Genomic DNA, 144,179 nt, shown 5'->3' on the forward strand with positions numbered 1-144,179 from the left:
TGTGTGTGCGTGTTGATCTGAGACTCTGCCATGTGACCATGTGATCCTTAACAGTGGAGCAAATGTGCAGCAGCAGTGTGTACAAAAAAAACACACTGCTGCTGCTTTGACTGTTTGTGTGTGTGTGTGTTCAATCTGGCCCTGCAGCAGATATTCTGGTCCCATCTGTGAACCCGGCCTCCTCACAGCTTGAACCCAGCACCGGCTTCATTGTCTCACTAATCCAGCACTATTAACATTGCAGCACCACAACGGGCGCTTACTGGAGGCCCGGATGGCTCCCAAAACTCTCTCCTCTGAACAGACGGCAATCTAATTAACGCGGAGGGACAGAGAGGGGGTTTGTGTTTGTGTGTGTGGTTAACAGGATCCAGTGGATTAGCACTTGGTGATAATGGGTTAAGGCTAGGCTGCTACAGATGCCAAAACAAAGATGGCCGCAGACAGGATCACCACATCACCGGGTGGTTGCAAGGGTTTGTGGGAACAAGCTGAGGAACTTCTTTGTTTGTCGTGATGTGTGCCGTGTGGAGACAGATGTGTCCAGGACAACAGGAAAGAGTTTGAAATTCCACCACTGCCCACTTTTTCATGTTTTAGCACACTGTTAACCAGTCAAATGACTTGATCGGGGAATGAAAAAACATGATTTGGCATAGAATCATTATAATATAACATAATGTGGCGGATCGATGACTCCTCAGCTGAAGTTAGTCAACCTTTGGTTTCACACGAGACACAAACCCTAAAAATCCTGTTTTATTTATCTTAAAGCATACCATTGTAAACCATCTCGACTTTGACTATAACAACATTCAGACATTGAGGCAGCCGTGGAGTAATATGTGGAAGAGGACATTCGGCCGAGCAAGTAAATGAAGCGTTTTACTGCCGCGGGGTCTGACGGGTCGGCCCAGCTCGGTCCTGGTTCGGACCCTTCAGTGCTTCTCTTCCATATACAACAGCAAACCGTGTGACTCCTTTCAACCTGGGGAAACTCAGCGCAGACCAGATGCACTCTTTTTACCTTTAGCAATAAAAGCTCTCGACATAAACAATTCACAGTAGAGTGTTTTTGGCCTTTTAGTGTAGAGGCCTTTACAATCCCCACCCCGCAGTGCAGCTGTCTGGAGACATAAAAAGAGATACTGTTACAGTGTTACCCCTTTAATTTGTCAAAGTGGGATCTGTTCATGGCTGGTGCGGACAGAAGGAATTATCACAGTGACCGAAAACTGCTTCAACGTACATACGATCATGTGAGGGTTGCATTGAGATGAACTTGGAAAAGAAGGTGGCTCCACCCTTTAAAAACATTGCTGTACCACTGTTTTCTCACGGTTAAAAAAAGCATGAGGCGTCGGTTTATGGGTTAGTTTATGCTGCAGCAGCGGTGCTATATCTAAATGTGTGTTGTGTGATACTGCTTCTCTCATAAACTTTCATTTTGGACTCCATAGAACTTTACTTAGGGTTAAAATGATCGCCCCCTCAAGCGAGCCACTTCCTAAATAAACTTCCTCCACATTTGCTTTTACGAAACGCCGGCAGGGCCCATCCCTTACACTGCACTCACGAAACGCTCTTAAGCAACGCAGTGAGTTTATCTTAGTGTTGATAGGGGCAGCTTTTTCTATAGTGCTGACACAAACGGCCCATGAGGATAAAAATCGTAACACACTGTACAAGAGAATCTAGAGGTTCTTCCCGAACACTTTTAGCTCAGCTCCTCGAGGAAAAAAAAGAAGAAGAAAAGCGATCTGTTCTCGGGTTTGTGGTTGAGCCGAGGAGCTTACTTGCTTACTGGAAGTCAGAGCAGCTGAGTGTGCATAGCCTCCGCCTCAGAAGCCCGGGAACCGTTGATTCTTCAATATTTCGCCGCAAGTGAGCACATGTGCAGCGTCCGCGTCCGCGAGCTCACAGCCGCGCACGTGTGCAGTAAACGTGCACCGCTGGAGATGTGCCTCACGCCAGCCCTGCGCCTCATATTTGACATTCTTCGGCCTTGTATGGCAGTGGTGGCACGGCAGTGGTGGCTAGCACTCACAGCAAGAAGGGCCGGGGTTTGATTCGGCCCGGCGGCCTTTCTGCGTGTGCTGAGCCCACGTGGGGCCTCTCTGGGATGAGGGGAATTGGTCACTCGAAGATCCACCGTAGGTGCGTGCACGTGAGTGTGAAGGTTTGTTTGTATCTGCGCTGGACTGCCGACCAACGCAGGGTCGTACCCCGTCTCACTGACCTCCGCACCGGTGACCACGTTAGGGAGAACGCTCTGATTAACATCGGAGACGCGATGAATGTGCACAGCACATTACAAGTCTTCTCCTCGCAGCTACTTTCCCTTTCCTCTGCTCTCTCTCTCTCTCTCGCCCTACGATGGCGTCCCGGTCGATGACTCTGTGTTTTTCTGCCCCGTGATGGAGCGCCGTGCTTCCCGTGAGAGGAAATGCCGACGTGCGCGGCCACGGGACGCGCACGTCGTCATTATCTCTGTCTCTCCATGCGAAGCGCTCAGGCATTATAAAGAGGTTTAAGTGTCACTGCCACGTCTGGGAACCTCTCACTTGTGTGAAACATCCACACAGAGCCAGGCAATGGAAAGGCAAAGGGATCTGTAGGGATGACAGGCGCAGCTTCTTCACTGTAATTGCTGCTCTGTGCCTCGGGGCATCAGATCAAGTTCTTTTGGGGGGTTTCAGTTCCCTCCAGTGCATTCAAGGAATGTTATCAGTCACTCTGGTTGAAGGTCAGATGATGATGTTACAGCACTGAAAAAGAAATAAATACACTTGAGCATTAAATCCCGTTTACAGTTTATGGGTCTTTGCTTTTTAGGTATTTGGGCCTTCAAGCACACAGGAAAGCTAAATAGGGTTCAAAGGCTGGTGGTGATTTTCAATAAGCAGCTAAAACGTGTACAGGTTCAAACCGGGATGCTTGAATTTGTCTTTGCAATTTCGACATCGGCCCTTACTGACTGTCAAAGTCTCGCCAGTTAAGATGTTTTCTCTGATTGTAAATGAAGTTTGGATCCTTGCGGCCTACTGGCATTACCTTTGGCACACCACTCCCCAAATGTTTACCAACTATGGTTCAAACTACTACTTTTTGTGACCACTACAGTTCATGTTGTCTGTTATGTTCTTCCCAAACAAAGCACTTGAAATCTTCCACTTTGGAGACATCACTTCACTGACTTTAATCCCTGCAATAGATTCTGCCCTAACTGGTAGCTGGAAGTTGTATATTATCTATTGAATATATCCAGTCATACTATCTACAGAACCTGTTTGCATAGACCAGCAGAATGCCATCAATATTAATACAATATCATACAAGACAGTATGATATAATCTTTTGCAGTGTCAATATAATTAGCGCACAATCGTTCCTCTCGACACAGAATCTTGTGGGTCACAGAACTTTGAGCTGCCTACAGGGAGCCGACCCACTTTCTGAGCTACTCTGCTCCTCCAGCTAGCTTTGGCTAGCAATGTTTTCCTCATGCAGGGTTACTTTCATGAATGAGTAACGTGAGGTACCGGTCCCAAACGTGACCTATGATAATGCTGGCCAAATTGTAGTTTAGTTTGTTTGGCTGAAAACCTTCATAGACATACCTTTAACTTGGAATATGGACAGAAATAAAAACACGCTGTGATGTCTGGTATTTTTTTTATTTATGTTATCTATTTTCTAGCATGGGAGGATAAGAACAGGTCCTTTTCCAGCGTTTCTTTTCGCATAGGATTGGAGGAGGTCGGTGACAGCCAGCAGAGAATCGACATATTTGTCACCCACAATCCCCCGGGGCCATGGCGGTATCTCACTGCCACCAAGCTCTCTGACAGGTTTTTCCACTCACCTCATCGACAGCTCCCAGCTCAGAGAGGAAGGACACACACACACACACACACACACACACACACGTAAAAAGGTTCCCAGCGGGAAATAAATCAATGGCTCGCTGAGAGGAACAAATAGTGCCCTGAATCTCTGCTAACGCCATTCGGTAAGACTGTTACACATCATGCTTCACCACCTGAATGACTGCAGCTGTGATTCACCCAATCTGTGTTTACTTTGATATCAAATGGGAAATAATTGTCGTCCACGAGGGGGAACGAGAGCGTCTTAACGCGATGCGTCTCGGCGCTGCTCTCACACAGAAAATGTTAAGTGAGATCGCACACCAACACAAACCCATCCCAATCCATCAGAGACTGCAAGCTTGATCCAGGGTCTGAATCACAATGGTTTAACCTTTTGGACAAAATGAGTGGCGGACTGTCTTGGTGCCAGCTCAGTGAGTCACGCAGAGGGCATCTGTGCTGCTGCTGTTTTCACTTCAGTGAATTTAGTTTCAAACGAATGCACAAAAAAAGCACTTCATCTAAATGTGTCTTTGTACATGTGTTGTTCTTTTTAGTTTAGTCTTAAAATTAGATTTTTTCACAAGACTGATAAGCCAACATTACGCTTATTAGCCAGGGATTTAGACAAACAAATATTACCCATTTTTAATTTTTTACGGAAATATACTGACACTGTAAAGTTCTCTTAGGTAATATTAGCCGAAGCTGAATTAACGTGATAACGTTTGTTTAATTCACTTTTTTTCCAGGTAAAAAAACTAGCTTCTACCATCGCATGCTGTTTATTGAGCTTGATGAAAGTTTTTTGCGTGACTATTAACTGAAGCTGTTTAGTCTATGACATTTTTCCAGAGGCTCCTGACATGGTGGTTTGCAGTGCGGCTTCACAGCAAGGGGCAACCTGGGTTCAATTCCCTTTCTATGTGCGGTTTACGCATTCTCCCTTTCCCTTCCTCTTATTTGTTTCGGTTTGGCCGTCCTCCACCTCTTTATCTTTGGATGTATTTTACGCGACAGCACATTTTTGGTGACATGCTGATGTGTATTTGCGAATGTTTGACGCCTCTAGCACAGTCTTATGTGTGTGTGGTAAAAGGTGACAGAGCCGTGAGTCAGCAGGACGGCGGTGGCAACAGGAAGGACTGTGTCATTCCCATCATTGGATTAACTTCCCCCCCCAGATTAGCAGCTCAACCTGTGACTCATCCGACAGATGAGGCTCAGATGTTTTGTGCATTGTCCAGGATAGTGTGTGACTTTTAAAATATTTAACCTATCCATCTCTTTATACCCCTTAATACAGGGGTATAAAATGTTCTCTTGGCGTATAGCAGACATGAGTTTGGTTATTGAGCTTAAACGCTGTGCTGAGTCAGAAACACAGGCTGCAATTCACCGTTTATACCATACTATATTCGTTTTTTCTGCACATCACAGTGCAATAGAGCAAGCAGTGAAGCACAGTAATGTCTTGTGATTGGGTCATTTTCTAAAGTCCGTGTGCAGAGAATCCCACACAGCCAGGGGTGGAGACGTTTATTCTCAAATAAAAAAAGGATCAATGCCGACAGTCGTTAAATTTAGAGATTACGCCTTTTCACAAGAGAAATGTGAATTATTGAAAGCCAATCGCAATACTTTGAGAGTGAGGCAACTTCTCCATCCCATTCAGTGTGTTTTTGCAGTCTGAACTTGTTCCAGTGTGACAAAATCCTGCAGTCTTTGTCACACTGCTGACGTTCGACCATAAAAAGGAACGCGTTCAGTTTGGGATTGAAGCCAATGCCCAACCCTGAATATCTATGACATACTGTAGATGAATGCAGGAGTACTGACGTGTCTATGGGCTTGTTTATGACTCATCCTTTAATAAAAATGCACCACTTTCTTTGAGATTGCAAGGTCAAACTCTTCTGCAATACCTCCACAGTGATCTTCTCTTCAAATATCTTTATTTCATATCACTGCACAGGGATTTTGTTTGATACGTTTACAACCCTAAGATAACAATGGGCCTCCTCGTAGCTTCAGTATTTAGCCGCACAACTGTATGAGTTGGACATGACAAATAAATCCTACTGCATTGGCTTTTAGTGGTTAAGGCTTTTATCCTTTGTTTCACGAGCAAAACAGGAAATAAATTACACCAAGTTTTAGACAAACAGGTTTTGTTTTTCTACTTTTTGAATTAGCCACGCTAGCTTCCCTCAGGCTGTTCTCAAACAGTGTTGGTAGCGATCTACAAATAAGACATTTATAATCAATCTGTACAAAGTAAAAACTACACAGCACCCTTGGGAGAGAGGAAGCGGATGGGTGAAACCACAACCCGCCTCAGGGAGCCTGTGTTTGTGCCCCACAGTAAAAGGAGAAGGATTTTTCCAGAGTAACCTGTGGTTCGGGTTACTCTGGTAAAATAAAGTAGTTCTGTTGCCTAAACATGATAACAGAAGTTTTTGAAAACATTGTACTCGTGTGGCGAGCAGGAAATGACCCTCATTCTTGGTTGATACAAACCGTATGAGATACGTTCCACTACAGGCCGTTGGTCGGCTGGTTATCCTTCCACCACTTTTATCCAGGTTTAAATAGTGCCAGAAACTGTCCAATGGATTCCCATGAAACGTAGTAAGAGATTAATCATGGTGCACAGAGGATGAATCATTTGACTTTCCATGCTGGCGTCGCCATCACACTACTCATACATATGTTCACGTTGGCATTGTTAGCTAAAGTTAGCATCAAGCTTGAGGCACAGTCACACACAATTGCTAGCATTGCTGATGCTATGAGATGCTTTTATCATGAACTCTTTTGTCTTGCTGCACACCTCCATGTGTGCGTCACATGTTTTTTTCCACTCCTGTGTCCAAATGTCACCTGCCAGTCAAATTTAAGTGGGTGCAGTGTGACATCTTGTTTCCTGGAATTTGGGATAAAAAGGTTTGAACATCAGCCGGATTCTTAGCCGGGTTCAACGCCCCCCAAAAACCAGTTTTATACAAATGTATAAATGGCCGCCCCGGATTCCTCGCTAACACACTTCTCTTTCCTCTGGCACGATGGAATGGACAGCAGGTTATGCTGAGAGGTAATGATGCGAAAAGCAGTGTTGGGAGGAAGGGGTGAGGGCGAGAAGAAGGGTAGCGGGTGGTGGGGGGGGGGGAAGGGGGGCCAGTGACAGCTGTCACACTGAAACAAACGCCTCCCTCTGTGAACGGGCACTCGGGGGTGAGGGCTGGGGGTGGCGGCCCTCCCTCAACACACAGCTGCCACAGACCTGTCACTCAGGACGTTATCGTGCCCCCCTCATCTGGACTGGATAATAGGACTGCTGGTCAGTGTGGGCATTAGCCATATTTCTGAAGGGGTGGCCGATCAGAAGCTGGTGAAGTGAGACTGATTCCAATTCACTAAGGTCTGGGAGTTATTTGGGCTAACACAGAATGACTTCCAATACTCGGTCCCTCGATGCGTCTTGTCTTGACCGTAGGAACACCATGTCATACAATCCCAGACTGGGTAAAGTGGCCAAACTATGCAAACTGGCACTGTAGCATTGTATTTAATGGGTGTCTTCAACGGTCCTTGAACAACAAAGAAGAAGACCAACACTGCCACCAAGTGGTGTCCCACGGGTAACTCTTTGTCTGCTTTACAAGTTTTTTCATTAAAAATAAAAGCCTGCACGTGTTGTTAACAGAACACTGATAGGCGCACATGGCTATCAATCACAACAAAGGAGCTCTAAGTTCCAAGAGAAAGTTAGAGAAAGTGGTTGTGTCTGATACTGGTAAGAGTATTATTAAGAGTACAGCATTTATGTCCATCTTTATTTAAGGCATATTAGAAATGAAATGGCTTTTTTTTTTTGCTCAGCAGCACATCAGTGTGCAGTTGGCTTGTGGGAAGAGCCAAATGTCTGTTTGGCTGTTTTAGAGATGTAATATACACTGGACAGTTTATTAGGTTACACCTTGCCAGTAAAAGTTTGGACCCCCTTTTGCCTTCAGAAACGCATTAATTCTTCGTGGCATACTTTCAACGAGGTGTTGGAGACATTGCTCAGAGATTTTGGTCATTATTTACATGATAGCATCACGCAGTTGCTGCAGATTTCTTGGCTGCAGATCTATAATGTGAATCTCCTGTTCAACCACGTCCCAAAGGTGCTGTATTGGATTGAGATGTGGGGACTGTGGAGGTCACTGTCATGTTCAAGAAAGCAGTTCGATGATGTGAGCTGTGTGACATGGTGCGTTATCCTGCAGGATGTATCCATCAGAATATGGTACACTGTGGTCATAGAGGGATGGATATGGTCAGTGATGGCAGGACCAATCCGACCACCTTTTTCAGTAACGAGTAATCTAACGCGTTAGTGTGTCCAAACCAGTAATCCGATTAAAGTTTAATTAAATGTAAAATATATATTGGATTTCTTGCGTCTCTGGGAGTGAAGCATGTAGATGCGACAATTAAGTCACGTTGTCGGCAGCTGCTGAATGTAACTAATAAAGTAACTTGCAATTTAACTTAGTTACTTTTAAAATCAAGTAATCTGTACAATAACTAAGTTACTTTTTAAAGGAGTAATCAGTAGTCAGTAATCCGATTACTTTTTCAAAGTAACTGGCAACACTGGACATCAACAATACTCAGGTGGGCTGCGACATTTAACAAGGTCTGTCCATCAGATGAACTTAAACCAGGATTATTAGCATAATAGGCACAGAGATTGTTTGCCCCATTAGTCAGACAAAAGCCTAAATTTACATGTTTCCAGGGACATTGCCTCTTTTCAGTTTAAAAAAAAATCTCTGATCTCTCTTATCTATAATATACTGAACAAATGTGTGGTTTTGGACTATGAGCTTATTGTAAAGGCCTGGATTTGTTTGGTGCTCTTCAAGGATTTACTGGAACATATAATACAGTGTTGTGGGTCTTTGTTTCCCAAAAATCCAACCTGAAACTAGAATATATCAAAATTGACATTTTATAGTGACATCTTGTCTCATCAAGACAAAAACAGAATTTCCATGAGAACATAGAGATGGAAAAAAAACAAGCACAACTTGCATCGGACTGTCACACAAACGCCCCGCTGTACCTAATCACTCTTACAGGTAACACCAAGGCCGACCCGGATGTCCTCCCACATCCTCTTTAGCTGTGCACATTTCTGGAGGTAGATCAACGGTATGTTCTGACAGCAGTGATCTCTACTGCCGCCCTCTCCTGGAAGAAAGCAAGAACGCAAGTGTAAAATACAGTATATACACCGTATATATGTGAGTGTGTCAGTCCTCCGTTTGTGTCACATCCCCCTTGAAACAGGATTTAATCACGTCAGATCCCTCTTTGGACATGTGTCCGACAAAGGAGATGCAGTCAAGGTTATTTTGGTTTCACCACTCTGTTGCAAAAAATGTAAATTTCCAGTAAATAGTGACTTGACTGCTAGATCCTGTGTCAACAGATGAGACAAGGCAGCTCAGTTATGATCCTGAAAGCGAACATCTGTTGGTCACAAGATGGAACAATTTCATCATTTTCAGTCTGGCCGTGGCCATCAGTGGATGTCAATTAAGCCCCTCTCTGCCGGGACTTTTACATAAGGCTCTGAGAGCAGCACAGAGCGCGGTCTGTTTCCCATTTTGGCAGCGGCCGTTTCCTAGATACACACAGGCCTGTTTTCAGCACCTTCAGGAGCTTTGTGTTTGACAAGCAGCACAAGGGGAGGGAAAAGGGCCCTGATCCCCCTCCGTTTATATTTAGTGCAGTGAGTCTGAATCTTGGGGTCGTTGGCTTGACATGTGGACAGTTATGGTTTGAATGAGTGGAGTTCTGAGTGGGAGCACTGATGTCGGCCTGAGAGGGGGGGTGGTGGGACTCCTCTGTGTTTTGGACGGGCCGCTGTTGCTGTCTGTTTGTTTTTGGTTTGGTGAATGATTTCGGGGGGCTGTGACGCACGGCTATTTCTGAATAGAGCCTTAATTTACTGAAACGACAACAAAAGCCCATTCCAGCCTTCCATACAAAGCTGTCTTGTCATTGAAGATATTTTTACCAATCAGTAAAGAACAGTCTCATTGATGAGACTTTGTAACTCACCTCTAGATGGCAGTAAGGCAGACACTATCAACCTGTAAAGGCAGATGATGGTTCCAGGACTGACAGAATTGGGTCTAACGACTATTAAACTTATCATGTGGTTCAGCAATTACAGGAATATTTTTCTGCACAAGCTGTAAACACTTTTAATGTCATTCTCCCACAAAATTGTAACGCCCGATGAGTGGCAAACAATTGACTATTTACACGTTCATCAACACGGAGTATCGTCTGTGATCATTGGCCCTGTGTGCTTGTGTCTGTGAGTGAGTAGTGAGTATTCAGTGAGTATTTTGGGTGGCCAGTTATGTCTGCAGGTTCAAGGACCTCTCGTGTTTGCGAGAAAGGTCCAATGCAACAACTTCAAGCTGAAGGTCCGCAAGTCTTCATTACTACTTTTCTTTTTTATTTAGATGAAGTGTTTTAGAGAACCGTACAACCCAGTAGTGGCGCGACAGGGGGTTAGCCATGGATGGATCATGGATGGATTCATTCAATCCCACAATACAGCATTGATTGTTGCAGGCGCACCTGATGACAATCTGCACAGTACTCAGTGCTCCTTTCTAGTTGTTTTTGGTCTTTGCCAAAACATGAAGGAAATAGTTGCTTGTTCACCAGCTAGTCGCTAACATTGTTCCTAACATTGACACAGTCAGTTTATCTAAATTTCTTCCCCTGAAAACAGTTCCTTAATGCAACAGGCTAGATGGCGACTTCAATGTTCTAGGTTGTAAAAGCAAAACAATACAAAAACAATATTTAGCTGCTGAAACATCAGTCATCAAGGAGCTAAAAATCCTTTTAGGCATGTTCAACTTTTCAAGTCTTCTCTATTTTTTCTTTTAGTTCCAGGTATCAAGTTAGATAATCCACAAAAAATGTTCTGAAAATGAGCAATGAGTTGAAGCAGGGACTGTCCTAGCAGACAGCCCCCCCTTGAACTGAAATGATTTAGGCCATCAGCAGCCTCCTTCAGAAAATAACTGACCTTTGTCCCAGTACAATAACGTGCTCCAAATTAATTGGTAAGGGAAGATAAATTGGTATGGGACGATATTATGCAGCACCCAGTGGGAGCTCCAAAATAGGCTTCCTCACAGTGGGATCCACTCTGGCCACCAGAGAGAAGTGTATAAATATGCCAGGGATTTAAGGCCCAGGCAGAACAGGCTTTGTGAAGTGACCCAACTGAACTAGTGTGACAGGGATAAATTAAGCCCTAACCTGAACACGACCCTGCATGCTCACTTCTTTGTGCATTGATTTTTAACGAACGAAAACAATATATTTTTTCCATTCAATTGCAGGGTATTTATCATTACGTATCTTTATTTTGACCAAATATACCACATCCAGAACTAATACAAAGTGTAGAAAATTCCATTGGATGGACGTTTTTGATGGATTATTTCACTCTGTGTAAAAGCGAGATTCATACTTAAATCACACGAACTAGCCGTCTCCATTAACCTTCCCTGGGACAGGACAAATAAGTCTATCATCAGGATTCTATCATCAAAATGATAAAGTGACAATGTGAAAGAGTTCCTATTAATGAACCTAATTATCGCCTGGAGCCCCGTTGGGCTTTTCCAAACTTTAAATAGTTCTGAAAAAATTTGCCGCACTAATTACCTGCTCAGCAGTTAGCAACTCGCCTGTGAACACTGGGGAGCATTTAGGAGCTGAGAAGACATATATTTCCGTGAGGAGATGGTAGAGACCCAAAATAGAGCGAAAAGAAAGTGCCAGAAACACAACTCCAAGTGAATGATAGGGTTGCGGAACTACTGGCTGGGTAAATAGCTAAAATATCATCATCTTATATGTCAATGTTGTGTTAGGAGCTTGTTTGAGCTTTTTAGATGTGACCACAATATCCGCTTTTGCTGGTTTGAAGCTAAATGGCTGCATGATAAGGTGCATTAAAACCGTGTTAAGAAACTTTTAATTGAAAACCCCCATTGGATATCATTTAAGACAAATAAAAAAACACTCTGCTTGGAATCATGATGTGTCTCAGATGTGTTCTTCAAACGAAAAAGTTTGATTACCTAGTTCTAACTCGAAAGACAACCACCTCACTACAGGTGCCCGTAGTAAGAATCAAGAACTAAATCTGCACTTAAGAGTTTGGTTTCAAACAATCGGTAAGTGTGCTGCGCAAACATTTTATCCAAATGACATGTGAATATGTCAGTGAAACATGAATCGTCCCAGGAAGAACTCAGCGATGAAACTTCATCTAGACACACAGACCTCCCTTCCACTAATGCAGGCAGATTCTTGTGCTATATTCCCGTGCTGCCAGAGCTGGCCCTCTTGGGATACACATCGAGTCAAGATGACTGATGCCTGAGTGCGGCTGGAGATAAAACCTCATGTCGAGCGAGTCTTAATGCATCATTACAGGGCTGGATCCCTGCTTCTTTGGAGACATGAGAAAGCCTGATCATTTCCAGGTTTGCCTATTTTTAGATACTAAGCAGTTAGAGCGATGGGGGTCAAAGTGCACATACTTGCTGGCGGTCTGGAATTCCAACATCATTTTTTTCCATTACCCATAGTGCAAAGGGAGGAGCTTCTACCCTGTGTGTAGAACTTTTTTTATCACACACAGACACACACACACATATTTCATTACCCCCCCCCCTCCTTAAGCCCCCCTTGTGGGATACCCTGCCTAGAGTTTACAGTGTAGTATTTACTGACCCTTATGAAACACATTACCTGAGTTGTTATCTGTAAACACACAGGACTCCACACATATTTGTCCTGTTGTTTTTAAGTGGCATTTACACTTGCTTTCCCTTAAAGCTGTTGGAAAAAGGGGCCAGCATGCAAGTCCGGTCCGAGAGGACATCGGGGATACGTTAACGTTTCAGGGAAATATGCTTATTTGCTTTCCTGCCGAAGGTTCGAGGAGGAGATCGTTGGGCTTTTACTTCTCATAAAGCTCCAGCCAGGAGACGGTTAGCTTAGCATAGCGTTATGCCTGGAGGCCCATTAAGAGTCACCACAAACTCACCAGCACAAACGGAGCTGGATAATAAACCGCTCTCAACTTGTTAGTTTGAGGCATTAATAAATGAGCTTCTTGTAAAGGCCTGGATTTGTTTGGTGCTCTTCAAGGTTTTACTGGAACATATAATTCAGTGTTGTGGGTCTTTGTTTCCCAAAAATCCAACCTGAAACTAGAATATATCAAAATTGACATTTTATAGTGACATCTTGTCTCATCAAGACAAAAACAGATTAATAAAAGTGGGGACAACTAACTGCCGTTTGTACCTTTGTGTTTGAATGGTCAACTCAGCTGAAGCTTTCTACTCAATATGTCAACAATTAAGCTTCTGGAACATGTGGATCAATTTCAATCCCCCACTCTGGTTGCCTACTTCCTAAAATGTACTAAACACTAAGCTCATGGCTGCTGGGAATCTTCCTGTCATCGCTCCTCGTTCCTTCTTTTCCTCGCCTTCCGCCGTCTTCTGCCTATCAGGGACGTCGCTAATGTTTTTAGCTCCGTCTGCTTTCGTCCTCCTCTTTGGCAAAAAGCGATTAACTTCCAGTCCTCAGTCACCCAGCGCAACTTGATGTAAACATATCAGATGACAAAATGTTAACTTCATGATAAACACAAGTCAGTCAGGACTAAGAATTGTTCCAGTCCAGTCCACATGGTTTACATAGCTCTAATGGTTTACTCTTATAGTGATGAGTATGACATTCTGCTGAGGAGATATCATCTAGTTTGGATTGTTTTCAAGGGCCGTCTGATCCATTATTGAAATAAAACTCTGTACACGTACACACACGTACGCACTCACGCACACACAGACACACACAGAATTGCGCAGGCAGGAATTTATTCCCTTCGATTGCTATCATTATCCTCCTCATCTGTCTGAATGACTAATTACAGATATACTGCAGCAAGTCATGTTCCACACATACAGAACATGGCAAAAACAGCATGTAAATAAACATGCACTCAGGCAAACACAATCACAACATGGGAGTCATGAAGCCACACACACACACACACACACACACACACACACACTCTCCCCTTGCCAGACACAGCTGTGAGTGAGCACTCGCTTTTTGGTGCTAATCTCTCAGCTCTGTTCAAATCAGATCTTAGCCAGCCGTGACTGGGTTACCCCCCGCCCCCCCCCTGCCAAAACACACGCTCAAAGCCACACATCCCAGCGTGATGCTGTTAACATGATAGCTACATGGGCCGTCCTTAAGTCCTCAGAGGATTGCCGCCGTTCCCTTCCGCCACAGCAGGATGGTCACTGAATGTGGTGACATACAACTGACACAACATAGAATAGAGCAACACGATGAAATGTTAAACTTTCTCAACAATCGAAGGAAACACAAGGATTTTTTTAACCCTTCTGTCCACTTAACAGGAGCTCCATGGAACAAATATTGAGTGTTCTACGCTGCTGCCCTCAAATAACCTCTTCGGCAGTGATGGGTTATTGAGAGACCCTGACTCCTTCAGGACCCTCGGAAGAGATCACGCCGCGTGAAAAGCATGTCTATACTTGAAGCGTGGCGGTCTGTGAATGATGCACAAGAGTCTCGCTGTGCCAGATGTTGGGCGCCAGAAGCCAAGGGCTGACAGGATGCAACATCAGGGATCATTTTGCTTCCCACACTTCCATCACAAGCTTCACAGAAACACAGATCTTCGGTTCCCTTGTTTATTTTTTCAGAGTGGGGGAGGATTTTGTCAGATTTAATGTGGATGGTTAAAGCAAGCAGGTTCTATTCCGCTGTTACACCGTTGAGAGTTTGAGGCTCTGGCAGACATTTCGAGCCATTTATGAACCTTTTCCGTAAGTTAGCATTGAAAGCTGACTTTTTCCAAGGGAATTACCCACAAGTCATTGCAATGTGATGTTAAAAACAAGACGTAAAAAGTTAGACAAAGAGGATGTCACACGTGTGTTCGGACTTTCATATTACACCTTACAAATGCATTAAATTTAAAACATTAAGAATATAAGAAAAAAAACCCCACAAGAAATAACTTAATATTTACCAGGACGTCAGTAAAGTCCCTGAGGGTTCAGGGTTTAGTGGGGAGATTGAGATCGGTCCATAGAATAGGTCAGTTAAAATGAAAACTTGTAGCCTTCACTAAAAATACGGTTTCTAATAATCTTTTTACTTCTAGGTTAGGGTTAGGGATGTAATGCAATGATGGCTGCCAGGTTTGCCTTTCAAATAAACACTCGACATGTTGTGCACTTTTTGTGCACAACATGTCGAGTGCAAAAGAAACAGGATCTCTGCTCACTGTAAGCAGCAACTTATTAAACTTCATTTATTTCCCAGCTCAGTTCTGAATCTTGTGCCAGTAAGGAGGTGAGCTAATGCTGTGTGTCAACAAACAGGGTTTGTGAAGCCAGGGAAAAGGCAAACTATTCCCATTCGTGACAATCCATTACTCACAGGCTTGGCAGAATCCAGTCATGCACACAGATTTAGTTTCTTTGTCTTTTAATGTGATATTTTCCCGCCCAAACCCAAACGGGAAACTTTCCCATTGCGAAGTGTGTGTTCACATTGGGAAAAGGGTGTCTAGGTGTATTTAAAGATCATGCATGTTGTTGCAAAGAGCAATTACAGTCTGAAGCACAATACATTACGATGTGTATTGTGCTTCAGGCTGTGCCATTCCCAGTGAAATGCTGCGAATTGACTCCATTTACAAAGATTATTGTTAGGCTTCCACTGTTATGCAGAGGTCCTTATCAAGAAAAACCTGAATCAGTTGTATACCCTCCCCATTGAACTATTGGCAAAGAAGAGAAAACTCAAACAGAAACAAGAAAAACACTTAAACCTCAGTTTCGCCTGGTCCATGGGTTGTCAACACATTTACATGCCTGATCTCCCTTAGGTAAGAAAACTACTGCCTTCCTTAAATATAAAAAAGAAATCCACAAGTGGTACCTTCAGGTGGCCAGTAAAATAACGGGCCACGTGTTCTGCTAAGTTATGTGAACCAAGCCATCGTCAAAGACATGTGGCATCAGTAGCACTGTATATTTCAGCTGACAAGGACCTTGAAGCTGTTTGTCAAAGCTAAAAAAGAAATTAACAGTAAGATATTTTCACGCAGAGCAAACTGACAATTCATGCTGCGAACGCCTCGTTTTCTCTACAATAAATACAATAGCATGAAACAAATAGCGTACATAAAGAAGGTCAGATCCTTGGTGGACGTACCGAAACGCGGCTCCGTCCGATAATGGAAGTCGTGACGTCGGGGACGGCGCTGGCCCTTTAAGACGGCCCCGTGTTTCCATTGGCACGGTGACGTCAGAGCAGCGAAGGACTCCAGCCTATCCTTTCTGAACGGAGAAGGCAATGCTCCTGGACGAGAGCGCTGCCTTTGGAGGGAGACTTCTAACACCTTCACGCACGCCAGGGGAGAGACTGGTCGCTGAAATGAACCAGGGCGCCGGGTCACACACCGTGGATTAAAAAAAAAAACGGGAACTTTTTTTTCCCCCCACTATGGCCCTGAACGCTAAAAAGTAGCACGCGACGCCCGCAGCACCGCCGCCAACGGACCGTCTCGTGCGGAGCAGCTCCCCGCCGACTGACGCACGGCCGCTGCTGAAGAACATGCTCCCGCCGAGCCGCCCCGAACCCACACCGCTGTAACCGCCTTCGCGAGACGTTCTCCGGCTGCAGTTTTTTTGTTGTTGTTGTCCCCCCTCCTCCTCCTCCTCCTCCGCCCCCCTGCTCTCTACCCGTAAAGTCCGCCGCACCGAGTCCCCGAACCCACCCGCCGCGAGGCAGGACCATGGCAGACAAGCTGACAGGCGCGCAGGGCACCGGAGTGCTGCTGGTGACGGCCAACGTAGGATCTCTATTCGAGGATGTGAGTGTCTCCGCCGATCAACGTGTCCGTCACTTTACGCCAGTGTTGTGTTTCTCCTTATTTATTTATATTTATTCACCGCCAACTACGTCTTCGCGTTGCGGTAAACAACGTGTCAGCTGGTCACGACTCGGCAGCCCGGGACACCTTCCACTTTACGCGTGCACACACGGGCCTCACGGTACCGATAACGACACCGGCCGGCCGCGCGTGCCACGGTGGATGTGCTCTGCGCGCACAGTGACTTGTTTCTCCCCCATGTGTGAAAGGCGATGTAAAGAAGCGTGTAGCCATTTACAGCTGCGGGGTGGCCACCATGGGGTTTGTCTATGAGCATGTCAGTCAACCCGCACGCACGCGAGTTTGCACGCGAGTTGGCACGCGCTTTCTCATTAATTCACAAAGGGTGGCCAAACGTTTCCCTGGAACTGTAAGTCACAGCAGACGTTATTAGGCAAGCCCCATTCCACTTGGCAATAGAAGTTTGTTGATATTTGTGGTTTGTGTGTAACTCATTGATTGCAACACTGGATGATCTGTGCGTTTTGTACTGCACACAGCTAATGTTTCAAAACATTAGCTTTCGCCTTCCATTCATGTCAGAGCTGCGGTATCCATCTGATACCCGGCACTGATAACAATCGAGGCGGTAAACTCACCAACAAACCCATTTGCATCATCATGAGGACAAACGGCATTCAAATGTTCGCCCTTAGATAAGCCCACTTGGCCGTGTGCGGGTAGGTGTGTCCGGCCTCCTCAGTGCCCGGCAATGATTTGTGTTGGTTCCTACGTGGAGACTTTTTTCCCGGTGACAGTCAGACGCCAATTACACGCGGGAAGGTCAAGCACTTGGGCCACTTTCAGTAGTCACCCACACCAAACTGCCCCCCCCCCCCTCCCCCTCTAACCCTTGTGAGGGCCTGATCCTCACTGGAGCGAGTCTATTAATAGCCCGGGTCTCACACACAAGCAGCACGCTTTTGGTGTCCTGTGACTTTTTTGTCTCTGCCAGACTTCGAACAGACAGATGCCAAATGCCCATTGGATCATGTTTCCTTCTGTGCTGTCGGTCTGCAGCACGTTCCCCCCCCCCCCCCCCCCCCCCCTCCTCTCTCTGAGCCCCAACGATGCAGCCAGTGAAGTCTGGGATGGCCTTTATCTGCCCCATTCCTGAAGCACACCGTACCAAAAGCATCGGGCCCCTTTAGAGTTGTATTACCCGGGGTTGTTGTCATGCGCTCCGGTGTTTACAGCCTGGACACGCGTTTGACGCTGCACGTGCTTCAGCAAGAGGGCGCCACTGCGAGTATTGATTAGAAGATTAGAAGATGTGCAATGTGCACAGATTTGAACAAATGTCCAAGGGTCGACCATTGCGTCAATAAGCATATAGATTGATCCAGCATTGGCTGATGCCCGCCATGTTACCGCCGCGTGCTGCTATGGCCTCTGGGAGTTTGGACCCTTCGGGTTTCAGTGAGAACGACGAAGATAGTTGGAGTGCCTTGAACTGGTTGCGTGCAAAGAGTCTGTTTAATTCTTTTGTGAAACTGGAAAGGGGCAGATGTAGTCTTCTTTTGGTGTTTAGGTCTAAAGACACTGTCGATTTTGAAAGCAGTAACAGCATCCAAAAAAAGCTTTTTCGGTGTATTTTAAAAACAATCATAAATAAACACCTAGAATCTTTTTTTATTTGTATTGTAAAAGTCTGGTGCTGTTGATTGTTTGGCCACCTCCCAAGCTTACAGCAGATAAAACTTATTTGATTACAATAACCTCCGACTGAATGTAGCGCTCGGTACCTATAGGCACCACAGCTGAGTTTAAGCATCAAACACACATTCTGAACGACACATAAATACATGTAGACAACCACAAGGGAACCTGACAGCTCTTTAATGATGGCTAACGACCATTGCAAGGAAATGGGCTTAAAGTGTGAGTGAATGCACAAATGAGTGATTTGTGCGAACCGGACCTAAACACACCGGACAGAAAAATAACAAAGGTGAGCTCTTTTCCAACCTCGGATCAAACCCACTCTAGGTGTAATGCGAGTGTCCTCGTCCCGCCGCCGGGTCACTGTGGACAGCCCGCTCTTCAAACCTGCTTTTCCCATCACGAGTCTCCCGTCTGACCCCAGACCCCCCCACTGAGCCGCAGCGTTTCCACGGAAAACCCCAACGGCCCGAGAGCAGGGAAAGTGTCGTCCTCGGACCCCGAAGACGTTTGGTTCAAAGTGTTCTTTCTTGGTAAACAGAGATGTTACTGCGGCCGCCGGCATACCAACCATATTTAGCCTCTCAGTCACATGGCTGGTGTCAGTGTCGTCCCAAACTGAATAGTGTGTGTGTTTATGGCAGTGGAAATATGTGATGCCATACGCGTTGCTGTGTTTGGATGAAATGCAACATGAAGAATCCAGTCTTTGCTCTTCATCTCCAGTCTTCACTTGGCTCTCAGGGTTTCCTTAAGGGTCTTTTTCTTCTTTAGTTCTCTTGAGGAGGACTTTGAGACTGTGACCAAATACTTCATCTGACAGAGGGATTTTTTTTGTTTTTTTTGTGAGTGTTTCTTCTGCCAAAATCTGCTCCAGTCCTTTGCTGCAGGAGTGGAAAGGTTTATGAAAGAAAGATCAGATGATTCTATTTTGGTCCCCCACCCTCCTCCTGTCATAACACAGAATTATGCTGCAAAAGAGCTGAGTTGCCACCAGCAGGGAAGGAAAAGTAGACCGTAGCTTGAGGACCTTTACTGTTTGCTCAATATACAATTTGGCGTGGGGCCCCTGACGATCTAGGCGGGATTATCACCTGGTCGCTGTGAAACGGTGAGAAACTGCCACGGCGCCACCGTCAATGCAGCGCTGAGGAATCCATTGTCAAGTTAGTCACTGCGTCACTTGTTGCAAAACTCTGTACATTAGGGCGGGGAGGGGTGGGGGGTCTGCGCCGGATGCAATCATTTTGATAGCGGTGCTGCTATCTGTTGATACGCAACCTTGGACGCACATTTAAAGTTCAACGTGAGGTGACTGGCCAATGGTCCCCCTCAGAGAAAACTCTACTTTTCTTTTTGTGCCAGGGATTGTCGAGCGTGTAGATCGATGGATCGATTATTTCATTGGACACTCTGTTGGGCGAAGTGCCTCCAGACTCCCCTCAGACGAACCAGAGGTCTGACATTTTGCTTTTTCAGTTCTGACATTTCCAAAATGGGACAAAAGAGGTCACCCTGTGACTCATCCCTCATTTCTTGCTCCGTGTTAGGTAGCCGCAGAGTGACCCTCGGTCAGAACGGAGTATCTCCCAGGTACCCCCCCCCCCCGCCCCCCCACCTCCTGCACTCCACCCAACACTTCCCGGCCGGCTTGAGCTGTTGATCTTACCAGAATAAATAAGCAGTAACTCGCTGAGTTAATAGTTGGGGAGGTGTCTCAGATTATACCCTCACAGGCATGAATGTGAATCAGGGACTCTGCAACGCATGATACAGGACATGGACTTTACACTTTTGTCATGGACTTTTGACCTGGACAACCTTTCCCAGAGTTTGTTGACTGTGCGCGTGTGTGTGTGTGTGTGTGTGTGTGTGTGTGTGTGTGTGAGTGAGAAAGTAGAGTGGGACAATGAGTTGTAAGGGGCCCAGATAAGGAACTTTGGTAAGAGTTGGAGTGTTTTGACGTGGAGCGGGCCAACCCTGACTTCACTCCAAGAAAGCTATAATTACCCAGGATGGGAAAATCCAGAGGGGGGTGGGGGGGGACACCCAAGACATTTTTGTGTGTGTGTGTGTGTGTGTGTGTGTGTGTCAGTCAGTCCCCATGAGCATCGACATACAGTAACACAATGGAAGTAAAGTGACGGAGGCATCGAGTCATTATGTCTGCTTCCGGGAGGATGGGGGGGGGGCGCGGACAGTCAGACACCAAAATTTTCCGAAATGTGTCCACTGTGGGGTGTGTGTGTGTTTGGCTCCCTTTCATCCCGTAAACCCAAAGTGTGTGTGTGTGTGTGTGTATAAAGCGTCCGCTTAGCAACAGCAGGCCTCCCGTCCACTTATGTTTCTATGTGTTCGCCACAGTCCCTTCCGCCTGAGCTGTCGGGACGATGCCAGTTTTACACCTCTCGCTGGGTTTGTGGTTTTCCTCTCCATCCCGCTGTGTTTTTCGTTTCCCTCGCAGTCAGACACGCAGAAGTGATCTTCGAAGCCAATCCGGTTGAGTTGAAAGCCGTTCTGACGCAGGAGCAGGACCTTGAGATTTGTGTCCACTTGTCTCTGCGCCTTCTCGGCCTCTCCTTCTTCTCTTTGCATCTTGTTTATTAATCGGACTCCCTCTGTCTCCTCGCTCCCTTTATCCATCGCAGAGACCCCGACACTCCATCAGCTCCTTTAAAAAAAATGTTTTTCCCATGTGCACTCGGCTACACATTCCCCTGCTGGGCTGCTGTTTATTTAAGCCTTTGATTGAGAGTGCTTATTGTGTCTCTGCTGCGACGTACAGTCAGTGGGTGAATATTTCCCAGTTAAGGCCTTTGCTTTTCTTTCCACCCCCCTCCCCGAAAAAGTACTTGCCAGTTTTGGCCATGTCATCGAGCTGAGCCTGATACTAAACCCCCCCCCCCCCGGTTAACTGTACGCATCTATTCAAATATCCAGTGATGTTTCTCTCATAAATACACATTTCTGGTGAATTTACCAGGACTCTGTCTGGTTTCTCTCCACAATGATCATCAGCATCTGACTGACCTTCTGGTTCCCATTTAAGGCGTAAACTAAGATGTACGCGGATCGAAAAGTACATAATATATACACACACACACGGCCCCCCGTCACCACTGAAATAGCTTGATAGCTGTGTTGTATGTCACATGACCCTCCTAAAGGGGTTTTCACTGGTTTTATTCTACTTGACGATGCATAGTGTGTAACAGTGGCTAGATATACATAGTACAGTACGTGGGGTGATTATGCGCTGCATCCAAAATGCGCGCGCTGTTTTCTTCCCTCAGGAGCTACCAGCGGGCCAGCTGCACAGTGCTGAGGTTTACTCAACGCGCTGCGGTGGCGTTGGGGGTTGGCGCCCCCTTTAATTACCGCATCATTAGTCCTCCCACTCTCAGCCTCACTTCCGGAGAAAACAAAAGGACCAGAAACATGTTACTATAGGTAACACGATTTAGTAGTGTGTTCTGAAAGTGTAAAATGTTCCTTTCAGTCAAGAGCTGACCCAACAAAGAGAGAGATTCTCTTCCAATTACATACGCTTGTCCCTCTTTACATTACATGTCATTTAGCTGACGCTTTTATCCAAAGCAACTTACAATAAGTGCATTTCCACATAGAGATACAAACTCAGAAGAACAAGTAACAAGAAAATACAATTTTCATCAAATAAGCAGTTTCAAAACATGTTATAGAAAAGTGCCATTATAAGTACAATTTAAGTGCTATGATTTGTTAGTGCTACGGTTTGTTAGTGTTTTAGTCAAGGTAGAGTCTAAAGAGGTGTGTCTTGAGTTTTCGGCCATCGCCATGACTTGGTTGATTTGAAAGGTAGCTTACGAGCCGAAAAATCTCTGGTTAGGGTTTTCTTCAGTTGAAGATAGCATACTTTCTATATGAATACATCTATAGAGTAACCTAATAATCATTTACTGCGGTACACAGAAGTTTGGGGTTCAGTGCCAATCGCCTCAGCATCAAAACCAAGCCTTTGCACAAGGAAATGTGTCTTTTACTTTATCGGTGAAAGCCATGCGACTGGTCAGTCTGATGTGCCAGACAGCGGGGTGGGAGAGAAGCCACTCCCCACTGAGCCCCCCTTTTGTTTCTGTAGTTGTCACCGGGGCTTTGCCAGTTTTCCAGCTCATGTGTACTTTTGTGCGTCCGTGTGGTCCCGCTTGCTGCCTTATCACCCCTGGCCTCTGCCGGTGGGTTATCTCTCAGTCTTTCTCTAACGACCGTAAAGTTTCCACTTTGGACAGCTGGAACAATGCGGACCCTTCCTCTCCCCACCACTCCCCCCGGCCCCTCTCCTCCAGCGGCTATATATAAACCTCGTCCACAAGTGTATCTTTGTCCAGCACATCCTATTATTTCTTCATGCGTAAGGGCTCCCGTGTTCCCGCAGCCTGAGAAGCTGTGTGACAGTGAGGTTCTTAGCCCCACCCAAGTTTCCTCTTCAGAGACAAAAGCATTGTCTGAACTTGGCCCATGTGTGTATATACATACGCTCACTAGCAACGCTTAATCAACACATCGCACCTGGAAACCTGGGCTAAACCATGTTTTTGGGGTATTTTAAGCATTTATAGGCGATATTTCGGAGGACCACCGGTCAGCCCCTTGGAGCCCGGCGCCTGACCCTGACAGGCCCGTCGGCACACCAGCTGAACAGATGGCACCGTCTCCACCTTGCCCGCCTCACAGGGTTTTATTACCCAATTTGGCCAGCAAGAGGCTAGTTAGGAAGGAAAAAAATGAGTCCATTTATCCACCTGCTGATACTCATCATTTAGCCTTTTTACAGGTATTTGCTTTGTGTCGGTGACAGATGGAAACCTTGTTAAATTTTGCCAGTGAAACTTTTAAATGTGTGTTAATGCTTACTGTGTCGTTCGGGTCAAACACTCTTTACTGCACGAGCACGAGGGTTTACGAGGTTTGGCATGTGGTTTCTGCTTGTGTCATGTAAAATGAGTTAAATACCATCGGCTGGCTACGTCATCTTCACTATCTTTATATGTGGGGATAAAGAGATGCATTCATCCATTTTACAGCCAATGTGCTGTTGACCCCTCACACCTCTGGCCTAGTTATGTCTCCTTTGGTTTCATCTTGTATATCTACCTGTACTAATCAGTAGACTGTAACCAGATTGCGTCTTTGAACTTGCACACAGATACTAACCAGTATCTGCTGGTGGCCCTGTTCGCTCCCATGCATTAGTGGAGCTGCTCAGGGATACAAAATTCACTCGATTTGCTTTTTGTAATCACCCATTAAAAAAAAAAAATCTACTTTTAAGTTTGCCTTGGGCCAAATGCAGAGTACTTGTGTGCTCTGGTTATTTTTAGTTCAGATGCACGTCTGCAGATGCAGTGACGGACTGGAGACAGAGCTACCGTATGTTTGCATTCTCTCTCTCTCTGGGCGTTGTTCTTTTCTCACTGTTTGCATCCTTGGGAACACGGCGACGGGGGGAGGCGTCTCTTCTGATTAGCTGCAAGGATTCCATTGTCACGGGCGCGATGAAAATTTCTATAATAATTTCTAGGTATATTTGGTGCTTAATTATAAACATGGGGAGGTGGAGTGCAATGACCCCTATATCCACACACAAAGGATTCCCTGTAGAACCTCTCCCAGCCGTACATGAAGTGGAATCTTTCATCTTCCAGCAGAAATCCAACAAGGGTTTTCAGATGAGAAACTCTAGTGAGCACCTTTCCTCTCCAGCAGTGGCTTGGTTGTGTGAGATGAGTCGGTGTGAAACAACCTAAAAGCTAAAAATGTTGACCTCCAAATCAGAAGTAATATAGGTCGGCCCAGTGTGTGGTTGCGTGCGCAGTGAGATGTGGCGGGGACACAATATTTTTCATTGGAGTGTTTAGTTTATGTCAGACGGCGTGTGTGTGTGTGTGTGTGTGTGTGTGCGTGTGTTTTGTGAACTGAATGCATTCTGCATCTGGAACAGGGAGATTACATAGAAGCTTGGTCTCTCAATTCCTGTTTGCGCTTCTCTCACGATGACCAGTTTACCCTCCTTATCCTGTGCACCCGCGTGTTTGTGAGTCCGCCCGCCCTCCCCCACTCGGTCCTGTCTGCCTATGCCTTTCATTTGGCTGGAAGGACACCCCAGGTTGACAGGACGGCTCGGGTGGCGTGATTGGACGCATCAGAGGAACAAACTGGGACCGACTGAAGCAAATGGGAACGGATGAAGTGATGCGTGAGGCCTGCTGTGCTCTAAAGGGAGACGTAGCTCAACACACACGGGACGCCATCTCCAGAGAATCAACGGCTGACAGTAGGGAATCATTTTCAGGACGGGAATAAATCTCTACTTTGCCCAAAATGGTTTGCCTTTTATTGAGCTGATCCGGGTTGTGCCCGAATAGCAGCTCCCACTCATGCATGTGCGTGAGGATCCTCTCGACATGGTTCAGACCAGAGTGTTGTACCCATCCTTAATTATTTAAATGTCTCAATATTTATAATCGCATTCCCTGGAAAATGAATGGGAAGACACGTGTTAAGTCAATATGTGTTGTCCCAGTAGCCCATGTGCTGAAAATCCAACAATATTGGTGCATTTGTGACCTTCCCCTTCTCCCGTCTCTTTCCCTGTCCTCCTGTCCTTCATTTGACCCTCAACCCGGTGGGCTGGTCTTCTAGCGCTATTATGAATCCAATGAGACACTGGCGCCTCATCACTTGCCCAACTGTGGCGGCAAACTGGATTGTGAAACTCTCCACATTAGCGTCACGATGATTGAGAATTTTATTTTCAGAAATGGGACTTGAACTTGAAATGTTTGTCTGCCTTTGCATGGAGAGGCAGCACCAGGGCTGGAACCAGAGAATGGAAAGGTCATGGGAAAAATACAGTTGTTCTTATTATCGCACAGTGTTCCCCTACTGCTGAACCAAGGGGACGCCCCGACCCCCAAGAAAGTCCGGAATTTATTCTTCTGTCCACTCCTCGCCTGTGCGCGCTCGCACCGGCGGACAGAGAGAGAGCGCGTCCGCAACAACTACAACCCCTGTCCCTCGAGAGGACACAGTCTTATTTTGGACAGGAAGAGTTTGTCCCAGTTTTGGTTTGATTCGCTGGGATGGATTCAAACTATTTCTGTGTGACACGGACCAACGAAGACACGAGGACAGAAAAAGAATAGTCGAGGGGCTCCTCAGAGATGTTTTGAATGGGGTCCGGTTGGAAATTAAAACATGACCCCACCCCCCCCCCCCCGTGTATCAGGCACTCCCACAGCCGGAAGAACCCAATTACAGCCTCATCGAGCTCCTGCTGAAAACGTGACAGCCTGTGAAATGTCTACGGCGTCACACAGAGACCACGCTCCGTCCCGTCCCGCCCCCAGTGCAAACAGGATGGAGTGTGCGGGAGAGCAGCGCGAGATAAGGACAGGCAACCCCCGCTCCATCCTGAAAAAACAACCATGAGTAGAAGAGTAAAGAAACCAAAGAAGTAGTCAAACATTTTGCCGTTTGCTTTTACAAGATCCGGTGAAAGATGTGGGATTCTGAGATGCCACGATTGGCTTCTTTGGGACCAATAGATTTCATTGTTTATCTAGTTTAAAAAACAAACAAAACAAAACTTAATCACAGAAATTCAACTTGTGCATTATAACTGTCTTATGCTGCACAAGAGGCATTTGACTTCTCCCCAAATCTAATGACAATTGTTGAAGGGCAGGGCTTGAATTGCTGTGATGAAAAGGCAAGTCTACCAATAGTTGTGTTTCAGAAGACAGTACGTATCACACACCTTGTGTGCCGACTCCAAAGACGCGCTACACAAATAACCTTTTTGTTATCTTGTTTGATTTAGATCGTAATCGCAGGAGGCTGTTGGAACGCGTCCACGCTGAATAACCACACTTCAGGGTTAACACTGAATTATGGATGCCAGGGTGGTGGTGGTGGTGGTGGTGGTGTTGTTGTTGTTTTAAAAGCACCCAGGCTCGGCTCGGACAGGAGTAAAGAGCGAGGCAGATCCAGTTTGATCTTGTCCCACGCGATGGCCCTCAGGCACTGTTGGAGTTTTGGTTGACATAAGGATTACAGCAACTGTAATGTTTACCTTTACTGGGGTGTCCTGTGACGTCTTCTCCCTGCCTCAGGAGAGAGAAATTCAATTCAACACCACGGCAATTATCATTTTCTTTAGGGGTGAATTTTAAACTTTAAACCCTCAAACATTATTGTATGATTGACATGTATAGCCATTAGCAAAGGTTCTAGCATTAACATTGGGTAAATTATTGATTCACAGCTAAGGCATTTCTGCACATTATATTCTTTTTTTAAAGAGATTTACAACTTTAAATGGAAAGCTAAAACTGCCCTAAAGTTCCTAATAATTGTAATAAATGAAGGAGGAGACATTTCTCTTAATTTGGCCCCTCCCCTTTGTCCCAGGTTCCTTTTTTTTATGGCAAAAAATAAGTAACTACAACTAAAAAGGAAAACACTTAAGTTATCATTGAGAGCACAAAGCTGTGTGCTGCCACCTGATGAAGGAAGTTGTGAACGGAGCCAATACATATTTCTCACATATCCGGTTTAGGGACTTGCATTGCAGCTGATGGCTGCAATGTTTATTGTGCGGATAGGCTTGTTGTCGTCTTCCCTGACTTAGTGACATATGCTCCCGTGTGTGTTGAATGACCCCAGGAGGAGCAAAGGAGACGTGGGGATCAACCCTCAGCGCCACCTCCACTGCTTTCAAAGATGGAATGTCCCCTCAGCTCGCAGCAGAAAGGGACGCTGTCTCAGTGACACTCGCCCAAAACGCTTCCCTCCTTAAAGTGACATCGAGCAGGCCCGTTTTATTGCATCTTTCAATCAGCCATGCCATGTGGAGCGACGCTCGACTCCGCTGGGAAGCGTCAGGCCCTCGTAAAAAGCGTTTTTCATTTTCCTGCTGGAGTTGTTGCTTCTGCTCCTGCACTTTGTCTTTTTAAGGAGGGGTGAGGGGGGGCTTTTAAGTGGCCCAGATGCGTCTTATTTAACTGCAGCTATTTGATTTTTCCTAAAAGGAAATAAATGTGCTTTTTTTTATTGACAATATATTTGTTGGAGATTAAACAACTCATTTGGTCTGGGCTGTTTTATCATGGAAAGGATTAATGTAAGTTCAACATCACCCTTTTATCTTTTGTAAATGTCAATCATATACACATTGGTTAGTGTATTTTTTAGGCCAACCAGGAAGATGGTGTCAAACCGGTTCCCTAAACAAAAAAAGCCAATGCAATCTTTCCCATTTGTATTTTGGATTATTGCAGAAATAAGATCAGCGTTGAGCAAACATTTCTAAAAGAATGGCGCATCTTGTTCAGCAAGACCAAGAAACGCCCCCTTTAGGATTTTTTGAGGCGTGAATGCAATCCTCAAACGTAAGAAGCTAAAGACACACCAGCATTATTTTAATGACCTGTCCTAGTCTCTCTTAGGAGGTATGTATATTATATATTTAGTGTAGAAAAGAAATCACTTTATATCAGAAATTAAACCATTCCAAGATAAGGGAACTGGAAGTGCGAATATGCCGATTTTTATGCAATTTATTTCAGTAGGTAAGGTTGCTTTACTATTCCTCACAGACGGGGTGAAGATATCCGTTTCCAGCTGTAACACACTGGGCCTCGTGGAGGCTGTCGAGCGATAATGATGCAGGATCCCAGTAGACTCTTTTCAACCAGAGGGATTCTAAAAATCTTTACTTTGACCAATGCTATACAATGTGGACACAGATTTGCATGCACTTTATTGCAGTTTTATCTTACTTGTCTTTGTAGCTGTGCAACAAAGTTAATGGTTCATGACCTTCTGATTGTGCCTTGTCCTGTTTAGAGGCAACCTAAGACACTCATTCTCTGCTACATAAAGTATATGGCTTATCTAGCGTCAGTAATGAAACCCAACACAGAATCCAAGCCCAGTTAGAATCGGTGAACACTTCATGTTCAGAGATCCTGTCCATGACTCGTCTGGAGGGAGCTGTTGAGGCGCAGTGCGGTAGCTCTGTGCAGCCCTGCGTCGTTGCAGGGAGGTCCGTGAGTAACACACAGCAGAGGTGTGAGTGGGAGAGCTCGCGCTGCTCACGTAGTTAAAAACTGGTCCTTCGGTTGCTGCGCTGCCTTTTGGACTCTCAAGGCAGAAAGTCATTTCCAAGATCACTACAAATGTCCTTGCCTTTGTCCTTAGACTGCAAACGTGTGTGTGTGTGTGTGTGTGTGTGTGTGTGTGTGTGTGTGTGTGTGTGTGTGTGTGTGTGTGTGTGTGTGTGTGTGTGTGTGTGTGTGTGTGTGTGTGTGTGTGTGTGTGTGTGTGTGTGTGTGTGTGTGTGTGTGTGTGTGTGTGAGATACACACGCGCAGCAAGGAGAAGGCTGCGGTCACTCGTGGGTGCTGTCATTTCCTGCTTTGCGAGGACATTCGATCTAGACAAATCACAGCTGACTGCAGTGTTGATTCACACTAAAAACAGGGCGTATTGTGTGAATACTATTTGTCTGTTTGCCACTATTATTATTCCACTTCATCCTGCAGCTACCGCTCTGTTCCTGCTGAGTGTCTATTTCTGTCTGCATGTGAAGCCCTCTGAGCCACATTGTTAATGTGACGTTATTGATACAATACAATGCATCTCTTTTTTACAGAACAGTCTGGCATATTTCCAGTATTTTAAACATTGTAAAATCAGAAAAAAATGGTTAAGTTTGTTTCTTTTAAAGTAAGTGTGTTTTCATGCAGTCAGCGAGTTAAGATGTTGAGCATTGTGATCGTGAAAAACTGTCCAAATCTGGCCTTTGGTAAGTGTTGAGTTTTCTTCTCTTGTTGTCTGGACTCAAAAGAGCTGCAGAAAAAAGTTCAACTTAAAAAAAAAACTTAAATGGTCTTTTCTACAGTTGTAGTTTCTTTATAAAGATACAAATGATTGTGATGAAGCAACGCTCAGGTGCTGCAAAATGCTAAAATGCAGCTTTACGACGTGAAGTCTTAAATCCACATGCCTCTGTTTGATCTCCGTAAGTAAGCAAGACCATCACAGAGAACACAGTCTATTTCTATAAGCTCAGGGAAATAGATCCAGGTCAGATTTCCTCCTCCCAAAAATGGCTAAATAATGCAGACTCTGGGAGGCTCAGGAACACGTCCACCAAATTATACAAAACATCCATTCTACTGCCAGTTTCACCAGAGGAACACCTCAGGTCTGTGCGTGGATACGCATTGGACATTGTGGTCTTCCCACATGTTCATGCCGTGTAATGTTCTCCCCCCCACATCCTTCCTTCCTGTCTTCCTTTCAATGTTGGACTGGCAGTCGTTGGAGGCTCTGAGCGATTCGGTTGAAGCCTCCACACCTCACAGCCCCCACCTCTTCGGCTCGTGGCGATCCATCCTAACAACAACAACACCGCGGGCGCCAAACGAATCCATGTAAAAAAAACAATAACCAGCCTCTCGTCTGTCAGAAGCAAAGGAGCCGTCACAACCATTCCATACCGTCTCTTGGTTGTTTCCTTACTCAAATGACTTGCACTGATTAGAGTCAGCCCGGGTTGCTTTTGAATGAATTGTGTTTGTTGTTAGTTTGAATAAGCATCCTTACTTCCTAGGTTTTCCATCAGCTCCTGTGCATGCATGGTGACCAGAGGTATATGTATTCCTGATGGCAGGTAATCTACCAGCTTGCGATCAAACGATTGGGCGCCCCTGTTCCAGAGGGATGGAGATGTGTCCCTGGTGCCGGCCTAGTTTCTAATTCAGTGTTTTCCCCCTAAGCGGCTCTGCTCTGATTAATAATAATGAGCCTCTTTGATGTGGAGTTACATAAAACACTGAGGGGACGCGCCTCCGCCGAGCGACCGTGCAGGGGGGGTCGGGGCGACCTGTTGAAGGACTCGCCTGAGTGGGCGGCCAAATCAAGCGATCCCTCCTGCTGTTTCTCCAGATGTTCTCTTTCCTCAGATCCCCCCCCCTCCTTGAGTCAATGGCTTCCGTCGAGGCAGGGTATTTTTAGTCCGCTCTCCTGGGCCAATAACCTCCTTTCTAGCAGTCCGTCAAGACACACACACACACACACACACACTATCCGTGCCAAGAGGGTTGGAACAAGGCCCCGCTGTCGTCCTTAACATCTATTATCTAGATTTTGTCTTCTTGCCGATACTTGATGTTGTTGCTAAGCTTGTTTGCGTTGGATACGAGCGAAAAAACGAAATCCCACTTCTGAAGTGATCAAAGCAGCAAAGGGGATTGTCCTAGAAAATATAATTATTTAAATTGTGAGCTGCACCTTGCTGGTAGCAGGATTTCAACCCTTCCTGCTACCAGAAGCCATAACGGATTCATTCTCTCTGGATCGGCGAGTGAGGTGGACATCAGGGTGAGAAATAAAAGGATCCATTTCTTCTCGGCACGCCTGGCCTGAGCTTGCTTTCTCAAATTGGACGGCACTTGTTGATTTGCCTGGTGGAAATGGTGATTGGGTCCTCTGAATGTCACAAGGCGTTCTGGATGATCGAATGAGATGGGACGCAGCTCTTCAGAGCGCCGTGCTAATGTGTGTTTGGCCATGAATCCCACACGCACCAAAAGCTTAAAGCTGATACAATTTCTTTTCTTTTTTAAACTGCTCATGATTTCCTCTTTATTTAATTTAATTTTATGATCAGGACCACTTGTCCTCTGAATAGAGCTTCTTCACATCCACACCCAACTTGATGCAGCCTCCGTCACCCTCAGCTGTTAGCATTTACGTAGGCTCACAATCTGCCCATTTTCTTCCGTAGGTGTTTTTCTGTCATTTGCCCTTGATGGAGGTCAGTGATGGAAAGAGACAACCACGTCAAAGCCGTGCTCCACCTGCATTTTATATGTTGCACCTGGGGTTGCAAAATTCCGGGGATACTCAAAGTTGGAAACTCTCTGTGGGAATATATACGGAAATAAAAAGGAGAATTACCATGTCAAATATCAAATATTTCAAATTATTTTTAGTAGAACTTTATTTTATTCAATGTTCATTTATTTTGTTGTTCAATGGAAACAAGAGTATTGCCTATGATCAACCCCCCTCTCCCTAAAAAAGCCCACTTCTAAATGTCAAACAAATGAAGCTCAAATCTCTGGTTTTAGTTTTTCCCCTTGGGTTGAGAGAAAAAAAAATGTTTACCACAGCTAGCTACATCCTTTTCAAAGAAACGCTGCATGTGCTGCATTGCAAATTAGCCTGGTATTAAAATGAACCGTTTGCTAAGTAATAAATATGTTCGGTAATGACAGACGTTCAAAAACAACAGCGTTTTTAGCAGACAATGTTCCCAACTAGCAGCATCCGGGCTCCAGCCGAGCTGGGCTTGCATAGTCGTGTCCTCAACAATTAAGTTCCGTTATACAAATTCCCAAAGCCGCGTGTGTCTGCTGTGTGAAAGCAAGCAACCAGGGTTTCCTCCACTGTTCTTCCTCTTGGTTTCTCCCCCCCCATGCCGGCCTGCTCCCTCGGAGCGAGAGCCTGCTGAGTGGAATAAATACAAATCAAAACTCTGTCCAATCCAGACATCGTCTGCACGCACCTAATGCAAATATTGTTGTTCATATTTCGAGTCGGTTTTATACCAAAGGAAGCCGCTGATGGGGGAAGGAACAGTGCGTGCACTTCAGGTCGCGACCCCTAATGCTGCGTTCCCAGCAAAAGGCGGAGCATCTCAAACGCTGATTGGCTTTTATGTTGATTTATTCCCTGCTCTCCTGTCGCTTTTTCACGTCTTTCGCGTCGCCTGTTTTAAAATTTGCCTCATTTGCGACCAGGTGCGTCTGTGCATTGTCTTTTCATGGAATTTACTCGCGCGAATAATTGGCCTCGCGTCGTGGTGTGAAACGCAGCATAAGGCTCCGCGGCAGCCTGGAGATCAAAAGCTCGGCTGAACTCTTGGCCCGTCACGTCACTGTTTGAGTCCAGCAGAGCCACGCGCACGGCAGCGCTCACAGCTGTTCACTTTGAGTTCACACTACTCTAGCTCTTCACTTCCTGCCGACACGGAGGCACTTTGCGGTTTCGGGGTTAGCTTGTCATTCAAATAATATGAAAAAAAACAACAACAAAAAAGATTCTCACGTTTTTCCACTGTCACACAGATGCGTTCAAGGTTAGGAGACACAACGTACCTTTTGGAGGACTACTTGAGAACATGTATTGTTTCTCCTTCCACCTCGCCGACAGTGCTTTGCATTGCGTTTGTTGGATTCAAATACGGGGCATTTGCAACCGTCATCTCGTCATACCCAGAGACTAAGGCAAAAAGCAGATTGGAATGTTGCTTTTTCACAGGGAACATACTGAGGGTCACTGTCCGACGCGTGCCACGGAAAAGAGTTTGAGCTCAAACACGGCATCAGACCTTGACCCAATTCGTCCGCGGAGCGAAAAGAACCCGAACGGATTCATCCTCTCGCCGCCGCTCTACTTCTATTTTGGAAGGGCTGGCATTTGAAATAGAAAAATAAATTAAAAAAAGTTTCTGGATTCCCCACGCTGTTTCAAAAGTAGGCCACGGAAGCGATGGAAACAGAACATGGGTAAAGAAGAGGGTGGAGGTGGAACTGAACCGAGCCAGTGGAACATCCAGAGGAGAGAGAAGAGGCGGAGGAGAAGCTGGGGAGGGCTTCGGGTTTATTTTCGCTTTTCTAATTAAACTCTAAATTATATATATTATCCCCGAGACTAGAGAATCCAAAGACTTGTCTGTAAAAAAATAAACGCTGTCAACGCTGGCGTCATTTCCACGGTCAGCCCGTCCGTCAAGTCAGTTCCCGCCTCAAGGGTCCACGTTGGTTATTTTAAGAGATTCAATTCATTGGGCCTCGCACCCTGTGACTGTCTCGTGTGTGATGCACATGAAGCTATTTGAAAAGCTTCAGCGCAGCTAACCGCGTTCCTGGGAGAAACGACCAAGGGGGGGGGGGGGGGGGGGGAAACAAAAGATATCATCTGTATTTGTGTGCACCATTGGCGCCATCAGCGTGGGTGAGACCCGGTCCGTTTGGGCTTGTGACTGCGCGTGTGACCCTCTAGGGTAGTACCATGAGCTTTGGTGGCAACTCCCCAATCTGAACCCTTCTGCTCCTCTGTGTGCCGGTCTCCGGCTCGCTCTCATGTTCCCTTCATCCATGTGACTGATGACACGGCCCAGTGCTCATGTCCTTATATAGACCTGTGCTCTGGCTGATGTGGCTGAGGCTGGGAACACACACACACACACACACACGGTAAATCTTGAGACATTTAGGTGCCCCTCCAAATGACAATTTATATTCTGTATCTTTATCATTTACTTCACACAAAATATGCACTTTTTTATTTTTTTTAAACACATGAATTCCTTACAAGGTGATAAAGGAATTTATCACCTTTCGGGGGAAACTCCCTATTCAGCCCATTCTGAACATGCCTTTGACGTGACTATGGGAGTTGCATCTAGTCTCTTGCATTCTGGGCCGAATGGCATTGACAGGCTGCATTTACATTGTGTGAGAGAATTCTGATCGCATGCACGGCCGATGACATCAATCGGGCAAAGGGTGATTTCGGCTATAACTCCATGATGCTGTTTTTTAGGACAGGCATTAAAAGTTGGTCCGTTGTTTGTTGTGCAATAGTTGTGGTTCTTGCTGGATTTGCCACCAGCACGCCAGTGGTTACCGTGTAGTAGTCTGCTGTTTTTCTAGTGACGAGGTTCCCAAAATGTTCAACTGCTGACTTTTTTAAATTGAAATGACTTATTAATCATTATGAAGGGTCGCTGTTATTATCCCCCCATAACCGTAAATGAGTAAAACCATCTAATTTGGTGGGAAGAGATTCTGTTGAAACTTTGGGTCGGCGGTGACTTGGAGATATCCACCATTTTCAGGTCGATGTCTTGAAATAGTTATTGAAACCACAGTGAGACACAAGAGGCCACCTCGGTGGATGTATTCGCCGATGTGCTTCAGATCCTTTTTATTTGGAAAGAGCCGATTTTGGTCCTTGAAAAAAGAAAAAAAAACTTTGTTCAGGTTCAAAGACAAATATTGTGTTATTTGAATGGAAAACTGTTCATCTTCAACATGCTGGTACAATGTTTAAATACTGCTTCATCATACAATTTTAGATACGGTTGTCATGGCGATGAAGTTGCTATTTAGGGATACAGCACCTACTTCGGTATTGGGGCTTTATTCCAGATACCCACAGGACCTGCACACCCTTTGAATGTTCTAATTATGGACTAGTTTTGTTAGGACAAACTTTCCAACACACACAGACACACACACACACACACACAGAGAGAGCAGTTCAGCAGACCTAGATATCGACATAGGAAGATCTCTCCTTAAATGGTAGACTGCCCAGGGCCTTGTCTTCGTTTCCACTTCACAAATTAAATAGAGTTTCAAGGTCTAGGGGAGAGCCTTTTAAAGTGAGGAGAGATAGAGGGCGAGCAAATGATGGACACAGGCAGAGCAAAACAAGGCGAGAGACTCGGCGATGCCCTGCAGAGCGGGAATCGTGACCCCAAGGGAAAGATGCTGTAATTAGAGGAAGGCCACATCCTGTCAGTAGGTAGCATGGAGAGCAACACGAGGCTGTACATAATAGATGTGTATGCTTGTGTGAATCTGTGAGTATATGTATGTCAGTGCTTAACAGAATCACAGTTAACCATTTTTTTTTTTTTTTTTTTTACAAAAACACACAAACCTACATATCTTTCCCATTAGCTCATTTTCTCATTGCACAGCTCTGGTCTTCCTCTGTTGCTCTGCTTCCAGCCTTTAGTGGTCCGCTAGCTAGACTCTTCTTTCAACATCAACGTGCGCTGTGATTGGTCAGCGTGACTTTAAAACAGGAAGCTAGCCAGCCGACCTTAGTATTTAGTAAGAGTTTTAGTACCCATTTGGTCTGTAAATAGTGAACAGCATTTGGTATGTGAACTGCAGTGTTGATTTTTCCCGTTATAGCTTATGTTTTTATTATATTGCTAATATCGTTCCCTTTGGACCCATTTAAATATTATTTAAATTGTAGTGGATGTTTTAGTGCCGCAGTTTTAATGGATTATTTTGTCATGCTTTGTTGTAAAAACATGAGTGGTTGCTCTTGTCATTGAGTTAATTACATTAATTTGACTCTATGCATTGTCTGTTAACTATGTCATAATGTATCTTTACAGTATTTCCCCATTCTTTACAACCTCGCGTGTGTCCCTGTAGGTGAACACGCTTCTATATGTGCGACGTATTGGGGCGGAACGGTAGAACTGTCCAAAAAATGAAAGGAGGGGCGCGTCGACTCCCTTGTTCAATGTTAGGTCAATGCTGCAGTTACTTTATTTCTAGTTGTGTTGAGCTTCATAATATTACAGTGTTATGTGAATATGAGGAGTTTACACAAAACGTATAATCACCTACAATAACAGTGGCGTCATAATGAGGTTATAAGGTTATTTGACTGGAGTAAAACAGTACAGAAGGCTTTTAGAGATCCCTGCTCATGTTGTGATTGATGCCGCTGATACGATTTGCAGGTCATTGTTGATCCACACTGGCGGATAAAAATCTCTTAAGTCCGGTCCGCGAAATATTGTTAAACATCAGAGCAGTCTGTGAGGCCTTCGTGTTGTTGTGAAAAGTCTCCAAACAACACAATCGGTTTCTCCTCTTGTTTATCTAACTGCAACTCTGGAGATAAATGGTTTATGCTTTGTCTGAGTTTAGGTGTCAACAATGCTAGCAAAGGGCTGATAACAAGATCACTAACACCCCCCCCCCCCTTTCTTCTCTTTCCAGCCTGAAAACCTACAGAAGACATGGCTGAGGGAGTTTTATCAGGTAAGTGGCGCAGCCCCCAGTCCGAAATATTTAATGTCAGTGCAACTCGTTATACTCTCATGGCCAGTCCACAGCTGCAGAAATGGGAAACTACCACTCGAAGTAGTGTGTATTTCATCATAATTCTATTTAAATTGGGCCTTTTGGTAATACACACCAATTGAGAATATACTGAAGGTTCAATGTGGACCCAGAGGTGTGATGAGTGTAATGCCTCGGTCACAGTCGCTCCGAACAAATACATTTTCACCTCCGAACCCATCGACTCCTTTTCAGTCAGTCTCGTGCTGGGTGGCTGCGATCACATTTTACTGTAATTCTCACTTATCAAACTAAAAATACAGTGTTTCCAAGTTTCATAAGGTGTCCGACTTCATGTAGGGTCATTGTAGGGTAATAGATTTAATTAAACTAAACAGATGGAATTCGTTTTTTGCAAAAGCTCAACAGGGAACTTGAATATAGTTGAGAACACAGATGCTGCTAGTTGGAAACATTGTCTGCCGGAAACGTAAAAGAAAAAAATTCAGTTGTTGGTGAACATCTTTGTCATTACCGAGCATATTGATTACTTGGTAAAATGAAGCCATGTTCATTTTAGTGTATTCGTATACAGTAGGCCAACTTTATGCAGCAGTCTGCCGTGCTGTGCATTACGTTATTGCTCTGCACTGATATGGTCGTAGACCTTGGGTACACAAGCCTGTCAAAAATGGGGGGGGGTTACTGTGATTGTAGCTGCCGCTATCAGAGCCGCCGCATTCAGCGTCTCTTTGTCAGTCCTTTGCATTTTAATTGAGGTAATTTGGGTCCACTGCGTGCAAAACAACCACGAAGAGGGCTGCAATCCAAAGATGGCAGCTGCAACCAAGCTGAACTTGAGGCTTCATAACAGAAGATATCTCTGCATCACTGTCACATTTGGGTGATAATGTTCACTTTCGAAATCTTCTAAATTAAATGATTAGCCTGATCTGATTCTTAAAGCTTACTTCTTACTTCTCATATATTTTACACTACACTTTTTACTACTGCTGTATATGTTGTCAGAAATGTGTCCCAATGATTTTCATGTCATCCTTTGCTAATTTGCTAATTCAGTAGCACAGTGGGTGTCTTATTGGTGCAGGCCTGGCATGCGTTTCTATAGCTTCAAGTGCTGTTACGGGTCCTTGGAAACAAACCTTGAGGCCAGTGCATATCATTTTTTTCATCAGTTAACGCTCTGCAGATTATTTTTTTTTTTTTCCTTTTGCAAAGCGAAAACCAGTCCAGTTGTTAACTGATGCACTTAATATTTTTTCATATGTTGAATCCAATTGAGAATGATAAAAAAAATAAATCTATCGGACAAACATGCACTCAACCGTACTTTCACCCTTCTGAATGCACTTTTTTTTCTGCGAGTTCAAGCTTAGTCATGTCTCAAATCTTACCTTTTCATCTGCATAGGAACCCCTGACTAACCACAACTATTTCCACTGGGTAGAGGAAGTGAGGAAGTTAGAGTTCACAACGGCTGCCTTAAAGTGACAGAGAGAGAGAACAGAGACACACGCACTGTTCTGCCATAATGACCAAAACCTCTCTGCACAACTCCAGTATGGTTGTGTGTGCGATGAAGGTAAATTCATTTTGCAAATACATTCTGCAGGGTGTTTTCTCTCAAGTGTTCCTTCCGGTGCGCGTATATTGGAGCAGATAACAAAATTAGAAGAAGATAACAAAAAGTAATTCATAGATTTTCGCAAAAAAATCAGTTTTCGTTTGTTCTGTTAAAGTATTCTACAACAAGGAGGAACTTGTATCCATTTTTTGCTTGTTAACAATCTACGTGGGGTGAAAACACAGAGTGAGGGGGAGTTGCCGACACCTGTTGAATTAACGTTATTAAGAACCAAAAGTATCATCCGGTGGGAATCAGTGCTAACGTTAGCGGGCTAAGCTATATCCCTGGGACTTCCTGTGTGGAAACTGGGTAGTTGGCCTAACTTGGCTTGCTAGCTTCCAAAGTTATTGTATTCATTTCCTTACAAGGAAAGTGAGGATAATTCAAATGCCGGGCCACCTTTCAAAGTCAAACGTCGCAACACCGGGGAATGAAACAAAAAAGAAGGAAATTAGAGGTCTAACGACCGGGGGAAGTAGAGGGAAATGAGCCGTATCCTGGAATTCATCAGTGTGAACGAGCAATTGTAAGGGCGTTACTCAGCGCTGCTGTCACGCTAAATAGCCCTCGTATTGATTCATGCGGCGTGCCAACCCAAAGAGCATTAAAACAATTCATTTATGTAGCCTGATGATGTAGCGCCCATCTCCGGCAGGCCAAACCCGAGGAAGATCCCACTTGGGATTCACATGCAGTCAAGTTTTTTTTCTCTTCCAGAAGGGAGCATAAATCTATATCGGCGTGGGTTAAAGGAGACACTTTCTCACCCTAATAAAGAAGAACTACTTCCTGAAACTACTTCCTCATCAGGAAGAAGTTTGACTTACTGGAGTTTTTCTAGTGAAGAGCTCAACGTGAACAAGTATCCTGGAGTAACTGCATGTGACCCAGACATTCATTTCCCAGTGAAACCACACTCACCTGAGATGTGAGCTTATTAGTCAATTTTATATATTTATATTACCGTTCAAAAGTTTGAGGTCACTTTGAAAAAAAAGAACTGTTATTTCAATGCAGATAACATTAAATGAATCAGAAACATACTCTAAACATTGTTAATGTGGAAATGTCTTTAATGAAATATCTACATGGGTGTATTGAGGCCCATTTCCAGCAATCACTCCAGTGTTCTAATGGTACATTGTGTTAGCTAATCGCCTTAGAAGACTAATGGATGATTAGAAAACCCTTGTGGAAAAAGGTTATGCTGCTGAAAGAAGCTATAAAACTGGCCTTTCTTTGAGCGAGTTGAGTATCTGGAGCATCACATTTGTAGCTTCAATTAGACTCTCAAAATAGCCAGAAAAAAAACTTTCATGAGAAACTCGCCAGTCTATTCTGGTTCTTAGAAATGACGGCTATTCAATGCGAGAAGATGGGAAGAAACTGAAGATCAACAACGGTGTGAACTACTCCCTTCAGAGAACAGCCCAAACAGGCTAGAGTCTCTAGTTTGAGAAATAGATGTGTCACAGGTCCTCAACTGGCAGCTTCTCTAAATGCTACCCGCAAAACGCCACTGTCAACGCCTACAGTGAAGAGACGGCTCCGGGATGCTGGCCTTCTAGGCAGAGGGGCAAAGAAAACCCCATATCTGAGACTGGCCCATAAAAAGAAAAGCTTGATATGGACAAAAGAACACAGACATTGAACTGTGGAAGATTAGAAAAAGTGTTATAGACAGACAAATCAAAGTTGGAGGTGCACACTGAAGAACATTTGCTGCAGGAGTGCCTGACGCCATCTGTCAAGCATGGTTTAGGGAAGAAGCAGCCCGCTGGCATGCTGTCTGTAATGGAGAGGCCCCAAAGCCACACAGTCACCAGATCTCAACCCCATTGAGCTGTTGTGGGAGCAGCTTGACCGTATGTTACGCAAGAGGTGCCCACCAAGCCAATCCAACTTGTGGGAGGGTGGGTGACATTTCTACTGATTACCTCAACAAATTAACAGCTAGAATTCCAAAGGTCTGCCATGCTGTAATTGCTGCAAATGGAGCATTTTTTTTAACTAAATATTATTTCTAACCATATATTTTCACGGGGAGGTTTGGTCTCCAGGGTTGTGCGTCATGATCTTTACTATTCATTTATAATTTATTTAGCTTTTTTTGTGGAGGTTAATGAGTTAATGTATGCCAACGACACACAGAAGCTTTTCCTTTTTCTGTAACTGCTGCAGTTGTTCAATGCAGAAAAGTGAGTGCAAAATGTGTATAACTGATTTGGCGCCTCTGCATGCTTTTTTTAGTAAATAAAACAACACCTCGAACGCTGTTGAAGCACACATTCTTATTTACTGTTACCAGAATGCACCGGTCCATTGGCTGTGACAGAGAATATTTCAGACTAACCCTAAGCACACACACACACACACACACACACACACACACACACACACAGAGCCAGACTATCGTCATTCTGTTCAGCCTCAAGCGTATGCTAGAAAAGTCAAATATTATCTTACGAACATAAAATACTTCTAGGCTGAGGGATGGTATTCCAAATATGTGAAGGATCTCAGGAGAACTCTTTGGACACAAGATGTTTGACGTCTGTGTTTTACTAATAACTTAAGAAGCCAATAGGTGATTCCTGATTGGTCGACCAACACATCTCATTTAGTGTCTTAATGATTACTCTAATCAACAGCAGTGATGTCACCAAGAGCTGAAACGAAGGGGATTTACAAGAGCGACCAAATCCAGCATTAGGAGACCCACATGACCCAGCTTATCCAGTCGTTCTCCCCTGCCTAGCCCCCTGGCTTCTTCTGATGCAATATTTAGATGTCGACAACCAGTACAGCTACACATTATGCCTCCATTAGGCCCGCTCTAAGGTTTAAATGTGAATTCTTCTCACCTGTTTTGTAATATTATAGCCATTGTGCTTGAGGGTATAACATGCCTGTTGGACATATTTAGTCTATAGTCTAATATAGTCTCTACCTTGAGTCTCTTAAAGGGTTGTGGTGTCCATCTCTTGACCGCTGTAGCTGGAGACAGATCTGTTGCCTGCTGATTTCGTAAATTCCTCCAAATCTAAGTTGCTTTTGTAATTTCTCCCTCAGTTGGCTTTGATGATCCCTCAAACTGGCTTGAGAAATTTTTTTTTACCCCACTCCAGCAGCTGATAAAAATCACAATTGGGCCTGATTACGCTGATATCAAGATCTTTTCACTCATTTGAGAGCGTGCGGCGAACAACGGAAGTCCACAAACACAGCAGCTTTAGCCGTCTGTCCGCTCCGCTTCACTCTTCTCCGTAATCACCACCGTCAGCGGCGAGCCCAAACACGCCGTCTACTGCCAGCTCGTTTTTGTTACAAGCATAGAGGATATTGGATAGCAAAGTGTGTGTGTGTGTGTGTCCTGGTTGTGGCTGTTGAGGAATTCTATTTGCATTCTGCATCAGACTTCCAGGCCTCAGAGGGGCGTAACGTATCTGCTTCTGTGTGTGTAGTGAGGTAGATGGTAAAGAAAAGCATGCAGAGAGAGAGAGAGAGAGAAAGGGCGAGGGGCCTGCAGCCTGATGCCAACTGCGCTGCCTTCTGACGTCACGGAAACGAGCATCAGACTGTGGCGGCGAGCAATCGGCCCGCCGGGCAGTGCGCTCGCTGTGGCCCCATCTAGTCGTGAACTTTTAAAAAAAGGCACAAGTATGGTTTCACGGCTTCTGCTTTTGAGTTGACCTGGCGACAGTCCAAAGGGCGCTTCACCCGGTGACTCGGATCAGCACTTATCTAATCACATCGCTTCACAAGGGACTTGGAATACGTCTTGCCGGTTGCATGGCAACTGCCCCCATTCAAACGCACAACTCTTTCCCAACTTAACTGACTTTTGAGCCATCTCCTTTAATATAAATATCAAAACAAATCTTTGAGGTGTCCCTGCAACACCTCCATGAACAATAAAAGCTGTTGACCTGGCTCCCCACTGAGGTGTGCGTGTGTGTGTGTGTGTGTGTGTGTGTGTGTGTGTGTGTGTGTGTGTGTGTGTGTGTCCACTCAGTCTGCGGCTTCAGGGAATCCCTCAAGGAAATAAAGATTCCTTACATGACGACGGACCACAGTCCATTCACTACTGTAAAACCCTGCTAACAGGTAGGCGACTCGCTCACACCAGGCGCGTCAGGTGGGCGGTTCAGACGAGCTCCTTGGCGTCGACCTGTGTGCTTCTGCCCCACGTTGTGTGTAGACGGAGATCTGGTTTTTCGGACGTCACGTTCCCAGTTTACGCGGATCTACCTGTCATCGGCAGCTTTTCTGGGCGTGGAGGAGCACACGTCGCCATCTGGCAGTCAGCGCTTACACAAACATGTAAAACAAAGTTTGTGCGGTTACTCGTCTCCGCTTCGCCGAGCGCAGAGACATCCGCCGCGCGTAGTTACAGGTAAAAGAAGTGGCACTTAATTAAGAGTGAAAGCAGCAACCATTAAAGGACAAAAACCACTAGCCGATCGGTCCAACTGATTATTGACATTAGAAAGTAGACTGACATCTCGATCGACCACAGCTTAACAACTAACAAATAATAAATGGCACTGAAGGTAAGGGGAGTGTGCTCTTGATTTTTGAGGTAAAGTGTCCCTTTGCGGTGGCCAAGCCTTTTGCTTCTCATTTGCCTACCTCTCCTGTCCAATCAAATTCTCCGGTCTCAGGATCCCCCGTCATTTCCTCATAAGCAAAGAAGGTGCCATTGGTCTGCTCCACATGTGTGCAGGACACTGGGTTCAATGAGAATCTGGCCTTGCTGCTGCAGTACAGACAACCCCTTGCATCGGCGTTTAATGGAATCACGCAGCTCCCAATTTGCATTGGAGGCTTCTGAGGACCCGTCACAGGCCAGAGATGGTGTCTGCTCCCCAGATCCAGATTTGATGGTCATCAGATGGTTCATTGATTGTGTTCTGAAGTGATATTATTGCTCCAGCCCCTCTGCTGTATTGGAACTTAACCACGATTTGATCTCCTAATCTAATCTGAATACCACTAGAAGTTCCCTCCCCCCACATTTCCCATGTTACCAGAAGACTTTGAGTCTACAGTTTGTTAGTAAGGAAACCAATGTTGTACGTCAGCTCACAACCCCCTCCACCTCCAAATAGGAAACATGAAATAGGGCTTAGGATTAGTCCTCCTTGCACGTACGCTGCTTTTGATTGGTTTAAGATGAAACGGATTGGAAAAACACATTCTATTCTGGGCCATTAGTACAAATTGTTAGTTCTCACGACTTGAAATGTGAATTATAAAAGTAAAACCTTGTTAACAATCATTCTTTTTGCAGTGATTGGTTACTAATGGTGCGTTTCCACCGAGCGGTACGGTACGGGTCGGTACCCTTTTATTTGTGTCTCCACTGAGAAAAGTACCAAAAATCCGAGCCGTACCGTACCACTTTTTGAGTACCCTTCCGTTGGGGTACCTGGCACAGTTGTTTGGTACTAAAGGGTGGAGCTAGACTCACTGCAGAACGTTGATTGGTTAAAAGAGTGTCGTCATTTGCGCGTGCCGCAAGGGGAAAGACAACACACGAGGCGCTATTTTTAAACTACAACACCGGCGCAACAATGTAGCCGCGCAGCATTTACTTTAACAGCCACATATCGAGAAGCAAGAACCAGAGGTGGGAACAAGTCACTGTTAGGCAAGTCACAAGCAAGTCTCAAGTCATTGCCCTCGAGTCCCGAGTCAAGTCGAGTCAAAGACGAAGCAAGTCCCAAGTCGAGTCACAAGTCAAAGCCAACAAGTCTCAAGTCGAGTCACAAGTCTTACCATTTTAGTTTCGAGTCATTTCGAGTCCTTTTATTATAGTGGGGACGGGGCAGAGGTGTGGACTCGAGTCATGTGACTTGGACTCGAGTCAGACTCGAGTCATGAATTTGATGACTTGAGACTCGACTCGACAAAACGTACAAAGACTTGCAACTCGACTTGGACTTGAACACCGATGACTCGTGACTTGACTTGGACTCGAGCCTTTTGACTCGAGAAGACTTGCTACTTCCCATGAAAACTAGGGGAAAACATTTTCACACCACCGCGCCGCTCTGTTTATCTGCATCTGTCAAAAAAATGTGCGCCACCTGTATGCAGAGAGCGCGCGCTGCCCTGCACGACATCCAATCACTGCAGTCCATTTGACCGTATCAACGAGACAGCTCGTTCATGGTTACAAAAATGAACCCGGATTCAGACTCCGATGGAAATCCTCGCCAACATTATGTCAACGTCCGTTTTAAAGTAGTGTAATGAGCTGAGTTAAAGTTATTAGTTAATCAGTTATGCAGATGTTGCATGTGTTCACGTTATGCTCCGTTACCAGCTGTAGTTACGCGAGACAACCCGAGTTTTGGGGGGCCGTGTATGCGGAAGTGTTCGTTCGGCGTGGTGACGGCCAACAGTGACCGAAGTTGCAAGCCAGTCATCGCCTCCTTATTTACGCTGCAGCATTGGGGTGAGCGTTACAGTACTATAACACAGTCACAGTCGATCCACCATTACCCTTCCCTTCGTAGTCTAGGTCTGTGAGGCAGCGCACCATCAAGAACAGGATCGGCTGCATGTCTCCATTGTTGTTTCAGTTGTCGCGCGATCGAATGACGTCAATCTACTTTGCGTCCAATACCACGCCTATCAAGTGACGTTACCACTACTTTCTGGAATACAACACGCCTATCAAGTAAGGGTACTGTTGGCGGTGGAAACGCTCGCCAAATCATGGTTAACAGACCCGACCCGTACCAACCCGACCCGCACCGTACCGTACAGCTCGGTGGAAACGTGCCATAAATGTCCAATAGATCATTCATTCAGCTCATTAAATACACCTCTTTGGAAACATTGTTACCAGAACACCAGACTAGAATCCTAGCATGCTTTATTCCTTAGAGACCCTTATTTTCACAAATTACTACTTTTACTTATAAATGAACATCAACTTCAACTGTATTCATCAGCTTTTCAATTAATTGTTCAACTGATTTTACCACGTACACATTTGACCTTTCACTTCAACTGCTTTCATCACAGTCTCTTCAATAAGTTTCAGTGGTGTTGAATCTTTAGACGGTACCATATTTGCTCTTATCACAATATGATTTTGATTAGATCCAATTCATGTGACCTGTTCAGTGCCTCACATGAGACGATACCTACTGTTCATTTAAAACAAATGAGTTTCACTTATGTATTAACTCACATAAAACAACTAAAATATGATTCACACTTGTATTGCTTCACTTTTCCGTTCTCAGGATCTGTTCTCTTTGACAAACTTGTATTTAGTTTAGTTTTTGTCACTAATTTCTTCCAGGAATTCCCTTTTACTGCAACGTCTTGTTTCATTTATCACTTACGCTCAGACTGACACTTCAACTCCTTTCGGTACTTCAACTGATGCTGCACTCTGCTTCCACTTGAGTTGGCACTTCAACTTAGCTCTGCGCTTACACCTCTACACTTCTAAAACTTCTTCTCCTTTCAGCTGTTCCATTTTAGATTACTAATTCAACTCCATATGGGGGTTTATGATTCAACACGTCACAAGCAGCACACTTTTGCTTTCTTCAGACGTGTGCCTTTTCTAGCTTTGGGTTTCCTTGTCACACACACCATGAGCAGGAGGGAGGGAGGGAGGGAGGGAGAGCACGTGGCACCACTCGCTCTGTTAGTGAGCACGGCAACCGTCCCTGTCAGAGGGGCCGTTTAGAGAGGCCACCGCAGGCGGCCATTGTAAAAATCCTGCTTTATAGATGCAATATTTGGCGTGTCAATATTTCCGTCCCCTCCCGACTGAAAAGTCAACAGAACCTCTCGGTAACAGCGATTCCTGCATTTAATTGGACAACCGGTCCCGGGGCGGAGTAAGGTCACCTGGCCGATGCTGTTTGGATTTGGGCTGATAGGGCCGGCCATTCTTCTAATGAAATTACCACCTGGATGCTGTCTGTTTGCCAGCTTTGCCCTGAATTTACAGCCTGGAAAGATAAATAGAATGCAGTCGATTAACTCAAGCACGCGCAGGCTCACACACACACACACGTGCGCGTCCCGCTTAGTTGCAGGCTCCTTGAGAATGTGACCTTTTCCACTGAGTTGATAGGTCCACTAATCTCTCCCAAGTTTGAGCTGCTGCAGGTCTGCGCTCTTTGGGTCTCTGGGCTAAGTGGCAAGCCAAAGGTTGATGGAAAATCCATGCTGTTATTGCCATACATTACTTTTTATTTGATTGGGCCTCGCAGTGACCGAGGAGGTGGAGGCGCTGCACTCGGGCCGATGGGGGTTGGGGGCCGTTGGTCGATTCCTCTCCCCCAGTGACATTGACGCATGCGTCTCCCTCAGCCTGCCGGCCCCCCGTTTGAGTGCTACAGTGAGTGCTGTAAATCACTCCGCCATTGATTTTTCCATTAGAGGTCAGCCGCCCTGAACACCTCTGACAGGGCGCTCGCAGGCGGCGCGCGCGGCAGGTCACTGCTGTCGCGAGGTCACATGACACCATGCCTCGTGCATGCATCCGCTTCTGCTGTACAGCAGCCTGTGTTTCCTCCCCATTCTGGTCCCCTCGTCCTGACGTTTTCCTGCGGGGGTGACAGAAGGAGGGGGGGGGGGGACTTGTGGAGCGAAAGTGCCTCGCTAAGTGCCTCGCGCCTACATTAGCGAGGAACTTTGTCTCGTGTAAATACGGAGTCGTCGAGGCCGCACTCATTGGGTTTTTTCCCCCCCCTGGGTCTGACGTGCTCTGTAGCGTCGGCCCCGGCTGCTCCGGGTGTCCTCGGCCTCGGAAACTAAAAGTACAGCCACACTGAGTGCTGTCGTTGCCCTCCTTTTTCACCTGTTTGTTTTTCCCCTCTCCACCCCCCCCCCCCCCCCCCCCCCCTTTTCCTTACAGACCGTACAGTCGCACAAGCCGCACTTCCTGGCGATGCACTGTCAGGAGGTTGGCGGGAAGAACTACGAGGCGTCCATGTCACACGTGGACAGTTTTGTCAAGTAAGTGTTGTGCGTGTGTGATTGTGTCGTGAGGAGATGGCAACACGCCCGCTGGGAGAGTCTAAAATCCGGCGGACTGCTCCCCCCTCTGGTCTCATCCCAGCTGTACGTCAGCAGAGCAGTTTTTAGTGGTGCGGTAAACCTTGGGTGGATTTCTCTTGTATACCATACCAGACTGGTGGGGAAAAAAACGTGCACAATTAACATTTAGGAGATTTGTGTTGGAATGTCAGTCATCTTCTAGGCTGCTTATCCCAGAAGGGAGGGGGAGGGCTGCAGTCAATCCCAGGTACACCCTGCACTGGTCACCAGTCAACCACAGGGCTGACGTAGTCACAAAGAACCATTTGATCACCTCCACCCATTTATTTATTTATTTTCAATTTAAGACTGCGGATTTCACCAAAGATGAACATTTGATCATTTGATAATAAATTGCATAATGATAACCTTTCAGAAAGCTTGTGATGCACAAAAAGAATTGCCTTAGTGTGAGGTTTCACAGGGATATCTAGTATTTAATACATTGAACCGTATTCATCTGTAGTGTCTGAAAACATACATCACGTAACAATCTTTCAAGGACTTTTCTCTACTTAATTTCCTTTCTCACTATATTCCAAAGGTTATGTCCGAGGGGTGTGTTCAAAGAGCAAAGATAGCCTTAATATATAGAAAACTTTATTCCCTAAATTATGAGGATTCATATTTTTAGGGCCATCTGTGAAGACCTTTGAATATGTCAACAACATGAAGAAAGAATATTGAACTTGGTTCATCCAATGTTTACAATTGTATACAATCATATTTTTCATATTTTTGATGAATTTAATGCATCATTTGCATCAAATTATCAAATCATCCTTTATCAAAATGGCGCTTACATTTATTTTTTCTTAATTTCTGCAATAAACAGGAAGTTCAATTGATTTTTTTAACCTGTGGTAAATATATATTGCACTCATTATTCCATGATCTTTTGAACCACATCTTTAAAATGTGGTTCAACTTGAAGGTACTTTTCTGATGTGATGATGTGTGTGTCTGTTTGCTTGCCCTGTCTATCAGAGAGGTGCTGTCCAGTGACGTCATGAGGGAGTACAGCAGAGCCCGCGTCTACCTTGATGAGAACTACTTATCCCAGGAGCACTTCACGGTGAGTGCTGTCTGATTCCTTCACTTTGGAGGGGAGAGAGTGCACAAGAAGTGGCTCGATACAAATCCAATTTTTCACGTTTCCCATAATGTGTAGTGATGGCAGATGGCCACGAGGTGGCAGCAGAGCACCGGGGATCAGACTGCAAACTTGTTGAATGTTATGGGACTGCTTTACTTATTGATTCATCATCGGTTCCCTTAGCATTAGCTTTAGTTTGAATGCAGTGCAGATAATCATCAAAGGAGCCTAGAAACGTCCAGGGCCGAACTGCCTCAGTCGCTTTTGCTCTCAGTCGATTACTCTGTTTATTTAATGCTATTTTCACGCAGTATAACTTTCATCCAAAACTGAACACATCACAGCTTTTGAAGTGGTGCTATTGAGTTTCTCTTTCTGGGGGAAAACTGTCTACTAAATGAACAACATGGGTAAAAGTAGAGTTTGTTGATTCATGATTTTATGGTTTGGTTGAGCAGATGTTTGAATTTGTCCTCTTTTTAAAAAAGTGGGATAAAGTGATGGATCTCTCCTCATTACCGGACCTCACATCAGGGTGACAGACCCTTGTCCTTGCCTCCTTGGGTCCACATCTGGATGCAGATTTAGCATTTGACCTCTTGGTGGAGCCAGACACTCGGGCACTTCATCTCAGTCTTCTTTATCCAGCCACAAGTTAGATGTGACGACAGGTTTATCATACCATCATGTCTGCTTTCCCAGGAGATTGTCTGGTTAAAAGAAAACATAAAAAAAGGCGTAATAACACACAGGGAAAATGAGTGTGCTCTCCTCCGGCTCGCCACGGCACACTGCGCCTCCACCAAGCGCTCATAAATCACAGCGACCGCCGAGTCGCACTTGCTCTTTTCAAAAGAATATTACAAACACTGGCCTTTGGGGGAAATATAATAATCTGCCGCTCCACATAAGTGCCGCTAATATCCGCCTCTGCAAGCTATTTATTCAATGGTGTTTGTCTACAGATTAACCTTTTGTGTGTGTGTGTGTGTGTGTGTGTGTGTGTGTGTGTGTGTGTGCGTCGGGGATGGACACGGCGGCAGGAAACGTGACTTTGATGATGCTGGAATGGCTGGCAACAGTAAACACGAATAGACTCTCACACAGGGCTCGCCATTTAGCTTTGGTGACATTACCCCTGTTAGTTTTTCCTCCATCTTCGATTTCTCCCTCTCCCCCCAGATAATTGTTTGTTGTCCTCCCCGCCTGTCAATTTTCAGATAATGTAAGTGGGAAGACTTTCTTGTGGTTTCTTTTCTTTTGGTGAGTCAGGCCGCTGTTTATTTAATTTTTTTCCGTAGGATGGCGAGAGTCGTGTTTGAACACGTCTGTCAGAGGAAGAGAGCAATGCTGAATGAATGTGTGGCATTCTGCTACGAGAGACCACCCGCTCGCCCATTTGTTTGGGGGTTTGGGTATTTTTTTTGCGACTGTGATTGAGCGGCAACTTTTTAGGCGAAACGCGCTGAAAGAGTTCTCTGGTTCAGGCCAGGTGTGACCTCTGTGACCTCTGTGATTTCTCTGAGGATTCCCTTCATCGCTATGAAAGGTTGTTCAGACAAAACGTTTAATCTGTTATTTTTACCTCAATTTTGTAAATTGTGACTGCAGTTATTCTACTATGTAATGTCATTTTATTAGCCAAAAAATATATATATTTTTTTGATTTTCAGCAAATTATCAGCAAAAATAATATGAAGCATATGACACTACAAACAAATCAGCTAACAAAGAAGATTCTTTAAAGCGTGTGTGTGTGTGTGTGTGTGTGTGTGTGTGTGTGTTGATGAATTGGTTTTCGGTATGAAAGCTATAGAAGGGAGAGGTGGAGAAAAAAGGACAGTATTGAGTGAAAGAAGATAGAAAGACAAATATGGAAAAAAGAAATACGATAGTAAACAAATCAATAATAGATAAATCAATAACATAGCTGTCACAGGGGGGAACTGTGCTTAAATATGGAGAAATGTTGTAAACCAAAAGATTTATTTAACAACTGTCGTGTCAATCCCCCCTCAGAGCTTGACTGACACGTGGCCCCTGCGGCTGAAACCCTGGGTCCCGCTAAGGTATACAGCAGGTAAAATGTCAATTAGGAAGGCCGGCCCTCAAAGCCCAACTCCCAATCCACAGGTTCTTGCCCATTAATATTCATTGCGGGGGGGTGGAGGGGCGCGCTGCAGGAACATTGAGCGCTGTGACGCTTCCTGGGTTAAAGCGGACGCCCCGCGAACACACACACACACACACACACACACACACCTCATCCATGTTTTTATGATGAAACCAGGTTGCATGTGAGGATTATATACTTAGCAGAGAAAGTGGGGTCATAGAGGAGGGGTCTCTGTGTACAGCGTGTTGGTTTTACACACAGAGGTTAACTAGCAGCAGCGGCCGTCTTCCTCCTCCTCCTCCTCTTCCTCCTCTCTGCTCCATCTTTAAAGAGGGAAACAGCAGCAGCCACATAAGCAGGTTGAAATATTGAGAACTAAATCCAAGAGAGCTCTTATTTCAATATGGCGAGAAGTACGGCACCGACCGAGGCCACTTGAACGGAGTAGATGTCAGCGCGGTAATACGGCCGGGCCATAACTCTACGTGGCCATCACTCACACTCTGAGGCAGACGTAAGTGCACACACACACACATATATATATATGTAGTGACAAAGATGAATATAACACTGACGCTCAGAGTGCACGTTGGATCACACACACACACACACACACACAGGACACGGGGGGGGGGGGGGGGGTCGAGCAACAATCAATGAATCTGCCATCAGGCGTGAGTTATGAGAGGGGGAGAGAACTCCCCGTGTGAAAATAGTTTGGACTGGAAATGAAGATATAATTAATAGATTGTGGAAGGAATTGACGCATTTATTGCAGGGCCGCAAAGTGTGTCGGGGGGGGCGAGTCTCAGTGAGCACAGTGAACGCACACTCGTAAAGGGTGCTCTGATAAAGTGTTTACCAACACATGTGTGTGTGTGCGTCTTGGAATTGAGGATGGGGGGATGGGGGGGGGGGGGGGGGGGCAGCAAACGGTTGAGGTGGAGGTGTTGTCTTGTGTGTGGTCTCCAACCACAGATGATGATGTGATTTCTGCACAAGGCGGGCCGGGTGTTCCTAGCCACCGTCCATTATGATGTGACCCCCCCCCCCCCCCCTCCTCCCCCTCCCCAGCAGCAGCCGCTGTGGGGGCAGAGTGAAGGTGAAACTGTCATATCGATCTTTTTAGCGCTAAAATATGAGCCACTTTACTCTGCTCCCCAGCGCAGTGATGTGAAAAATAATAACTCGGACCCAAATTAAAAATATTGATCGCCGAGGTGGTGTTGAGAGCAAATAAACACCCTCTGAAAGATTTTCTTCCTCCTCCCCTCTTGACCCCCCCCCCCCCCCTTCGTCTTCCTCCCCGCCCGAGGAGAAAGGGGGCCGGGTCAAGGACGGCGGGCCAGCCGAAACTATAAAAACCTCCCATTGCTCGGTGGACTTGCATAACGACCCCCTACCAAACTTGTCCACGCTCTTTATTGTCCCCAGAGGCACATCAAACATCGACGTCTCCTCTTTTACTTCTCTTCTACTCTCTAATGATCCATGAGGTTTAGACTCCATGATCTGCTATTAGCTCGGGCTCCGTTCACTGTACCCCCCCCCCCCCCCCCCCAACCTGGGTCATAATTATCAGTTTTTTTAAATTATTTTTTACACAGCCTAGCTTAACTTTCTTTCTTTATTGCTCACCCGCTGTAGCGGATGAGCTGATACGGGGGCCATCAAGCGGGTGGGAAAACAATTGCCACAAGGTTAATTTTATTGCGTGCTCCATGCATTTGTGAGCAGGCGGGAGGTGTCCTATGCCCGGGGTCTTGATGAATGGCCAGGGCGGGCGGGGAATGGAAATGACCAAGAGGGGGGGGGGGGGAGAAAGAGTCCCACCTGAAATTGAAATTTCATCTGACCTGCTCAAAATTGATATTCTGATATATAAAAAGAGGGGCGGCGATCCATTTAGTTTGATGATGCCGGCCGCCGTGTGTCCCAGTCCATTGGCCTCTTTTTCTTCTCTTCTCAACGACACACACTCCGAGGAGGGTTCATATCCGCACATCCTGAACGGGGGGATGTCACATCCTCCTCGAGAATGTACCACTATAAACTGCTTCAGTGTATCCCAATGCGGTCGTGATGCTTGGCCGTCCCGGGAGCGCCACTATTGATTGTCCACAAGGACGTCTCGCTCTGTTTTTGGGGGCAGAGACGGGATGAATAGATATTTAATGTGTGTGTGGTGGGGGGGGGGGGGGGAGTGTCGGGGAAGATCACATCCTGCCTGTTGACATCAGTGAGAGAGGGAGCTGCCGATGTCTCCGGTTTTCCCGCTTGAGCTGGACGCGGCCCCCCCCCCATGCTGAAAGCTCCCCCCTGTGCTTTACTCTCCTCCATGTGTGCACGTGCGCACGTAGTATAACCGGGTGGCATCGCCAGTTCTATTTCCGTAAAGCACTTACCCCGGGACATATCGATCCCCCCCCCCACCCCCTCTTCCTCTGCTGGGTGCTGCGGCTTCATTTGCATGGCCCAGCTGAAACCAGGCAGTCAGTGGCCATTATATTCCCATTAGCTAATCTCTCATCTTTGATTTCCATAATCCTCTTGTCTATTGAGAGCCCTCACGGCTCCCACACTCCCAAAGACCCCCAACCACCCGGAAACCCCAGTCACTTTACCCTCCAAAAACTACACACACACACACACAAGCCAGCATTATGGGGAATTAAACTCTGCATTATTGGCTGTTATTATTCCGTCGTGCATTATTTTTGCCAGTGGGGTTTTCATATCTTAAACTTAAGTATAATTAAAATGATCACCGAGACGGAATCTAATTGAAGTATTATATTTGGTATCAAAAGAGAAAGTTCTCATTATACAGAATAATGTGTCTTAGGTTAATGCTGAAATAAAAAACAATTTTCTGTCATTTTAGATAAAATACCCAGGCATTGTCGTTGTTTTCTCAACAAACAAATGTGACTAAAACTATCAGACATATTCAGACTCAAAAAATTACTTGAATTGGCAAAACCTTTAGTTAGTGCTGGAGACACTTGTTAAAGGACACCATGTTAATGGGATTAATTTAGACTTAAAGCATTGTATGTGCATCACTTATATGCCATGAAATCATATTTTTGCATCCAGCATGGATTACAGCCAATAACTCTCAATAGATATGCATAGGCAAGTGAGCATTACATTAAGATAGGATGTCATTTCAAAAGTACCCCAAAACATCCAAATGTAGGTCGAGGAACAACCAAATTGATTCCCATAAAACTGACCGCCGCATAGTGATCATGAGCAAGCTCTTTCTCTGAGATTCCCTTGATTCATGCTAGATTTATAGACTCCTTGATTATTAGCAGTTTAAAAGCCAGCAAGCATGGAAATATCTAAACAGCAGAAGTGTCTATTACGCCTTTGTTCTGATAAGTGTGTTTAACCCTCTGGGCCAAAAACTAATTGCTTATGCTATCACTAACGCATGCCAATAGGACACCGCGATTGCTCCTCCCCCCGATCCCATGGGCGCCCACTCCTCCCCTCCTCGCAGAGCCCTGCCGGGCCAAACGCCCCTCAATCACACTAGTGGTAGAGTTCCTCTCGGAGCAATCGCTTCCATTGATCAAAGCGGGGCCGACCTCCTACCGCCCACTCTCCAGCCGTGACACCCCCTCGTCTCCAAACGAGCTGATAATTAATAAGGGCTGGCTGTGCAAAACACCAGTCAATGGGCGGCGTGATGGATCGGACCGCTTGGACGGAAACCGATGCGGTGGCGAGCCTTTCCCTGGGCTCCTTTCCCCCCCCCCCCTGCGTGATCACGCATGCACAGGAGCACCCGCCTCGCTAATTAAACACCCACAGGTGCCCCCGTGTTTCAGCTGGGACCCTCTTTATCTCTTCACTATTGGCATGTATTTAATAATTCATGCCGCTGCGTCCTTCCGGGACGTTGCTCGGGGTTTGTTGCAGACTTTGTAGGAAAGTGGAGCGGCTCACAGCATCGGGCCTTAATGGGAAACGATCTTGAAATGTTCACTATTTGTGATCATTGTTTGCATTGACGGGCTTGTGCTCCACCACATCAACTCCGGCCCTACCGGGTCTCAGATGAACATTTAGTGTATGTTTGTGTGTAAGTTTGTGTGTATGTATATTTATATACAAACGGAACAACAGCGCTGCACAACGTGAGCGACAAACAAATTGATATTTAAAAAAACAACCATCCTTTCATCTGTCAGAAGCGAGGAAGTGGTCAGAACCATGCCATACATTCTTGGTCATTACTTTCCTCGGATGACTTGCACTGATTGGAGTCAGCCTGGGTTGCTTTTGAATGAAATTGAATGTGTCCGTTAGTAATTAAGGATCGCTAATTAGAACCACCAAGTTTTCCGTTAGCTCCCGCGGTCCACCACGCATTTTCCAATGGCAGGCGATCTGCTGCTGTGGCGATCTATTGGTCAATCTGTTGGGCACTCCCTGTCTAAGAGGGTTCTGCCTGGGACCGTTGGACCATAGAAAGGTAGAACGTAGAACTTCTCATATGGAGTTCCGTATGACAGATTCTACAAAGAACCCTTCCTGGCTCCTGTTAGGACCTTTCCTTATGTGGGATGAACATGCTGCTGATCAGCAGTGATCAGCACTGAGCCGGTCGTTATTGTTCCTCTCAACAGCCAATCACACCTCCGTGGGACATTCGCTGCACAGCTGCCACATAACTACACCTTCAGGCCATTTCCCCTGAACTGTCACTGAGGCCGTTCCACATCGGTGACGACGAGAGATGGGTGAGCGCTGACGGGACACATCCAGGCGCGATCCATCCCGCTGTGCTCATCACTGCCTTTTAATCACTGCTCTTTTGTCACCGAGTGACTTGTTAGCAGCTAATTGTTAGATCACAGGCATATTCCCCAAAGAGGAAAGTCCCGTTAGCTGCTTGATTGGTCGGGCTTCCTGAAACACGCTGCTCGGCGCCGGCGGGCCCGGTCATGTGGAATTGGTGTGTACCTGGGAGAGCATTGGGACAAGTGTAAGAACAGAAGGCGGGAAGCGGACGCTTAGTCCCGCCTCTGGAGCAGGAAGTGTGGCTGCGTGGCCCCGCTGGCCCTGGACCGCTGTGATTGGGTGTAATCGGTGGATCTGGACTAAGAGGAGCGCAGGGTCGTCGGCTGTGGCTTGTGAGCCTGTCATAATAACAACCAACAATGTGATCATTTCATCTTGCTTTCACTTACACTTCACCTCGCTTCACATGAGCCACGACACACACACACACACATGGACAGACACACACAAGGTTAACGTTAGGGCCCCATTTATTTCATTCTAACAATACCTCTAAATAGCCTTTCAAAAGCGGAGTGAGGAGGGAGACAAAAATAATCGAATCACGCAATTACTGCTCTGCTTCATTCTATAGTTAAGTGCGTTTTTATTGTGTAACGTTTCCCCCCCCTCTCTCCTGCACCAAATCCCACCCCCCTGTTTTTTTTCCGCCTCCCTCTGCAAGCGTTCTCTCCCTGCCACTTCTCATCTAATATGGCCATAATTGGGTTAGGTTGTACAAATCAGATTTCAGCAATTGGGTTATCCTCCTCTGAAATTGGAGAGGTCTCTGCGCTGGCATGGGTGGAGAGTTAATCTGCTTTTGTTAAGCCCTCCTTTTGGTTGCCGCGGCGGCAACAACATCGGACTGTGCCAGTTAAAGCGCTTTACCTGTCACTGTGGACACGGCTCGTAATTTAGCCCCCTCTTCAAAAGAAATAAATAAAATAACCGCCCATCCCACTTGCCCCCCACCCCACACACACACACACACACACACACACATTATACCCATCCAGCCACCATCTGCTTCTCCTTGTGCAAATAATGACATTTGAATCGAGCATTAACAGGCTTAATTACTTTAAAATTGTCATTTTAATTTACACTGATATAGTATTGATCACACAAGCAGAGATTAAGGCCCTCAGTGGAGCGGTTGATGTGGAATTAAACAGGGCCGGGTCCTCCTGGGGCTCGCCTGGCCTGTCCTGCCGCAGCAGGAAGAGGAATGACATCCTCCCCCTAATGAACTGGCAGCATGCGCAGACATGAATTTCAGGCCCCGGCGGAGAAGGAGGGAAATAATGGGGTTTGGGGAGCCATGGCGGGTTATTCATTCACTGCCATGCACCAATTCTCCTGTGATTCATCCCTGGGCCCCCAGACCCCCACCGCCTGTTTGCCTGGCACATCCAGCCCGCCTGACCTTTCCTCTGCCGGTGTGCAAGGGTGTGTGCGTGTGTGTAAATATATATATATATATATATATATATATATATATATATATATATCAATCATCATACCAGGTATCATGTACAGAAGGATTGAGTGGCATGGGGGGGAGACGCCAGGAGCGATCCACTAATCCAAACATGCCCCTCCTTCCTCCCAGCGGTGGAAATGGCAGTCCGTGATTCTCCCTCTCATCCTGGCTCACCAGCCTGTCTGAAGACGAGGACGACACTTTCCCGGGGAATTGATCTCCTCGCTCGAGCCCGGTGTCACGCACGGCTGGTTAACATCGAGGGCGGGAGGGGGGTGGGAGGGTCGTTATCTAAAGTCCAAGCAATTTCCCCCCTCTGCTTTAGAGAAAGCCCGTGGCTCGTGTGTTGTGGAGTGATTGCAGCAGCAGAAACAACCTCTTGACACCTGTATCCGATGACCACGTTCAAACAATCACACTAGACACGAGTGCCTTTAATGAACGGCTCTCAGAGTGAGAGGCCACGATGACAATTAAGCCCACAGGGAGGAAGATTATTCAAATAATAACCATCCAAAGAGACAAGTTCATCCATTACAGTGGTGGAAATTACTTGCAGGGCATTACTTATTTATTCTAAACCAAAATGGAATTTTTAAAATGTATTCTCAAAGCGCTTGTAGTTCTTACCTACAGTAAAATACTATACATTAATTCTGCAAACATGCACCCGCCTTTCCATGGATACAATTTTCAGACTATTAATGCATACAGATATTTTAGAAAAGTCCCAGCAGTCAATGCGGTGTCTCCATCAGCCTCCATGCACTCTAATATCTTGTCATTAGCACTCAAAGCAAGTTGTAAACTACTGCTATTGGCTTCACAGAAGGGCTGTAGACCTGCTTTCTCTCTAATGTCCATCAGGGGGCGACTGCTCTGCTGTAAACTCCAGTCAGATTGTATGAAAGTCTATGTGAAAATGACTGCTTCTCACTTGATTTATTACCTCAGTCAATTTGAGTTTATCTTCTCAATCGCTAGTTTAAGGTCTTAGTTTAAGGTTCAATTCAAGGCAATCGTTTAGTAAATTAAGGTATATTTAAGCCATATGACTCAGCACTCAGCAGGCGGTTGTGCTCCACTCTGTTATGTCACTGGTTGCCAAAAAAACACATAGCTGACGTTCAAAAACCAAGATGGCAAATGCCAAAGGGACAAACTTTACCCTTTTCTTTTCCACATACCCAATATGTGACATGAGTGACCACGCCCACTTCTTACACACAGTCTTTGTCCCTCTTCATCTCCTCCTGTCTATGTGAGAGGGGGGGGGGTGTTTGTGAGGTCCTCATTTGATTGCATTACCTACACCTGTATGCGGCGGGTTGAAGCCATCTTGACAATGAAGGCGAAGCAAAACAACAACCCTCTCCTCTCGGGTGGCAACTCCACATGACTGATATCGGGATGTCCTCCAATACGAGTAATGGACTTGGCAAGGCCCGAGGTGGCCGGGCTCGGGCCTTCTACTCCACTTTGTCATCCAATCACCTTATTCTAATGCTATTGCATTGTTTAGTCAACCAGCCGTCCATTTACATCAGCCCACAGCCGCACGGCCACACCACAAGAGGCACTTAATAGAATTAGCAGGTATTGTGCAGCACATTTTAAACACATGGGCCCGTTTTGAGAAACCCACACACGCTGCCCCCCCCCCCCTGATGAGGCCTCGCTCGCTGTCTTGAGTAATGGCACCGCAGGCTCCCCGCCGCTGGCGCTCCTCTTTAGCCGTCATAACTCTGGGCTCGGGCGCACCGCGGACAGTTAATACGGATCTTTAAATGCGCAGTCAGTATTGTTGTCATGTTTATGTTATGTACCACATATTAATAGCTCATAAAGCCCATTTGTTGCGTTATTAGATCATTCTTCACTCGCTCCTCATTAGAAGATAGGAAGCTGGAGCTCCCTCGGCCGAGACAGCCGGTTGGTTGTAGGGCTCATAGTTTCCTAATCCGATTTTGGGGAATGTTTGCGAGTCTCTTCAGCCGGCCGGGACATAAATAGACGGGCAAAAAATGAAACGACCACATGGCTCTGAATTTGCACTCATATGCCCTCCCGCCCTTGACTGAATGCTTTGTTTTCCTTCTCAAACTTTTGGCACTCCCAATGTCGTGGAAAAATGTCACATGCAACAACCCCAAAATTGTCTCAAGGCCTCATTTTCTAATGAAGTTAAATCTGAGTTTATTTGGATATAACTTTTGTCCCTTCGTCCCCTAACTGGCCACCAACCCCCCGCCACCCCGCCAAACTATTACCTATAAAAACACCCCCACGCTCCCAGCGAGAGGGGTGTGTCCCGCCCGGCTTAATAACGGGGGCCTTCCTCCTCTTCCCGGTCCCCGGCCGATTGATTTTCACCGGGTAAATGAAAGCAGTCGCTGTGGGGTTCTGGAGGTCAGAGGTTGACGGAGCCCTGCAGATGAGGGGCGGGGCTCGCCATATGGAAAGGCTGTGCGCCGATGCGGGACCTCCAAATCTGCCTGATGAAACTTACCAGGGGGTTTGTTTGAGGGCGGAGCGCGCAATACAGCAATATAGCTTATGATGTATTGTGTCAGTGTTGTTCAATGCACACGCCGAAATGCACAACCCCCTGTGATTGACCAGGCAAATATATAGGCCCGTTTATTGACTACTCTCACTCTCCCACAATGTTGGTTTGTTGCCCTTGCCTCATGCTGTATATCCTTCCGTGGGCTGTCTTGATGGCAAAGCGTAATCAGTGAGTAATGCTTCCCAAGTGGGAACCAATCTAACACAAAGGGTGACCCAGTCAGCAGGGTCCCTGCACAAGTTCACGCCACAATGGCGCCCTGTGTGCGCCAGGCTGTGGCTAATTCACAATTCATTAAAGAGCCCTCTAATTAGATTGGATGTTATGCTCTTTCAGTTAAATTCAAGCTCTTAATTTTAACTGCCTAATTACATTTTTGAATGAATGAAAAAAAAAAACACATTTCAAAGCTCTTGCTCTTTGGCCAACTGGAAATGAAGCGTTTGAATCTATGCTGGTCTGCAGAGAAAAGTCTTTTTCTTCATGTTAACTGGCCAAACACAGGTGGTCCCAACTAATCAATTGATTGGTTGCTTATTGGTTCCACCTGGTGTCCTTCCTGCTGCAAAGACTCAAACATTTATGAGCAATTAACAGTTGTGTTCTGATGCCAACAAGTTTGCAACATTTACTCCGGAATCTTCCAAATGGAGAAAAGAGCGAGGAAGCGATCTTGGAGAGGAGGAGTTATTTGCTTTAGGGGTTACACGCCTAAATCACCTCGACAACATCTCCAGGTCAAAGGGCAGGGAGCGGCCTCCTGCGGCCTGGTCGTTTACGTCGCCGCCCTCGTCCGTGACCAGCCGCCGCGAGGCCGAAGGTCGAGCACTGAGTCCGCTCCTCGAAATGTAACAGATGCGCTGCACATTGCGTATTCTTCTCTGCAGACACACAATACAGTACCACCTGGTCACCCGCGCAGCCCCCCTACAAATCCTCTTTTCCTCCCACATTTGTGTGGCTGTAATATTTGCAGGAGAGCAGACGTGTGTTTGCTGCCACTGTGGCCCCTGGCACAGGCCCTCTGCTCAGTCTCAGCATCCCAAAGCGCTCTTTTAACTGGGGGCCCAGGACGATAAAAAGAAACATCTGCGTCAGAAAAGTTCTCTGTTGTTCGCTCTTTAAAAAAAAAAAAAAAAAATGTTTTTATAATTTATTATTATAATAATACAATAAGAGGGGAAAAAAATAGCAGCCCATGACATAATTTCTTATCTTAGAAAGCTGAGGCTGCATTTACATTTGCTTTTCATGCGGCGTCTGTGTGCTCTCAGGGGCGATGCACTGGAGTATAACTAAGCTAGCATGGAGGATATCCAGCCATTTAAATCAAGCCTCTGGGAATTTTACATAACACATCATTGGCGAGCATCGGTTTTTACATAAAGACAAAGACGGGGCCACAAAGAGCCACCGGACGGGCGTCTTAGCCTGAGACGAGCTGCTGCTGCTGCTGCTGCGCGTGTTTTCGCAGGCTCTTCTAAAGCTTCACGGTCCCGTGCTCACTGTTGTGCTGCGAGAACGCCTCTGCTCATACCCAGACAGAACACAGACAGAAAGCTGCTTATTTCTTTTTTTTTCTTTTTTTTTTACACATGCAGCCAAGGAGGCGGTGGGGCAAAAAAAAAATATTTTTCTGTACTGGACCTCAAAATGGAACGGTCTCCTCCGATGAGGGGTGATCTTCGGAGGAGACGCTGCAGACCTCCATCGATTTACCTCTGCTACGCGCCGTCGTATATTATAGATGTTTCACGAGATGGCTCATGATCTAGACGATGTTGCCTTCATTTAAGAAGAGTTGTGCTTGTGCTAACGGGGGAGGAAGGGCTCTCGATAAACAGAGCAATGAGAGCCTTTCTGATAAATTCTTCCCACGAGTGACAAAGTAATGCCACTAAAATGCAGCAGACTCGTATATCTGGTCGACGGGGGGCTGCGGTGGAGCTGTATCTCACCGGGCGGCCAAGGATGCCACTCCGTCATCACAAGGCCCGGCGTGGGACGGAATCGGGGCGGCCCGCCCGGACAGAAAGCCGACTGATTACTTTTCCAGGCGACAGCCGGCGTCTTCAGGGAGAGTTGAGTTTGCTCCATACTCGGATACTGGACATTGACACGGGGAGTTGCATGAAAATTCTTTAGTGTCCTCATTCACCCACAGTAAAAATGACACTGCTTCCATTCTCCCCGACAGCCTGTATGATCCTAATCCAATCAATTCCTTCACAAATGAGGCCATATGAATAGCCGCAATATTAAATCCGATAATAATATAGATTGATGAACCGTCCGTGACAACATTAGCAGGCCTTTGGTAAAATGCACAGATGAAGAAAAAAAAGAAATCAATGAACTCAAGGACCCGTCATTGGCACGGGCCTCTTCCCCTAATGGGAATACTTTTTACAGACGGGGAATTACAAGTTGAAATATTCTTTTTGATTATTGGACATCCATAGCCAAATATGATTTACATTAATGACCGTAAGTATATTAAGGGCATTTTATCTCCCAGCATCCGAAACAATTGAATAACGACGCTGGCGACCGGGCAGAAGCCTGAGATAATAGAGCGGAGGTAATGTCACTTTAATTACTAATGGATACCTCAATTGTTCGGACTTTGATTTTTCGTCTCTGGGAGTAATCTAATAAGGCAAATATTCATCGTCCTCTTAGAACAATGATTCTGCCGAGGCCAGACAGCGCGGTAGGTTGGGACAGTGGCGTTGCCCCGGATCAACGGTTTATTTGGAGATTGCTTTCAAAAGATTGTACTCCATGTGTAGACAGAAGGCGGTCTTTTCATTCCCAATTGCACATGCCCGATACACTTTAGGCCCGAGACGTTGACCTTGTTAGCAGGGACAGACGTTGTAAAATGTTCCCCTTCAGAACCATAATTGGCCCACGTATTGCTCCTGGCTGTTTGTCATTGGATGAATGTGGCATCCTGTTTTAATGCCGGTTGTCCACATGGAGTCTTGATTAAATTGTGCGCTGCGGTGTTTTGACCTGAGCTTTAATATGAAGTTACAGAACAATCCGACCACAGCTGTGTGTCAATCTGGACGACCTCAAAGGGCTCCAGTCAACAGCAGTTCACTAGATCAAGAGGAGGCGTAGCAGGGTACTCTCTGACATTGCTCTTTAATTAAGTTAAAACGCAGAAAAGGTCCCGACGACCTCCTGAGTCATTGTAGATATAATATTAAGTATCTCCCAGTTAAAACGAGGTGGCATCAGGAAACTGCATCTTGTTAAAGCACATGGTACAGTAAGGCTGACTCATGATGCCAAAGTATTTGTTTTATATTGCATTGAGATAAAGTGATTGCTTTGTAAATTAAATGAAAGAAATTGTGTATTTTAATCAATTTTTTTCAATAACTTCCATACAAAAACATAACATAAGACAACACCGCAGTTAAAAACCTAACAATCTAAACCGTAAATTCCTTCAAAAAATCAGGGAATTCCTGAGAAGAATCATTTCGAAGCGTTGACGGATACATTGAAATCAGTTTAGACCTTCTTCCATAACCCAATTCAAAAGGGTCCTAAATGCCTGCGCCTTTTAAACAGCACATCTCCGGTTCACAACGCAGGCATTGTTTTGTTAACAACTATTTTCAAGGGAAACCCCGATGACCTCATCTGGAGCCACTTTGGAGCCTGCAGTGTATCACTCTGCAAGAAGCGCCGCTTAATTTCATTAGTTCTGACGGTGAATTTAAAGAGCGCCGTGCAAAGGACATTTGGCCCATCCTCCTTAAGAGGTCAACACCGGCCCCACAGGTGTAATCCCATTTACTTTGCTCCTCTGATTTTATGTCCTCGTTAAAAGCTGCTGAAGCAGAAACATGCTATTAGTAAATACGCAGTCGGAATACATATGCGCATTCATCATTCTCCATAGGGGGCCGCAGATCGTGTACTGTGCAGAAATTCCGCATGGACTCTAAATTTAGATCCTTTAATTACCCCTCGGGCTGTGCTCCATTCCTATGAGTATTACATCGAAGCGCACGCCCACCACATTTGTGTTTTATTGACAGTTATTAAAACCACTCCGCTCTGAAAATATAAACACGGTGCTTGTTACTATATGTATCCAACATTGTTAACAAAGTTATCCAACTCTTCCATCTGGATTATGCTGAAGAAGCCAATGCTGTGGTCTAAAGCACAAGAAGAAAAAAAACAAAGCTCTTTCAAAGTCTGAGTCATATCATGTATACGGGTATTCACTTTTCTCTTTTTTTTTTTTTGTTGAATGTCATTGCTGTGACGGTTTTATTGCTTTAGACCCCTCTGCCGGGCAGGTTAGAGGAGCGACTGCACGACTGATGAGCACGGCAGGAAATTGGCAGATGGAAGCATCCATTTCACCGCTAATTAGGGGATCCAGAAGCCCGCCGACTGACAGGGTTCAACTGGGCAATGTAGTGCCTGCCAGCTCCCATCCCGTGCGCTTTATAAAACGCTCTTTAATTCCCCGGCACAATATCATTAACTTTGTAAGTGGATGAACACAATGGACAAGCAATTAAATTAAGTCCTACCATTGAATGTTGGAGGGGAGACTAAATGAAATTAATGCACAATATTTCCCAGGGAGGCAGCCAACCTTGGGAGTGGGTCTGGTTTGTTGGCAGGTCAGGCGCTGCCGAGGCTTTGGCCAATTATGCCTTGTTTAGACCCATCCATAATATTTTCCTCAAAAGAAAATAAAATCAGTGGTTTCCAGATCAATCATGAGCGCATGTCGCTCTGCATTCTGGGAGATTTTAGAATAATGAAGTGGAAGCCCGTAAAGCGTTCTACCGAGCTGTAATACAGGTATTGTAACTGATGCAACAGCGGGGGCTCACTTGAAATGATCAATGAAGGGGGGGGCGGAGGCGGAGCTTAGGAAACACAGCAAATCCAGTGCTTTGAGTAGATGGAGAGATGGCAATGAAACCTTAGTGCAGACTTTCATGCTCCCCTCAGGGAAAATCATGGTCACTTTTTTTCTACAACCTATTAAGTGTTATGTTTTTGTTTTTTAGGGAAATGTCCAGAAAAACCCAGAGATATTTTGTGTGTCGATATCTATGGTCTCCAGACTCATAATGTCCAATTTTGTCCTTATATGAAATATATATCTATATAAGTTAGGTTGAGAGATTCATCGTCCTCAGAAGTTGAATCTCAACGTCCTTGGCTATCAATCAGTGAAATATCTCTACATCTACGACATGTTTGGTGTTGAAAGGTTCCGAGAAAAATAATACTAATGATGAGGTTTCTTCAAGCACCCCCAGCAGATGACATCTGCACTAATAGATTTTTTTTTTCTTTTTTTATGAAGAGATTTGTAGTCGTTGCCCCATTCATCATCCATTTAAACATTGTAATTTGTCTGCTTTTGATCTATTCATTCGTCTTTACTGAGACCAATAGCCAGCATAGGTATCACAACATTTTAGGATTAGGAGCCTCGTCCGCCTGCATTTTGAGGCTGAAGTTCAGTATGTTGCAGCCATAATCAGTCAAAATGAGGCTCAGATGGTCTGGATCTGCTGAATCTTTTTCAATCCTAAGAGATCAATACTCGTCCTGCTTTGCCACGTAAACCAATTTCCAGGAAAGGTTTGCTCATGGGTCCCTTATGGAGACAGTTGAAGAGCATTATTAAATCTTAATTACTGTGAAATTTACAAGAAAATGCGAACACACACACATGCCATGACACAGGAGCACAGCCACACACCCCGGAGACAAGGACTCCTTCAGGACGTGACGGATGGCTCCGGCACTCGGGCGGCTTTCAAATCACAGGAAGTGACAGAGGAAGTTTTAATGAGAGTTTTGTCTGTGTATCCAGTCAGGGCTTCCAAGGCAGCCGATGAATAATAGACACTGCGGCTCAATACTCTGAATACTCAATCAATGGCGGTGGGAGAGGGCCTTGGCAAACACATATGGCAGCCCCCCCCACCCCCCCTCCGGTGGACTCAGGAGGGGCAGAAAACACTAAAGCTGCTCCATCTGTATCTCGTCTTCACTGCAATGTTTCCTTCCGCCTGGCGATGACAAACGGGCTGCACAGAGGCTCTGGTTCACATCCCTCCCCGAGCTCCTGCATGTCAACGGGTCCCCCGGGCGCAGAGGGGCAGCCCCCCCCCCCAAAAAAAAAACAATCCGCGGATCGTTACACTGGGCGGCCGTCGGAGCGCATCTCACGCAGGCCTGTTGTCTGGTGACCCTTTGCGCTCTGTGCGGGGGGAACGCAACGGCGTATGAATGGCGGCCGGCGGTGACTAATGAGGATATTATGTAGCTATTAGTCGGAGCTTATGTCCCTGCCTCCTCCTCTAAGCCGCTTTGACACAACATGCGTGCCTGATATATCGCAACAACGTTCCTTCATGACAGAACATCTGATTGACCTTTTCCGATAAGACGCTGCTGCGGTGGCGGCGTGTGTGTGTGTGCGTGTGCGCACACCCGTGGGTTTCCGTGGTGATCACTCGGGATTTGACGGATGAGGGGACACCGGGGATGTCTGTGCAATGGGATATAAACTGGAAAACAGCCCGTTTAGTCTGTGCTGTCCGAGGCGCGAGATGCCCCGGGAGGCCCCAGAGGAGGCATTTCTGAGATGACCCCGGTCACGGCACGGGCGCCGCATCACTTCAAGGGAAGCGTCGCTGACAGCCATTTCTGTCTCTATTACGACCTCCCATCCGTGTGATCACGAGACGTTTGCTTTAAGGGAAATGCAGGCAGAGAATCGATCACACGAGGCATTGATCGAGGAATCGTTTCAACGCGGTTTAGCGTTTACTTGTGTTACCTGTCTGGTTATTTTACCAGTAAGAGGAGGGGGGCCCGCAACGTGATTTGTCTCTAAGGGTCCCGGTGCTCAACCCCAGGTTTTGTAGTTCTTCTAACGATATGAGCATGTTTTTGGGAAATATGTTTTTAAAAATCTACCGTGGCAATAATAATGATTAAAATACTACCAGCAGTATGAGCTGGCACAGAAGCTCTACAGAAGCACCAAAAGCCTTTCGACTGGGGGGCCTTAGTTGACCCCAAAAAAAGCGTGGTCATTTCCAGCCCCTTGTTAGAGGGCTTTAGGAGCGTTTCATCCATTTCCCTATTAAGCGTCCTCCTTACCCTGGGAAGTTGCACAGCGACACTGCAATGACACCTGGAGTGTGTATGTGTCAGCTCTCCCGGGACCGGACCACTCTCCCTCAGCACAGATTGGAGGTGAGACCTTGGAGGAAAAATGATTACTTTTATGTTTGCTTTATGGCTCATTTTTCACATTAAACCGCAGAAAATCCATGCTGGGGTCACAGCATTCCCACTTTCCCGCGTCGGCCGGAACTCCTTTTTGCAGCCCTCGGTATCGATAAAGCATTCAGCGGAGCAAAGTATGCACCGATATGTACTGCAGCCCTCAAGTCTCTTATTGGCTTTTATTCTTACTGGCGCCCTAATGGGACCTCCGCCTGGACCCGCTGGGATCTCTGTGAGAATGGCCACACGCAGCGGGGACGAGCCCGAGCCAGTCGTAACGCCACGACGTCGTCATTGTCTTACTATCTACAATTATGGCGATAACTCATTTCCCCCTTACCCCCCCCCCTCACGGTGCATTTAATAGACTGCGTTTTACTAATGGTAAATTAAGTAGCCCACGGTGGCAGCGGGGGTTTATAAATATGTAAAATATACTTTTAATTATTTCAAGTGAATCTGGCGGCTAATCAATAAAGAGGGACGTGAGGAACATACGTCTGACACGGGCCTTTGTGGAGCGGCGGGTAGAAGATAAGCTCGGCCTGTCAGCGCCGCGCCGCCCTAATGAATATTTTGAGGCTGTCATGTCGGGAGACAAATGGATTAATTGCACCCGGCTAATATAATAGCTTCTTCATGAAGAGTGCAGGAGGGAGGCAGAGGAGAGGAGAGCGCGCCCGCCGCTGCCAGCTTCTCAACCCCCCTGTCAAATAAATATTTATCAGTGTGGAGGACCAAGGGAGGGGGGGGGGGGGGTTAAGTAGATTTTTCGCGATTACACAGGGAGGCACTTAAGCGTCGTCGTTTATCATTTTATTTGAGAATTGATTCGGGGCGATTAGTTTGGTGTCATATTCATTTAGTATTTTTTGAGGCATTTGCGGGGGGGGGGGGGGGGGGGTCGGTCTGAGAGGGACTGTTAAAATAGAGGGTTTCATCATTTATTTCTAGTTCTCACAGTTGTTGTTTTTACTGCAGATGACAGTTGTTGATGCAGTCATTAATCAGGGTTGAGGACTGATGATTTATTTCACAATTAAATCTTTTTTTTTCCTATCAATTGATGATTAAGTTTTAAGGAAAATAGTCTGGAATTTAAGCCTGGCCTAATTTACCAGAGCTCAAAGGAAAATCTATTGCTTTGTTTTTGTCAAAAAGACCAAATCTTGTTTTAAATATGACCATTAATCAATTGATTTCTGTCCATCTACATTTAATCTGTTTATGGTTTCCGCTGCTGTGCTTTAGTCCACAGAGGACTGCTATTTATTTTCCCATAGACTGATGAAACATATACTTTTTATACATCTCCATAATTCCCATGTGTCATATTTCAAAATAGTCATTTTCATTTGACTGCCCTCAGAAACATTTACACAAACAGCCGCAGCTTTAGCAAAGGTGCCCCCCCCCATACTGCCCTCTCTCCGATCCATCTCTGTCTCCGGGTTTGTTGTCGGCACTTTAAGGTGAAAGACAACATAAAGACCAGCGTGCGTGTCTGTGCGTGTGCGTGCGTGTGTGTGTGTGCGTGTGTGTGTGTGTGTGTGTGGCCTTCCTGGAAGCCATCCTCTCGCGATGGGAAGCTTGTGACCTTGAGTCCGTGCCTTTCCCCCGTCAACGTTCCTGCCGCCTCCCTCTGTCCTCCACCAGAGCAGGAGAGTGGGGTTGGCTGGGGGGTGGGGGTGGGGGGGGGGCTCGGGTCACCAGCCGCTGTTCTCATCAATTAAATGTGCGACAGTGTTTTTTCCTCCACGTCGGCTGGACCTGTGTGTCAAGGAGATGGGCAGGACCTCATGTTTGTGCTTTTGACAAATCAGCAAATGTTTAATCTCAAAATGTGCCAGCGCTCATGAATAATGCAGAGGCTGGGGGGAGGAGGAAGAGAAGGAGGAGGAGGAGGGGGGGGGCGACGAAGAGAGGCGTCTGGCCTCAATAGGGGGAAACGCAGGAAAAACCCCTCCGACTAAATCCTCCTTGGTGCCCAGAAGCTTTTCTTCTACGGGTGTCTCCTCCTTCTTGATCACACCCCTCTAAGCTCCGTCACTCCTCCTTCCTGTTACTGTACCTGAGTGCGGCCATCCAACTTCAGCGTGACCCCCCCCCCCCCCCCTCCTCTCCCTCCTGCCCTTTCGTTTTTTCCCCCTCTTGTTTTTTAAATTGGGTCTTTATAGTAAAAGTTGCTCAGCGCCCTCTCGGTCTCCCTCCCTTCGAGGGCAGAATGGAGACCGATGCAGAGCCAGAGGTCCTCTATCTCAAAGACACAGGGGATTGAGACCCCCCCCCCCCCAACCCTCTTACCCGAGTGCAAAGACGGCGACAGAAAGCAGTGTAGCGGTCTGTGAACCGCATCAAATCCCCTCCTTCCCACAAACTTTGATTGGTTTGTCCGCCGATATGGGAAAGTTCTCCTATTGTCCGCGGCGGGGAAATTAAGATTTTAAGCCCATTGAAGTCGATAAAAAAAAAATATCCATCTGAAAGTGTTCACCCTTTGAGAGCTGGGATTGTTGACAGGCCACATGGGGTGGAGGGTGAGGGTGGGGGTGGGGGTGGGGGTACTGTACCAGGAGCACCTCCAGGAGGTCAAGCCTTTGCACACTGAACATGGTGAAAGGTTCGGCTCGGAAACCGGGGAAAACAATGTGGCTCTTGGGAAAGTGGGGAATTTGTTTCTTGTCTCTTTTGAAGTGGGGGTTTGGAAATTTGATACCATCCGTAACGTTGGCGATGCTGGATCGGATCTGGATCTGGTAAAGATATAGATCTATTTGTGAAAGTGTGTCTCTCAATCTGACTTCTCTTCCCCCTCTCTCTCAGGCCCTTGGAAGTTTCTACTTTATCCACGAGTCCTTGAAAAACATCCACCAGTTTGATTTCAAAGGTGAGTAGCCTAACACCCCCCCTAACCCCCCTCCCCCACACACAAACATAAATCACCATGAAATGAGAGCCTCATCCCATCCCTCCACCCCCTGCACATGACACACAACCATTCACAAGCCATTCCGGCTTCCATCAAAAACCAGTGGAGCTAAGATTGGCTTGATAATGTAACGGGGGGGGGATGGTAATGCTTATTAATATTGGGATTTAATTCATAAGATTTCGGGCCCGGCGGTAATGGTGTGCGGCGGGTTATTGGACAGTTACGGCGGTCTCATCAGGCTGCGGTGTCAGAGGGCCCGGGGGCCGCCGGCCACGCTAATTAAAGGAGGGGATATAGATGTGGAGGCGTCCCCGCTTCCTATTAGACCCAAGTCAGCATTAGAGTCAGTTGCCCTGTAGTGAAGGACAGGGCGAAGACGAGGGGGGGCAACCCCCCCATTTAACTGACATGGACTTTAAAGATGTGACTAAATCTGAATTACAGAAACTACTGCTTTGTTGTTGGAGGCCTTTTCTTTCCCAGCAGAGAAAGCCATTTGTGAGGAAAAGCACATGACAGATGGATGACACACTGTACAAGTGTTGGTTACCTGAAGGCAGCTAAATGGAAGTCAGCCATCATGTCACTGTCCTTCTGCTCCTTGATCATGTTTTAGTTTTTTTTTTTTATGTAAAAGTAATCTATTGAGCGCCCTAATATACACACACACACACACACACACACACACACACAATAAGAGTGAAAAGTTTGGACACCCTTTGTGTTTGAATAGAATGAGAAAATGTGTCTATCGCCCCAAACCCATTCATTCCTCATTCTGACCAGCAGGTGGTGCAGTTGTCGGACTATCTGGCTTTCGTTGAGGTTTTAATTGCAACAGGAGATTCTGACACACAGACACAGTCAGGCGGGCCAGCACCCAGCTATGTTTTGTGACAATAAACTGTCCCCCCCCCCACACACTCTGTCTCACCCCATCTCTCTCCTGTGTCTCTACTTGAAGCCAAGAAATTCAAGAAGGTCGTGGGGAAGGAGACCTACTCTGAGACACTAGAGAGCACACCGTCGCTGGAGAAGGAGAAGTTTCCTCAGGACTACTTTCCAGAGGTGGGTGACGTGACAGGCGACACTTGGCTGACGGATGGCGGGGCTGTCGTCTCATGGCAGCTCTCTGCCGGGACGGGGGCTGACGGATGGAATGAACACAGAGCTCTTTTACATCGCATGCAGGTTTAATAAAGCTGCTGAATTGAAAAAGTCATCAATCAGGGACACAAACCAATGACTTTTGATTTATTTTCCCCCCTAAACAAGATTGCAAAAGAAATCGTATGAAACACCTGAACCTCGAGACTTGTTCTGTTAAACCATGCCAGACTTCAGTTAATAATTCAAACATTTTCTTTCCCCTACTTTTTACATAATTTTACAGAAAAGCCATTTTGTTTGCAATGTACCTCGTCTCTGTTTTTAGAGTCCAATTTTACCTTTTTCTGCTTCGAGGAAACCTGGCTGACACGCGGCCGATTTGAAGACAAATCAGTCACAAAAATCCCAATGTGAACCAGGGGGGGGAGATGGGAGGGAAGGGGGGGGGGGGGGGGGGGGTCCTCGTCCTGTCCCTTGGAGCAATTCCCCCGCTCACTCCGCCGTGTTCGGGCCTTTCTGGTTCTGGTGTGTGTCTCTCTCTGTGTGTGTGTGTGTGTGTGTGTGTGTGTGTGTGTGTGTGTGTGTGTGTGTGTGTGTGTGTGTGTGTGTGTGTGTGTGTGTGTGTGTGTGTGTGTGTGTGTGTGTGTGTGTGTGTGTGTGTGTCTCTCTCTCTGTGTGTGTGTGTGTGTGTGTGTGTGTGTGTGTGTGTGTGTGTGTGTGTGTGTGTGTGTGTGTGTGTGTGTGTGTGTGTGTGTGTGTGTGTGTGCCATGCATAGCTGTGCTGATATAGTAATAAAGAGCACCGCCGCCCGCGTGTCATCCCCGCACTCCCCACTCATCTGTCAACCATGCTCCGCCGGCCGCCTCCGCAAATATATGCAAAACAGATGGATACGGCCCCTTCACACACTTCCCCCCATTTTTCGTCTCTTTCACCCACTTGCCAGGACACCCCACCCGGAGCTGCCCCCCCCCCACGTTATGCTCCCCCAACAGGCATGCACATCCAAACATCCTCAGGTTTCCCCACGTTCCGGCGATGATCTAAAACCAATTACACTGATTGCGGTGGACGCTTTGTTCTTTGCTTCTTTTTTTTTTTTTAAGTGGGACGAGCGAAACAAGCGCGGCGCGTCCAGAAAGTGATGCAGAGGGAAATGAGTGGTGGTGGGGGGGTGGGGGGTTGCCCCAGTGATTTATGCCTCAATCCGGACCACGATATGAATCTGGGATGATGTGCCGGAGAGCAGCACTCCAGATAATGTTAGCCCATTTTAAAAGAGCAGATTTGTGTAGTCTATCAGGGTCGGCGAGTATTTTATTTTTTTCTCCTCCTTCCCTCCGCCCTCTCCGGCTCCTCCGCCGCCCCTGCGTAGTGAGAAATTGGTTGTTATCATAGATCACAGATACTGCTCAAACCTCTTATGAAAGATGAATTAATTTCACTAATGCTTTAATGCAAAGCTCTCATGAGGGAGGCAGACTGGTGATAACCCCTGCCTCGTCCCCGCTTCCTCCGCCCGTGATTTATGCCCTCTTTTAGTAGATGAAACCGCCTAGATTTGCCATCCATCTGCAGCTTTGAGGAATCCTATTACACCGGGGTGTGTATGTGGTGTTGGAGGTAGGGGGGGGGCGATGGATGTTGGGCCAGACGGAACCACACACACACACACACACACACACGCGGGAGACCCGAAAGCAGTTGCTGGAGTTGCGGTTCTGAGATTCAGGCCTTGCAGACGACCCGGGCCTGATTATTTAAAGCTTGCGACAAAGACGCCGAGGGCGTGTTTACCTGCTCGTAAAGAGGAAACAAAGAGTTTGAAATGCGTCCGGGTCTTCACACAAAATCCTCCCAGGAAGGTTAGAGTGACAGCAGACAGCTCAGGTAGCGCGTGCGTGCGTGCGTGTGCGTGTGTGTGTGTGTGTGTGCGCGCACTTCGTCCCTTCACGATCCCCCTCGTTAATACAGTGTCAGTAAGCGGGATGCTGGTGACATCATGGTGGGAGGGCCGAGTGTATAAAAGAGGAACCGAATGTCATTTGCTGCATTGAGCGTTTTGCGCGGTGGACTCATCGCCATGAAACCAAAATCATTTGAATTATCGACTAATCCGCAAACTATTTTCCCACCATCGATCGACCTGATGTGATGTGCTCAAACAACCTGGAGATTGTCAACTGAGATAAACGTGAAACGTACCGTCTTTGACTGCTTAAAAGTGGGCGGGGCTAAAGAACCCTCATGCTATCTCTAAAGGTTTATGATCAATGTATCATGTCAGGATAAGAGTGTTGGAAATTGGCTGGTATTTATTTCCTTATATTTTGTTTTACAGGATGAAAATTATATTGAAATAAAGAAAACAAATTAAAAAATCAGCCAAAAAAGTTCCTGCTAGTCATCCCATCTTAGCCGTTAGGGTCGATTAATGGCTGTGTACCAGTGTGCAAGGAATGAATAACACTACTTAACTTTAAGGAATGAACCCAGGCACAAGGCTTTCTGTCTCGCCTTTCAAACCCAGCGTCCTATAACTCAAACATTGGGGGACATTCCCAAACATCCCCACTTACTGCTCGCTGCCCTCTTCTGCTCCCACTGCTCTTCTGCTCCCTGATTTAAGCGCCACGACGCCGGCCCTCTCCGTGGTTCCACCATGAGGAGGGAGGGAGGGAGTTAACACAAAATGAAATGCTGAATGAAACGGAAGTGGACAGAATCGCTGGCGCATTTCCCCTGAAAGGTCGCCGTGATGGATTTGGCGGCCCGCTGTTCCGTCAATCTCTCGGCGCCCCCCCCCCCCCCCCGCTGCCTCCCCCGTTGGGGGGTGTTAATATATTTATTTGTTTGGCTTGGATAATACGTGCCTCCAAATGCCATTGCATCATAAGGATTTGTCATTGCCTTATATAAATAAAGTATACGACCCAGACCTTAATGTGCCCTTGCTATTGATTGTTCTGCGCAGCCGGTATGAAAAAGAGAGAGAAGGGAACCGCCAACAGGCCGTAGATCAACGTCCATATGAGTTTGTGTTTGTTGTTTGGCACCGCGGAGCGCGCCCATAAAAGCATTGACTCCTCGTACCCTTTTAGTGCCCTAAGCTTCGATACGGGGCTGCGATTACGTGAAAACCCCCCCCCCCCCCTTTCTCCTCTTTGATTTAAACCTGCAATGTGCAAACGCGACGCCCCGGTGCAAGGAGATGAAGTCGCTCAAGCTGGCATCGCTTGTAAAATTGCTCGCCGCGTTTATCGCCGCACAAGACACCTGTGACACAGATAGCGCTGGCCACGACGTTTGGGGAGCTCGTAAAAGGAGGAGGCGATGGAAAGGACGCAAGGCGAAGGCCTTCCTCCATAACCTTTTGGTTTTTTTTTAACCTACACGAATGCATCGCAGAAATCAAAAAAGGAATTTTACCACTGAAACATCCAATTTTGAATCCATTTATTTACCTCCTCAAAGCACTCGGCATTCCTGCGTCGTGTGGAGCGCCGCTCTCTGTACATGGTGGACACACACACACGTATGTTGACATGCTGTCCAGTCATATAAACCCTATTTGAGCGCCCCCCCCCCCCCCCTCTCAGTTGATGGAATAAAGATAAATGTGACTGTCTGCAGGGGCTCAAATCAATCAGTGTTTGTGTGTATTACTTATTACTCACAGTGCATTTCTGTCATAGGGCTTTTGTGTGACCCTCCACACACACACACACACACACACACTCCACTGCCCTCCACTATTCTATCAGACCCCCCCTCCCCTTCTGAACATCACCCCGTCATAATGTTATTTATGGGGGTCGGACTTGGATCTGAAGTATAACAAAGGTCAAAGCTGTGTGTGTGTGTGTGTGTGTGTGTGTCATTTTAACGGAGAGTTATCTTCTTAGTCATCTTCTTAGTTTGGGGGGGGGGGGGTTATTTAGTGGTTCAGAGTAGTTCCGGTGGTCCTTCTTCTCTCCATCTGCCCGTGTTGTCTTTATTTTTGTCTTATTTCCTGTCTGTCTCTTTCTCGTTGTGTGTGTGTTTGTCTCCCCCGCCGCCCCCCCTGGATGTGACCCGCTGTGTCGCTGCCGTTCATCACTGCCACGGGCAGGGACGCCACCGCTGACCTATGAGAGGTTGGCCAATGTCAGCCCCCGAAGCCTCGCAACCTTTTACTGTTGCCCTTCGACCCCCCCCCCCCCCCCCCCCCACCGACCATCCCGTCCCCCTCTCTGTGCCACCGACTCCTCGCCCCGATGCGGGATATGATTGCGTGTCATGACTGTGGTCAGGGTGAAAACCGCACATTGGCAAAAATCATCTGTTTTTACGAAGGTGTGTGTGTGTGTGGGGGGGGAGGAGCGAGGTGATGATGATGATGTCCCAGCAGGAGATTAAATGGGGCCGGACAGCATCTGTGTCATCATCCCCGCTACACAACATCAGCTGCGGTGACCAAATCATGATGTCATTGTGTCAGCCAATAGAGAGAGAGACAGACACTTCTCTTCTTCTTCTTTGATTGATGATTGCGTTAGATAATCATCTTAACCGCACTTCCAACCAGACCGTTCCTCCTCTTTTGCCAATGTAGATGCTTGTTTCACTCGACTCAGACGGCCGCACGCTCTTTACTGCATGCGTGCGTGTGTGTGTGTGTGTGTGTGTGTTTATAAGCGAGCGATGAAGCGGGGGGTCAATCAGTCATACGTGGAGGAAATGGGGCAATCTGGGGCCGGGTGTCAGGGAAAGTGATGGATTTTAATGCCGCAATTGTAGTTAATGGCTCTTTAAATTAAATCGAGAGTAAACGTCTGGTATGGGCACTGAGCAAGCCCCCTCCCCCCCAACACAAACTCCTCATCTCGTCCCTCTTCATCCTCCACACTCTTAATACCTCAACTTTGCAGCAACAAACTCATCTGGTTATATTTCTGATATGATCCAATTCAGTTGGTTTAAAACCTTTTTTTTTTCATCTGTTGTGCGACACGCGTCTAATTCCATTTGCTGCTTTTCAAAGTCACAATGTTGGGACAGCGAGTTATAATTGGGCCCATACATCCTACCGAGGTCGTATGGATTAATTCAAGTATGCTAATGTAATTCAATTTGATACAGTTAATCTTGCACTAATGCAGATTGAAGGATGTGAGGTGCAATCAAATACCTCTTAGCCCTTTTAATTTGCTCCAGAGTTTCTTTTTTCTTTTTTTTTTTCTTTTTTTAATAAAATTAGTCAATTTGTAATTATGTGACCTGGCCCATAATTAGTTTATTCATCACTGCAGTTAACTCCCCATTAGGAGTATCAGAGCGAGATGGACAGGCTGAGGGGAAAGAGACTTATTTATCTTTTCAGAATGGGAACACTCGCAGCATCAATTTGTCTCCCGTTTAATAACCAGCTTCACGGTGAACCACGTGCTGTTTGAGCGAGGTCTCTGGACTTGTGATTGGATAATTAACTCAAGGCTGGTGGAATCTGATCAAACAACTGCATGCTGGAGGTCTGCAGCGAGTGGAAATGTTTATTTTGTGTGACATTGGGCCATGCAGGCTGTAACTTTTCTTTAAACCCACAATTTTATTTTATAAGTATATTTGATCAGCTGATTTTAAGTACAGCGTTGTTGTACACTGCCAAAATTGCAGGGAGAAATTTGCAGCATGTATTTAAGTGCTTTTGTTATTTTTTTACTTTTTTAAAGATCAAATAAAGATATATGCGAAGATTGAAGTAGTGTATATATTAGTATCAATAGTATTGAGTTCAGTAATATAATGTCATTTAACACTGTTAATACTGTAATGTGGTTTCGCCTAACAATCGAATGATAAGTTTTATTATCAATTTTCTTTTCTTTAAAGATTGTAACATAAGCAAATCCTCAACTGAGAAGCTGGAATTAGGGTTTACCATGAAAGTTACTTAAAGTACAGGACTAGAGTACATTTAGTTTGTTACTGCTAATTCGACATTTAATCCATAAGACAATCCCTTTCCTGTTTCCTTCCTTTCCTTCCTTCGTAGGGAGCAGTCAGCCATGTTGGACCACAGTGTTTCTACGGCAGCCCAGAATGGCCAAACCGTGGCTCTAGAGAGTGAGATCTTTTAGGGTCTTCACGGTAACGATACGCCACTGTAGTTTTCTCTGCGTCTTGTCTTCCAAAGGGAGGAGTGAGTTGAGGGGTATTCAGTCAGCTGCAATCTGCAACCACAACACAAGATGTCGCCACATCCCACGCACTGTCCCCTTTAATCAGTCATGTTTATCCGTGTCCAAGTCTCATTTCATTAAAACTCCTGTGAATCCAATACAAGAGGAATTTCCTGGGACAGAAACTCAACTTGAAAGTTCATGACAGTGTTGAAAAATGTGAACTTGCAGGTGATGGACCTTGATGGCTGTGAATCATTTGAGGTGCTGGCGTTTCCTTTGCCTCGCGCTGACTGAATCCCTCCTGTTGTCTTGCTAAATTGAGTCTCTCCGTTCCACAGTGCAAGTGGTCCAGAAAGGGATTCATCAGAACTCGATGGGCCCTGGCTGACTGGTGAGTCCCCCCCCCCCCCTGCAGAGACACATCCCACCTCATCTCTCTTCCTCCCTGAATCATTGCAGGGGCACCATTGTGATTGGAGATGTGGCCAACCGTGTCGGTCGAGCCCCGGCGGGGGCTGCGTGAGGGAGAGGGACATCCAGTACATAGCTGAACCCTTTCCGGACAGTGTCCCAGGGAAAAAGCCCGCCGGGATTTGATTAGACGTAATCGCGTTAGTCAAGCAGTTGCATATGACGGATGACCAAAAAAGATTACATGCAATTGAACCTGCGCGGTATAAACGAAAGAACCGCTGGCTTCCACTGTGAGCAGAGTGGGGGTCTGTAATCTAATAGAGGGATGACATGAGAACTAAAGAGCTGAAACGGTAAGCATTTAATAGGGGCATGACGTTTGACGAGAGCGGCAGAGAATGAGGGGGGGTTGTAAGGAAAGCCAAAGATGAGCGTGTCCTCATTTGTTCAGGATGTCGCCCGCAGAATAAAAAAAAGCCTCGAGATAAGACCAGGTTGTGTCAAACCACCCCGCTCCTCCCCCAGATAGATCGGATCAGCAGGGAGGTGTTCATCACTGTACACCGCCCCATTCGGCCAATGTCAATCAATGTTTTGTGCCTTCCACCTTTAAAATGAATGGGATCGGGTTCTATGGACATTTACACTTCCTAAACTAAATCCAGCAGGAAGAAAAAGTTCCCGTGGAGGAGAATTTTACTCTATTGCTTGAATTATTGTTACCTGGTTGAAGTCTTGTTTTTTTTTATGCAGGCCTTTGTTAATTAACAGGGATGCAACCCAGCACAGCGGGAAAGTGGAAGCAGTGCGCTGTTGATTGGATTTTTGTTCAAAACATTCGGTACTATTTCATCTTGGACGGAGGAGCTCTGTGAAAGAGGAGCAATTTTAACCTGAAAGAGCAATTTGGATGAATAATCTGGATTTCAAATGTGATCACATTTTTGGGCATCGCTTTGCAGCTTTAGGCCTGGTTTTGATCCCTTTTACCCCACCCCACCTCCAACGAGACCATGGGGACAAATCTGATAATGTGTACCAAGTGTGTAATGCTAAAATGTACCATCATTCAATAAAGGGCTTATCGAAAGCCTCAATTCACAAACTTCTCTCTTTGAGGATGTGGAGTTTGAACCAGACCCTCGTTAACATGCACACAGTGGACTGTATCGACGCTTAAGTTGATTACTATGTTACAAGTCTTAATCCAGTTGATGAATTTACAGGAGAATAATTGATTGACGAACCAGCGATTGATTCGTAATTGTGCATTAGCTTTGTCACTCAGGAAGGAAGATGTTGTGGTTGAAGGTCTCTCACATGTGTGTGTGTGTGTGTGTGTGTGTGTGTGTGTTTTTTCCCAGTGCCTTTGATCTGGTGAACATCCACCTTTTCCACGATGCATCCAACCTGGTGGCCTGGGAGAAAAGCCCCTCCGTCTACTCTGGGACCAGGCAGAAGGCGCTGGGCTACGCTTTAGACAGGTAACGGCTCTTCTCATGGAGATGATGTCATCAATAGGCAGAGCTGATGTTCTGGGAGAAAATAAATAAATAAAGTGTTGGTGTTTGAGAGTGTGGAAATGCAGACAAATGTAGGAGATGCTTTGCACAATCCCCGTCTGGCATGGCAAAACCTGTATTGCTATTGTAATGGCGGCTTAGAGTGAGAGTGAACCGGAGAGGTACAGCGGAGGAGATTTCAGACCAGTGGGATTACATCTGTTTGTAAAAGTAGGGGGGGGGGGTTTACTCACTACACGGTCTGTGAACTCCCAACTCTCTTTTAGCTCTGCTTTTTCTCTCCCTGTCTCAAACTCCTTATAGTTCAGCTTTTTCTTCTTTGTGGTGTAATCCTACATCTATCTTGTTTCTATCTTGTTTGTCCCACACTATTGGCAAGCAAACAGATGCTTATTGTATTGGTCAACGCACACGCCTCACCCCCACTGCTCCTGTTCCCTCCCACATTTCTAATTCTATACTAAACAAATCATCCCAAGAGGATCATCTGCCGCTATGAACTGTGCATTTTGAATTGTGCCGCTGAGGCGCTCGGTGTAGCGATGCGGCGATGCTGAGCCTGTCCAAGCAGGCCAGGCCATCTACTCACAGGCCACGCTAATGTGATTTATGGGATATCCATTTGCCGCTGGGGCGGAGCGAGAGAGGGGCCCGTGCGCGACCCCTGCTCCCCACCTGGCCACGCTAACGCCGAATAAAAGCCCAGCAGCAGGTGACCCCCCATTCAGCCGGCATCAGAATGTGCGACGTAGGCGCCGCCACTTTGAATCAGCACACGCATGTGTTGGTGGCATTCGCTGCCGCCGGCGCCTGTGACGCACGTAAATTACGAGGCACTTTTTAAAAGTATTCTCTACGGTGGTCGTATATTACCATATATACCAGTGCTCTATTCGTGATTTGATGCTAGAATGGACCGCTTTTAATGGACAGGGAAGCTGGAGCGTTTACAGAATATGGCAGCTTTTGCTGTTTTATTACGCTGTAACTTACCTGGATTTACTGGCATAATTAAGTTGGAAAAGGACCTCTGTTGTTGCTTACATCGAAGTGATTTCCCTTGTATTTCCTCTGCTTTCATCATGCCTTTTCCGTTGATTTATTTCCCCTCCCCTTGTAAATACACGTAAATAGCCGAGTCTCCGGGGTTGAGCTGGGTGGCTGAGGGGGATTGAATAGAAATTGTCTTGGCTGAGTGGCAGTTTCCACGCTCCCTCTTTCTAAATCCCCTTGTGTGGTGAATGGTAACCTTGTTGTTACTTCTGGGCCATATCATTTAAAGGTTCTTTTTTTTTGTTGACATGGGAGGGTGAGTGGTGCAAGGCATGTTGGTGGTGGGGTCGTTATACATCCTGGCTCCCCCTGGTATTCCAGGGGTGGGATAGTGGTGGCATCGCGCCTCAGTCGCTCACTTTAGCGGGAGGGGGGTGAAAGGGGGGGGGGGGGTGTTCGTTGGGCGCAGATCCGGGGCACCGGAGTGAGAAAAAGCTGGCGGCGCAGAGGGAAGGGAGGAGGAGCACAAAGGGTGCTCGGGCTCTGTAAAGGGGCAGTGAATAATGGGCCGGTCCTTTCACAGAGGCTGCTAACCTTTTGGCAGCCACCAGCAAACTCCATTCTCCTCCAGCGATCTGGGAGGACAATGTGCCCGGGCCCGGGCTTTGAATGAAGCGCTACCACCAACAGTGTTCCCATTCAGCGGCTGGTTGGGAACCATCTTTTTGGCCATTGTCCTAACTCTGACTCCTACCCCCAGAAAGCCGAGCAGGAAAAGGGGACAGGGGGGAATATCTAAGGCCTAAACCCCCCCCTTGCTTCCTTCCCTCTTCTCCCGGCTTCTCTCCAGCTCCTCTCTGAACTCTAATCTCTCATCGCGGGATGGGAGAGGAGAGGAGAGGAGTGGAGTGGAGTGGAGTGGAGGGGTCTGCTAAAGAGAACTGAGATCCATCCAGTGCAGGAGCCCGCTGCTCCGCCGCCCGAGCCAGGGAATAAAACTTGAGCCTCCACCTTATCTGGGGCCCAGGCCTAATAATGCAGCTTACGGGCCATTGAGAAGACATCTGATAAGCCTTTTTCCCCTCTGTGGCCCTTTTAACTGCTAAACGGTGTTTATCTCCAAAGTGCTTCAAGGCCTCGGGGGAACAATGCAGAGAAGGAACAGCGTTTAGCCAGACAGGCATCAAAAAAAAAAAAAAAAAAATCACTGCTCTGTGGCCCACGTCGATGTGTGGGCCCCACTTCCATGAGAGCGAAAGCAAAGCTGCGCTTGAAACGCATCCCCTGCCTGCTTTCCTGTCCTTTGAAAAGGGCTCCTCGGAGCTTCGGGGCTGCGTCGGCCATTATTTCCCTTGTTGACTCAGCTACGCCTTGATGTGGAGAATCATTGTTTTACAGTTACGACCTGGGTTAATGTGGAAAAAATAAGTTTCCAAAAATGATTCAATTGGTTGACAATAAATTGAAGGAACGGGGATCATAAAGAAGAAAGTCTTGAAAGTGATGCCACTCTAGAAGGTGGACAAAAAAGCTGCTGAATGATACCATGAGAAACTCAGCAGGTCGTTTTATATCTTCCTTAAAAAAAAAATCCCTTTTGTCGGTAGGAGTTTTTTTTTTTGTCACCTCTCTATTCAGAGCGGCTGGTCCAGTTCAGGGAAGAACAGTTTTACATTACAACTGTGAAATCCTGGCATAAAGGCGTCTTTTGTGGCACGCCATTATTTTCACACAAATATAGTCCATTGTCAAAGTGTTGAAGTTAATTTGATCAACATTGGGGACATTTAACTGTTTTGTCCGCTGAAAGGAACTTGTTTCATGCTCATTTTCGGGGCATTGAAAAGCAATGATTGGCAGAAAAATAATGTTGCCGTTAACAATTCAAAGCAATTAGTTTCCCATGGGGAGGCAGTGGGCCGCACTGGCCACCACACAGCGTGGCTTTGTCATTTTATGGACGGTCATCAGTCAACTGTCAGAGCGTCTCAAAGAGCCCTCCAATCTAAATGTTTCCCTTTAGGCTTTTCCCAGAACAACAGGCTGAAAGAGCGGAGAATGGCCAGCTAGTTTCCAGCCAATAGACATGTTGAGCTGCGAGAGGGAGGACTGGATAATCACAGGGAGATCCTCCAGAGAGCCAGAAGGAATTCATTAAAGGGAGTGGTGTGTGTCCATGTCCTATGTGTCCATTTCAAATGGAGAGCAACTCATGTTTTATTTTCACGTTCAACCGCTAAATTCAAATTGCATTGTTTAATAAGGTTAATGTTTTATGTGTGTGTGTGTGAGTGTGTGTGTGTGTGTGTGTGTGTGTGTGTGTGTGTGTGTGTGTGTGTGTGTGTGTGTGTGTGTGTGTGTGTGTGTGTGTGTGTGTGTGTGTGTGTGTGTTGGGGGGTGGAGGGGTGTCAAGGGGTGACTCTGAACTGCCTTCTCACCCTGGGAGGCCTGAAGGAGCAGAGGTTAATCTTCCCCAGTGTCTCTCTGCTCAGAGTGGACCTGTTTATTTTTTCTCACACACACACACACACGCACACACACACACACACACACACACACACACACACACACACACACACACACACGATACCAGAACTTCTACTTACACTAGCCGACCCTTAGGTTCTCTGAATATCCAGGGCATTATAAGTTCAATGATTCAAGCCCTCAAATTTCCCAAAAGCTGTTTGACCCCCCATGTCTGGAGCAGTTGTCCGTTAAATGCATTATACGCATAATATGCATTATATGCGTTATATTCGGAGCATCTCACATCTCAAGTTTGCGCCGCTGGCTCGAGCGGACTTATGCGATAACCTCTGTGTGACCGGGTTACATCCTTGTACCCCCCCACCACCCCCCCTTCTCCCTCGCACCGTCTTCCCTGCACGGTGTTCTTGGTCTGGTGGGTGTCTCCAAAGGAGCCCGGGTGCCCACAGGGGGACGAGAGAAGGGCTGTCCTACAGTGTCAAAGGTCCCGACAGGGGCCACCCCTGCCTCATTCAGACAAACGTCACCCAGCACATTCTTCACAATGTTAACATTCTCCCAAATTCTCTACATTTGCGTTCAATGGGCGACCGCGCTTGGCCCCCCGGGGCCATTGTGTGCAAAGTGGGATCCGAACGGCCAACTTATGGTAAGTCAACTAGTCAATATGATCATGACATGGCTCCCCCCCCCCCCCCTCCGTTGCACCCTCATAATCTCATTCAGACTGTCTGTTATGGTTCGGTTTAGCTGTCAATCACGGCGTGTAATCTGGCGAGCAGCCGGGCTGGTGTGAGGGGGAAAGATTTACAAGCAGGCGATGAGTGTTACCACATACACATGACTAATCTCTGCAGGATGAGCATTTTCAGACGCTTCGGGCACAGGTGTGTTATGCTTTCGTTCCTTCACGTTCGAAAAGGCATTTTTTGCCGCGTTGACGTAAAAATTGTCGAATCTGGAAACAGAAAATGCGCTTTGTGCTTTCGGTTTAAGGAGCCTGGGAGCAGAGTCTGGGCCAGTGTTATAAATTAGAGAGTCTGACCCCATGCTTTGTGCGGCCCCCGAAAGGCTGCCCAGAGAAGGCCCCAGCCCAAACCTCAGTGGGAACGGCGCTTGTGAAGAGCCTCTTTCAGGGGTGTCACTGCGCAATGAATTGGTCGGTAGAAGCATGTTTATAGACTGTGTAAAGGAGTGCGTCTTTGTGGGGGAATGTCACCGACACCGTTACAGTTTGCCTGAATGAACTGCGATGACGAGGCTAATGGGGGCCCCCGCTGGGGGCAAGGGTCGGGCAGAGTGGTGGCCCCCCCAAGCTCTGGGACCCCCCACCCTCAGGCCCCTTTCACGCCCAGTAGCTGTAGCTAATGTCGCAATTCTTCGTCCGTCCGCTCGCCCCCCTCCGCCCCTCCGTCCCTCCGTCCTCGACAAAGGCCAAGGAAAAGTCAACTTTCGCACCAGCGGGTCACCACGAGTGCTTTAGGAAATGATCGTGTAAACAGAGTGTTACCTTCTGACCTGTGGCTGATACCTTGGAGCGGCAACAAAAACTGCCGGGCTGCGGGTATTAGACATGGCTGTTAGCGGGATAAAGCTGCAGGGGAGGAAGACATCCAGCCTCAGAGGAAACACACTCTTCCTCCACTTCTCTCTTTTTCTTCTTCATCAGCAGCAGCAGCGGATGTGTTAAATTCTCTGTAAGCTCAAGCAGTGCAGTAGTTCCCACGCCTATAACTACCGCTTTGACGCCCGTGCTCAGCCTTTTTTACGGCCCTCCGTCGGAGCCAGTGGGACGCGCTGACCACTAACCCTGTTTGAATAGAGCTGGGTCTCTTAGCACCAGGATGTAAGGTCACTAATGTCATCAGTCCTGGTTTACTGTCAGCGTGTGATGGAGCTTTTAGCTCAGAATTATGGCCAAAGTAATTGGGATTACCTAAAAGTCCTTCATTAGTGTGTTACCTCAAGCTTGAGAAACCATCACGCTGTTACTCATTAACTTTGCCAATAATATTTCATGCCTTTTTATTTTATGTGGCAACCTCCAGTGCCTTAAGCCCGCATTCTCTCTAATGGCCAACAGGGGGCGATGACTATGTCTGAGTAAAGTACTCCTAACTTGTTTTATCACCTCCAGTAGAGCCCGTAAAGATAAGTTGGTGACCTAAAAACAAGATGGCAACACTGATTATGCTAAACTCTACGTATCAAATCCACAAATCAATTGGTCCTGTCGCGATGACTCGTGGGTGGAGCTCGATTGAGGAGATGATGAATAGGTTAGTTAATCGGCAACAAGCCAAAGATTCACTGGTTTTGGATTCTTAAGGTTGGAGATATCTCGGACAAACGCTTGCTCTGAAGATGTCAAATAGTGTATTGAAGTGTTCATTTTATGTTTAGGACCAATCCATTAATCCTCTAATCGAGAGAGCCATCTTAACGACAGTTAGGAAAGATGTGTACCAATCCAAGAACGCATAAAGATGTTGGATCTAATTTTGAAGTCCTCATCCGCTCCCACGTGAGGGCAGGAATGAATGGAGCAGATGTCCAACATAAAGATGAACCCGTCTGGATGGACGTTAATGATTACATTAATCATAAGCACGAAGCATTCCAGTTGTTATTTTGGAGATGGAACCGTAAATCCTTCCAATGACCCCTCTGGAAGAAAGACGAGTTTCTGTTTAATGTAATGGGATGTCAAAGTTGCATACTCTCTATTTAATATAACAGCAGCGCTCCCATCCTCTTCACTCCAGTCACCTTCGCCCACCTGTGTTCCCTCGCTCTGAAGAGGAGCGGCCGCCGTGCTTTACGACCGCCCGCCGCGCCACAGCCGAGACCCGCCGCTAAGGAGAGGCTTCCTCTCTTTACGGCGCCATAAATAAATTGTTATCTGGGCGAGATTTATCCAAGCGGTTATTGGAGATAGCGAGCCCAGCATCCTGCAACATTAATTACACAAGAGGCTGGGCCACGCCCACCTTGACTCCCCATCTCAAGTCTCTAGTAGAGCCACTTGTTTAGTAGGTGACGATGCAGAGGAGTTAATTAAACGTCGCTCAGCTGAGCATTTACAGTGTCTTTCTTATTAATAAGCAGTAGGATGCTGGCGCTGTGGCTTCTGGAGGTGTGGAAGATCAACAGAGATGATCTGCATACAGTAAATTGCCAACATGGGTCAGATGACAATCCTCTCTGGAGGCTTCAAGAGAGCACAATCAAGAGTGTAGACGCATTCGCGAGTCCTACAAGTTCTTTGAGTCTGTTTGCGGCTTAACCTGAAACCCACACTCCCTAATGCAGCTCTCGCTGTGTGGGTAGAATATCTTCAGGGGTCGGGCCTGCTCCGCTCTCTCCTTTGGTCGACTTAGCAAAGTGAATTTTCTTTGCCTTCAAAGGAAGGGATCAGAGTTTATTGATGTGATTGTGGTGTCAGCTGAGAGTTAATTGTGTGTTTACTTGAAACTCTTGCGCATATTCACTCTCCTTTTCAGCCACAAACATGGAAAAAATCTCTTTAGATCTGAACAATACAGTGTTTCCTGGAGGCAAATACTTGTTTTGTTTGTTGTGTTGTGTAGTCGAGGTTTCCCTGTGTTAAAGTTTTAGTTTTTGTGCTTCATTACTTTCCGGGGGGGGCGTATGTTATTAAAACAGATTTTTTGAAAGTTTCAATCTCAATCCAGACCATTTGTCTAGAATTCTGATGCTTTTTTGCTTTCTGTGTTATGAGCCGATGAAACACTGACCCACCCTCCTCCTCGCATATAAACGAATAATGTGTCATCATAGGCCTCAGTAGGAACCAGATCAGCCTCTTCCTTACACCCAGCCTGCATGCTGTGTGGGAACATGAACATTTGCCCAAAGAGGTTGCCAGACCACGAAGGTGTTCATCTTCCAATCCAAGTGTGGGGACCAGCAGGTGGTGCTGTGGCCCTCGTGAACTAAGTGGCCCTGAGGTGTGGGCATTCATCAGATGTAAAGACTTTGACAACTGGCAGCACGTGTCAGGCTCGTAACCTGTGGATTAAAAGCGATGTGCAGAGATGGGGATCGTGAGGAATGATTCCGGCTCTCATCCATCATGGACCTTCATGAAAACATTCCTCGCTGAAGTGTTTGTCCTGTTTTCTTCTTCCAGGATCACGGACCAGCGGCACGAGAAGCTGCCATATTTTGTCTTTGGGGACTTTAACTTCAGGCTGGACTCGAAGCAGGTCATTGAGGTGAGCTTTATTTTATTTTTTTCCCGTGTGATGGAAGTGGAATGATGGGACCTCATTGCCACTGTATGCTGATCAGCTGTACACATGTGGTTAAGCAGTGTCAAACTTCACTCATTACAAAGTGTGTGTGCATTAGAGAGGGACTGTCACACTGTAAAAGGGGTTTTAGGAGCCCACCGTCTCTCTGGAGTTATGACTCATTAAACGCCTCACTGTCGCTGGCCCAGCTGTGTTTGCCAACCGAGCCTCCAAGTGCATTGTTATGTTCCGGTGCCATTCACTGCTCTTTCTCTCTCCCTTCCTCTCCTTCCTCCCTCCCCTCTTTCCTCCTCCTCCTCTCCTTTCGTTGGTGCAAATGAGGCCGGTGAGAGCCAAAGGTACAGCGCGGCCTTTCAGCGCGACGAGACGGTGGGCCGGGGGCGGCGTCACAAGTCGTAAAGGGCCCACAGACATTGGTGTCCCACGATAACCGAAGTGGGAAAGCCACTCGTCGGCCGATCGCCTCCCTGCTCTCGGAGTCGTTGGGCCTGTTCAAGGTGTGGGCTTTGGTCAGTTCAAGCATTCAGATGGAAGGGAAGGCTTTCTGAATGACCGAGGAAAGGAGAGGAAACTCTTTTCGAACTTCACTCTCCCGGCCACTAGGGGCGCAGTGAACCGGCAGTTTTAGAGAGTTTGATTTCTTGACGCGTAATTGGGTCACGTTAGCGGCTCCTCAGCCTGCACTGCTTTGGAGCTAATGAAGCCACAACAGCAGATGTGCAAACACAGAGGTTATTCAGCTGTCCGCTCTGGCAGTTAGAAGTCACCTGGCACGTACTGAGGTCGCCACGGTGATTTTATAGCAACGACGGGCCGCTTTGTATCTGGTCAACGTTGCTGCGATGAAAGATACAGGGGTCTTCATATAAAATTGACATAAAATGTTACTTGTATGGGAGGCGTGTTGGTGTGCCTATACTGGCAACATGAATAGCTGAAATGGACAGTTAAGCCTTAAAACAGATCTACCTATTTTTCCCCTTACCTGTAAAATAGATGCAAGCAAATAGTTACGACAAGAAGCCGCTTTAGTTTGAAAAGCACAAAAATATGTTGTCGAGCACATGAAACAGTACCATATGATGCTGTTGTGTTTGAGAGAAGGTGAGAGGACAGTTTAAATCTTTTGATATCCGGGGTGATTTGTCCCTTGTTTAGCCGACAGGAAAGCGTCCAATCGAGCAGAGTCTGATGGAGATAACGCTCGGTGGGAGACACGCACTCTCCCTCTACGTGTCTCTGGCGCTCTCAAGTGCTGTTTGAGTGCGGCGGGGGGTCGCGACCCCTCTTCCAGGGATGTGTTCAACTTGCATTGCTGTGTGTCCACCTCTGCGCCCCCCCCCCCCCCCCCCCCCGGCTTCCTCCTCCACGCGGCTCCTTTCTTATGCACCTTGGGCCCCATTCACATCCACAGCGAATACACACACACACTCACACACACACAGACTCAAACCAATTTGTTAGGCCAAATGAATCTGATTGATTCAGTCCATTTTCAAGGGGTGTGACAGCTATGCAGGGGGGCTTTCCCCTCAGGAAGTTAGAGCTGTGGCATAAACCCCACACACACACGCACACACACACACACGCACAGCCCTGGACCATTTCCCCTCCAGTTTAATGCGTGTCCCTCAAAGCTGCCGACCGTTTAACCCGGACGGTTGGCCGATGATGTCATCGTTATGTAAACCTGTCCTGCGTTGCGGTCAACCTGGTCTCGTTTAACGGAGACCTTTGCGAGGGACAGCTGGGATGTCGCTAATATACAAACGGATCGCAACCTCGCTGCAGGATGTAACTCACAGCCGCGAGGCCGTTTCCAGCCCTTTTAATGACAATTAATGTCAACAGGACAATTAGCGCACATCCACCCAAGTGCTTAACCGTAGATGGGCCCGTGGCGGATCGATCGTCCATACTTATCCGAAGATTGATTCCGACACAGAGCACGTTTCTCGCTGTCTGGGAGTCTCTTTTTTTTTCCTTCTTTTTTTTCCTACTTTTCTCACTCTTCTCCCTCCGCTTTCAGTCGATAGGGAAGGGCCCCAAAAAAGGCGTCACAGATGAATAGGCACTTTTACTTCGTTAAGTGGACGATGTAATCGCACATTTAAACTTGTTTTTGATTCGTCAAACACCCCGGGCAACCCTCACGCACCCACTCCCCACTTTGGGAGTCACTGGTTCAGAAAAAGCTCCAGAACATTTCTCTACAGCTGCACGCTACACCACTCCTCTTCTTCTCCACCTCTCGCCCATTGTGGTTGACCAGACTGTGGACAACCGCGGGCCACTCCCCCCATCACACATCCCGCCTTATGGGTGGGTTGGACGGGACAGGGGGCATTTGGTATGTGTCCATGTGTGTACAGAGAAGGAGGTGGGTTTGGAAAAGGTAGGGGCGGGGGGCCGGCCCGGGTTTGTTATTGTCACAGTCACAGGGGCCAATTCCAGGTGGCAAATTCCAGGCATGCTTGTGCGGCGGGATCAGTAACCAAAGCCCCCCCCCCCCCCCCCCCCCCTCCACACCTTCCCACAGGCAACCCTATTAATTGTGTCCGACAGAGGGAATTGGTTTCAATTGACCCCCATTCAGCGGGGCCTTTGACTGGCAGACAAAGGACACAGCCACGTGGAGACTAATGCTAGGGCTGAGCAGCCTGGAGGTGGTCCAGTACCCGCCAGCCTTCCCTGCTCCTGTCCCGTGGGTGTGATCGGGCCGCGGCTTGATCACGCTTTGCATCGGTGCTGATAAAACAGGAAGAGCACAGAGCAATGGTTTTTGAAGGTTTTGTCAGGCGAATCAGAGCTTGCGATTCCTTTGAACCCCTTGTTGAGCTCTCGGTAGGGACGTCACAGGGGACACTACAGGTGAACAGAGGACAAATTACCACCAATAGGAGACAGCATGTGACTTATTAGGTCAGTACACAAAGCCCATTTTTTTTGTATTACAAATTTATTTTTATTGTATGTTTAAATTTGCAACTGAGGCATTCTCATCAAGTATGAGTTAATTTTATTCCATTAAAATAATTTTGAACTTTGGATAAAGCAGAGTTCACAGCCTTGTTTGTTGACGATTAGATTGTATCGTTTTTAAAGGACTTTTGTAAATCTCTCTTTACCCCTCCATAAGTTCAAAAATGTGCAACAATGCAACAATGTTAAGCCATCATCTAGGAATTACATTTAGTAGAAGTCAGGTTATTACGTATAAATAAACAATATTATGTGATGACTGTCAGAATATAGGTAGGAATGAAAGTGGTAAGTGTGGTGAAGGAAAATTCACCATTTCTGGCTGAGACTGAGAAGAGAAATTTGAAAACAAATGTATATATTGCAAATGAAATACATTTTAAGAAACTACAGGTGAAAAGGGGTATACATATCTAATAAATATTACACTTCCCCAGTGGACTACCTACATTAAAATCCTTATCTTTTGTAGAAAAGATTCAATTTACATATTAATTTGCAAATTAGGCATTATCTAATGGTAACTTATAGCAAATTAAGGAGAGATAGAGAAATAGAGCTAGAGAAACAAATCAAAGTTAGTCATATAAAGGCCTAAATTTGTATTTTTCACATGTTTCCACTAGTCTAGGCTCTAATGAACCAGTGCACAAAAAAGAGGTTCTGGCCATATTGTTTTCATTAATGGAGTAAAACGTCCCCTACTTGCATTGCAGGGTTTTCAAGGAGGGAGGGAAGAAGATGGGGGGGGGCAGCTAATCTTATAATAATGAAGATGGAAGCAGGCAGTGAGCATTACGCGATTGATGTGGGATTCAATTTTTAGAGGTTGATATTATTGATCTCAACGATGCGTGTAAATCCATTTCCCACCAATAAAGTGTAGGCCTCAATTAAGATAAATACTTCCATCTCTCTCTCTCTCTCTCGCCCCCTTCCCATCTGTTTCTTTGTAAACGCTCGCTGCTCCTCTGGAGCCTGCCTCTCCAGTATGCGTTTCGTCAACAGGAATCAACAATACTAATTAGTCATTTATTAACATTTCAATACACTTTTTTTTAATGCGGCAGTTCATGTCTCCATGGCGACTCTCAGCAGGGGTGATGGGGCAGTCAGAGCACATTGTTGCAGGTAGAAGGGAGTCACAGCGGGGGGGCACACAGGAGAAGGGTGGCAAACCTGTCGGAGACCCGTTTGGTCCCCGCTACTATGTACGGATTCATGCGTGTAGGCACAATAAGGTCGCAATCACAGGGTGGTATAAGGTGTACGGCGGCGTGTGTGTGTGTCTGTGTGAGTGTGTCCGAGGTGGCTGGTCGCCGTGAATCAACCGCGCCGATGGCAGGCTCAGGGCGCCGTGCCTGGATTCCCAGTATATTTAAAATCCCTCCTAATTAAACCTAATAGAATGTAAATTTAATATCTGCAGAGATTGTGTGCCGCTGGCCCCGGCCTGCTCCAATTTAAGGATTGATAGAGGCCAGCAGGAAGGTTAATTGCTGACTTGATCTACTGTCCCTGTGACACGGTGCGGGGCTGTTTTAATTGGGGCTGATCCGCTGCTACACGGACAGATTTCATTAGGCTATCTGCCCCCCGTCCCACCCCTCCTCTTTCTTCTCTTTTTCTCTACCACTGGAGACTATTTTGGACCAGCGCCCCCCGCCTGCGTCTGCAGGAAGCGCAGGGGGCCGGTACCAGGCATCAATCTTCTTTCCTTTTGTCCCGCGTCCTTTCTCTCGCTTGAGCAGCATGAAATTAAAGGTGGGGCCCCGGAGTAGCCCCGCTCCTAATGAATGCTGTAAAATGCTCTGTAATGACAGGGCGGCGTGATGGATCAGTCATTTCTGACCAAGCACACGCCCATGACCACAGAGATGGAATTATGACCTAAGCTGGGTTGATTTTGGGAACAATGCCATATCGTCTTTATCCGCATTTATTTAATACGATAATAATTATTTATTACATTTATGATCTTCTGAAATTTAACATTTTGTAAAAAATATCATTGGCTTCATCCGATCTAAAAGAACCAAAGAAAGGCCAACATGACCTATTATCTGCTTTATATATTTTTAATAATCTAAAGGAAGCCACAGTTTAAATAATGGAAGGAACGTATGTGTCGTCGCCTGCATTCTTCGTGCTGCCATACATGCGTTCATTACATTAGCGGATAATTTGCACCAGTAAAGGGCAAACAATTTGACTACCCGTTTGACTAGCATGTGTGTATCTGCCGAAGCTATAAATCAAAAGGTGGCCAGCGTAATTAAGTGTACACTACATTAGTCAGGCTAATTAATTTTGGGGGCCATCCATCCATTAACCAGCGGGCCAGCACTGATTGGTCCTCTGTTCCCCCCACGACACCAGGGACTGCGACCCTCCTCGGCTGCCCTCTGTTGCCCGGATACACTCTTGCCGCTGATGTAGATGTGCACACACACACACACACACACACACATACTCCATCACATCTTGACTTGAAGGAGACACTTATTGCTATAAATGTGGCATAATTCTTCAGGTCAATGTTTCAACACTGTTCTTTTCTTTCTCTTGACTAATTGATGCAGCTTAACTCAGGTTGCATTGAGTTGCATAATGATGTGATAAAGCCCACGCTTTTTTTGGGGGGGGGGGTCAAAGGTGATCAGGATTTGTTCAAATGTTGTCTTGAAAATTTGTGGTTTAGCCAATAAATTGATAATAAGTAGTAATAAGAGTACAGATCCGACCGCTATGGGAGCGATACTCTGCGTCGGCTGATACGCAAGTTCAGATATCGTTACCGGTATTGTTAAAAAACAAAAATAATTGCCTCTGAACAAATATTGAGTTGTTACTCAGAGGAGGCATTGGACTGATTTATTGCCAGGCCGAATTGTATTGACAAATCCTTTACATGCCTTGTTGTAGCCCACTAAATCAATATACTTCTCTCAGACAACCCACCTGACACTGTCTCAATTGTCCTGGCGCAGTAACCCCCCCCCCCTCCCCTCCCCCTGCTTCGCCTGTTTATGGCCACACAGGTGAAGGCCTGTAATGGAGATGCTTCCTTACAATACAATAAAGGCATATTATCTGCCTAGAAGAGTCCAATCTATCACAATGAGGGCCCTTTATATCCCAGATAACCCATGTGGATATAGAGGGAGACTATTCCCTCCAGACAGCAGCGCCTGTTCTCTCTCTCTCTCTCTCTCTCTCTCTCTCTCTCTCTGTTTGCCCTCAATGCTAATGAATGCAGCACTGAAGACAGTGAGGGGAAAAACAGAAGACTTCAGCTACGAGGGCGTAACTCTAGCGATTCAGCTTTGATGGGAGCGCTGTCCATATCATTAAAAACGTTGGCAAATGAAGAACAAGCCGAGGCTTCTGTCGCTCCCGCTCATTAACAACAGGCCGTTTGAGCCCGGCGCCGGCCATGCTATAGCCATTGTGTGCTCGGAGTGGGGGTGTTGGGGGGGAGGAGGAGGGTGGGGGGGATGGGGGCTTGTGACTGGCAGCTGGGAACGCCATGCCGACGGTGGAATGGTGCAACGGGCCAAGGATGAGCGCAGAGCCTGGCACCGCCAGGGCCTGGGGAGGGCGCGTCGCCTCGCGGGGCCCCTTGGCTGTGGCCCCCGGGTCCGGGACGTGACCTGAGTTACCCCACAACCACCCCTCCACCCAGGAACAGTTTTTCAGTATATGGAAAGTAGTGGAACATCACGCGGTATGTCCGATACACCCAAGAACAATGCGTATTAGACTAATAAAGGAAGTTATACAGGTGTTTCTCTGTTGGTTGCCTCGGTCCATCTAGGTGCGATGGTGGTGCATGGAGTAGTGTGATGCGCTGGGATCTGCGGTTGGGATCTAGGATAGCGGTTCAAATCCCAGCTGCTCCATGTGCCATGTTGAAGTGTCCCTGAGCAAGACACATAACCTCTAATTGCTCCCCAGGCAAAATGTATGTCACTTTGGATAAAAGCGTCAGCTAAATGACATGGAATGTAATCTGGACTCCGAGACAAAATTAGAATTCGATGGTCGCAGTTCAAGGTCACTGTCACAGAAGTAATTTTCCTTATCAGTCATGAAACAAAAAATGTATCAGCCCATATTAGAACCTCTTGGTAGGTTACCAACAAAAGGAAACGCTTCCAGTTGATTAGAAATGACGTGGAATGAAGCCTCTTCGTGTCTTGCATGTATGAGTTATTTGTTATTGGTCTATTTATAACCCTGACGTGGCTGTCAGGAATATGCAAACGATAGAAATATTCTAAATCTAATCAACGAATTATCCCATCAGTCTGTAAATTCAAGTGGACTTGAATACTCAATCTATGTCTTTTTTGATTTAATCCACCACACAAGATAGTTGCACTATACATCATGAATAATCAACTCCCAGTCAGTCTCGGCCTTTCTTTATCTCCGGCTTTATTGATGGTTTTTGCTTTTAAATCACAAGGAGCAACAGCTTCCAGCGATGCCGTTATGTAGTCCAGATGAAATGTGGCATAAACTGTGAAGGATAGAGAGACCTCTTTGTGCCCGGCACATAGTGTCCGACGCATATGATGTCAGTCTATTTATGACTAATGCAGTCCTCGTCCTTTGTGGAACGGAGCGCGATCCGTAGGGAGAGCTGAGCTCGTTTGTGTTGAGTGCGCCGGCAGAGAGGCGGCCTCTGTGACTGCGGCCCGCTCAACAAGCCGTGGCGCTTTTTTGCTGTCGTTTGTTCATTTCATTTTTGCAAGAGCCAGAGGACAACAGGTGGCGCGATGAGAAGTAGGAGGAGCCGGGATTATTTAAACAACTCGGTCCGTCGGTTTCCCCAATGCACATCTCTTACTGTCGCTCCCCCAGAATGGCTCATTGTGACTCAGCTGTTGGCACCGTGGCCTTTTTAAACAACTCGGTCCCTTCCGACATGAATAGCGGCGCCGGGGCCCATTCACATCGGGGGCGCAAATATCCCATCATATTTAAGAGGGCCCCCATTAAGGGCCACATTGAGAATTCATGGGCTTCTCTCGCTCTCTGTCCCTCACTCCCCTTCCTTGTGTGATTTATCTGCGACGGCCATATTGCCGGGCCCTTTCAAAAGGAGTGGCTGCAGTTTTTGTCTTAGAGGAGGCCCAAAACAATGCATCTCAGGGCCCATTCCTCGGACGGGAGGGCGGGGCGGGGAGGGGGAACCTCCTCTTTCAGAGGGGAGGGGGTGCGGCAGAGAGAGCCGGGGCTGGCCTAACATCTGTTTGTGTCCGGAGCCAGGCGGGACGGGAGCACGGCGTGCCTCGGTGGCCCCCTTCTCCTCTCCCTGGGGGTCTTTGTTCCCGATTTCATGCTATCAGAGCGGCAGCATGTTTTCCTGCGCAGAGCTGTCAGGCGCATAAAAGGCCCTGAGTGGGGTCACATCAAGAGGGATGGGCATGAAAAATTGGTAAAATGTATCACAAAGCCCACCCACTAGAATGTTGCCTAGCGCCCTGCAATGGGTTGTCAGGAAGCCCCCTCCCCTCCCTACACTCCCCCCTCCTCTGTACCTTCCTCTTTCCCCTTTCCTCGGCTGAATTACACCTCTGTCTCTCTCACCCTGGCGGACAAGCACATCATTTAGATGAAATGGTGCAAACAAATTAAAGGGTGGTGCTTCAAATGAATCAACGTCCTTTGTGTGGCAGTGGGGTGGTGCCTTACCCCCTCCACCCCCCCTCCCGGGGATGACGATGGCTGCTCTTCAACTGCTTTGGTTGACCAAAAAAAAAACATTATGTTGCAATTAGGGTCGCAGCTAGTGACGTTTTTTTGTTTTTTCCTAAGTCATCGATCAGTTGTTTGGTCTTTAAGAGGCCTTTCAGAAGGCCCACGATGACGTCCTTTGTCCACATCTCCAAGTTATTCAGGAGTTCAAGAAGTATTGACATTTTTATGAAGCCGGAGTCAGACTTTGACGAGTCAAACCAATTTTCAAAGAGCTGACTCTACTTAGAACACTATCATATCATGGCTGATTGGATCAAAGTCCCACTCAGGGTGCATATTTAGGGTCCTTGTGGTCTGTGACGATGCTAACCCACCTCCAGCTGTCTTTTTTTAAAGAGGACACAATTAGACTTTCGTTAATTGTTTGGTCCTGATCTTTATCGGAAGCCGGGGTGATGAACTCAGCGGGCTGCTATTGGACCGCCACTAATCACTGGTCGGCCGTAGGGTCTTCAATACGCCGCAATCGACCCGGGCGGCGACAAATTACCTCACTGCCCGTTTCCTTTAATTGATTCCCAGCTCCAGCTGCCGCCGAACAAGGTAAACCGAATGAGGCCGCGGCGTTTCCTGGTGCCCGGTTAGTGTTTGTGCTCCGTAGCAATAGCTCTCGCGGCCGCCACGTCGGGACGGGCCGCGCTGATTGCTTCGCGGCTGGATGTGAGTTTGATTCCTCGTTAACAGGACGAGTGCCTTTTAAAAGTGTTATAAAGAAAACGCGCATGGCTGCAAACTGCTCCCCCCCCCCCCCCCCCCCCCCCCCACACACACACAAATACACACAAAACCATTGAAATGAATGCCAAATGAACACTAAGCGATTGGGCAGTTTAAGCATGCACGGTGTTGTCTGAGGGGGAAGCCGACACATTAAACAGTCTTGCGGACATCTGCCGCGTTTGGTTTCAAAGTGCTGACTGAAAGTGGCAGGGGAGGTTTCTCCAGATTAAATCTCCCGTTAGGTTTTTCTTTGTACAGGTGGCAGTAATGTGTCAAGAGCCCGGCCTGAGACAATGTCCTCCTCTCAGTGGGGCTAATGCGCCTCAGGAGAGAACCCACCCTCCTTTTACTGCCGGCGCTTTACACAGAGACGCCGTCACAATGAAGCATCTGGTGGTCTTTTCCTGCGTAGAAAGCTGTTTTTTTTTTTTTTTTAGTTGTTGTTTTTTGTCGAGGCCATTGTGCCTGCCGGAGTGCAGAGTGTGCGGTAAAGAGATCAGGGGGCTGAGTACATTTCTGTGGTTCAACTCGCTCCGTTTGGCTTACTGTGCCTTGGTATGAATCTTTTTCTCCTAAATGTTTTATTTCACAACATTTGCTCCCAGTTCGGGTGGGTGGGCAAAGGGGCGTGCTTGTGCATCTCCGATTGTGTGTGTGTGTGTGTGCCTGCGCAACCCCCCAGTAGTGAGAGGTCGCCGGGGTCAAAGTGATGAATTTTTATAGGCCTGTTCTCTGTGTTTCAGCCCTGTCCCTTTCTCTGCGCGCTGCACTGCCTCTCAAAGACAACCATGCAGGGCAATTTGTCCTGCGGGGCCCTGCAGAATAGGCCAGCAGAGAAGTTAAATACCAGGGGGGAACACACACACACTCACACAAAACATACACATACATTCAGTTTCTCTCTCTCTCTCTCTCTCTCTCTCTCTCTCTCTTTCTCTCTCACACCCCTCCGTCCTGTTGTCCTGAATGATTTGTGGCCTGTCCATTATCCATTCCGAGGGGACAAATGCCGCTTTCTGAAGGTAAAACCCAGAATGGCGGCCCCTCAATGCCCGCCATTGTTTTTAGAGAAGTTTCCCAGATGTTCTGATGGGAGCACATTATAGCTACCTTGCATCTTACCTTTCGGTGCCCGTCTTTTTTTTTTCTTTCGGCGAGGGCGTAGCCACCAGACCCCCTACGACACGGCTGCCAGCGTCAAAAGACCATTGGCACCCAGTTCATGGGAAGGGGCGAGGGGGTTTGTGTGCAGGTTGCTTTCCGGGGTTTTTTAGGGGTGAAACAGGCCGGGTTTACCGGGGTCAACCGCTGACCCGTGGGTCACACACAGGCTAACTTTGCAGAGCGATAATGCGTCCACTCTCACCTCGTCCTCTGTGTTGAGTGACTGAGTGTGTTTGGCAATGATGAATCCACGCTGTTTGGAGGCATTAAATTAGCCGGCCACGGCGGGAGAGGAGTGGATAACTCTGGCTTGAGTCCAGTCAGATCGGGCGGGGAGGGTCACGCGTGATTTACCGCCACCCCCGGGTAATGGCTGGCAGGGAGGGCAGGCGGCCGAGTTTGTTGTGGCCTTCTTTGAATCGCCCCCACCCTTACTACCGATCAGACATCGGGGGGGGGGCGGTGCGTGATGTACGATTGGCGAACGGGAGGAAAGCGATCAGGGCGGCGAGCAATCTGCGCTGAACCTGCCAACCCCGCGCTGGCACGCGGCAGCTCGGCTGGCAGTGTGGCAGCGGGGAAAATAATGGCGCAATCTGACAATGCCGCTGCCCCCGCCGACACAAAGGGGCGCCCCTGTCTCCTGCCTCTGGTAATGGAGAATGAATAGTTAGCTCACTGTCTCTCTCTCTCTCTCTCTCTCTCTCTCTGCACACGGTCTCACACTCTCTACCTAATTGGGATTTAATCGCTGAGTGCTAAATGCACTCATTGGATTATTATATTGGTGCGATGACAGTTTAGTGTGAATCATTGCATTGGATTGGGCTGGAGGGGGGGACGGAGGGGGGACTATACACCCAAGAGCAGTGTCTATTTGCACCATGATGTGAATATTTTTTCACACTACGCAATCCAAACCAAACATTTCATCTGTAACTATTTATAACTTTGTCTAATACTATTACAAAGTCATTAGGTGAATCCTTATGCCATATTGTAGTGTGTGTATATATAGTCAAGAGTTGGATAGTAAGTCAAACATGATGTCAAATGTGCCTGGAGTTACAATATATATAATTATAAGATAATGTCCAATTGCAATAAATTATGCACGATATTTAAATATTTTATGATACACTGAAAAAAAAACACATTTTAACGTGTCTGTATCTGAAATCACAGACTCCCCTCTGAAAGATTTAAAATCTCTACAGATTGGGGTTAAATTACTAAATAATATAATTCACAGGCTTCTTGACAGATTCAAGAGAATCATCATTTCACTGCTTTTAATATCTGAAATGTTTTGTATCGGCGTCATTCTGGTGTTCTCCCCCCGCGGGCCCTTCCCTTAATCTGTCGACGCGTAAACCTCCCCCGCTGGTGCAAAATGCTTTGTCACGATGGCCTCGGCGTTGCGTGTGGGTTTCTCAGTGTTTAAAGTTGGGCACAGTGGATCCCCTCCATCTGTCGGCCGGCTCAGAGACAGAAGGCCTGAATGTGTGTGTGTGTCTTTGCTCTTTGAAGTGGGACAGATTGCTTTAACCTCTCTTGTAAGGAGAGCAGCTGGAATAGAGAGCTCCTTTTAAACAGCCGCTTCCTCCTTCGACAGTCATGAGATTATCCTCCATCGATGCACAAAAGCAGCGCCTTCCTCGGCAACCTCTCATCCCCCCACACACACACACTCACACTCACTGTGCCGGCCCCTGCCCCTCCACAAACACTCAGTGTTGACCTGTGACCCATAATGCAGAGATGTGATGCCAAGTCACTTCGCAGGATCAGTTGAAGGAGCCCAGAGGAGTGAAGACATCCTCACTGTCCCCTGGACCACAGCTGCATCTCCTGGCTGCACTTTCCCATCGATCGGTAGCACTAAACACTAATTGTCATTGAATAAGGAGCCGATTGCAGCCAAATGAATCATGATAATATCTTTCAGGGTGGTCAGTGGGAGCACGTCTGTGGAGGAAAGTGAAACCGCTCGGCACAGGCTCTGAAACAAGCGCCGTGCTGGGCCGCAGGGAGGAGACGTGGCGGCATCGATGCGGTCACAAGCGACGCCTTATTATTACTCCCCCGTCTTGGTGTGCAGATCTTATGACAGCGGCACCATGTGGGGGTTGTGTGTGTGGAGGTGGGGGGGCGGGGTTCACAGAGGACGACAGTATGGTGGCTGTGATCAATCGGGTGCAATCAGCCACCGCAGACTGCACTGATCGGTCAGTCAATGCGCTGATGAATGGATCAATCAGTGTCGGCATCCGGCGCCATGCAGCAGGACATCCTAGAGCCCCGTCCGCGCTAGTGCCGGTGTGCTCGTCGACCTTAGTTCGCTGGAAAGAAAATGTTCCTGTTCTTGTCAAATAGGAATGTTAAACACGTCTTGAATAAATCGCGTGGCTTCAGCTTCTTTGTCGCTCTTGCGACGGGCCCAAAAAAATCTGTGGTTGGACTCATTAGCCGTCCCTGGAATCCAGATTGTAATTGTTCTCCGAAACGACACTTTAACCCCCAAGAAAAGGCAGCATTAGCTAATAGTGCTCTTCTTTTCTCTTTTGTCTAATTGAGTCTTCCTTGCAGCGACGCTCTTGGCACAAGTTGCCAACATGAATACCAAATCTGTGGTCCCATTGTCTCCCTGGGAATGATGTCATCTCCCTTACATCCAGGTAGAGACCTGCATATGGATCTATGCGTTCATGTCCACACGCATGTCGACCACTGCCACATGCAGAGGATTGATTTATGTTTAAGGACGACCGTGTTTCTCTCCGGCTCAAACAGAGACGCTGTTTTTGCTCTCTATGATCTGGGTGCTCGTTGTGCCAGTAGCCAGAGGCCCCAGTGTTCGCTGTGAAAGTGGAGTTCTGCTTGACTGACTTCTGGATTTGCAAAGCGGCCGACAGGAGGGGGGGCTCGCTTGGAAGAAAAACAAGGCCGCGCAATCTAGAAATATAAATAACAAGGGTATTTAAAACTCCTTCATTTTACCGTTTGGAACGTAGTTTTTTTATTATCAAGAAATTTGAATCAAAATGAATTTAATATGTATAAAAAAAAAAGAAAAAGATATACCACGCCAAATTCGGTGCAGTTGGCGCTAATCAGAGATGACAAAAACTGTCTGCAATTGTCTTTGCTAGTTGGCTACAATGACTTCTTGACAGTGAAAGTATCTCTTGCCCTTCTCACCAGCTCCTCCTTTGGCCTATTCATCGCACAAAGCTGCTTAAGCGCACTTAAGCGCATTAGCATTTGGCTGCCAGGGGACCATATTGACCCTGCATTTGGATGGCCTAAATGACTGAAAGATGGAGCGATTTGTTAGGGCTTTAGAAAGTTGCTCTTGGGGGGGGTGGGGGGGGGGGGTGTTGAAGGCATCGGGTTGAGGCAGTGGTGGGGAGGTTGTGGTAAGGGGGAGGTGTTCCACTTTCTCTCAGGCCCCGGTGTTTGTTCTAATCCGGCGTGCCGGTTTCTTCTCGGTGGCCGAAGCCGGACTGATTTGTGACATTTCAGTCTAAAGGGCCCTTCTTTGCCGCCCTGCTATATTGGCTTGACCCGTTTATCTAATCTGTGCTTTGAATTTCAATCAGGTCACCCGATCTCCGCCGTGTGGTATGGGAACCGCTGGCTGAGGGATTACCTCATTCAACTGTCTTCAAACACAGATGGTCGAATGTTTAACTAATTGTTAAAAGAGTCCACAAAGGGGAATTTAACCATGCACACAGTCCATGTGGTCAGTACATAGAGCCGGATCAAGAGGAGTGACAGTGAGCTAGTGGTTTGTTTGGTAGATGTTTCTTTAAAAGTGGTTCAATAGGGTGCATTGTGGTGCGCTGTGTTGGGCTGTCGGAGCTACTACTGTACAACGTGTGAACACGTGGGCAACAAAGTACAATAAATGTAATCACACAACTGCTCTGCAATTCTAACAATCGGTTTTCGTTAGATGGACCGTTGTTTATTCCTAACCGGATTTTCCCAGTTCCCTCCATTGTGGTTCTTTGTGTCCGTCTGATCCCTCACTCTCCTCTTGTCTCCCCTGCAGAGTCTTTGCTCCACTGCCACCATGCAGACGGTCCGAGCCGCCGACACCAACGAAGTCGACAAGCTAATATTCCGAGAAAGTGACAATGACCGGAAGGTGAGCTAGAAGTCATCAAAGGAGAAAGCCATCTTAATTTAGAATCCCAATATGTTATTCCGACACCTTATAAAAGGCCCTTATTCATTCATTTGTCCACCATTAACTTTAGGGATTTAACAGAAATATGTTAATGATTACTCATATAATGTAGGAATAATGTGTATGTATTTTAAAAAGTAGACGTAGTTCCCCTTTAAGGCTGCCTGTGACATTACTGACTTGTTATAACTGCTTTCAAACCATATTGTCGTCCTGACAGCTTTTTGTCAGATTTGAGGCCTACTCACACCAGTAAATGGACCTCACATTACATTATGAGATATTTGGTATTTCCATTGAACGGACTGGATTTGGGTGCAGAATTCCTGGTGTGACGAGGCCCTGATGGAAATACAATGAGGCATCTATGCATCTCGTTTTTCTTGGTTCTATATACCCTTATAGACTTCAACCTGAGTTATTGCAGGTTGTGTTGACATTCATTGTAAAGTGGGGCGACTCCTCAGTGAGACACGTGTAGAACTACCATTGCTGTCCACACACTGCTGTTCATTAGCGCTCTAATTACTAAGTGCAGTTCACATTAGCATTGGTATTAATCAGAGCGCTGTTTCTCCCTCGCCGACCATTCAGGTTGTTCTTCAACTTGAAAAGAAGCTTTTTAATTATGTCAACCAGGACGTTTTCCGGGAAAACAATGGGACCTCGGTAAGTCACCCCCTTCACTTCCAGACCCTTTCTATATCAATCTGTTCTCCCATTTCTTCGCTTTCACTTGTTTTTTTCACATTTCAACTCACTTCATCAGCTGTACAGACTTTCTTTTACCAATGTATACCAACAACAGCTGCCATTTATTACATTGATTATGTTTGAGAGGGACAGAAAGCCTAAAGTTTAACTACGTAATTTGATTTGAGGGTTTTTCATATTTAGATAGCCAGTACAAAAAGAGGGAGGTTTGTCTGTTCTGTTTAAGCTTTGGCACGCAACACACACACACACTCACTCTGTATCCCCTGTGGGGCTGAATGTCTTGGAATAAATTTGATGAGATTTGAGTGTAAATGAGGTGAGTGTTTAATGTCTGCTGTGAGAAACCTACTGGTTTTATAAGACTGTATATTACATTAAGCGGTTCACAGTTGCACTCCACTAAGAACGCACACAAACACAAAGTCCTCCCCTGTTATCAGAATGGACTGTGAAGCCACTTGTGTGGGAGCTGTATTTATTTACTTATTGGTGTTGTTGATGTTGAGGGCCTCCACCTACTGATGCTCCGCCTTATGCTTCTGTTCCGAATGCAGCCCCTGTAGTCATACAAATCGTGGAAAGGAAACAAAATTTACTCCACTGCTTCCCCCCTTTGCTTTTTCTTGGAATCGACACGGAACATTTCCCCCCTTGTTATACAGTATAGATGTTACTGCTGATGGAAGTAGCGGATTGAAGCGATCTGTGGTGAACGTGACCGGCGCTTGCAGCGTGGACCTCTAGTGTCTGCCTCTGGCTCCAGTCATGTGGCGCTCTGCTGCAGATGTAGATGAAAATCCACCGTCACCATGTGTTTTAGATGGAGGTATTTCAACTAAACAGCAGAAAGGACATCTGTCAGCCACTTAAGAAAAGATGACATTTAAAAGACTGGTCTGATGCTGGCATGTTTAGATCATTGAATCTGATTAGCAGAAATGTGCAGGAAGTGTAGCCTTATGAGGCTGAGACCCCCCCCCCCTCCCCCATCGTCCTCCTCTTCCTCCTCAGCAGGCCTGACAAGATAGATGACATAATGGGGGCGTCAGAGATAATCTGATGGTCATAGTTAAACACACCATGTTATGATCCTCATAAAACAAACTACCTTTCCAAATGGATAAATGTCCCTCCTCACACTCCTCCACTGGGCAGGAGGGAGGGGGGGAGCAAAAAAATCCATTGCATCCTTCATCAACTGCAAGACTTGTACCGGTTTGACAGGAATTTAATTCGAGGCAGCTCTTGAAAATAATTATTGTATTTTGAGAGGAGTAATCATTGGCTGGGACATGATTGAATGTGTCCATGCCTATTGACTTCTGCTATGATTAATAGGTTTGTTTAGTCGATATTCCCATCGAAATTGTATAATTAATTATCCCCGGCGCTGTCACAGCGGGAGGATGGAGAGCCCTGATGAGTATTTGGGAAGATTACATTTTCCAGCCGCTCGTGGCGTCAGGGGGCACCGCGGGGGCCTTGCTCCTGTGGAGAGATGGAAGGAGCGCACGTTGGTGTGTTTGTGCGTGTGAGCGCGGTGCATTGTGGATCCGCAGCGTTTTTGCCCCCCCCCACCCCCCCCCCCCCCCCGAAGCACACACACACACTCACACACCCATCCTCGCCCCCCATTGATTTTGTTTCAGTATCTCTTTATTGTGACTTTATCAGTGTGGTGTCGGCAGATGGAGGAGTGAGGGGGGGGGGGTTGTGTACTGCCTACAGCAAGTGATGAACCTTTCCTGTCCGGCCTGCCTCTCCTTGTCATGCTGGCGGCGTAGCTCTCAGCATTACTTAAAAGCCCCACAGGCGACATAGAAGGATGAAGAACAAATGCCGCTCCAGCATTTCTTTTTCCCTGTCAACCCTCTTGCAGGAGTCCTGCTGAATGAGACGGGAGCCTTATAGGATTTATACAAAGCGATGCCGTATAATGTCCTTTAGTTGCCTCTTTCTCTTTTCTAGTCCGCCTGTCTTTGGGCCTGTTCAGGAAGCGTTTGTCTCCTCACTTAGGCCTCTGAGGACGGATTGTAACACCAGCGAGGGCCGAAAGCTGCTAGGATCTGGGGCCCGAGCCTCACAGGTCAAACAAAGTTTGAATCCTATAAACCTATAAACAATTTGATTATGCTGCCAAATATATAGTATATTCACCTAACTATAGTACATTTGAATTAGGTTGTTACAGGCATGATGTAGTGTTGCCAACAAAGCCTCCTAGTAGGGTAAAACAATCCCAGTGAAGAGTAAGTTGTGAACATCTCAAAGAGGTGCAGTGTACTGCAGTGGGGGGGGGGGGGGGTGTTTGGGTTGGTCCCTCTCAACACCAATCAGTTCCCCTCCCCACACCACCACCACCACAGTGACAGTTTATCGCTTTTACTCACAAAATAATGAAGATCCCATAAAAAGAAGGAAAAATATGGCCCCCTGCAATGAAAGCCAAGTGCGCGGTGTAAAAATCAAATTAAATGACCTTTCACCCCAACATTTATTGATGGCTTTTAATGGCAGCAGGTGTTGTCACAGGGGATATTTGACGTCGCTTAAATCAAAGCACAATTACAGGTGGTGGAAAAAACGCCATCACAGTTAGAGGAACAGTCGTATTACATTTATTTATTCATCTTTTTAACCCCCCCCTCAACGACCTGCTGCTTAGCCATCACTGCCACTCTGATTTAAGAGCCGGCCAATAGTCCGAAATTTGAGCCCATGACAGGGTAGTTTTTATCCAGACACTTCTTCATCTTTTTCCCCCTGTGAGAATGCCGGGGCTGCATCACTTCGCGCCTCCTCCTCCTCCTCCTCCTCCCCCCCAACTCCCAAGGTCGTCTCTGGTTGACAAACTACTCCTGGCGTTAGAATGTCATAAGGCCTTGAACCAGTAGAAGTTTTTTTTGTTGTTGTTTTTTAACCACTGACCTGGAAAAGCAGCAGAGAATTACGCTGAATTGACCTGGAATGAAATGTGGTGGGACATTTTTTCTCCACCTGACAGAATTCCTCTGCATTCACTGAAGGCAGGTAGATGCACACAGTTTAAACTGAGCCGCTTCACCTCAGCATTAATCACCCGTATGAGCCTGTTGACTCTCATGCTGCCCATCGGCTGTTTATACCGAGGGTTTGTAGAAGGCTACCGTTTTGATGGCCATTGGGAAGAAGAGCACACTATGGCCCTTCTACACTGCTTTCACGTTTCACAGTTGGAGGTTGCAGTGTTGGACTGACTACGCAGCCGTAACCCTGTGCGACATCCCGAATAAAATGAAAAACATCTTGACCGTATTACCTAAACCGTCCAAGAGAACTCGTTAGGAAGTGACACAGTAGACAATCTTTTAGCACATTACCATATACCTAGCCATCAACGGTATAGTTAACATTGCTTTACACGGTTCTAATTTTCAAACAACTCATGGAGCTTAACATCAGATCACTGGCTAAAAATGAGAAGCCTCTATTGGTCTTCCTCTGTCTGGAACCAACAATCTGCTGTTTCAAAAGTGACATATAAGTGTAAAAAGCTTCCACATTATTATATTATTAGCCCCAGTCAGGCTGGAGAAAGGTGCCAGCGGGTGCATGGCGAGATGGGGTGTACAGTGGAGCGTGGGGTTGCATCCCCCTGCTCAGTCATCCCTCATCCACAGTGTGCGAGTCTCTGCTGTGACCCCGGCAGTGTGAGTTTGATGAATGCAGCACATCTGCCCTCCTGAACCTCCGAGACTCCGTCTGGGAGGCCCCTCTGCCTGCAAGTAATGGCCACTGTTCTACACCACTGACACGTAAACACACACACACACACACAGCGTTATGGTGAAGACACATGCCGGACTGGGGCTTATTTTATTTTTGTGTGCATGTGCTCTCAGCGGCGCTGCAAAGACAAACAATCCACACGCGGGCGCACGTGCACGGCGTAAATATGTCAGCGTAGATGGAAGACTGCAGTTACCTTCTGCTGATATAACACCCGTCCTCCAGGAGCCTCCACTTTGTGAGGACGTCCTTCCAAGAAATACCCATGTGCGCCGCGTCACCCCCGACGCGATACTTCATCATGTAGCCATCAGCACTTGGTTGCGTGTAATACACCCATGTAATGTCATTAACGTGGAGCTGCCTGCACAGCCGCTGTCAGACTCCCGTCGCGTTGGATGAGGTCGTCTTCGGCCTGTAATTGTCGCCGGGTGTTTGAAACGTGTACAATAGCCCAATTTACCACAGAACAAACGTGTCCCGGCTTCATCTCTGTGTCTTCCTGTCTGAAGTGTGCGCGTTGGAGGGGGGGGGGGGGGGGGGGGCCCTCCGGGGTAGCTGGGAAACGTCGCCGTCAAGTCTCTTCGTGAGGCAGCCATGCAGGTGCCCGGACTACCTGTTCATCTCCCAGATAATTAATGTGTACAAGGAGCCGCTAATTGCACTTTTCACTAATGATTTATGGGCTTTGTGAGAGGGGGGAAATCGAGGGACGTGCGTGTGTACACTCTGGTGAGTGAGTACAGCTGGGTGAGGAGACATGATTGATGAAGAGTGTGGAGAGATAGAGCCCCCTCCCTCCCCAGCGGGACAGGGCGAGTGATACAAACGCACACAAAAAACACACACACATAACTGGTCAACTGCTGTTAATTTTAGCCGGCGTGGGGAACACGGCGATAACTCCGATATCTGCACTCCCAAACTCTCCTTCAGCTTATTGTCCTCCGGCCCCCACTGAGACTCGGGCCTGATGATGGAGGAGCGCAGACTTCTTGGTCCAGTTCATATCAGAAACTGAATCAAACTGTCAATCAGGAGAAGCCTCAAATCATCCCCTCATTGTAGCGCGTGTGTGTCTGCTGGGGAAAACCTGCTCAACTTTCAGAGCTCAAATAAATAAACGTTATATTGGTCGCACCTTTACCTGCTTAGGTGTGTCAACTCTGTGAATTTAAAGGAGGGCGTTGCTAAAAAAAAAAGGGCATTCAGGCTTTTGGTCAGAAATGGTCAGAAATGTTGCAAAAAATGTAAACTTTTTTCATTTTCTTCACAGCTTTTAGAGTACGACAAAGAGCTGTCGGTGTTCAAAGATCGGCTGCATGAACTGGAGATCTCATTCCCACCCAGGTACGGAGACATTTTACATCACACTTCTTGCATACTAATGCCTCCATCGTTCCTTTGCCCTCTGATTTCTGCCCCGGTCTGCTCTTCCGGGCAATGATATGGAGTCCCTACCGGGTTCTAACAGAACACAAGCAGAAATGCAATTCTCATGGTTCCCACAGGCTGAATCCTATTGTTTTTTACATATTCATCTCATTGGATTTAGACATTCACAATCTTTATTCTTGGTGATATCTCAATCTAGTGTGCTTTTCTGCACAATGAGCAATGTGCTCCTTTAAAGGCTCTTTAAGTGCAATTTGAAGCACAACGGCAAGTGCAAAGCGGGTTTGGGGTGCACAAACTGTGCAGGCGGATCAGGTGCACCTGCCGTTTTGGTTTGGGTTTGTGAAGACACACAATGAGCTAATAGAGATCAGAGGGTTTAGTGAGAGATGGTTCTGAGAAGACACATATGTACAGTTATATATCTATAATAGGTACTACACCTTTTTATAAAGACATAATGAGCTTTTGTATGGTTTATTAAGCCTACAACTACTAAACTAGTAAAAACAATATTTAATTAAATGAAGACTTAATAAATCAAAATCACCAAACTCAGAGGTGAGTAAATGTTGACCGACGCTGTGACTCATTATTAATATGTTAACTCAGAAGTAGTTTATCACAGTGGTTTTATAAAAGCTGCTGGACATGTCCAGTATGATTAGAAATGGTCTTTTCATACACGTGTGTGTGTGTGAGTGTGTGTGTGTGTGTGGGTCGCTTCGTGCGACATTGATATTCCGTCTCCGTGGGACTTGGGGGAGTCTGGAGCGAGGTTGGTCTCATCTCCTCTTCCTCAAACAAATGCATTTGCAATTAGCCCTTTCAGAAGAGAGGGAGGGCAAACACGCGGCCGGCGTGGAAATATGTTTCGGGAGCGGCGCGTTAATGGCGCTTGACCTTTGCCGCCAGTTGTGACTCAATCAGTGCAGATAATGAAACGCTGTAATCAAACAATAATTACTTGATAAACTGCTCAAGTGGCAGGCGGGAGGGTGGCAGGGGATTTTAGTGTGTGAATGAGAAAGTGAGATACATAGAGCTATCAGAGCGTGTGTGTGTGTGGCTTTTAGTGTGAGGTTTGTGAGTGTGTGCGTACGTGTGTGTGAACGAGAGTGCATGTGTCAAGGTTCTGCCCGTCGCTGTTTTTTAAATGACTCTGTGTCTTAATCAGGGACCCCATTTACATCACTTTGCATAAGTGACAGGTGGATTTATTGTCCTTTCACACCGGCTGACTTTTGCACCTATCCATATAATACTGAATCATCCCTCCGCGGGGAGGAATGAATGCGCCGCCGCCGCCGAAGAATACAAATGATTTTCACACACATGAGGTGATGATGAATCAAACAGATGAAAGCCCCGGGAGCAGCATATGAAATTTGATTTGATCAACTCTGTGCGCGCGACAAGCCACATCATTGTCAGGCTTGTAATGGGTAGCAGTGGCCTAGTTAAACTTAAACAACCCCCCTCCTCCCACTTCATGCATACACACACACACACACACACACACATCCTAGTACCCCTCCCCCTGTCAGGTCTGTCTTGTGCTCCTTGAGCAATCAAGCCTCAACGATTGTTCTCCGTCCCATAGCCTGCTCTGGACCGTCCCCTCGCCATCTGTGAGGTTATTGCGTTTTTTTTTTTTTCTTCATCCAGGCCAACCTTAACACACTGAGACACACACACACACACACACACACTCTCATGCACGCACACGGCTCACTTTTGTGAATCAATACTAGTCGCAAACATTTTATCTGCGATTTAATCCATTCTGTCATCCCAGCGGTTTGGACGAGAAGTTTTCTCGAAATGAGACTTGCGGCACACGGGTGTCCACGCGGGGCGATGGCATCAGAAATCTCTCGCTTTCTATTTTTATTTTCTGCATCACCGCGGCTGAAGCATCCCTTTCCAGAAGCTGCCCCTCTTTTTAACAAAGCAAATTCTTCTGCGAGCCGTAAAACGCATATTTAAAAATCCGTCTGTCAAAGCTGGCCCCGACAAGTCCTAAGCACTCGAGCACCGGGGTGAGGAATTTACCCGGGCCTTGTCACAGTTGGACCTGGAGCCAGTCGGCTGCGCCTCGTGCACGCCCGTACACAGGAGCGCTAGCAGAGAACAGATGAGCCCAATAGTTAGAAAACGGATTGTTTATTTGTCGTTTTAAGCCATGGGGCCGCGTCCAGCCATCTGGTCATTACCGTTGCTTTGGCTGCCTGCTGCACGCCTCACTGAAAAGGATGGCAAGTTTTATTTTTCATTATGGTACTTTTGATTTCATATTTGAAATGGCATAACTAAGGTAATATCTCCTAAAATATACTAAGGCACCATTAACTTATTCATGTATTTTGATTGATTTAAGGCAAAGCTTTTAGTACTCCCCTGATCTCATTTCTTTGCCCTTTTTTTTTGCCCGAGATCGATGCAAAAATTCAATCGGGGGCTCCGACTTCAAAGGAAATGCAGTGGACAATGAGGGAGCAGTGGAAGAATGTATTCTGCCTGTAACCTGGTTACTGGGAATGGGCTTTGAGGGAGATTTTGAGTGACATCAGAGCAGCGGTACAACTCCATCGATGAGCAAATCATGAGTGATTTCAGAGCGGGGAGTTGGTGTGGAGCGGTGCGAGACGTTGGTGGGAGGAAAGATGGCAAAAGGCAGGTGCAGAGAAAATGTCTCTCTCATGGGTCTGTTTGGAAAGGAGAACGGAGGGAACAAGGCACAAACACATCTAGTACGCAACATGTGGGTACTGGCGAGGTACGGCATGAAGATAGCTGAGAAGATACGGGCACAGAATGGCAGAATTTAATCAAATCTGTAAATAAAAAATAAATAAAACACCAAAACACCACCAGAGCCGCATTTTAAGCCCGCTGTAAGAAAGCCTCCAACATTGGCAGTTTCGTGAAAATGGGGTAAGATGGCGGACGAAAAGCTGCTGCCAGGCAGAATGACTTCGCCCTTCAGCCTAAAGAGAAGCTGTGGTCAAGTGACACGGAGTGGCCCCCGGCCAGCCCCTCAATAACCGCTAATAAGTACACATGAGACTGGTCTCGAGCTCATAGGAAGCGCTCGCACAGACGCACAGGGGCCCTCTCTGTTCTGTGAACAACGCTCTTCACACCACACGCCTGGCCTCTGAGGGCCCTGCACCGATGATGTCACCCTGTGCATTTGTGTGTTTCGACCGTGTATACGTTAGTCCTATACAGTCCCCCTGTTTGCGTCCCACATGAACGGAGCCCTTGTTCTCGTGGACCCCGCGGGGCTCCGTTTGAAGGAGCGGCGAGCGGACGCCCTCAAACGGCGCTGATTGATCGGGGGAACATTGTTCCGTCATTGTAGCAGCGAGCGAGCCCGTGGAAACGATGATGATGGCCATTGTTGGCCGAAGATGCTGCGCCGTCGCGTGTCATCGCCGTGGCGCTGAAGAGGGAGGCTTTGTCCCTCACGCCGGGGCGCAGAGGACGCAACGGACGCCATCTGCGTCGCCCTGGTCCCCCGGTGCGGGGGCCGCGGCGAGGGCGGAGCGCGGCGTAGCTGAACCCCAGCAGGCCGAGAGCCGCGAGGCGCCGGTGGCATTTTGCTCTGTTTGTACTGCGCGGGGCCAATGTTGTGCCGGCGAGCCCCCCCAGCTCTACAAACTGAGGCAAACATTCGGCTTTATTGATAGCATTTGGCTGATCTTTTTGAATCTGTGCATGCGTGGGTGTTGTGTTTTGCCAAGCCTCCCCTGACAACGGCCAAACAAACATGGCTGTGGGGGGGGGGGGGGGGGGGAAGTCACTCGAAACCCTCACCGTTTCTGGCTTTTCAGCCACTCCGATTATCCCATGATGCTCTTCGCCACCCTTGAACTAAAGCCACTGTTATGACTTATCTTTGGCTTCCTGCCCTTCCCATTTCCACCAGTTTATATTGCCCTCATTAAATACCGAGAGCCAGAACAGCCCACTGTTTGGCTTGTCACATATTTGCCATTATGTGGAACCAGGTAATAGCTTTTGATGGGACGATAACAGAGTCTTAGACGAGGAAGTCTGGCGAGGTCACAATGTCTGGTCTCAGAATGCCGGCTGGTAGCGCGTTCTAACAAACTCTTTTAACACTTTTGATACGCAAGAGTTTTATTCTTTGAATCTTTTTAGCCGTTTGAGGTCTTACTGAGATAAAGTCACACATCTGGTACAGGACATGCAATGCCGTTGTCGGGAAACCCGGTGAGGCCATGTGACACGCCGCAGGTAGGGCCGCCGCTCACCTCCAATGTTTTTTTTTTTTTTTTTTGCTCTTACAAAACAAACAAGCTGACAGTGGCCCGGAACACGATGTGAGTAATGTGTCAGCAGCCAGGTCAAACATTAAACCCCAAACCAAGCATGAATGAATGAGCTCCCAATAGGTGCCAGAGGGTCCAGACGTGCGAGCGCAAACACGCGCACACACATCATCATCATCTCTGATGTGGTCGGCAAAACACAAAAGAGCGGAGGGACAGCGAAGCGAGGGGGGGGGGGGTGTTGATTTACGTTACACAAGAGGTGATCGCTGTGATAGAACCTGTAAATGCCAAGACAAATACTCCACCATATAATAGCTTATTTCACCTGCATCTACAATTACTTTACTTCTCACCTTATTAAGTCATTATATGTTTGCATAAAAGAAATGTAAAGGAAATTTAGATCCCATTTTGTGGTCAGTTTATCCAAATGATATTATGATATGAATGAGTAGACTCCAGTATGAACGGTGTGTAGGCATGGTGCAGCACACACTCACACTGTGTAGTATCTAGCATGCTGAACATTAATGCAGCTCACGCCTCCGTCTACAAGCTGAGTGTTTACAGAACGATGTCATTTTACAATTAGAACACATTACGCTATCTAAATGAACTCATGGTCGGAGCGCGGACTTTGGTTAAGAGTGTTTTAAAACAATTACTTAAATTAATTACTTAACTACTGTGTCACATGGCCTTCCTTTTAGGTGCAAGATGCTCGCTGGTGACCTGGACTTGATGGACTTGGTCCGCGACGTGAGACGTATTCTGCATGGGATTCATGGGTCTCGGGCTGCATAACCTGTTTACACGGATTGCGTGTTGGTTTGTGGACATACATACGTGTGTGGTTCCTTCTAAGTGCAGCTCCCCTTCCGCACAGCTACACAATTGTTATAGGAGTTATCAGCTCGGCCCATTAATTAGTGTAATTAGTCTTACGGGCAATAAGGGCCTGATATGAGCTGACGGCCTCCAGCCCACACGCCCTCTCGGGCCGTTTACCTTTCGCCGATAAGTTTGTGAGCTCGCTAATCGGACACATTAATCACTTTGGCCCCAGCGCGCCATTCCAGTGTTTGCCGTCGCATTAGAGGACCTGTTATCTCCATCGGAGCCAGCGGAGGGTGCAGTGAAAACCGAAAGCGGGGGAAAGGACCTGTTACACATGCACTCGCTGCGACGCAGAATGGCCCTTTAATGGCCACCGTTGAGGATTTTTAATCAGCTTTTTCAATGGCGGGCTGTCATCGGAAAAAATGATTGAAAGATTGTAAAGTTTTGTGCTCGCGGGAGGAGGGGACGGGAGGGGGCTTGTTATCTGGCCTTTTGAGTTCATTGTTTGAAGGAGGTGAGAGGGGGAGAACTTGATTTTCTCTCAATCTCTTTAACACCAAAATGACCCCAGGCTTGTTAGTCAATAAAGCCGTAACGGAGTTCCCGATAGGAGGATTGTTCGGCCCGGGATCGTCCCCCAGGAAGCAGGCAGCGGTCAGGCCACCCTGAAGTGGGGCAGCTCCTTGAGCCCTTTGAAGACTTTGCTCTTTTCCTCTGCTCACTCTGCCTCTTGCTGTCTGATCCGTCTTTATCCCCTCTCCTGTGCCTCCTCGTCTATCTGTGTTTCCCTCATCCTATTCTCCGTGCTCCCTTTTATCCCGGGATCACTCCTTTAGCCCTTTTGATTAGCATACCAAAACCCCCCCATGCATTTCCCCCATGGTTTAAGTGCTATTAATGCTAATTGGAGGCAGGGAACTTCTATAAGTAGCTCTCAGCAGGTCTGTTTGTACACCTGGTGGGGGGTGGATTGAGGGGGGTCCCTGTGTGTGTGTGTGTGTGTGTGTGTGTGTGTGTGTGTGTGTGTGTGTGTGTGTGTGTGTGTGTGTCCGTGTGTGTCCGTGTGTGTCCGTGTGTGTGTCCGTTTTTCAATGTTTTAAAGGTCGATGTACGGCAGAATGTCGGCCTATACGCAGTGACAACTGTACGAACCGAGCCGATCCACAGGCTTCGGTACCTTTCCGTCCCATCAGTGGGTCATTTTCATTTAGTGTCCTTTGCCTCAAGTTGAAATGCACTTATCGGTGAACAGGCACCAGAAAGTAAAGCAAACACCCCTAAACAATTCCGATATTACCCGCATCCCGATGGTCGTTACAGTGGACGCCGATGGGGCCTCCGTTGGAGCAACAGCGACGTGTGAAGCTGCAGAGTAGAGAAGAGTGACATGCAGACAATCCAACAAAGGTCCCTGAGTTGCATGCAAACTGGGGACGTTGCGGTTCACGGATTTTAATTTAACCCCCTTTGCCACTGAGGCGCCTCTAAAACCTTTGTCATTTCCGTTAAGAGGAAACCTTAAAGTCCACATTGTTGGGTTTGTGACATTTTCTTACTATTTCATACTATTCATCTTCTTTTCTATTTATATTTTTTGTGTATCTGACTGATGAACTGCTTAAGTTCTGCCGACTGATTTTAATATTTTTCACTTAGTGGTTGGTGGATTCGTACACAAAGAGGCGCCTCTTTAATATTAAGTACCAAATATTTTACGTTCACAAGAATTTAAGTGTCAAATTACCACTGCTGAAGTTTATCTTTGTAGTGCTTTTGCTATACAGATTTAGTTGACTCTTATGAGCGTTAGTAGTGTTTAGGTCATGTGGGTGAGCTTTTGTTCTGTTGGTATAAACCAGCAGCTGTAGTGACTTGAGTGCACACTCATCCACACAAAGCAAATGCATTCCGCACAAAGCACAAAGTCCTATTAAGCCAGCGGAGCTTGGCGCTAGTGATGAATCGAAGGCCTCTGCGTGTGTGTGTTTATTTAATCATTAGGACATCGGCATCCTCGGAGAAGAGCCACTCTTGCCGCCGTTATGCTACGGTTGGCGCGCGGCACTGAAGGAGCAAATTGGATCGGCATTACAGTCCGTAAGCCGGCTCTTACATCCTGATGAGCGCCCGCAAACAAATTGGATTGGTGGCGTGTAAATCTCGGGCACTTTGATGAGCCCGAAGGCGCAAATTGAATCCTCCGACAATGTAAATCTGTGAATCCCAGCGAGCTCAAATCATGCGACGGTTCCCTGCTGTCCCCGAGATACAATCTCACGCGGCTGCTGCTCGCCGCCGCGCCAAATCCCTTTTTGATGACCGTGTAGGGATGGAGCGACGCATATGGGCAACCGAATCTCCCTCCGGCCCGCCCCCCCCCCCCCCCCACACACACACTCCTCCTTCAGTCTCTTTGTTGCTCACAACCGGTACAGTTGGCAGAGAGATTGCTTTGATTGAGCCATCCGTGTGTGTTGATACGAGAGATGACTCAGATGATTGGTCATACTTATGGAGCGGCTGCTCTCTCAGGAAACATGTGAGATAAGGCGGATGACGCCGCGTCTCCTATTTATCGCCTTCCTTTACCAGAAAATAAAGTTGCTCCTTTGTTTATGAATGACTGCCGACTGTTTGCTGATGGTGCGTCTGCTCCTTTTGCCTCTTTCAGTTATCCGTACAGTGAAGACAGCAGTCAGGGGAAGCAGTACATGAACACCAGATGCCCCGCCTGGTGCGACCGAATCCTCTTGTCTCCTTCCGCTCGAGACCTGGTCCTAAAGGTGAGACTTCTAAAAACCACCCGGTGGGTTCTGTGGATGCTTTTAAAGGTTTGATTCCTCCCTAGTTGAAGCGGATGTGTCTCTCCCCTCCTCTGCTTCTTTCTATCTCCATCGTCCTTGATCCACATCACCCCTCCCCGCGCCCTGCAGGCGCTTCCCAGATGGAAGGATGAGGTGCCTGTGAATATTAATTGGCAGCGCTAAGCCACGGGTCCACCCTGACACTACATACATCCCATCACTTATAGAGTTCCAGGGGGACCCGTTGTCTTCTTCATAAAGCCACAGATCCGTCCTCTTCCTCCGAGAGTCGCGCTCAGCTTCAAATGTGAACTCCAGCCAATCTGTCACCTCGCTTCTGTTTGCTGGATTACTCAGAGATCCGCCAGGCGGCCCGCTGCGTTTTCCCACATCTTTTGCCACCTGTTTTCACATAAGACGGGAGAAGGGAAGCGGCCGTGCTACCATCTCGGACTCCTAAACACTGGGAATAAGTCGTTTGAGAGCCGCATTGAGGGTGTGAAAGAGCTGCAGGCCTCTCATCACTCTACTACTAAACAAAGACACATCCAGCTTATTCTGCCCACTTAATGTGTCAGAAATATGTAAAAAGGTGATTCACACACACACACACACAGCTGGGCCCTTGTTTGCTTTTCCTCCCCCTCAAGCGCCAGCTAATTGCTTGTAATGCAGCGACAGAGTGGAACAGTTAGTGTGTTTCGCAGATTGGCCGATGATTCACTGAGCAGACACACACACACACACTCTCTCTCTCGCCGGCTCCGAGCGCCGCAGATTGTCGAGACACAGGGCCCCCCGTAAACAGGCCGGCGTTGTGGGCGTCATCTATCATGGCACGGTCGGTTAACTCGCCATCATGTTATTTTCTGCTTGCCGAGCCCTAACACGCCAAAGGTTGCCCGCTGGCTGCGCGGCGCGGCACCAGCTCCGGGAGCGCCGGTAATGAATGTTTAGCCGAGCGAGCGCTCCCTCTCCGCCGGAGGGGCCCCCGGGTAATTTGTTTATCTGTCTAAAGATTACACAGCCCTGAAAAGAATCCACCATGTTATGCTGCCTTTGTAAATTATCCAGTGTGCGTTTGATGAATGTATCCGCGGCTTGTGGGGGACGGCGGCTGCTCGGGCGGAGGTGGGGGGGGAAAGGTAGGGTGAGGTGGAGCCACGCAGAGTGCTGACCCGGCTCCACCAGCGGATTGGTCTGAAGTTAATTTGGGTTTTCCTTTATGGTTCATTCTGAAGCTCTGTGTCTCTTTCTTCTGCAGCTCACCGAGTCACAACCCGAAGCACCAGTGCGTGTGTGTGTGTGTGTGCATGTGTGTGTGTGTGTGCGCGTGTGTGTGTGCTGTTTAAAAAGTCTTTAGTTCTACCAGACGAGTGTGATTTATCCTCCAGTCTGCAGAGCCGTGTGCAAGTGGGGCAGCGGCGTCTTTCTGTGCACTGATATTGAAAGGCGATTCCCACAGATAGGCACTTAGATCACAGCGAGGGGACTTTTTGGTCCACAGGCGAATGTCCACTTTGTAGATTACTCCTGCTTTTCTCCTCCACCGTGCGGTGCACAAAGTGCTCCTAAAGGTGCATTCAGCCCGATGCATACTTATGTTCTTCATAAATCAGCCGCTGGTGCGCTGTAAGAATCTCGCGGTTTGTGATGTGTCCGGAGTTATTCATGAATGAGAAACCAATCGATAAAGTTCCCTTAAACAATCGTACACACTAATTGAGACGAATTCACTTCCTGTTGGTCACTCGACTGTTAATTGGCTTTATTGTACTATTCGCTTTCCCTTAGAGTTCTCTGAACTAAGTCTCTGAGAACATAAAAAAGCCCTAAATTCCACAGCAGCTGCAAATGGTGCTCATTCCAATTCTTTGCACTACTGTGGAAAACAGCTCAGAGCTCCTGCACTGGTGATGAAATCAGGATTTTATTGGCACCTCAGCATATTATCATTGTCCAAAAAAAAAAGTAAAGAAAAGCCCCCGAGCCCCTGTTGGTGATGTGGACATTGTTTGGTTCTCTGGGACTTTTATTTTGAAAACCGCAATATGATCCTTACTAATTGCGCTTAATGAAGCCGCTGCATCGATTTCTTATCCGAGTAATGTAACGACCATAGTGTGTAAACAACGCTGTGCTGCAGATTCTGCACCCTGTGTGTGTGTGTGTGTGTGTGTGTGTGTGTGTAACTAATGCATCCATGTTGTCCAGCTGGTTTACATCCCCAAACCTTCTATTTGTGTGTGTCCGCAGCCTGAAAACGAGGAGAAGTCTATAGTGTATGATCACATCGGGCCCAACGTCTGCATGGGGGACCACAAGGTAACCACCTCCTCACTGTGTTCTGATCAGCTGCTCACTGTCATCGGACTCTGAGTCTCACTCACTGCTTCTGCTTTTACAAACTCCAACATGTTGGTGAAGGATGGAATTGTATTTAAGTTCTGGGTTGAATTGGGCTAATTTCTCAATTTATCTCATTATCAGCATTATTTCCGTTTTACGTTTAAGTTGACTTTCCAGTAATAGTAATAAGATTTTCCACTTAAGTAAAAGTAGACACTCAATTACACGAGCAAATCCTAAATTTGAAATGTAACTTTTAACTTTTGTAAAGTACTAAAGTATTATCAGCAGAATGTAGTATCAGAAGTAAAATTACTCCTTATGCAGAATGGCTGCTCTGAAGGTTTTAGAATATTTTATTATAGTGTAGTGTAAAGTGTAAGAGCGTTTTAATGTTGCGGTTTGTTAACACAAGTTATATTTAGATATTTTGTAAACTACTGTGTTAATGTGTTTTTTATCAAAAGTTACATCTAACTACGAATGTTAAATACATGCAGTTGACTGAAGAGAACCATATTTGTTGTAAGCTATAAAAGTTCTTTTAATGTAAGGATTTACAAATATTAAGTGGCATAAAATTCAAATGAAGAGGAAATGAGTCGGCATTATTTCACTTCCTGGTCCACAGTCGATGGGTTTATGGTCTGTAGGTCTATCGTCAACACAAGCTTTTGCAATTTTAATGTTGTTTAACGACATATAAAAAACTTTGGCTGATAGTCCTCTTGTGAATTCAAAAGCTTTTATGAGTCATATACAAAATATTGGTTGCTAACTAGTGGCTCAATGAGAACAATAAAGAACAATAACTCGTCTGTTAGCCATGAAAAAGAAAATCCTAGAAGTGGTGTTAACGTGTGCAGATCATCATCTGAAGCTTCAATTTATTCACTGCGATTATCCCGACCCCTGCTGCGAAGCCCCCCAGCATCAGCCCCCCAGCATCACCCCCCCAGCATCACCCCCCCAGCATCACCCCTGCAGCATCACCTGTGTTCCTCCCCAGAGGCAGAACATCTGTACCGTCATCGCTGGGATCTAGAATGAAAAGATAAAAACATTTAAAGAGGAACCTTTATCCCAGCAGAGTTTTTTTCCTTTTAAAGCTGAGTGTGTAGAACGCGTTTAACACCGCCGCTCCAGTCTCCGCCTCGTCAGAGAGGCGCCACCAAGCGGGCCTTTCATCCGCGCTTGGTGCGGCACAGACGGTAGCGTGTGTGTGCGAGGTGACCCGACGCACCGGCGGGTCCTCGGGTGGCCCTCGCCTCCCGGCCCCCCACCACCGCCGCATCACAGCCGGGCTATGTTTAAAAGAAATGTCCACGGTCGTTAGCACGCCGGCCCAAAAATGCAGCGCACTGGTATGTGAGTTTAACCCGCGTGACATCGGCCCCCGAGGGAGGGAGGGGGGGGGGAGGGAGGGAGGGAGGGAGGGGAGGCGCTCTGGTTTGTCCCAGAGAGCATCGGCAAAGTCCTGTTGTGGTTTCTGTTCTGTTTTCTGACCCTTTTTATCGTCTTTGTGTGTCTCCCCCCTAAACAGCCCGTCTTCCTGTCCTTCCGAATAACAGCGGGGGCAGGTAAACCTAATGCAAATAAGCACAAGTGTTGTGTGGTGCAGTGATGTCGTGGTAAATATTACATTCTTCTTTTTACTTTATTAAAATCCTCCCCATTGCCGTTGTTTACGTTGAGTTGCTTGATTTTGACAAGTATGACATCATGAGTGGAAAAATGATTAAAATGCTTTGGTCATTTTAAGACATTTACTAACAAACTTGCTGCATCTTGTGCTTTAATGACAAAATGATCAGGTTATTTCTCTTCACTGGTGTGTGGAAATAAGAATGTTTTCATGTTTTCAACAGGAAAGTGTTGCCAAAGGAGGGAGAAGATATTCCGCGAAGCGCCTCTGTGAGAGACAGGACACCAACACACACACACACACACACTTACAGGCACACAAACACACACTTTGCACAAGCTTACACTGAAGAACCGACAGCGAGTTTTTCGGCCGTGCTGACCAGTCACAGTTGTCCTGACGCCTCATCCGTAAGAAACCGCAGCCGTTTTCTCTCTCCATAAAACACTTGTTGAGATGTGGACGAGCACCCGAGGGCCCCGGCTCCAGACAAGACACACATCGCTGACCTCACTGTTGCCATGCAACCCCATTCCCCAGAGAAGAACAAGAAGAATGAAAGGAGGGACCCTTTTCCACGCCTCAGCCTCATTGCCAAAACTCTAATTGAAATCAGTCCTACTACGTAGTTTTAGACACCGTACTCGCTGTTTTTAGGTGTGCCTCTGTGCATAGAAGCTACTTCTCACAGTGTGTAAGGTGTTTTAAGAAAATAAAAGTGCAATGCAACAAAAAAAGAAAGAAATCCAGTTGAATATATATATAATGTTAGGTTTATTTGTACTTCCGTCAGTATAACATAGAGTTGTTGATGGTTTTAGTAGCGTTCTCTTTTTCTGACCAAACTTCCTGGTCTCTTTTGTCAGAACAGACGGAAGTTCTTCTCTTTATTCCGACAATTTTCATACGAATAAATATAAATCCATTCTTTAGTTTCGTCGTCGTGTGCACAACACAGCGCCATGCCTGACACATCGGTTGAGTCTCGTTTTATATACTGTACTTTTTAAAAGAGATAATTTATGATTCTTACCAAAATGTTTATGCTGAAGTAATGCGCGGACGGAGCGACTGTTTGGGAGCCGCGGCGACCTTTGAATCAGTCAGCAGGGAGAGAGAGGAGCTGCTCCGTGATTTATGGCCTATCCCAGAATGTTTTAAGCAGTGCCATACACCATGCAAGTATATAAGATAATGTTTCATATATATATATATATATATATATATACATATATATAGCACTCTCACCATATGACATTATTATTCTTAATCTTAACTTATTTCTATAATATTTTGGATCCAAATGTGATATTTCTAGATTGTCTTGGTTATTCTTAAGATGTTAACTGTTTTTTTTGTTTTTTTTGTTACTGCATTATGGTGCCAAGTATACTACACAGAGATGAAGCGTGTAAGAGTTATGTCTGATGGTTAAGGTGTCGCTGTAAACAAAAATAATAATAATAGAGAAACTCTAAATGTGGGAAATGAGCAGGAAGACTTTTTGTGTTATTTGTTTTGTGTAGCCCAGCAGCCTTCATCGCAAAATAAGCATTAAAGAGGCGTTTCTTCTTTTTTTAAATTAAATTTGATTTACTACACTACACATTTCCGACTGTGTGAAGCCTTCAGATTGATCCTGCGCCATTTAATCGGTTTGCATCTTAAATCACCGCAAGTGAAAATGATTTTGTGCCTGCCAGAATTAATACCGTCTTGTGTGTTTTGGTTTTTAAGCAAAGTTTTATTTGACTTTCTCGTGTGTAAAATGCCTGCTTGTTTTCGTCCCTGCTGGTCATTGTGGGTTTAATGTATAGGAACATAAGCCTGCAAAAACCCAAGTGTTTTTGTTTCTTTTGTTTTTTTTCTTCACTCCATTTTATGAAAAAAGCAGATAGAGATTTTATTCTGTCCCCCTTCCGGGCGGCTGGTCTTCTGCTGTAGGTGATGCAGTTCTCAAGCAATAAAAAAAAACCTTTAGAGATCAACGGCTGTTTGTGCTTTTTACTACAAAATAAGAGCTCCTCCGCGAGAAGGGGCGCACTGCGCGCTCCCAGCAGGCCGTCCTTCATCGGAGAGCCGCACTGTGACACCAGCATTAATTGCCTTTAAACGGGCCGCTAATAGAAGAAAAATGATATTCCTGGACAATTACAAGTTGTCATATCGACTTGAATCGGGATATTGATGTTCTGCAGCAGCTCATCGCCCCGTAGCCTATAATGTTTTTGCTATAGGTTAAGAAAACTCCTCCCTTTGAATAATGTGCCATGTTTAGGGCAAACAACGGGCCCCTTTTACCTGAAGTTCATTAAAAGAGAGGTCTATATTACTACATTATAATAAAATAAATCTATTTAAAGGTAGCTATGCAATTTATGAGTACAATGTTTACAACACAGTCCCCTATTTTAAAATGATTCACAATTTAAACCTCGTACTTTTATAATTTTTAATTTGATATATATTACATGTACATATGTAAGTTGTTAAAATTGTGAATAGTTTTCTATTTTAAAGAGAACAGACCGATTGACTTTTTAGAGACATTTTCCGTTTTGATTTGTAAAATATCACCAGCTGTTGCCTATAATGATAATGATACATTTTCTAAACCGAGAACTATTCAATTTGTGTGTGTGTGTGTGTGTGTAATATATATATATATATATATATATATATATATATATATATATATATATATATATATATATATAGATAGATAGCTCAGTCAATCGAGGAGTTTTTTTTTATGAAGGCAAATAACCAATAAAGGCATAAGTCTGTGCTGTTGGGATATCTGCCAACTGGATCACAGTAAGAACGGTACATTTAATATACTAAGAAATCTTTATGGAGGTTTTTATTTGTATTTTTCTTCATTAGCAGCCTCATTACGTGCCAGCAGGTCGTAAACGTCTTATCAATGATTCCTCCACGGGATTTGAATGTATGACTGCTCCTTCCTGATTGGCTGAGCCCAGAGGACCGCTGCAGGATCCTCCCATTGATAAGGAGGGGGAAGAAAAGAGAGACGTAGTACCAGATGAGAGAAAGGGCGGGACGTCTGTCCACGGCCCCCACACGAGACCACATATGAACCGTTTCCATGGAACGAAATATCAACATTATATATTTGCTGAAGTTAATTAACAATGAACTCTGCTGTAATGGTCATTGTGGAGGGCATTAAATGAGCTCAAATTAAGTCTGTAAAATGAATACTTCCTTAAATTGGAGAGAACAGAAGATAGACTTTTTAGTGACATTTTCCGTTTTGATTTGTAACAAATCCGCAGCTGTTGCCTCTTATATAGTATCATTTAAGTAAGAATAATTCTCTTGAATCCGTTCTCCCTTCTTTATGTAACTTGATGCCTTATTGGACAAACCAAATTCATCCTGAAATAATTGTATGTTTAAATAAATTTTTCTTCTCAGTAAACAACGACTTACTCAACAGGCGTGAAATTATTATTATTATTATTTATAACAGTTCCTTGTATGGAGTTTCCAGCTTTTCTAAAATACAAACAATTCTCAAGTTATATCGCCATGAATCCTAACAGCATATTTTTCTGCCAAAAATAAAATGCAGTTATTGATAGTCAAAGAATGTATCTTTAATTTATATTAGGACCATACATTAAAACAAACCCCATGATACAACAAAAATGCTTGTTAAATAATTTATTCATAATACAAAGTGTTTTTTTTCCTTCCTCCTCCAATAACCTTTCCGGAAGCATAATACTCTTTAATTCCAACTGGTCCCGTTGTCTTTTCCAGCAGTGTGGCGAAGTAAACCATGACACTTCCCTCAAAATCAAATCGGACAGAACAGAGTGCGCCGCGGTGTCGTTAGGATGAGCTCCTCCTGCAGGGAGTATTTACAGTCTTTACATGTGTGAACAGAGAGAACAAAACAACACGAAGCAGCAGGTTTATCTGAGAGGGGAAATAAGCGCGTCCGGGCTGCCACGGCTCCACTGGTTCACATAACTTATTCAGTAAAAAATATATACAATCTTATATTTAGGCTGCAGCAAACACCACCCCCCCCCCCCCCATTCCATCCCATCCACACATTGGTACTCTCGCCTTTTTTCGGACAGTGGTTACCCTGCTTAAACGGAGCTTTAGAAGCATCACAGCTGCCACTTTGCACATGCGTAATGGGATCCGGATCAGCTGCTGCTTCATAAATCCGTTGTATTAAAAAACTCGCGGCCCCCGTCGAAACGAATCATGTGACCTACAGCGGGGTCATCTTCTTTTAACTCGAGAGTGGACAATAAAACAGGGCCCACCAAAAATGCATTTCTTTTTCTGCATATGAAAAGTATTGTGACTAAACCGATTAACAGAGAAAACCGCGTGTCCTCATTGGCTCGCAAATGTCACGAATATCGTGGGAACGGGAGCTAATGTAACAAGTGTGGTGAACTAAAACTGCAGGAGTGCGGCAAAGCAGCGTTACGTATAAAAGTCACATGGGCGACCCAACACTGATCCGGATGTGTGTGTGTGTGTGTGAAGAATATGTTGTTTACATTTACACATGTTGTTAGAACTCCCGTCCCGACATGTTCGTGTCGTTTTTACCGGCCATGAAGTTGCCACCGTGAGTCTCCTCGCAGTCCACGCTGCCCTGGCGGGACTCGTGTCTCCGTGTCGGTCCGTGAGTGGGTTTCGGATGCAGCCGAAATGCGTCTCCGGTCACGTGTCTGCGTCTTTTCGCGCGTCCTCGGCGCACATTCAGGGTGTTTTTTCTCTTTTTTTTTGCCCACGCATTTTCATGCTGTGCCCGAGCTTAATACGTAAGTCTCTGTCAGGCCTATTTGTCCTTCCTCACCCTCCCACTCTGCACCCCCCCCCCCCCCCGCCCCAGCCAGGCCGTGGACATCACAAGGTGTCCGAGCTGTTGCTGCACGGGCTGATCAGCGCCAGGTTGGTGGCCTTGTGCTTTTTCAACAGTCTCGTGATTTTCTCGTCGTCTGAGTTGGGGTCCAGGGGCTTGTTGTACTCGTCGTCGTCCTCATTGTCCGAGCTCTCCTTCATCTTCTCCGTCTCCGAGTCGTGCTTCTTCTTGGCCGTGGCCATTTCCGCCGCGTGTCTCTTCCGCCATTTGGTCCTCCGGTTCTGGAACCAGACCTGAGGAGGAGGGACAAGGGGAGAGATGCTCAACAGGTCCACACGGGTAACACGTCATGAAAAAGCACCACACGAAAGGGATCCGTTAAAAGGCATAGTTATTCATAATAAATAAGTAAGTAATTACAAATGGGCTCGATACACATAGTATTATGTAATGCATCGTTAATGTTGCTCCTCTGTCTGTGACGCATAAAGGGGCAGGTTGCAGGGAAGTGAAAGTACGGGCTTGTGATGTGTTGTTTTTGCTTGTACCTTGACTTGGCTCTCGGTCATTCCTAAAGAGTAAGCCAGCCGGGCTCTCTCGGGTCCGGCCAAGTATTTAGTCTGCTCGAAAGTTTTCTCCAGTGCAAAAATCTGCTGTCCCGAGAAGGTTGGTCTGGAGTGTTTCTTCTTTCCGTCCTTGTCCAACATCATATTAGCTTGACCTGGAAGGAGAAAGGACACAAGGGTATTGATACGTGATGGAGCAACAATGGAACAACAATTTTATTAGTATTATTTTTAATTTGGACGCCCTCATAAGTCAACTAAGCATTAAGGCTCAAATATTCCTAAAACATGAGTCTAAGAAACATGTTGAGCTTACTGACAAAACTGTCTACGACGGTGCCCTATTTTAAGGTTTAATAATAAAAATATATACATATTGTATTATTTTAGCATTTAATATATATATAGATAAATCCTAATATCACATTATATTTAAATGTTCTACTGAGAACTTCAGGTGCATGTGATGCTCAAAAGTAGCCGGCCGTAAGTATATTACAATATGTCTCTTCTATAATATTCATTATAATTGATAATGTGATGACCGTGCATTATTTCTGTTCGTGTGAGTTTTTTTAAATTCTGTTTTAGAAACATTACATCTAAGACCGCAAGCCCCATGCTACGATCCAACCGGATCAGCTTTCTTCTCAATTTAAACCTCTCCAAAAAAACCACCTCCAGAAAGCGCACAGGCGGACGGGCCGAGCGGCGGCCCTCGGGCGGGACTTACTGGGACAAGGAAGCCGCGGGTCCCTCCACGGAGAGCCCTGCATCACCCCGGGCCAGAAGATGGGCGCCCTCCCCGGCAGCTCGGCCAGAGGCTTCGGGTACCGAGACATCGCCGGGCTGAAGTACATCCCCGCCGCTGCGGCGGCTGCCGCCGTGGTGGTCAGGCCGTTGATCCGGGGGAAGCCGGAGAGCAGCTGTCCGGCCGTGGTGATGGGTCTCCCCAGGATGTCGCTTATTCCGTGCGGGGTCCCCATGGCCATGTGGGAGTTGAGACAGGAGAGCTGGGGCGCCTTGAAGCCCCCCGGGCTCTGCTGCAGCGAATACGGGAAGAGGGACGTCTTCATCTCGGTCATGTTGTGCAACGCCGCCAGCGGGGTGCTGCCCAGGACGAAAGCACTCTGCCGGTTAGCCTCCATCTGCCCGACCGCTAACATTTGTGAACATGAACCACCAAACTCGCGTGGATAAAAGCCGGAGATGAAAACAGATAAATAACCTTTTGGGGGAGTAAACGAAGGCGCAGAGCGGACCGGTGATCTTCAGGAGCCAGGCCACTTCTGCCGCCTTCTGCAAAAGTATCCCGGATGAAGGAGAAGCAGACTTAAAATGTTGAAAAACTTGAGGCAAAAGCGAACTTCTCTTCTCTCGTGGGACGTGAAACGCTCGGTCGAAACTCCCACGAAATGTCTGTGCGCGTGTTTGTTTGGGTCGGAGTCTGTCAGCTGGTAGAAAACTGCGCGGCTCCGCCACTGCAAGGCTCGCGGAAGTCGGCCGGTCTGATGATGTTTTTAGTGGTTTTGATGGGAACCATTAAAGGGTCGACTTGTCTTTCCATAAATTGACTCGCTCTAGGCTAGGAGTGCAGCGGGACCCCTTGATAATAGAACAGCCACCTGCACGCGCGCTATTCCCATTGGACGGGGCTGAGTGAGACCGTGCCCTGATTGGAGGAGACAGAAACTCTGATGCCTCACACGTGTATCTTCGCCGGACGGCTGCTGCCTTTACTTGCTGTCGGAAATAACAGCTTCCAGCTCAACGGCGTCTCAACCAGCCTACACGCTGGTAATGGGGCTGACTGGATTTATTTATGATAGATGATGACCCATGTGGCAGACACGTGACGTTTCAGAGCGGATACACAGGTAACAAGCAAGTAAGCTAATATAGTATGGTAGGCCAATATTGGAAGGCCCGGGCCTACTTAACGTTGTCCACTCATTTTTTGTTTAGTTTTTCTACTCTAACCACATTCTAACAGGCCACGCTTACACTTTTCTGACATTCTAACGGAAAAGACAGTAGCCGCACTCTAGAAGAAAGTCCAAACTATTTTTCATCCTCGACGGAGACCACTCGATTGTTGCACAAAGCCTTGCTAAAGACTTTGAGATTGTGGAAGTCGGGGTGACGGAGGAGACCGTGAATGCACCAACAGCCACACTCCATTAAGATCTTTAGCTGCGCCGTTAATGATGCCTCTCACAGCCGCGGGAATCATTGTTTCCACATATGACAAAGAATATACATTTACATTATAAGCTGTTACCGTAGACACTGTGAGTATATTAAAGTAGACACGGGACTCGGTTGGGGGAGGGAGGGGGGGGGTACTCGTACTGTTTGGAGAGACTGAAGATTAAAATTCAAAGACCAGTCCACGCAAAAAATACAACTTGATTTTGTTTATTTTTCTTCATTTTTAAATGTACCCTTGATGACCTAATTGGTATGACATGGGGTATGGGTTTTTCAACCAGTGGTCGTGTTGTTTATTCCCTGTTCACAATGCTGGGATTGATCCAGGTATTTTGAAGAATGATGTCGGAATAAACTGATTCCAGCGCGCGTTGTAATCTGCCTTTCGAAAAGATTACACTTTCACTCAACCCCATCAGGGACATTATTTCACATGGTTTCCCGTGTTTTATCAGGTACCTGAAATAAAAGAGACAGTCTCTGAGACGAGTGCATCCCGACACAATATAAACTCTTTAAGGGACGCAGCGTTGCTTTTTATAACAGTGAGATAATCAGTGTTTTCCAGACAAACGGGGGACGCGTGTGAGAAAAGGCGCGCGGGCGCCAGTCATCACTCTGAGTGCTGTAATATTTTATGGAGATGTGGGAAGGTTGTAAGAGTGAAATATGGCCACGTTAGCATTTGAAAGGCTCCAGCAAATGCACCTTGGTGCCCATTTGCTCACCAGAGGAAAGATTGTAGATATTAAAAGGGTTTTTTTTTGCAACACGAGGTGATTCACAATGTTGCCTGTATTTCTTCAGATGAAAGGATGCAGCAGCTTCACACGTTTTCTAATCCTGCAAATGGGCCCTCAATTTCTAATTCATACCCCTATATTCTCCCCTGATCATATTCCTTGGGTTTTATCACCATGTTTTGAACGTCTCTCTAAAACAATCAGAGGAGCAGCTTTTTGCAAAAAATAAATTATAAAAATAAAAATAAAAGTTAGGCTATTTATCTTCTCACGGGCTAATTTTGAAACTGACAACCTTGGCTCAATCTCTGTCGTTTTCTTGCTGTACCGGTTGACCCGGTCTGAGATCAATGGCAGAACGATTGGCACTTTTTCCTGTTCATCTACAGCCAAAGACGAGAGCTGCCAAACAGCCCGTCCCCGTAAAACCATAATCGCAATTTAACCTAATGAATGATTTGAATCTTTATCTCTTAAATTCCCGTGTAATTTAGATTTTAATCTCTTAAACTCAAATCTATTAGAGAAGGTAGACGTGGCGCTCACCAAACGAATGGAGGGTAAAACATCTTGACAGATAATTACTGGAAGAATTATTAAACTAGTAGAAATAGCATTTATTTTGGGGGGATTTAATACCAAGGTATTGACCAACACCTATATTATGTATTTTTAAAATATGTTCGGAAAAAAGGAATAATTTCAAAATCAATCACCGTAATTCAAATATACTAATAATTGCAATAATAATAATAACATCAAAAACATACATAAATAATAATAACAATAATACAAATAATAATTTTGATAATACAAATAATAATGAACATAATAATACAACAAATGCAAATGTAAGCGTTAGCTCTTACAGCATATAATATATCCTGTTAATTGTATTATGATCTATTCAAGTATTAAAATGTGAACCTGTTGCTCACAGCGCAGTCCAGATGAATTTAAGCCGGATTTATGCGCCAAATTCTATTATGATTTTGAAACATGGCTCGTTGGCTATACTGATGGCGCGTATAGCCACGGGCCCTTTTGTCCCACCATTGAGGGGAAATTGGTTAATAAACAGCGCAAAGATAATCTTATCTGAGCCTAACCTCGACACAAATGGGAATTGACAGAGCAGCGACAGGGAAGATAAGCAGATGTTTGGACAAAAAGACGCTTGTTGCAGTCAGTGGATGTGCTCCGAGTCACCGAGGCGTTCAGCTGCTCCTCCGCCACTCACTGTCTCTCTGTCCTCCAAGCAACGCACACACGCACACACACACACATCAATAATGACAGAAGATGCAACAATAATAATAGACAAAAACACTTTGAAATATTGTCATTTTCTAAAGCAATCAGCTATCATGTAAAACATTTGTGTTGTAAGTACATCGGCAGTCTGTCAATTTAAACTCCCGTTTGTGAAGTGAAATGGTAGATAAAGGACTGGGGCTTGTTTTAAAACATGTGATTACATGTGATTTATTCATTTATTCGGGACATATGTGATTTAATTTGGCCACGAGCGCCCCCTTGCGGCACAGATTGAAGCCACCGTAACAATATGAGCCTGCTGTCTGTTAAGGACAAACGCTCACCCAACGAGTTAAGACTCTGCACTGATTTGATTTGGAAGATCTCAGAAAATAATAAACTAGATATCTGTGAAAAGTCTTTCTAAAAAAAATATTTGAATTCTTCTCATTTACTGGTTAAATCCTAGTAATTACTTTCATTCACTCTATTAGGTTTTATAACCCAATCATTTCTGTGCTGGTCAACTAAAAATGTTCTATTCCTCTCACTTTTTAAAACACACTCCAAATATTAGAAAAAGATCCAGTAGGCATTTAGAATAATCTATTTGCAGAAATGTTTGTACATTTGTAAAATGTTGCACTTCGTCTTCCACAAATGTATGTTTTTATCAAAGTTACATTCAAAGCAACTTTTCATCACTTGTTCATCCCAGTCAGTGCGTCTACGCGGTCGCCTGGTTCTCGACACTCAGAGACATGTGTAAATCACAAAGTATCTCAGGGGATTGAGTTAATTTATTCTTATACATCATTTATACAAATGTCCAGTCAGCTTTGGTCACAAACTGGAATAATCTATAGCAAACCTACTCAATTAAGGCTAAAAATGGATCAGTACAATTTGAAAATCAATGCAGTAAACAACTGTCATGTGTTCGTATCTCTTGATGCTTGAAGTTCTGGCTTCAGGATTCTGCCCCAGCTGGAGTGTGTGTAGTGAGCTGTCCACGTTGCCATCGTGAAGCAGCAGTTATCAATCAATGGGATGGCGTGAACTCTGTCAACATACCCTCATCTATTACCTTGAGTAAAAGGAACCGTTCCTAGAAAATTGTCTGTAGGAATCTGAGTCATCTGAGACACACACACACATAAAAACACACATTATAACCTTCTGTTCACTTTGTGCTGACTCAAAATAAGATGTTTAAGTTAAGTGTAAAAACGTTAAATACTCGTTATTTATATTTCCTCAAGCTAACGCCAGTTGGTACTTTTTTTATATAAAAAAGCTCCAGGGAAACAGCAAAACAAATACTGAATATGAAAAAGTGTCTGAAGGAAAAATTGTGTTAAAAATGCTGCAATTGATTCTAATTGTTGTGGACTCAAATAATATGATTGGATCTCGGAACAGAGATCGATGCCCTTTTTTAAAATCTTTGAGTTGGTGGTAATGTGGAGGATGAGGAGGAGGAAGCGTGTGGATTTTTCTTATTATTATTATTTGAAAATAAAAATCTTGAATCCAGCAGCCCGGTAGACTCTTATTAAACATCTGGTTGTTCTCTAAAAGATTCTATTTACCAGACCGAGTGAGTCAGTCGATAAACTAATTTATTCTCTAGAAAAGCTAGAGAGAGAAGTGAATATCTTCAGGTAGAGGTGGTTGTGCAGGTTTTTTATAGAGGCCATAGGTGGAGGTGCAGACAGTGTTTATAGGTGCAGGTGGAGCTGGAGGTTGGAGGTGTCCTGCATGTTGTGCTGCAAGAAACCCGGTGGAGACATCTGTTGGCAAAATCCCATCAGTGAATAAAAAGAGAATGAATTAATACTGCCATCGTGTGGAGGTTTTCCAGATAATACTCACGCATCATCTTCATGTCACTGTTTTTTTGTAAATAAATTGCAAAATGCACCACATAGTGATCGCCTCACTACGAGCACGAATAGGTAAACAAGCATTTGCAGCACTGACGTGTAGTTAATTGTGGATTTGTGAATTCTGCACTCTTTGCTGGATGTTGATGGAAGCATGCAGTGATTCACGCCCATGTGTACTCATGTCTTCAAGCTTTCATTATTTCATGTCTAAAACAAAAACAATGAATGCTTAAACTCTTCTTTTTTGGTTGAACCTTGTATGTATGGTCAAAGTGTTGTGAAGTGTATTATCACAGACCATCACACACACACAAGTCCAAACATTGTACATGCACACAATTGAACGCCATTTGAATCCAGGTGCAGGTTACAATAAAGCAATAAGGTACGAGAGGCTGTACTGTATCGTCCAATGATCTAACAGTTCGGGGGTGTTGTTAGGCCCAATGCATGAGGGCCGGCAACCCTTGAACTGCACCTGCCTACCCTCAAGCTTACCTTCATTCTGCCCTTGCATACCCTCATATTCCTCCTGCTTTCTGTCACACTGACCTTAAAGATCCTCCTGTTGACCCTCATGATGGTCATATGATTGATGATATTGACCGTATGCCTGCGAGACACAGGTTAGGTCTACCTGATGAGGAGGAGGGCTCTGAGATCAATTAAGTTGGACTCAAGGACAAGGGGGGGGGGAGTTGCATTTCAGGTCCCCGTCCTCGATCTAAATGACATCCTGCCAATGTCTCCTGAAGATTCTCCTGAGGAGCTCAAGGATGCAGAGATTCCTGGATCTCCCTCAACTTCTGGCCTTGAGTCTTATGTAAACTTATGTAAGAAGATTACGATGAACTCCCAAGGTTAAAAAGGCCATGATGTGGCTAAAAGTGTAGTATACATAGTAAAGTACCATCTAAAATATTATAAGATTATTTGTCTTACTAACATGTTTTTTTTTAAATCCAATGGTTGATCTACTGTAGGTCTCAATTTTTGAACAGGATGCAGAGAGCTTACCTGTCCAGTCTCAGTTTTCCATAATTCTAAATATAATCCTAAACATAAGTTACTGGAGACATGGACAACTTTCTCAATTCCTCCTCCTGCAGGACAGTGCACTCAGCAGTCTTCAGTTCAACACAAGGCTAAGAAAGGAGCAGGAGGACGTTTTATTGTCCACACAGGGAGATCATCTGGTCCACAAACAGAATGGATTTCACGTCTTGCGTTACTCATGTCTGCACAACCTTCTCTTCTTCTAATGTACGAATGACCTTAATTCAACCACTCAATATATCCCTAATGCCCTTTAGTTAGTTTCTTGATTTTTGTTGTAGAGTATTTAACATTTGATTAATAATGTGGAACAACCACAGAACACTGATAAAGGAAGAAATACAAGGTTATAAGAAACCAACCTACATAAATGAGCAAAATATGGCCCGTTTTATCGATTATCTATACAATGTGCGACTGCACGTTATTGCACTGAATATAAAGTGACCATCATTGCAGAAATGTTTAACCTCAATCCCAGAAAGTCAATGCAATCACCAACAAAATGAATCTAGATAATATAAACAACATATTACGACCATTTCTATTAAAGGGTTATTTAATTTTGTTAATTACCACAGTGCTTTTATTTCAGGGAGACAGTGCCATAAGAATGAATTATTGGTCAATCTACATATAGGAACAGCAGATGACGTAATAAACCGTGAACAAGTTGATAGTTGATCTTTTTTTTTGAAACAGGAGGATATATTATATATTGTACAAAGAATTCAGTGCTACAAATCTATTGAAAAATGATTTGCCGGGGAACGAATATTAGCAGAAATGTAACAAAGTGTAATTTTCCTTCTATACATATAAAATAATTATCTAAATATGAACTTTACTGTTTAATTAATGAATGAATCCAAATGCATTCATGACTTGTATTCAAAAGTTCTAAACCTTGTTGTGACTCCTCCTTCATAAACACAGCGGAGGAAGGATACGGGCCCAGTGAAACCAGCAGAGGGCAAACTGCACAAAGAAGCAGGACCAGACCAGAAGAGGATGGCACCGTGCGGCCGTGCACCAGTCAGACCACTACAGATCAGTGGACAACTCAGGGTGGGAATGAAATGGAGCAGCTGGTGTACAAAATGACATGAGATGTTGAAAACCACAAGTATATATATATATATATATATATATATAATAAATAAGTAGTTAAGAGTTTACGGAATGACTCAAATCAACACTTGAATCAACGTGGATTAGGAATTATAATTCCATTTCAAATTAAAGCAACAACATGTAGGGTCAATATCACATTGGCTTTTCCCGGTGGTTGTATTAAGGAACAGATCGTACGGCTGAAATAGTAAATATTAACTTGTGAGCCTACGTGTGTCCAGAGGACAGGTCCACCTCAGACCCTGAAGCAGCAGAGAGAGTCCTGTCCCGCCTCCAATCCGCTGTCTTGCAGGACTTTTGTTTATGCTGAGAAAACTCCAGAGGCTTGAGGGAAATGAAAGTGCAGGATGGTGCATCTTCCCCTTGATGGACAATGGCTTGGAAAAACATTGTTTTTGGCCGAGCCCTTTGGCAGCCTGCAGCAGGCTTTGTGGATATTGTAATTTTGGAATATAATCCCTTCAGATTTTACATGACTACCCCATGAACGCTGGTTTAACAAAGGCTACGTGTTTTTTTGCTTAGTGTTTGTAACAGAAACAACTAGGAGGAAAATATCTGTCTGATTAAACTATGAAGGAAAAGCCAGCCACCTCGAGGTAACACAGATAATGCTTAAACATCAGCATCTGATGTAATATTCTGTACATCGACAGTAGCGGTTCTGTAGAAATATAAGTAGAAATCATGCCACGAAATAAAAAAATGAAAGTAAAGGAATTTATGTTAATTGTGGATTTAGTCAAATGACATCTGCTTCCAAATTGCCGTTTTTAATCTTCTCATTAATCTGACAGTAATGTGATTTGAGCATTGATTTCTTACGCATGGAAATGTCCTACTTATTATGCTATTCAAGCATTGAGGTTTAACTCAACCAATAATTCTCTCTCTCTCCCACCGAGCAGTGTTTGAATGAACTTGAATTGAGGTTGAATTGCATTCATATTAATGACACATTGAGGAGTTTCCTCATTTCCCCAGTTTGGCAGTTTGGCGCATCTTTGATGGCTCATCTAGTTTTTCTGCCCTTTTTTAAAACTATGGAAAATTTGAACTATTAAGAAAAAAAGTCAGACAGAGAATGATTGACAGCTGGTCCTGTTAGCGGTTTGTGCTGTTAGTCTATAGAGATATAAGCAGAGAGCTTTCACCGTTATAATTTTAAGTTTGGTGACATCACACGTTTCCCATCATTGTTCCACCCAACTTTAACTTGCGAACAATATGACGTAGAACTAAGTAAATATTAATGATACAAGTGGACCAAAAGCACCTTAGCAGAAACCAAAAACAAAAGAAAATAAATCTTAAATGGGCAGACTTACAGAGAGACACATTACCTTTATGTATCAGCCAGAGTAATAAAGAGAGTAACAGTGACAATAGATTGAAGCCCACGGGACTCCAAGCTGATGGATTGATAAGGCTTTTGACAGGTGCTATGATGTGTATTCATCTGCAGGGGGAGCCACTGCAACAAAGATCCCACATCCTCTCTTTCTCTCTCTTTTTCTTTCACAAAACACACACGACGCAACTTTTCGAGACTTAATCTTACTGCCACCAGCCTAATACTAACCCTTACCTTTACTGTAGACCAAGTCTTCCCCCTAAACTGTAATGAGTTCTGTTAGTGGGACGTCCCATTGCTGAGGGGAAATTGCCGCTGTGGGCAGTAAGAGAAAGTAAAGGCTTTTCTGCTCGCCTAAACATCATCAGAATATTCATTTGATCACATATTTTATGTATTTATGTATGTATTCAGCTTTCCTCTTGGTTTCGCTGCTTCCAGCCTTGGGTCCAGATTTTGAGGGCTGGCCTTTATGTTGGAGCTTTTATTCGATCATAGTTCAGCTGTCATTTGTTGCAGGGCCCAAGAGATCTGCCCTTAAGCCTTCAGAATCAACAGCGCGTGCACTGTAGCTTAAAGCGAACGGAAACTAAAGTACAATGGCCATTTCAACACAGACTTTTCTAGAAAAGGTAGATATTGTAAGAAGAGGTTGGGCAACTGTAGAGGCTAGTGAGCCCTGTATAAAGAGATAAATTCATTCAGGTAAGACTGAAGGATCTCACTAATGGCCTATTGGTGGTGGTGGCCCATTGGGAAGTGTAAATAGTTTGGTGGTAAATAGTTTATCAGCTAATTGCTAACTGTGCGATTTGGTGCTGGGTGGCGTAGTTACAGTTGATGATGTGAGAGATAAATTGCAGGCCAGAAAAAAACTAAAAACAAAACAGTAGTTAAAAGCTAGCAACAATGAAAAAAGTGAAAGTGACAAAAACTTTTTGAATTAATGCGAGGATCACTGAGATTGGTCACTAGTTTGTCATGGTACATCTGCCACAACAAAAGTTACAAGCTATCATCAGGGTAATTGTTTTATTTACTTAACCAAGCTAGTATGAGCCCATGCAGTATGCCCTGCCATTGAAGCAGTGCCGACATTCCTGTGTGGTTCCTGTTGTATTAAATTTGATCTCACAGCAGTTTCTGGTCACGTCTTAACAGCGATCAATTGAGAATGATGCCGACACTGAGGGGGAACTCTGCAGTAGAAAACAGCAAGGGGACATGATGCCAAAATTAGGTTGAGTGAAGGAAAACCATGCATAGGAAATGAGGCTCTGATGCAGCCAGTGTTTGGCTTAACTGTTAATCATTACACCACCTCATATTTCTAACGCTTGAACATCGATGAGGCAGCAATGGTTTAGTCAGAACAGTCAAATGATCACAACAGGTTCTCTCTGGATTTAGCTCTTATTCGGCTTTGAGCATTGAAATGAAAAATCTGTCCATCATGAAACATTAACCTTTTCCTAAAATGTTAAAGCTTTGGAAAAAAAAATTTGAGATTATTCTGAAAGTTCATTTGTCACTGATTTCCCAAAAATGATGTCTGTGTCCTTTTGGTGAGTCACAGTGTTTCAATGAATCCAGTTGGAATGAAAGACATTCACTATGTTAATGATTTGTTGATCCTCATGAGCATTAACGTCCAAGCAATTACTTCAACTACCACAGAAGTGAGGCTGAATATGATTGTGAAGCTAAAAGCAGTTCTTGGGATGTGAAGATGATAAACACAGGGTTGACCACACAGTGTCTGGTGCCCTCATAACCAGTGCCAGCAGCAGGGAGATGTATTAAATGCCTCTTATTAGGCAGATATCAAGGTTACAGACGGTGCTCATCGATCGCTCCAACAACCAAAGGTCAGGACCGCTTGAGTTCCCCTTGCCTCCACCACTGCTGTTTGAATTTTCTCCACTTTCCTGAAAATACGTTGCTTTCATCGGTGTTTAGGTCGTTTTATCAGAAATGGAGCGATATGTCTGCTCTCGCTGGCAACTGGCCCACCCGCTTTGGTTGTTGCCAGTATTGATGACAGAGCAAATGAGAAGTGAGAGAATTACAGGAGAGGAAGTGCACGGAGTCTATCTGGATTAAGACAAATGAGTGGCCAGGCCTGGCAGCATTGCCCACTGTCTAAAATGTTGTTTCTGGGTCAGAACAACGGGGACATTTCATGAGCAATGCCCACTGCTACTACCAAAGTCATCACCAATGACACATTTTGTGCAAATGAAATTTTAATTGTTGGAATGCAGTTATGCATTTCAAATCCTCTCAAAACTTCTTCAACTTTCAACTTTTTCAGCTTTTCCAATCTTTCAGCTAGAGACACCATTTAAACTTTAAAATGTTGACACAACAAAACAGCTTGTTGATGTCTATTCTACTTTTTTCATAATCACTAATTATGTTTCATTAGCTTTTGGGTCAGTTTCTGAGTTTTACATGTGTTTCTATGTGGAAAGTTAGAGGGCAGCTTTGGAATGTTCCGGAAACCTAGAGAGTGAGCAAAGTCAGAATCCGGAAAAAAATGGCACTTTTTCCTTTACAGCCACAATAATCACTTTTCAGGTTTAATTTCTAGATGAAAACGATGCCGTGCTTGTGCTGGTCGGACTGATAGAGTATGGAATCCCACATTTATTTACTTTTTGCGTGAAGAGCCCGAGAGTGAGACAAAGTCTGTCCCATATGAGGGGCCGTTTAGGACTTAACTACTGAGACACTCTCACACACACTACTGAGACACTCTCACACACACTATTGAGACACTCTCACACACACTACTGAGACACTCTCACACACACTATTGAGACACTCTCACCCTGAGAGCATTTCACTATACAACATGAGAGCAACATTTCTGCGGTGGGTTTGTTAACATTCAGCCATCGTAAAAATTTCCATGGAGGACGTCGGAGACGTGAGGTGTAGTTAACGGGACCACCTGATGCCCCCAGCACCGGGCGGTCCGCCTCATCTCACACCGCAGACAGCAGCCTGTTCTCGGCCAGACTTCTGTGAAATGCTCCACTTCGATCCACTTTTCCGTAGCGGTTATATATACGATAGTATAACTAGGATGAGTGTTCATAACTTTTAATCTGAGACTGGTGTTTGTTTACCGGCTATTTTGCGAGCAGAGTTTAAATTCATAACCTTAATAAACTATTCGAAAACTATACTGTATCCATAGTGTGCACGCTTGTTGTACTGTCTATCATTGTGCAATAAAACTAACCGTGTCTTAATTAAAGGTCTTGTGGGGAGACCGTCATGGAAACCGGCAGCAGGACATCAGCTTCAAAGCGACTACAAAGGATAATAATCGATTAAATCAGTGATATATACATATATATATATCAAACTCATATCCTAACCTTGAGGTAGGGAGTATACTGTCCCAAACCCCAGAGTCCGTCAAGGGTTTATTCTGCCCTTGTTCTTGAGACGTGACTCCTTAAACTATTATAACACAAACATTTCAGTCTATTCAGAATGTCCCAAAAACACGCTTTTCCACATACGGCATGCCTTAAGGGCTGTACCTAACAGGTGGTTTAGCAACACAAGATGGGTATCTCTTACCAGTCTCTCGAAGTGGTGTGCTGGTGGCTTCTGGTGTTACCTGTGGTGATGCCACACTCACGGAATCAGGAGTAGAAGGTTCTGGAACCGTGGGATGAATAGCAGCTTCTGGAACAGTGTCCTTGAACGCAGGCAGTTCTACTGAACCGGGGAACGACTCCGTTTCTTCCAGCGGTGGAGGCTCCGACTCAGCGTGACGGCCCAGCATTTAATCAGCATGGCGTCTCCAGCTTTCTGATGATCCGACATCGACGGTGTATGACACAGGACCGGTTTCTGCGGCTCACCTCCTCTCCCATAATCACAAACTAGCACTTTGTCACCCACCTGGAATGACCTGGCTTATGCATGTATTTCACGATGAGCACACTGCGCCTCTTGCGCTTTCTCTACTCGTGATGCTACGTTCGGTTTTAACAAGTCAAGTCTTGATCGCAGCATGCGATGCATGAACAGCATCGCTGGTGATTCCTTGGTTGTTGAGTGCAGAGTGTTGCGATACATCAACAGGAACGCATCCAGTCTGTGTTGAATTGACATTGTCCCTCCTGAGCGTTTCAGTGAGTGCTTGAAGGTTTGCACAAAGCGTTCTGCTGGCCCATTTGTGGTTGGGTGGAATGGCGCGGAGCGTATGTGTTTCACTCCGTTTCCCTTCATGAACATGTCAAACTCACTCGATGTGAACTGGGGACCATTGTCGCTTACTAAAACTTCTGTAAGTCCATAACGACTGAATAGCCCTCTCAACACCTGTATGGTCTTGGAAGTTGTAGTGGAGCTCATGAGGTGCACTTCCGGCCATTTAGAATGAGAGTCCACGACTCTCTGCCATGGAGCTTCAGGCCATGCCCAGGGATGGAGAGGTGATTGACCTGGTGCTTTCTGGGTAAGTTGACAGGATTGGCAGGTCTTTGACACTTGTTCAATTTGTGCGTCGGCACACGATGTGACCTGTCCTTCCACAATTGTGGCATTTTTGATCCTTGTAGTAACAATCCACTTCCTTATGATTATTTTCTCCACAGCAAACACACTTGTTGCGATGCTGACTATTCATTGAAATAGCATGCACTTTCATTGCACGGCTTAGCTGATGCATTTCTCTTGCTACTGTCTCCATACGGCTATCTCCATTGCCCTCTTGAAAGTTTCACTTTCCACTCACAGTCAATACTGCGGCCGAAACAATGCAGGTAAACTAAAGAGCATCCTCGTCGCCAATTGAGGTTATGTATTTGTGGTTTCCACTTCAGAGTACCTGGTTAATGTGAAGGATAAACGGACGCGTCTTCATGGCTTGAACTGTAATAGTTTACTGAAGCATCAATTGAATGGGTGAGCTACATACAAGTCATTGGCACAGTGCCACCCAGTGGTGCAGGTACAACATAGTCAAGACATCACATGGACAGTGTTCCCAGCGCAACTCCAAAAAGGAGGACAAATACCCGTCAGGGCATTGCAAATCAGGACGGTCCAACATCCCCCTAATGCAAGTAGTCAATTTCACAGAAGTCTGGCCGAGAACAGGCTGCTGTCTGCGGCGTGAGATGAGGCGGACCGCCCGGTGCTGGGGGCATCAGGTGGTCCCGTTAACTACACCTCACATCTCCGACGTCCTCCATGGAAATTTTTACGATGGCTGAATGTTAACAAACCCACCGCAGAAATGTTGCTTAAACACCTAATTTCTCGCCTGAAAACGTCCTAAAATGACATTCCGTCCCTTGAATATTGTAGTATTTATAAACTTGGAGGGGCGAGACCGGACTTCAAGGCATATGAAGGAAGGGCGTATGATTGGCGCATTGCGCTGTTCAAAATCAGCGCTCTTTGCTTCTGCCTTCCGGTGTAACTGAGATTCTCTCACATTGTATAGTGAGATTCTTTCACATAGTGAGATGCTCTCACGCACACTGGGATGAAGCCTGCATGATGCTGGTACCCCCCCCCCTCCAGTGCTAGACAATTGAGCCTTTTTTAACTGCTACAATCAGTTTAGATAAAATATGTGAGCAGACATCTTGTAAGTAATTTCTACACCATTTGCAAACTTTTAAGGCACACCAACCATGCAAAATGTTTTTATATTTTATCTTGACCTGTTGCCAGGATCTTCTCCTGTCTTGTTTGTTCTGTGCAAATTTGAGAAAGATATTTAGAATTAGACACAGCTTATAGAGATTTGTGCATATTGTAAAACATATTCTTCCATTGTTATTACGCGTTTGAAATTAGTTTTTAGTGTAAATTTCCAGAAGAACATTAATTCCCTCTGTTCACTTTTAAGGCAAAGTATAGGCTAAATAATCATACATTTTATAGATTTCTGTGTTTTTCTTCCAATTCTTTAAAATTCATTTCAGCTTTTCTCATTTCTGTATTTTCAGCAATTTTTAAATTTATTTAAGCTTTTCCAATTTCATTTGTTTCAGCAATGTTTAGAATTAATTTCTTCATTTATGTACTTTGAGCAACTTTCTGAAATGAATTTCAGCATTTTCAGCAGGAAATTCATTTTCTAGTTGCTTTTAAAAGCTTTCTATTTCTCTTAAAGAAGCAATCAGTGTCTATGTTATTGATCCCTCAGTAGCCTCGGCCTTGGTAGGGGGGACCTAGTTGTCCCTTGGGGTGACAGGAACCTCTTCAGAGAGCTGAGCCCAGTCTTCGTTCTTCTGAGGCCTTCCGCGAGCAGCTCGACAGCTCATTTGCTCCCTAATGGAGATGAACTGATAGGGACAGTCCAGGGGAGACGTTGCTTTCTCCCGGCCGGAGCGGGGTACAAAGCAGGGGTGATACGGATGCAGGTTGTAATTGATTACACTCATCACAACATGTCCCAGCACCTCCCTTTACTGTGTAAAACTGCTGCCTGGGTAGCGTTCACTCAAATGAAGATATATTACCTGGCAAGGAGTAAAAGAAAATCTCTCCAAACTCTCAATCACCATCCATGTCCAATATGAGTGTGGCCGGAGGTCATGTTGCTGTGTGAACATGTATCGGGCAGTTTCGCATATAACACAGTACATCCTGTAAGAGCACCATTACAGCTAATGGTTTTTCCTTTGTAACTAATGAGCTCTCAGTCATTGATTACCAAGGCCGGCCTGAAAGAGGTCTGTAGGATGTAAAGGCTTATGGACGAAGGGACACTCACAAGGAGGGCTGTTTTTACATGCCCTCATTCCCATTGAGCTCCGACCGATGCCTAATTGTATGTCCGACTTCAAAAGGAGAGAGAAGCAGGAGATGGACTGTCTAAATGGGGACTGTAATTAGACCACGGATGTGACCATATCAGACAAGTAAACATCCAGCCGCACAGAGGCAGCAGCCAATGATGGTGTCACACGGCCATTCAGAACAATCAATAGCCTCAAGTCATAGATTCAGAGCGGATTTTATGGCTAAATCCGGATTATATCGTTACCACACAGTGACTTGGCTTCCTTTCAGCCCCTTGTGCAGCAGTAAAGCCAACTATTATTTTTTCATTGAGTTTTGCTGTGAATGACTTTCTTTGTCAGCACGTAGCATTCAGACCTCAGTTAAAATGTACACTGACCGAAATAATCCCTTCAGCTGCAATATTTGAGTAATTTCCTGCTGCAAATTAGCAATGGAAGTAGTGCTGCTTATTCATTCAGAATACACAGAGAATAATAAAATGGTAAAACAATGATGGAAATAAGTTTCTGTAATGTGTTTCCTTCACAAATGCCCAAGTCTATTGTGTCGTTGGCTCTGATTTTTATTTTATTTCATAGAATAGATTCACCCAATGATGTTTGCCTGTCAGCACATCAGACATGTTGTTCCCTTATTGAAGGAGACCATACCCCTGTCTGCCTTTCTACAGTTTGATTAGAGTATCACTGCAAATATGAATATTTTGGGATATCCAGAGTTGAGTCTTCTGTATGGAGAGAGAACTAAATAGCATCACAACCGAGGCCGCTGTGTCTCACAGGTACAGAAGGTCGCCACTAATTATAAGATTAGTGTTTGATCCTCGGCTCCGATATAACACAGAATTCAGAATTACAACTGAAAATTGAAGGCTGTGCCATCAGTGCGGGAGTGACCTTTAGATTAAAGTGAGCATTAGATCAGACTTCTGCCATCAGTGTAGGAATGGGTTAATGTCGGCATGTAGTGTTATCCCTTTGTGAGTGGTTGGAAGATTACAAAGATGCTACATAAATGTAAGTGTGTAAGTTCAAATCTGTCGGCTTCTCAGGTATATTTGGGTTCCCAAACCAATTGCATTTAGTATTTATGTGGCCACATTGAGGTGGTGTGAAGGACCAGGGTACGCATGGCGCGGGGAGAGCTGCTAGATTAATAAAATAGGGACTTCATTCATCCACAATTGATAACAGCCTTAACCCACCAAATAAATGGAACATAATTCCCCAGTTTATTTCACGCATGGCGCATGCCTTTTTCCAACCAACAAACCAACCCCTGATTTATCCCCCAACCGCAGGTTGCGAGCAGGCTGGTCAGTCCACCGGTAGTTGCAGGGTTGCTGGCTTAGTTGCCGCCCTTCCTCCTCTGCAGGTTAGACAACGCCCCTCTGTCGGCTGCCGAGTGGACCAGTCCAATTACTTAATTAACCTGTGGCTGGAACGCCGTCATCCCCACACGTTAGTTAGTTGCAGCCGCCACAGGTTGCATGGGTTAAATGCAGAGAATAATTAAAAAATATATCATTTGTTCTTTCTTCTTCTTTCAAACAAATACACCATATGCAGAGACATTTATGTGTGGAGAAATCCAATATGTCATGAACAGAACAGCATGCGCTCTATAGATCTTTCCAGAAATGTCCCATTTACTCAGGGGGATAACACACCTCAGTGTGAACTGTTTCCTTGCTCTTCTGTGCTCCTGCGGCTTTGTTAAGTAATCACTGCAATGGCCACAGGAGGGTGTGTGACACCAATGACAACTGATCCATAATCCTGCCTTGGCGCCCTGGTGTGCTGTCAGCTTCATGCCCTGCAAGGTCAACTTCTTAATGAACAGAGAGGCTTTAGGTTGATGAGTCGGTCCCCCACAGATTCAGTAGCCCAGTAGGAAAGGGACCGCTCTCAACCTCAGCTCTGTCAATGGGGAAAACCTACAGTATATATATTCATGAAAATATGTATATATACTGTATATACACAAAATACATCTGTATTATAACCCTTGTTGAGGTCATATTAACATAAACACAAAAATAAACAATCTGAGACCCTTTAGGGAAAGGGAACCTTAATAAAACAAGGAACATTCTATGAAGGCCTTTTGACCTTTGGAAAACCTTAGAGAAGGTTCTCTGGGGCTTTTCCAGGGAGATGTGTGCTTTGAAGGCTCCCATTCAGGAAAAGCTCCTTGGAGATTCTCTAAAAGTGATTTTGATTTGAAAAGAATATGAAAAAGAGAATCAACCAGAAAATGTATTAAATGCCTTAATATTACCTTAAATACATCTTTTCAAAATGTTCTCCAAAGAATCTTTGAGAAACCTTCAATAACAACAATCTAGCACTATGTGTCAAACCATATTTAGACCTTGGTGTGTTAAAGTGGAATAAACAATCAGCCTGTGAGTAAAGTAGAACTATAATAAGTGACTGTAATAAAATCTCATTTCACATTTCAGAAAAATTAGGAATAAAAGAAGAAGTGAGTAAAGAGCAGTGACTGAGACAACTTTCTTGCACAGTTTGTACTTGAGCATTGTGCAAGGACAAGGGGACCGGCAACAACATGTATGATGTACCGGCCACGATATTACCTGACAAGGTGATGGATGGTGTGCTGTGTGAATGTAGCTGTGGTTGACGTTAAGTTAAAATAATAAACCATATTTTCAAGAAATGCACAAAATGGCTCAGACTACCCCATGCAGTCAGCACACACACTCTCCTTGAGTCTAACCACTGACTGACGGATTGCAAATGGGGTTTGTCAGGCCCATGACATCCCCACTCCTCTTGACCCCGCCTGTCTGTGGGCGTGACCCTCGTTCCTGTGCTGAAGTAAACCTGGCTGCGGTCTAAAGGAAAAAATCCTCCATTGAAGATTTGATCCTAATGTTGTTGCAGTATCTGCACTGAAACATCTGCGTTGCCGTTGTTCGAGAGGCAGAGGAAGAAGAAGCCACGTCCCCAAGTGGATGAACATGGAGGTCCCCACAAGAGTGGGCGGGCAACAAGTGGGAGCCCAAAACCTTTGTCCCTTGTTCTCCTTTCCTGTTTTTACATGTTTGTTTTCATTGGGGAAGCATCAGACCAAA

At 46.0% G+C, this 144,179-nt stretch overlaps 2 protein-coding genes across 4 annotated transcripts; one reads left to right on the forward strand and one right to left on the reverse strand.

Moving 5' to 3' along the window:
• The first annotated feature begins 16,356 nt into the window (after positions 1-16,356).
• Positions 16,357-121,207, forward strand: LOC119213835 (inositol polyphosphate-5-phosphatase A). Of its 2 annotated transcripts, none has more exons than XM_037464987.2 (16): positions 16,357-16,911; positions 36,506-36,547; positions 47,113-47,213; positions 48,282-48,369; positions 69,484-69,547; positions 70,557-70,660; positions 77,206-77,258; positions 78,646-78,765; positions 86,441-86,525; positions 101,260-101,355; positions 101,992-102,066; positions 107,159-107,232; positions 115,093-115,204; positions 117,482-117,550; positions 119,118-119,205; positions 119,443-121,207. In XM_037464987.2, the coding sequence occupies exons 1-15, from the start codon at positions 16,834-16,836 to the stop codon at positions 119,196-119,198; spliced, it is 1,242 nt and encodes a 413-aa protein (XP_037320884.1). In that variant the 5' UTR covers positions 16,357-16,833; the 3' UTR covers positions 119,199-119,205; positions 119,443-121,207. The 2 variants fall into 2 exon arrangements, with proteins under 2 accessions (XP_037320884.1, XP_037320883.1); XM_037464986.2 differs by having other exon boundaries at positions 119,118-119,154.
• A 1,556-nt stretch (positions 121,208-122,763) lies between these two features.
• nkx6.2 (NK6 homeobox 2) lies at positions 122,764-126,272 on the reverse strand. Of its 2 annotated transcripts, XM_037466451.2 has the most exons (4): positions 125,875-126,272; positions 125,380-125,756; positions 124,629-124,801; positions 122,764-124,373 (listed from the first exon to the last, which is right to left on the reverse strand). In XM_037466451.2, the coding sequence occupies exons 2-4, from the start codon at positions 125,729-125,731 to the stop codon at positions 124,125-124,127; spliced, it is 774 nt and encodes a 257-aa protein (XP_037322348.1). In that variant the 5' UTR covers positions 125,732-125,756; positions 125,875-126,272; the 3' UTR covers positions 122,764-124,124. The 2 variants fall into 2 exon arrangements, with proteins under 2 accessions (XP_037322348.1, XP_037322346.1); XM_037466449.2 differs by having other exon boundaries at positions 125,380-126,272.
• Between the last annotated feature and the right edge of the window lie 17,907 nt (positions 126,273-144,179).

Source organism: Pungitius pungitius, chromosome 13 (genome assembly GCF_949316345.1).
Source record: "Pungitius pungitius chromosome 13, fPunPun2.1, whole genome shotgun sequence".
Taxonomy (NCBI): Eukaryota; Metazoa; Chordata; class Actinopteri; order Perciformes; family Gasterosteidae; genus Pungitius; species Pungitius pungitius.

Excerpts from the sequence above, each read along its gene's own strand:
- LOC119213835 (XM_037464986.2), top strand. The coding sequence starts at position 16,834 with ATGGCAGACAAGCTGACAGGCGCGCAGGGCACCGGAGTGCTGCTGGTG. Across the intron at positions 36,548-47,112 it reads GGCTGAGGGAGTTTTATCAG|ACCGTACAGTCGCACAAGCC; the intron begins GTAAGTGGCGCA and ends TTTTCCTTACAG. Across the intron at positions 69,548-70,556 it reads CCACCAGTTTGATTTCAAAG|CCAAGAAATTCAAGAAGGTC; the intron begins GTGAGTAGCCTA and ends CTCTACTTGAAG.
- nkx6.2 (XM_037466449.2), bottom strand. The coding sequence starts at position 125,812 with ATGTTAGCGGTCGGGCAGATGGAGGCTAACCGGCAGAGTGCTTTCGTC. Across the intron at positions 124,802-125,379 it reads CCCGCGGCTTCCTTGTCCCA|GTCAAGCTAATATGATGTTG; the intron begins GTAAGTCCCGCC and ends TTCTCCTTCCAG. Across the intron at positions 124,374-124,628 it reads TGACCGAGAGCCAAGTCAAG|GTCTGGTTCCAGAACCGGAG; the intron begins GTACAAGCAAAA and ends CCTCCTCCTCAG.